Genomic DNA, 144179 nt, shown 5'->3' with positions numbered 1-144179 from the left:
CCCTTTGTGCTCGATTCCCACATACGATATAAATAATATGTCTGTGGTTACTGTAGGTGAAAGTATGAACATACCACTAAACGGGGAGCTTAAAATTCAAAGAAAACAAAAAGGAAGGTCAAAGTGCTCCAAGTACAGAATGGCAACTTACTATAAAGAGTTCTGAAGCCTTGCCTCAACGGATTACATCACTCCATTGTTGTATTAAGCGGGACACATATGATCAGCGTTCGCTTCCAGAGGATGTGTGTCCGAGCCAAAACACAGTTCCATATGCATCCTGTTGGATCCATGTGTCCTTCATATCATCTCCATTCACTTTGTTCCTCAGCCACTGAATGTCGATCGTATAGCATTCAAGGCTCAATCTATACACTATTAGCTGTTAGTGGAGAGATGGTTTTCATATCCTGCTTGGACTCAGTTGAAGGAGTGAGAGGGACGGGGGAATTATTTGGCGTGGGTGAATTTAGAATGGTGAACAATGGCAAGACTTTTGGCTTGTAATGAAAGTGAAATCTGAAAAATTATTGAAAATAAAAGCTACTCTTGAGAATACACATAGGAAATAAAATAATAAAATGTGTTCAGTACAAGTTAAGCACAATGGTTGTGGATTTGGGGCTTTATGTTGATTGAGACAAATGTGCTGTATTTCCGCTTGCTACTCAATCGGAAAAAAGTAAGCAAGACATACACCCACTCACTCACTATCCCTTGGCTTCGTCCCGTATTTATAAGCTGTCACCAAAGCAGAATGAACCACCACTACTTACTCTGGTGTTTGCTTTATGCAACTGATGCTCTTCCAGCCAAAAACCAGGACATGGAAACAAAGAAACAAAACAGTTATGGTCCTATGGAAGTGAAATTGGCCGATTTGTAAGCAGTATAACCACAAGATACAAATATCAGTGATTTTTAACATGACATTCTTTTATATGTATGTATATATATATTGTGTTTTATTTTGTGGAAATATTTAATTACACTGTAAATAAATGATTTGTTAAGTTTACTTAACCCTTGTGTCCACATCCCGCCCTTTACTTTAGTGTTGACCGTCTGTTTTAACTGCTCTTAAATTAGCAAAAAAAATCACAACATTTTTCACCACCAAACTTTTTATTCCACATTCTTTAGGTGTGAACAATGTCTCATAGTAGTGTTTGAAATTAATTTATAGAATTAGGCATTAAATAACTGCAGTGAAAATACAAATAGGAAGTGAAAATGTTTACAAAATAAGCAATAGATCACAGAAATCAAAATACTTTGTCTCATTACCAATAGACAGCTTGCTAAAATAATGATCTCAGGGTCTAACCAAAGAAATAGAAATTTTAATCCATCTGATTGATTTACCAATTTAGCAAAGCAGAAACAAAACTCTATCCTTTCCTGTGTACAGAGTGCTTAAATTTTCATTCAGTCCTTCAATTGGACTATATTAGTGTACTAATGTAGGGGATAGTGGCTGAGGGTATGGATGGCCGGTATAGACACAAAACTAGCACTAGTTATATGTTGGTCATTTTTGAGTGAGATGCTAATGGTCTAATCTAATAAAATAATTGATTCTAAGCCAAACTAAAGGTGCTCCTGCTAGACCCAGAGGTTGGCTGAAAGAAAGAAGCAAATAAGGAAGAAAGAAAGAAAGAAAGAAAGTAAGAAAGAAAGAAAGAAATTATTACGAATTGAACTTGTATGAATTAGCCATGAAACTGACAACACATAAAATAGTTGTTTCCTCGTGAGATCAAAATTAACTGAATCAGCACTATGCTACATCTGACAGATCACTATTGTGTCTTTCTTTTGTTTTTCATTTCTTTAAAATCTGTTTGAACACATTTAATCTGTTTTTAATAATTTGTTGTGTTTATTTTCTTGTATTTTATGTTTAAGTTAGTCTTGTTTATGTAAACCACTTTGAATTACCAGTGTGTATGAAATGTGCTATATTAATAAACATGTTTTGCCTTGCCTTGTTGGATGTGTTTAAAAGTATACAAGCTTAAAACTTTTTTTACACAGTTTACACCTGTATTAAGCGTAGACCCTTTATACGCAAGGTACGCAAGCTGTCACTGGGGTGGTGTCTTTAAATTGTACAAATTTGTACCTAAAAGGAACCTATTAGTACCTCAAGGGTACATATTAGTACCTAAAATGTACAAAAGTTTTCCTCTTAAAATGTTTAGGTACTAATATATACTTTTGAGGTACCAATATGGACCCTTAACTACAAATGTGTACCTTTTGAAAAGGTACCACGCCAGTGACAGCTCACGTACACTAGGAAAAAATTATTGAAAGATGATTCCTTGAATTTAAGTAATTCCTTTTGGGCTGAACAATACTCAATTGCTTGTTTCAATTCAACCCATATAAATTGTTTGCAACAATGTTGCTAAAATCATTTTTTTCAGTGTACCTTTATTTCTGAGAGTATATATGAGCAGTGAATCGGAGAGAGTTTTTTTTTTCAGTCAGTATTTGAGAAAAACACAACAAAAGTGTTTTCATGATTTGTTCCATCCAAAGACGCTGATTTGAAACACCTTACATAAGAGTTAACTTTTTTTTTTTTGTAATTTGATTTAAATATATTATACAAAGTATTGCTTTACAAATGTACATGTTTAAATACATTTACATACAGTACATTAAGGATTTAGGAAGCTGATGACCATTAAATATGTGATCGCTGTCTTGTGAAAAGAGTCTATTGTACACTTGTGACTGCATGGATTAATAAAAAATGCATCTTAATAAAAAGCATAAATAGGCCTTATTCTGTAAAATGAATAAACAGGAAGATGAGCTATCCTTTTACTGTAACTACTGTGAGGTAAAAAAGTGCACAAGGACAAGAAAGGACAAAAAAGGAGAGAGAATCCCTATCAGGAACATAATGAAAGGCAGAAGAGAGGACGTACTAGAGGACAGCAGGGCAGACTTGGTAGAGGGCATCAGTCTCCTTTACCGTGCGATCACATTTCGCCATACACAGGATGAGTAGCCCTTCAGGTGAGCGTGGTTGTCAACAGAGACAAACTGCAGCTCTTGGGACTGCCCCAGATCTGACAAATTATCCCCCTACATCAGTCACCTCATTTGATTGTAGGAGGCATCCCGCGCCCCGCTCAGGGTCACACCGAGCAGCAACCACAAGCTGTTCATCTCCAGGTGTCCATTAATGATCTTCTCCTTGATGCCACTCTCAAGCACTGTACAGTGAAGTGCAATGCCTCACCCTGCTAATTACCAGTGAGAGGACAGGAAGCGTGAAACTCACTAATGCTCCGCTAAATGTCAAACAGCAAACTGCTGACTCTTTAGTTGTTGTCGAGGCTTCTCGTTTCGTTGGAGAGCTGGTGTTGGCTTAATGCAAATGCGGAAGGAAAGTACGTCTTTGAAGTTCGAGGCTGTAGGGATAGTTGACAAGGACAGGAACATGGAGGCGGAGTGAGGGGGAAACTGCTGAAAAGCTCCACCCCTATTAGCATATCAGACTCATTAGCATCCCACAGGCAAAGACCCCTGGGAGAGAATGAAGCCATCTTACTGTGAAATCTTATCCTCCCGATCTGAGCGTGCTCTTCATATCCTTCCCTTCAGCAGAGCAAAGTAGGACGACCTGTAGAGCAAAGCTTCCCGCGTTTCGCATGAGTAACTGCCCCCCCACCCCTCTCCATTAAGCTGTTAAGCCACACAGTCAATTATCCTGGCTGAGGGAGGCAGTGGTTCATCCAGAGCCCGAGAAAACGATATGCTTTGGTGAACGGGCAATGAGAGGGGAGGGTGCCGTGAAAGTGTGTACTCAAGCCAAGCGCTTTCTCATGAGGAGAAGGTAAGGCAATTAGATGCTTCGTTGCCTCCGGTGTTACATAAAATCTAAGGAGGATAAAAATGAAAGGCCATAATAGGGACATTTTGAACTATTATCACTTGGGTGTCAGATTTAGTGTCGTGGCAAAGGAGCACTGTTCCGTTTATTAGTCTACCCTTAAAAACCTCGGTCTGGCCTCTTGCTGAGATATTAAAGGATACGTTGGCACAAATGACTCTTTTTGAGCTTGAGAATGATCTACGATTTTACAAAAAGAGACATTTACCAAATACCATCAGGGCCCTAATGATTTTTTTAATGAAAAAAAGTAGCGAACCTAAACATTTGTCATTGAAATTTTGTCTAAATTAGAACACATTTTAATAGCTGATCTTACTTGTAATGTAAAACCTGGTGCAACTCACAAGGTGCATGGAAACTAATTAAACAAAAAGGCCAAAACAGAGGGGTGATTCCAGCAATACTTGTAAAAAAAAAATACTTTATTAAAAAGATAATACCTAACATCTCAGCTTGATAGTCTTTCTCACACTCTCAGAAAAAATGGTACAATGCTGTACCAAGGAAGGTACAAACCCTTGTCACTGGGGCAGTGACTTTTTATGTAACAGAATTGTACCTTAAGACAAAGAAACAAATTTGTACGATTGCAGTTTGTACCATTAAGGACATGGGAAATCAGAATGTACCTATGGTTTTTAAAGCCAGCAGATAAGATATTGTACCTTCATCAAAGGTACAAATGTGATCCATGAAGCTACCACTACAATGACAAGACACTTTGTGCAATAAAAGTGTCAAATGTATTCCTTCAAGAACTATTAAACATAAATCAAAATATCTATTAATTGATAAACATTTCACAACACTTTTCACAAAAATGTTACAGAAACACACTCACCCATGGACAATATAAAACTTATTTTTTTCTCCAATTTTCACACAATACCTTTGTATTCACCTAAAAGTTAATTTAATTTACTTAATCTTAAAATTAAAATAAAATTATGCAAAAGTAATGTAATCAAATATGCACAATGTTTAATTAGTTTTACAATCCCAAAATGTCTGCATGAACACTGCATTTGCAGGACTTTTGCCACCTCACATGCGTATTGGAAACCAAACGCGAAAAGGTGCGAATATCAATAATGAAAACGCATTTATTAAAAACTGCTCACCAAATGTTTATTAAAAATGCCTTAAATATTTAGTTTATAATACCTATGGTTTTATTTTAGCAGTTGTTTTGTATCATAGAGCTTAATATTGAATGTTTATCAGTGTCTTTAAACATATGCTTTTAAATGATGATTCTTGTTTTAATATGGAAATTATTCATAAAATCACCTTTCCGGTAATATTTATTTTGATAGATGTTATAATAAAGAAGGAGTTGTTTAACACTTATGTACATTATGTACCACAGTGTACCTTTTTCTGAGAGTGCAGGGTATTCTAATTCATGCACAAACATTTAAAGGCACATTTCCATCTTGGATTAATTGTTCACAAATTAGCAACAGCTGAAAAAATGTTCAGGCTCTCTCTGAGGGTCTAAAGAGCTCTGAAAGTTTACTTTTTTTTCAACAAGAGCTCCAAAACAATGCAATGTAAAAATAATATATGCAATTTCTGTTTTTATCTTTACAAAGGACTAAAAATATTGTAATAGAATTTCAAGAGTTCACACTTATATATTGCTTGATCACATTAGCAGGTTTGGCATGCTGTCCCTGGAGAGAACCCTGAGCTCTGAGATAATTGAGCCCAGGGCTCTTGCATGGTCGATAAGCATGTAAGGGGGTACGAGATCAAGTAGTTCTTGCGAGCTCCCCCTGGGGAGAGAAGGGGTGGATGGGGAGATTCTTTAAAAATTAAGATAAGGGAGTAATTCTAGACAGGCTATTTATGGTAAGTTTGGATTAATCCGATTGGCTTACTAATAATTACAGATGGGAAACCAGCTGTAATCAATCACATCACATGCTCCTATTAAAATAAGTTTGTGAAACTATACAAAAATAAAGTAAAATCTCACTTTCCATGAATCAAGAAATAACTCGAATAAATCTGTCCACAAATTATTTTAGCATTAGATAGATTATATTCCTTATTCAATTTGTTTAACAGCTGTGTGAAAAACAGGATTTCTGAATGCACAACATCTCCAACCTCCACCAGTGTCATTCCTGTCAACTGAAAACAGGAAACATGAGCCTACAATTTGCACTGGCTTACCAAAATTGGGCAGTTAAAATAAAAAGATTGTCCGACTGATGATTCTCGATTTCTGCTGAGACATTTAGATGGTAAAGTCAGAATTTGCCTACCTTGTATCTGCACTTTAAGCTTATGATGCTGGTGTCAAGGTTATGATTATAATTACTTTACAAACTTTGGGGCATCTATGATTTGATCATTGTACATCAATTTTATAGACTACCTGGGTATTGTTTCTGAAAATATCCATACCTTTGTAACCACAGTGTGCCCATCTTGTGGTGGTTACTTCCAATAGGATAACACCATGTCACAAAGCTCAAATCTTTATAAACTGGTTTCATGCACAAGACAACGGATTCCTGAGTCACTCGATCTCAATCCAATAGAGCATTTTTGAGCATGCTGGATGAAATTCACATTATGAATGTGCAGCTATCAAATCTGCAGAAACTGATGCCATAAAAAAGATAGTTCCATGTCAATATTGACCAATATCTCTGGGGTATTGTACTTTTGAAAACTTGTTAAATCTATGCTAAATCTAATGTGGTACAAACAATGCATTGAAATTAGTGTATTTTTAATGAGTGTATCTAATGAAGGTTCAATGATTATGCAAGGGAAACATACTGTACTAAATAATCACAACATTTTGGTAGAGATGTGAAGGTTAATGACATTTGGCTTCACTGCCATCAGATTTTAAAATATACTAATCTTTGGCTATCATCGGAAAACTGGAAAAAATAAATAGAGCAGTAAATTTAGCACTGTTATGGTGTAAATAAGAAATAAAGTGATCGCAACAAAGGCTTATTTTGAAAAAGATATATATACGTTTCTGGAAATTGCAAATTATGAAGCCAGTATGTATGGCTGCATTTCATTTTTAAAACAAACGATACGGGGCGGTATGACACCGTTCCTTTTTGCATTTACCAGCTGACTAATCACCTTTATGTGGAAGACTTTTTCGCTGTTGTCAGTTTGCCCAGTTAGCTCAACATGTACGGTAGACTTCAAACGCAGAAAGGAGTTGACGACGATGACAGGGTTAGAGTCGAGTGAAGAACGATTCCAGACAGCAGGTAAGGCAAAAACAGAATCCATAAAATAAAATAAACAATACTGCAACAGTTAGAATGTGGTAAAATCTGAAAATGTGGTAAAAATCAGGTGAGGGATTTTCTTTTTCTGGATTGCTTTTTAAAATTGTCTGTTGGGTTCAGGAAAGTGGGTGGGCTGGGTGTGCTTTTGAAAACAATCGATCAGTCATTCAGTCACTCAAAAAATCAGTTGACAGCAGCCTCTGATGAATTTATGCAAGAAGAGCAGGCGCAAATGGCAATTGCGAGAGAAAATTGAGATCTCAAAAAGCATACACAGCATCCTTTGGTGGATTCACGAAAACAAAAACTGCAAAAAAACATAGCTCCCAAGACGTATTTGGCGCATTCCAGAAATGTATCTAGAGGTAGTTTATCAGAATGAGCCTGGGTTGAGTTATATAGAATAACAAAAAGGTTACTCATCATGTGTCAGTTTAAGACAAGATTTGATTTATTTCATAGAATTTAGTGCAAACTTTGGATGTCAAGAAACAACCAAATATCTGCAACGCTTCTATTCAACTGTAAGAGTGCAAATTATCATATGCAGTTGTTTATATGGCAAAATATGTCTTTTTCGCTTAGAAGGTTCATATAGATTCTAAAGCCAGATATCTGATAAGATCAGGGCCTGGTTAATATATCTGAGGACTTTAAGGGTTTTACGATGTGGTCACATGTTGACTGGTCAGTTTGTAAGTCTGTGTACAGTCAAGAAAGATACAAAATTTGTGGTAAACTCTCCTCTCCTGCTCTGGAGTCTATCTTCTCTGACTATACTGCTATGCAGGCTGTCTTTAAGGCCTACTCTCTGGTCTTTTTCTGTGTTTCTCTCCCACTTTCTCTCTCTCTCAGGTAGGTTCATTTTACATTTAAGATGGGTACAATTATTATCAAATGTTAATATCATTTAATGTATTATCATTTTTACAGTTAATTTGTTACTAATTCAGTTGTAACCAGAGAATTATTGTCATTAAATAATTTCTTTTTCAAGTATTTGTGAAGTACTTTTGATTAAATGTCAGCACTTAATTGCTCTAGATTACAATACAATTGCATAACAGCAACTCTCTCCCATTTTTTTCATTCATTCATTCATTCATTTTCTTTTCGGCTTAGTCCCTTTATTATTCTGGGTTTGCCACAGTGGAATGAACCACCAACTTATCCAGTATATGTTTTACGCAACGAATACCCAAACTCACATTCACACACATACACTACAGACAATTTAGCTTACCCAATTCACCTATAGCACTTGACTTTGGACTGGTGGGGAAAACTGGAGCACCAAGAGGAAACCCACCCGAACACAGGGAGAACATGCAAACTCAACACAGAAATGCCAACTGACCCAGCCGACGCTCGAACCAGCAACCTCCTTGCTGTGAGGCGATCGTCCTACCCACTGCGCCACTTTGAAGCCCTTCCCACATTTTTAACTATTAATACTGCCCTTGCTTCCATTTTTGGTATAAGATTGCAGAAGGATTTGACTTGAAATGTACAGTTTTTCACCATCATGCTGATAACTTTTTAGTCATTCGGCAAAACTACAGTTCGAAACGATGTAGTTAAAAACCCATTCTTACAAGCTGTGTGTCTGCTAAACAACCTGTGATGCACATCTGGACAGGAAGACGTTTTTATGATTATTTAACAACAGACGGAAGCTGTCCATCTCAGCCGAGCACAAAGCCACAGAAGGCCCTTTTTTCATGTGGTCACTGTGAAAAACACCACTCACATCTGAAACATTTCCATTTTCCTTTCTTCTACAGACATCCATGCCACTCAAAGTCACCATTCCCCTGGGCAATGACCAGCAGCTACTGGTCCCATTCTTACAAAACACTACTTCTTCACCCCATACCATTAGCATATGCCATCCACATGGTTGGCATGGAACAAAAAAACGCACTGTAGTCGACTCGAGCTTTTGTTTGAAGCCGCTTCAAAAGGAATGAGTGAGGATTTAGAGAACAATGTGGAAGCAACCCATTTAACAAGCTTCCCCTTGAGAATAGAAGAGAGGAGGAAATGTTGTAGACCGAAAATCTCCTAACCCCTGTGCGCAGAAGAGACGTTCAGAGTAAATAGATTTACTAGAGAGCGCCGGCTCATGATTATGCGAGTGTGTATGCTTTGGAAGCGCGGGGTAGCGTGCAAACAGCTTTTGAAAAGAAAGTCATTTTCCATTTCTCAAATAACTGTACCTCAGACTTCGCTGTAATTTCACAATCTGCAAATCCCACTTAGCCTAATGGGAAAAGTGGTTGTGGGTTTTTTAAAAGGCAGCAATGTTTTCCCAGGATGTCACAGATAGCCTGGCACACAGATAGTCAAGCCTGGAGCAGAACTGTAGAGCAATCAAGAAAGATTTAAAAGATTAAACATGAACCTAAAGAAGAAAAGAAGAGGAAAAAAACACTTGTGAGTGAGGGAGCCATTCAATCGTAACCTTTTGAGCGCATAGCTACAATGCTGATGTATAATAATGAGAGCGCCTAAAGGTGGGCGTTTAAATGAGTGAGCGCTGTCTAAATCAATAGGGTCTCCTCTTAATCAATAGGTCTTCAGAAGCAGAAACGCTATGAAGATGAGATCACAGACGCAAACAGTTGCATCCCTGTGTGGAGAGAAGCTGCTGAAGTCAAGATCTGGACATGACCCCGCAGAGGTCCGTACACCGGGGGCTTATGTCACATGTGTTAACGTCAGCTTAGCTTACGATAAGATCATCTTAGGCTACGAGCTCCGCGGTAGAACTAGAACTACATGTGACTCACAGCTTCACGCCAAGCAAAGGGCAGCCATGCACATGTTTCCAAGGGGAAGCGAGTTGAATACATTTACACCTTGAGCAGACTAAGAGGGAAATAGTAAGTGAGTTGGAAGGAGATTGGTTACGGTTTGCCAATTTTTTATTTTTTTATTTTTTATTTTTTTTAAAGCAGGAATCAAAATTCCTAATGTTATGAGGTAATTAAAAAATAAAAATCCCTTCAGGTTGCCTTTTCCAGCATTCAAGAAATGACTTTCAATAATCATATAAATACAATTATGCTACTGTTGAAGTGCTGTTTTAAATTGGGAAGAAAGGGGATAGTAACACAGGGTGACTTTTAACACTATAAATTTAACTACCAAGAAATAAGGTACATTGATAATCAAGTATTTTTTCTTTGCTCTGGCTAGAAATGTCAATATTTCACTTCAGTTTTTAAAATTCGTATTTAGTTAGATTTAAAGTAATCAATATCACATTAGCTGACAAACAATGGTCAGCAAATAAATGAAATATTTTATAACTACATGTACCGTGTCGGCAACGCGGTATCGCCGTGGGTAGCACGTTCGCCTCACAGCAAAAAGGTCATTGGTTCGAGCCTCGGCTGGGTCAGTTGGCATTTCTGTGTGGAGTTTGCATGTTCTCCCTGTGTTCACATGGGTTTCCTTAGGGTGCTCCGGTTTCTCAATGGGTTGCAGCTGGAAGGGCATCTGCTGCATAAAACATATGCTGGATAATATAAACACACACACACACACACACACACGCACACACACACACACACACACACACGCACACACACACACACACACACACGCACACACACACACACACACACACACACACACACACACTGTTCAAATGTTTTAAATAGTTAAATTGACATTTTCCAGTAAAAATCCTTCAAAATCTAATGAAGTATTTTACAACACTAAACAAGTTGGAAAATTTGGTGTGAGTTTTGATTGTTCAGACAATAAAATACGATCATTTCAATAGCACAATGATTTGACAGTCAAGTCCATAAATATAGGGACACAATTTTAACATTTTTGGCTCTATACACAAATGATTTGAAATTAAATTAATGTGCTTTAACTGCAGACTGTCAGCTTTAATGTGAGGGTATTTACATCCAAATCAGATGAACAGTGCAGGAATTACAACAGTTTGCATTTGTGCCTCCAACTTGATAAGGGACCAAAAGTAATGGGACAATTGGCTTCTCAGCTGTTCCATATCCAGGTGTGAGTTCTTCCCTCATTATCCCAATCACAATGAGCAGGTAAAAGGTCCAGAGTTCATTTCAAATTAGCTATTTGCATTTGGAATCTTTTACTGTTAACTCTCAAGATGAGATCCAAAGATCAGTCAAGCAAGCCATCATGAGGCTGAAAAAACAAAACAAACCCATCAGAGAGATTGAAAAAAAACATTAGGTGTGGCCAAAAGAACTGTTTGGAATAATCTTAAAATAAAAAAAGAATGAACCAGTGACCTCAGCAACACCAAAAGACCCGGAAGACCACAGAAACAACTGTTGTGGACGACCAAAGAATTTTTTCCCTGGTGAAGAAAACACCCTTCACAACAGTTGGCCAGATCAAGAGCGCTCTCCAGGGGGTGGCTGTTTGTGTGTCAAAGTCAACGATTAAGAGAAATCTACATCAGAGTGAATACAGAGGGTTCACCACAAGATGTAAACCATTGGTGAGCCTCAAAAAACAGGAAGCTTAGAGTTCTTAAAAAGCTTTTAGCACATCTTGTTTGTTTAATTTCAAATTCACTGTGTGTAAAGCCAAAAAGTTAGAATGTTGTCGCAATATTTATGGATCTGACTGTATGTACAAAATTTATTTTACAGTCAGTATGTTTTGTTTACAACTTATCCAGGTTTCTGGAGTATATTTTATTAACAGCACAAAAAAAAAAAAAAAAAAAAATATATATATATATATATATATATATATATATATATATATATATATATATATATATATATATATATATAATTTTGATATATACTCTACATTTCAAAACAGCTTCAATATAAAGCATATACAAGGGGAAGAAAAAAAAACTATATCTATATATATATATAATATACACAAGCTTGAAATAAATCACTGAGTTACAGACATAATGGATAAAGTGTTCCATCCATTCCTTGGTCACCACCACTGTCTACTGTTATCATTTCCCGCCTAAAGCTTCTCAAAAGAGCCAAGAGAGCGTTTGCAAGATGCCTCAGAAACACTACCGAGTATCAGGCCTTTTTGAAAAGGCGCTCTAATCAATCAGAGTAGGTTTGCCCTTCTGAAGAGACAAGCCCAGTTTCCCTGCACTCATCCGTCACAAACAGCCTCTGCTTGTCTTCTTGGCTCTTTTCACACCATTCCTCTTACTCCTCCGCTACATGATGACTTATTATGTTTTCCACCGGCTCGATTTCCCCTTTCTCGTTGTTTTCACTTTCCCTTTTCTTGATGGAGAGTAACGATAGCCTTCTCTCTCTGATTTTTCCATCTCAACAGCCAAAAGAACGAGCTCGGATTGTCTGGCATTGCGTCAACCAACCGGCAGAGAAAGCTCAGCACGCAGTGGCCGTTTAATCCTAATTTCTCCCTCCAACAGGCCTCTTCTGTAATATTCATCCTGACAGAAAAACATCTGCCCCATCAAAACACCTCTTGAGATGGAGGAATCAGTTTCACATTCGAGGGTGTTTTTGTTGAAGCTAACAGTGGGTGAGGAGAGGCACTTCTCAGCGGTTTCACACACAATTATCCATCCAAAAACTGTGAGGCACGCTTGAGCAAAGACAACGACTGCCGCCTAAGACGTACAAGAGGAGCAGAGGTAATATTACAACGACAGTATGAAGACTCTCTAGTACTGCTAGCTGAAGAGCATAAACAAGACATTGAGAAAAAAGCAAACAGTTGAAACCACCGAGTTCATGCCGTTTCCATGGGGAATCAGATTTCAAGTCTATATCGCCTGATTGATGTTTATGATGCAAATTAATCATATTCTGACGCATACTCGGATATTTCAGAGATAGCAGAGTTTGTCTTTTCTCTGAGCAAAACAGCTATGAGAAAGGATAAGTAAAAATACTAGTTGGTCATGTTGTAAAACTCACAAAGGCAAAAGTCAAGCTCTGACCTGGTGGAACACAATTGCAGAAAAGACAAAAACAGCGAAAGTCAGAAAGCTGAGACGTTCAGTCTTGTTAGAGCTACAGTTCAATCCCACCCTGATCAGACATTCATTCATTAAAACAAAATTACAGGCAGGCATGTTAGAGCAGGCTGAGGGAAGGTAGATCTCTGGGGGCTGGGAGCATCATTTATTTGATGAAATTGCTTTGCCTAGCTACTGTGTATACACACAAATAAAGATTTAAACATTGCACCTTTAGTTGAAACACAACCCATATGCATCTAAATGAAACAATAAAAAATAATAATATTGTTTAATATTGTATACAAAAATATAATTAACCCAGGCTCATTCGAATGAATAGTCCTACATACATTTCTGAAGGTTACCAAATACTTTTTAGGAGGTACGTTTTTGCAGTTTTTGTTTTCGCGAATCTACCAGAGGTTGTTTTTGCCTTTTGATATCACTAATTTCTCTCGCGAGTGTCATTTGCGTCTGCTCTTCTAAACCACCACAAGCCCATGTCGACTGACTGACTAAGCGACTGACCGATTCCCTCACCAACCCCCTTCTCTAACCCTCTAACTTTATATTATCTGGGTTGGCCATCCAAAATGTCTCTTTAAAAAATATTTTAAGCTATTATACATTCATTCATTCATTTTCTTGTCGGCATCGTATTAATCTGGGGTCACCACAGCGGAATGAACCGCCAACTTATCCAGCAAGTTTTTTACACAGCAGATGCCCTTCCAGCCGCAACCCATCTCTGGCAAACATCCACACACACATTCACACACACACTCATACACTACGGACATTTTAGCCTACCCAATTTACCTGTACCGCATGTCTTTGGACTGTGGGGAAACCCACGCGAACGCAGGGAGAACATGCAAACTCCACACAGAAACGCCCAACTGAGCCGAAGCTCGAACCAGCGACCCACTTGCTGTGAGGCGGCAGCACTACCTGCTGAGCCACTGCTTCGCCCTAAGCTACTACACCTTTAAATTTATTTTTATTAACTCCTCTATAACCTTAACATCTCAACTTAATCCAGACCTTGCGCACAGCTGGTCCACCAGTTCCCAGGAAAGACTGAGCCTCCTGGTCATTCGCTTGTCTTAAATGCAGACTACACAGTGCCTCAAGACCTTTAGATCATACCAGACTTACACAATACCATGTAACTATATCAACACAGACACAGAGTAGACCTTCCTGTTTGCCTCAAGCTGAACCTCGAGCTGGTCCTATATCAGACAATCAGATTCTTAACCAAGCTTACAACAGAAAGCCTAATGTAATGATGAGAAAAGAAAAGCAGCACAAAAGAACCGACCAACAAGCTTCTCTCTAGGAAGGCCCTGCAGGATTGTCGGGGCCCAGGAAAAACAAGGGTAACGTGAAGGTCGTTTAAAGAGCGCCAGGCTGTGTGGTGCTGGAGGGGAGCTGGGGGAGAGCATGCGGGGAGCCTGGCTGTGGATGTGTGACGCTGGGGCTGGTGTTCAGGCGCTCTCCCTGGTGCTCCTCATCAATCTCAAGCCATCCGCTGAGAGCCTCTCCTGACCCACATAGCAGCCCTACAGCGGGGAGGCCCCTTTCTTCCATTATTGATACCTCTGCATCACACAACTCCAGCAAACCTCTAGCATCACAGCAGAGGAGCCTCAAAGGTCAGAGAACCCCATGCGGACTTTGAGCCTGGAAGTCTCGACCACTGGCCGCACCATCTATGAAAATCAGATTGAAATATTATTTTATATATTGACAAAATAGGAGTATTCTTTAAATGAAATACACAAAAATAAGAGTTGGATGTTTAATTTTTTTTGTTTTCTAATAATATTCATAGATGCCATTGGACTGTACTTTAGGTCAAAGATAAAAAAAGCTTTCAAGCATCTAACAATAATAGGGTAATGTAGCATTAATTTAGTTTGGCCAAACATTAGAACAGGGGTGTCAAACTCAATTCTTGGAGGGCCGCAGGCCTGCACAGTTTAGTTCCAACCCTGCTCCAACACACTCACCTGTAGGTTTCAAACAAGCCTGAAGGACTCAATTAGTTTGATCAGGTGTGTTTAATCAGGGTTAGAACTAAACACTGCAGGGCTGCGGCCCTCCAGGAATTGAGTTTGACATCCCTGCATTAGAACATGTACATGCATCTGTTTTTTTTTTTTTTGTTTCTGCGCAAAAGCTTAATGAATATGATACATTTTAGCAGCATTTACAGAAGACACCCTCTAAATGTCATTTAATGCAACAACAGTTTATAGACCAAATGTAAGTCTTAACATATTATGGCGTATTGAAACTCAGAATTGATATGTTGAAACTCTCTAATTAAGGATTACTCTGCAGCATCAAAATGTAATTTCTTTGCCACCCCTACCTAGCTTTCAAGCTTTTAGGAATTCCATTTTGTGGATCGTATTTTATATTATTTTTATTTAGTACAGAACAGAATAGTATGTTTTCATGTTTATAAACATATATCGGTTGGAACATTATTTCACAAGTATTTTGACATTTTGTTTTACACTTAATTTGATGCAGATAAAAAATGTCCATGATGAGCATGTTTTTTATCAGGCAAATACATTGATAATACATTGATATATATATAAATATATATATATATATATATATATATATATATATATATATATATATATATATATATATATATATATATATATATATATATATATATATATATATATATATCAGTGTATATTGATATATGTATCCTCATATATATATTATACAGGGGGGGAAATACATATTTAACACGTCTCCATTTTTTTTCAAAAGACATATTTCTAAAGGTGCCTTTGATGTGAAATTTTCACCGAATGTTGGTAACAGCCAAAGAAATCCTTATATGCAAAGAAAAGAAACTAATTAGTTTAGAAATTAAGTTATGTGTAATAAAATGAAATGACACAGGGAAAAGTGTTGAACACATGGAGAAAGGGAGGTGTAGAAAGGCAGTGAAAGCCCAAACAGCAGCTGAAATCTCTCAGTAGTTAGAAAACAACCCTCAGCCCTTTGTCATTGTAAAAGAATATTAGCTGCTTTAGTACAACATCTACATTAACAGGATAATGAAGATGAAATCAGGGTGGACATTTCAGCAAGACAATGATCCAAAACCAAGCCAATGAAACTCTTAAATGCTTTCAGAGATACAAAATCAAGCTGTAGAATGGCCCAGCCAATCACCTGACTTGAATCTAATAGAAAATACAAATTAAATATCAGATTTGCTAGACGAGACCCACACAACCATCAAGATTTTTACACTCTGTTAAAGTCTGAATAAAAATCATGTTTTCACATTTCTGCACAACCTAAAGCTCATTAGTAAATGATTTGACTTTTTTATGACAAGCCTTTTTGTGATATGTGCTGTAACTAAGTAAGAACTTGACCTTGCAAAATTATCCTTATTTTAAGTACAAATTAAACAAGATAGTTTATCCAAAATGAAAATGGTGTCATTATTAACACCCTCAAATCACTGCAAACTGTTTTTTCTTTTTTTCACTAGACACTGTAAAGTGTTTTTTTAATGTATTTTTGACCATACAATGCAATGTAAATTGTTGTATTATTACAGACTTCCCAATTATATCAAAATTAAGTACATGTATATGTTCTCAGTTTCTGACTGAGAGGCAGCACACAACAGTGCTCAGCTGTTGTTCCCTCACAATGCATAAATTAAAACATGTTTTCATTTCATTTTATGTTTGAACAACCAAAGTAATGCTAGGGCTGACTATTTAACTGATTATGTTCTAATTATAATCTAAGTATTGCACTATACTAAGGCTACCTCTGATAACTTAAGATACTACACCAATTGGCGTTTTACTTTAAAATGAGGCACAGATTTTTCTATTAGTTGCTAAGCATCTAGCTGTAACATTTTAACAGAGCATTATTTCCCACTGCATCCTTGGGAGTGTCAATGAGGGGTTAACACAGCTGTGCTGACCCTACTCCAGAGCTTGGTTTCACAACCCTGGGTGTCATAAATGCAGTGCAAATTTGTAAAATTACAAGTGTGAAACATTAATTAATTCAGGGTTAAAGTGTTGTTTAGAACATTGATAACCTGTTGATGATAGACGCTGGCAATCACAAGCTGGAAATTATTCAGATAATACATTTCCATCGTAGTTTATGCCCAAGTTCTAAGTACACTGTAAAAAGTGATTAGTTGATTTTACTTTAAAAAAAAAAAAACAACTTTTAACAGTCTTTTTTAAAGTATAATTAACTTGTTGCTTTATATAAATTCACATTTCTGGAAAGTGCCAGGACCTACAATTTTTGCAGTTTTTGTTTTCGCAAATCCACCAGGGGCCACTGTGTATGCTTTTTGAGATCTCACATTTCTCTTGCGAGTGCCATTTGTGCCTGCTGTTCTCACGTAACAACATTGTTAGCCAACTAAGGTTGCAAGTCATTTCGTTACCAACATAGTTAGTTGATTTGGCGTTTCCCAAATCCATTGTTCCAATGAACATTCGCAAACTGTGTCACAAACTTCTATGCTTGCAACTACACCTCTGGAGCTGTAGTTAGAAACATAGTTCCTGGCTGTGTTCTATTCCCAGTTATCCCCCTTATGCCCTATTAGTTTACAACTTTCTAACATTTAAACTTGGAATGTTTTTTTTTAAAGAAAGCAATAAAGTCATCAATCTTAGGTGTAATTTGCTTTTAAAGTATTTTACAGTTCAGTTTTAGCGCTCTTTATGTTTACAATTGGCTCCCTTCGCAGTGCACTTTAAAAACATTGATGTCATTTTGAACACAGTCTCATGACGAAAGCTATAGGTGACCTATTATTTATAAGTTAAGATAAAGTTACAAAATGTCTTCAAAGCTTGTGAAAACAAAAAAACACAGCATATATTAATGTTTTTAATTTATAGTGGGGTATTTTATAAATATGCAATATCCTACTAAATAATATTAATAATATTAATAATAATAATAACAATAATAAGCATAATTAATAATATTAATATTATTTTTAAAGTAGGATTTTTTCAATTTGAGTTACGTTGTTGTTTGGGAAATGCACCCCGGATTGACTGACTAACTGACTGACTGACTGATCGACTGACCCACCTTCCTCCTTCCATAAACTAAACAGTGTTTTCAAAAGCATCGATTGACCTGCCCACTCACCTCGATAAATCTAACCACATTTTCAGATTTTACCACATTCTCACCCTGTTTTTTACTTGTTTATTTTATTTTTTTTTGGCTTCTGTTTTTGTTTTGTTTTACCTACTTTCTGGTACCGTTCTTCGACTCAAACCCCATTGTTGTGGACAAACTGGTAACAGCAGGAAAGCCGTCCACACTGAGATAAGTGGTCAGCTGGTAAATACGAAAAAGAACGGCATCATACCATCCCGTGGTGTTCATTTTAAAGACAAAATGCAGCCATACCTTCTTCTGGCTATATAATTTGCGATCTCCAGAAGAGTACAGTACATAGGGCTACATTTTCAGAATAAGCCTATGTTGCTTTTAAGTCAACCGGTTGACTCACTTTTTTTAAAACAATTACTTTTTACAGTATACTTGCATATGAGCATTTTGACATTTTATTGAATAATTTTATGCAGTATTCCAAAATGTGCATAAAAATAGGTGGTCACACTTTATTTTGATGGTCCGTATGTTGAATTAAATTACGTGGCATCTACATGCCAACTAATTCTTATTAGATTATAAGTAGACTGTTAGGTTGGAGTTAGGGTTGGGGTTAATGTAAGTTGACAAGTACTTGCAAAGTTTTTTATAGTCAGTTAAATGTCAGCAGTATCAACAAATATTAAGCAGACAGTTTTCTAATACTCAAAGGGACCATCTAAATAAAGTGTTACCAAATAGGTGGATAGAAACATAACTATTGACTCAAAAACAGCTACCTGCAATGCTCATTAGAGCTCATGTTTGTTTTTAAAGAGAGACAGTTATAGAAGTTTGCTCTCACCAGCCTTTTCGACCTGGCAAATTAACTGAAAAAGCATGCCATTTTCACCAAGGTAACAAATTAACCCAGCCTCTCCAGATCGCTTGATTTCCTTGGTAACACCATGCAGTTGTGACTGCTCTGCTGCCACACATAGAAGATCTTAATCTCACCTTTCCCTCAGATCTTGTTAAACAAACTGACTCTATAACTAGCTCCAAAAGAAAAATGAGGGGAGAAAAAAAAGAGATCTCTTTGCGCCTGAGAGAATTCCAGCACATTTCCACAGCCCAGGCAAAACAAACGAAGCTCTATGAGCCAGCCTGACCGAATAGCACAAGTACAATAAACTGCAAATTCCTTGTTCCTTCAGCATCGCTCACATTTGTCTGTGGTTAACACCGCAACGACACAAGGCCAGTGCAAGACAGCCAGGGTGCAGCAAGGACACGAAGCTGACCTGGCCGTTCCTGGCCGTCTGCCACGTCAGGGACTGAGAAGAACAAACAGCAAAGGAGGAAGAGCTCCTTTCTCTCTCTGCTGATGTTGCTGTTAGACATGCCTGAGGTGTAGAATCAGCTGGCTGGCTCTCTCAACAAAGCCCTGCTTCAGTAAACAAGCGTCTCCTTGCTGACAAGACGTTCACATGTGCACTCCTCCAAGCATGTTAAAAGTGTTGTTTTTTTACTCAAGCATTTACATACAGCAAGAGAACAAAAAAAAACACGCCGGTTTATTGCGCCATTGTTGCCGAACTGCAAGACAATAGCACCTTGAAAGCTTGTGCTAATCTTCCATTCTGACAAGAACCAAGCGATGGAGTTAGGAGCTTTGGTTGAGAAACAATCGGGTGTTTGTTCTGCGCTTATGCTTCAAAATTTAGGATATGGTTTGAGGAGATAAACAGCACTCTGAGCGATCTAAGACTTGGACAGCACGAAACACAAATGGAGTCTGAATGTCCAACTATTGCAGAGCTTTGGCGCTTGAATGGAATGGTGGATTTGCATGGTAAAAACACAGCTTATCTTATTGTAGCTATCACAACCATTACTGCGAGCAGCCTGGTGACAGCCCGTGGCTAAAGTGTTTGGCTGATTTTTGTTCCTCTTAACTACCTCATCACTTGCACAAACACCTTGTTTAAAACATAGGGTAAAATGTTGCACGCTCGCTCTGTGAATAGCAGTCTTTATCAGAAGTGCAGCAGCTGCGAATGCATTAGCATACGTGCTGTGAGTCAGAATAAGCCACCTTTGTTGAAGTGTTAAACCACTTATGCAATTTTACAGCCAACTAACTGTGCTCTCGTTCCAAAATTTGGTTGCAGTTCATTATGAATAATCATAAGATTGAGATCGAGGGATCACTGGAGTGATGCGAGGTCAGTGTGTTTCACAGAGCTGGAGTTTCCTGCCCTCGCTTTTGCTGAGCTTTAGGCCAGAACATATTTTCTGAAGTGGAGATGGCTTAGCTTCTAATATTGAAAATTGCATACATTTCGTAAAATTAATCAGTCTCATGAGGGATAATCTGAATAGCATTTGTTAAATATCAATACGCTCAATTACAACCTCATCTATCATGTTTTTAATATGAGTGGGTATATACCACTTTTTTTAGAAGGTAAGAGCCAACAAAACATGTAGAGCACACCAAGAATATCCAGCAAAAATACCATCAGTAATACAAACTATTTGTTTCCTTTTCTTAACATGAAAGAGATAGTTCATCCAAAAAAAAAAAAAAAAAAGAAAATGTACTCACCTTCAAGTGGTTCTCTACCCCTATGTACTTTTCAGCAATAATGCTGCCATCACAGAAGTGCAATTTACCACTGACACAACCCCATGCCATGACAGACCCTAGCTTCTGGACTTGTTGCCGGTAATAGTCTGGATGATCCTTTTCTTTTTGGTCTGAAGCACACAGCGTCCATTTCTCCCAAAAAGATACCTGAAATACTGGTTCCTCTGATGACAGTACATGTTTCTGCTGTGTGATGGTCTATCCCAGATACCTCCGAGCCCAAAGAAGTCGACTGCACTTCTGGACATTGTTAACATAGGGCTTCCTTTTAGCACAGTACAGTTTTAACTAGCATCTGTGGATGTATCTACATCCTGTGGTTCTTTACAAAGGTTTGCCAAAGTAATCCTAAGCCCATGTGGTGATATCACTTATAGATAAACGATGATTCTTGTTGCAGTTCCGCCTGAGGGATTGGAGATTACGGTTGTTTAGCTTAGGCTTGCGCTCTTGTCCTTTACACACTGAAATTCCTCCAAATTCCTTGAATCTTTTAATTATGTTTTGCACTGTTAAGGGTGAAATATCAAAATGTCTTCCTCTCTTTCTCTAAGTAACATTGTTTTAAAGCATTTTAATAATTTTCTCATGTATTTGTAGACAAACTGCCGATCCTTGGCCCATCTTTGCTCCTAAAAGACTAGACCTTTCTTGGATGCTGCTCTAGTACCAAATCATAATTACAATCACCTGTTTCAAATCACATCATTGTTTACCCAGTTTAGCTGATTACTAGGCCTAAATTGATCCTGTCTCAACGTTTTTGTTAAATGTGTTGCAGCTCTGAATGACAGGAAAGGATGCAATTTTCCAAAGAAATGAAGCTGACCACACACCACACAAAGCATTTTGTATTGATATTGTCTGCAATGAAATACAAATCAAGGAAAATTTTGATATCCCTATTTTTTATTTGAGTTTTTCATGCTGTCTGTTTTCTGATTTGGGGTTTTATTTCTAATTATAATTATACATTCAGTAATTAATTATACACTAAAGCTATTTACTTTACTGCTGTTTGTATTTTATCTACAATTGTACTAGGCTCTATACTTCACATTTCAATATTAAATTTCCTTTTATTTGTCTACTCCATGTTTGTGCTCTTATGAAAATTGGGAACAGATGTGTAATTACTATAAGCCCAACTGTTGAAAATCAAATAATCTTCAGCTACATAATATCTGCCCAATTACTTAAGAACATAAATGTCGATGATTTACATAGAGTACTTTCATTTGAGGAAACACTAAAACAGCCAACATTATTTCTAAATTGAGCCTAATGTATTTCCAGCTCTTTTGTTCATAAGTTACGAAGAGTTTAATGCATTTCTAAACAAGTATCTGTAAGCATATAAAGAACTAAAACAAACAGAATTAAGCAGTTACATTTAGTAAACCACCATCAAAATCCTAATAGTGAACAACTCAATAAGATGTTTCATTATGAAAATACATAGTATTTGTGAGGAAATCCATAATCTACACTGTCAGGCTGTTTTACTAGACACTTTATTAGAACAGATTAGCTGATGTCAATGAATGAGGTGAACGGAAGTAGATGAAAAAGATACACAGTTATCAAAAAAATTAAGGGCCACTTGCATGGAAAGTTCTAATTTTCTTCAGATTTATGATTATAGTTTTTATAAGTAAAATGTACCTTTTTTGCTGTAAACTACAGGCATTTCTTTCAAGTTGTCATTTAGAACTTTTTGTGTAAATAATAAAATGGTGTCTTTGTTTAAACATGTTTAACAATTATTTTACAACACAATACTAATGTTTTAGCTTTAATAGTATTAGGAAATCTACATTTGGTGTCTTAATCTTGAACAAAACTTCAGTTTACTGGGCACAATACTAATAACATATAACATGGTAGTAAACGCATTCGTTACTAGGTAGATGAGTTAGCCTTTGTTATGCTTTCCAGCCCTTTCACATGCATGCTTGGGCACTTCTGAGGCTATGATTGCTATGTGGTATGTCAAACCACACAGTTTGCCACAATTAAAGTCAACATGTAAAGACTGGGTTTCAATTTGAATCTATAGATGTAGGTCAGAGTGTGTACCAGAAGCAGACAGTGTGTGTAAGAGGCTTTGGAAATTGTAAAAAAAAAATCCCCTTAACACACAACAGCCACATGAAACTACATCAAGCTCAAAGAATCACCAACTATCCTCCAAGTTTCTGTTTCACTTTAAAATAGCTAGATCTCTCTTAGAGAGCATTAATGTTTTTTTTTTACTTGCTTATGAAAAAGTTAATTCTCAAAAAAAAACCAAAAAAAAAAAAAAAAAAAAAATATATATATATATATATATATATATATATATATATATATATATATATATATATATATATATATATATATATATATATATATATATATGTGTGTGTGTGTGTATTTATTTAAAATTATTTAGATTTCTCAAAACAAATATGTTCTTTTTACATTTTAAATGTTCATATCTTGAGAGAAAAATCTGTCCTTATTTAAATTGAAATGTACATTCTTACAGTATGTTTGGCTTCCTTTTGTGGAAAGGTTGGATTCTGGAAGTCTATCTTGGCTACTGCAGCACTGCAGCCACCGACCTTCAAAAAGACAAAACAGCACCAAAAATGTTACATAAATATTTTATGACCCAATAACAATATTTAAAACCTTTGGATGCCAAATAATAGTTTTGTAATAGACTAGAATTTATGCTACTGCTTGCAGAAAATCTTAACTTGCAACCTGATACTTGAATATATTATTATTATTATTATTATTATTATTAATAATAATCTTTTTTTTTATGAACTGTTTGATTTAGCTTTCAACTCAAGCCTAAATAATTTGTTCAAAAGAAGAAAGCAAGCTTGAACAAACCATACAGATTCAGGTCACACTTTATTTTGAAAGTCTGTTGCAGTAGACTGGTTGGGGATAGGATTGGTGTACAGGTCAGTTGACATGTACTTGCAAAGTCAGTTAAATGTCTGTTTAGTAGCAGTATCATTATATATTAAGCAGACAGTCTAAAACTCAAATGGACCATCAAAATAAAGGGTCACCCAGATGCAGAAGATTTTATAATACACTTGAGTCCTTTTTGGAGTTTAACAATCTCTGTCCTCATTTACCTTACAGTTAACAAGCAATTACCCATACTTCAGATTCTTTTTTTAAACTCTTAACACAGACGCAATCCTACAAAACACAATTGGCCAAGTGGATGATTTTCTTCTCAAAAATAAATTGTGTTAAATATATATTAACTCTTTATTTCAAAATAGAGCACATCTTTGTCTGCATACACTAACTTTACCAAAACCCTAGGAAATCTGACTTAAAATAAAATTATTCTGTCAAAGAATAACACTTGTTTTCACTTCACAACAGCAAAAAGCCCAGATAAAAATTAAGTACTGTTTCTAATCTCTCAGGGTTAGGCCACATGTTTCAATCAACATCACTCCTCAAAGTCCACCTTTTACTGTACAAGTGTAAATGTAACAGAAAAAATAAACCCCTGAGTTTATTAGTTAATAAACCAGCTGAGATATATTTTTGATATTGATATTGTTTTTGAACTGATATCATTGCGGAGACAGAGGTTTTTACTCTATCTAAGGTTTGGAATATTGTTTTTGCTATTGTGGGATGTTGTGTGTTAACGTGTTAAATACTACAAATACAATCCATCATTTTGTTGGGAGGTATAGTTTGTCTGTCAAGATAATGTAAACATTGTGGAAATGTGTTCACTGACTGCATATTGGGTGAAAAAATTAGTGTGTGAGCGGTATGGCCCCAAAAGACTGATGCTGTGCTAATTGTGTTTAGAGTTTTGAAAATGTGACAACTGTTTGGACAAACACTTGTTAGCAACTGAAAAAACGGTAATGTATTAAAAAGAACAGCAAGTAAACTATTCATTATTTTCAGGAAAATGAAGAAAGTCATCAAGTGGGTTTATCGAACATTACATTTTTGGGGGGTGAACTATTCTTTTAAAATATAAACACAATGGAACATCATTTTGTTCGGGAAGATTAAATCATGATCACCCACTCCTGAGATGACCTCATCCCACTCATCCTGGATGCCCAGGTCAATGAATCAATTACAATATATCAAGGGAAAAAACACACTGACAACAACATTAGAGGTTAAAAAAGCCTAATGAATTAATGAAAGGAAAGGATCCCCTAATCTGAGAGAAAATCCTCCACAGCTGCACACAATTAAGGTTGCAGGTCGAAGGTTAAAATAATCAATCTTCCCAAAAACACACAAACAAGAACAAGCACTGTGTTCTAAATGGGAAAATTCTAGCATCGAAGGGCCCTTTGGAGTCGGAACAATCATCGCCACTATATTGAGGGTTGAAGCACTCAAAACTGGTCACTTCAGAGGCACTTTCTTTGGAAATGGAAGATCTTAAAGTGTACAATTGGTAGACACTTTTTGCCCTAATAAAAGGGTAAAAGGGTAATTGAGAGTAGGGGACGAAATAGTGTAGTTGTAGTAAACAAGTACCCATAGGCTTATTCAGAAGAGATAAAAGTGCTGAGCAGTGAGGACACTTGCAGTCAAGACAACCTAAACTGAGACTAAATGAAGATTAAAGCCAGAATGTGTTGAGACCTGGGAGTCATTTACATAAATGCATTTTCAATTTAAAATGTATAGGTTTTGTTATGCTTATGCTTGGTGTTCAAACTAAACTTGCATCTTTGGCCAGTGAAAATTCTTAAGGGGCCTGTGAAGTGCTTTGAAATGAGCATTTTTTTACTAATTTTTGATGTAATCTCAACTGAAACATGAACAAAGGGTGGGGCATAGAGTAGCTCCTTCCCTTTTTATAGAAAATGGCAATAGTGTTTTTTTTTTATTTTTTATTTTTATCACAGCTCTGCCAATGAGGGAGTTAGAGCTCAAGTGTATCAACTGAAAAGCAAATTAGAAGAATCTTGAAGGGGGTGGTGCATATCATACACCAGAGAGCATATGATTGTACAAGATTTGGTGAGAAACTTATGTATGAGGTGACGTTAAAAAAATAGCTTTGAATGTTTGTATCAGGTTTATAGCGTCCAAAGATGAATGTTGTCACTGTATTGTAGCACAGGGGCTTAAAACAAACATAGGCTCATAGTGAAAACGTAGCCCTGTACATTTCTGAAAATCGTGAATTATGTAGCCAGAGGAATGTATGGCTGCATTTCATCTTTAAAATAAATGCTGCGTGGCGGTATGACAGTATTCCTTTTTGTGCTTACCAGCTGACCGCTTACATTTGTGTGGACGACTTTTCTACTGTTACCAGTTTGTCTGTTGGCTCGTCGGAGGATTTGAGATGCAGAATAGAGTTGACCATGACAACGAGGTTTGAATCTGGTGAAAAACAGTTCCAAAAAGCAGGCAAGACAAAAAAAACAGGGTAAATAACAGGGTGAGAATGTGGTGAAATCTGAAAGTGAGGTAAATTAAAACAATATCGGTTGGATTTAGGAAGGGTGTGGTGTGGTTGATCGGTCAGAAAGTCAATCGACAGTGGCATCTGGTGGATTTAAAAAAACAAAAACTGCCAAAAACAAAAACTGCCAAAAAACATACGGCCTGGGATGCTCTCTCTTAAGAAATCTATACCGGGCTACATAATCAGAATGAGCTTAGGTTTCTTAAAACAAGCATACAGACTCTAACATAAAAAACGTAAAACTTAATTTTTCAGGATCTTTAGAACCCCATTTTCATTTGGAAATGCTTGTTTTACCTTTCAGTGTAAATGGACTGAAACAGTCTGTAAGGAGCCTTTTTTATTTTAAAACACAGTTTTCCTATGAAACCGCACTAGTGTAGAGGGCAGGAGGACTCCAGTCCAGACTCCAGAAACAAAATAGAGAAAAAAATAATAACTTGCCATAAACTTGATTGTCATGTGGCCTTCATAATCGTATCATGAATTACAGCATCACTAATATTTAAATATTAAAGTGATACAAATTTGTCTTAATTATAAAATTAATTAAGAGGGCATTGACACTGAGTTTTAATGACAATTTTATTTTGTTCCACTGAAAAAGTGATCAGAAAAATATTCATGGCACAATTATAATGGCTCATGACACTTATGTTTATTCTAGATTTATGACAAGTTATTTTGTCTTAGTAAGTCTTAGTAATGTCAGGTTGTCAAATACACTGTTTTGTTTTGTTGGATTGGTAATGTCAAGCTGCCATGACAAAGGCAAAGACAGGTTATGATGTACCTGTATTTGTTTATGTCAAGTTGACATACCAATGACATCTCAAACAATATCATCTTTGCATTTAAAATGGCTAAACTGAGTTGTAGACACTAAATGATAGTTGTCATAAAATCCCCTTCATGTGTATGTCATGATTATAAATCTCTCATGGCAGTTTCATGAACCCCCACCTCCACCCTTTAAGTAAAGTGTTACCAAATAATGTTCACAAAACTGCTCTACTACCTAAAACATGAGTAAACGCCTATATAGCATAAGCCAAAGGGATGAGTCATTCAGATCGGAAAACAGCACTAGTTGCTGTCTGCTCCTCATAAGAGGCATGATTCGAGAGGTCTGGAACCTGAGTAGTACCTTTTAAGCACAGTCAGGAGTCTTGAGGGCCAAAGGGGGCTCCTGAGAGCCTATGTCAGCTGCTGGTCGTCTCACGGCTGTGCAGACGCGAACAGATGACTCAGAGCCCCTAGACACAGCCAGACAAGCCTGAGGTCTCAGACAGACCAGCCTCACATCTTCCCTGAGAAACACACACATACATTTGTGCAAACAGGGCTGGACAAATAGGCATGCACATGTATGCATACACACGCTCTGGTCTACACCAACCCCCTCTTGCCCTTTCACGGCCTTCTCATGTCTGCTTCTGCCTTTAAAAACACGAGCGCTTACAAGTAAACCTCTTTATGTGGATTTTACACCGCGCAAATCTGCTCATTTCAGATGCATCTCTGTCCATTTCATATTGATCTACACTTGACCATACATCTGCGCCAAAGATCAGCTTAGAAAGATTAAGATGGATCTGTTCGCTCTCATCTGAGGAACACACTTATGCAGAACAGGCTATTTGCAATAATAAAGCAAACTGCATGCACATGTTTTGCCCCTCATGTTGTCTTCATTAGTAAGGACTGGCGCAGGTTTGGGATGGAGACAGACAGAGGCCCCTAACATGTGACAGGAGTGTGAAATGAGACAAGCAGTGCGGGCCTGTTAGGTGTGAGAAACACAAAGCTGTCGAGATTTAAGAAGATTTTTCCCGTCAGAATCTGCATTCTTTAGTTGATTCTCTAATAAAAGTCTAATTTAAGGTTTTAACATTCTACAAATTTTAATTGTGGAATTTGGAATCATACAAGATGTGACGTCCAGGATTTACTATGGCTGTGTTTGAAAGCTTATGCAATTGACTTGTTGCCTTGCTGCCTTATCAGGCAGTAGTTATGTTTCCATCCACTAATTTTGAAAATGCGCATAAGAACTTAAGAGCAAAACTGAGTAGAAAAAACATTTTATTCGATAAGAAAAGATGCGCATAAACTACAATAGAAACACTTTTACCGCATAAATTTCAGTATGCGCATTAAAAAGGCCATGTGATTCTGTTAGAAGAGATTATGTGATTATGAAAATGTGTGTAAATGGAAAAAATTCAGGCTGAGCACACAGTAAAACATCTGAAATGTTGTCTTGGTCATTCTAAAATGTCTTACCATTTAAGTATTAGTGTTATAATATTATTAATGACATCCAGAATCAAGAGTGTCTGTGCTTTGTGTCTCATACCTTCAAACGCCACCACGTGTTTATTGTGTGTCAGGATTGCCTTCTGAGGTATGTCACTTATAAGATGAAGAAAATATTGACACAACTTCTCCTACTGCAGCAAATGCAGTTTTTACTGTTAATGTTTGGCGCCAGTTAATCAGGAGGTGAAGATTTTGTTCACTTTGACTCGTTGAATAAAATTGCTGCTTTATTCGCACGTCTTTTATGCAATAATCCAGTTTTGCGCATGAAGTTCATTTGCATTTTTGGATGGAAACAGCTAGTGTCTAGCTGTTACTGTGTAGAGATTAGATCGAGCTCAAAAAATTAAACCTGACCCTATCCAAGCTTTTGCACCTTTTGTCTGAGCCTGACCCGGTCCATTAACTGTAAGAATGAGCCCGAGCCTGCTTTAAACCCGACTATTTTTTTTTTTATACATTGGCTGTTATAACAGAATCAAGAACAATTCTGCGTTGTTTGAACTACAGAAATTCATTCATTCTTGTTGGCTTAGTCCCTTTATTAATCTGGGGTTGCCACAGCGGAATGAATGGCCAACTTATCCATCAGGTTTTTACGCAGCGGATGCCCTTCCAGCCGCAACCCATCATTGGGAAACATCCACAAACACTCATTCACACACTCATACACTACAGACAATTTAGCCTACCCAATTGTACCGGACTTTGGGGAAAACCCACGAGAATGCAGGGAGAACATGCAAACTCCGCACAGAAACGCCAACTGAGCCAATGATCAAACCAGCGATCCAGCGACCTTCTTGCTGTGCGCCACAGCTTTGCCCAACTACAGAAATTAGTTTAGATTTATCCTCTAAACTAATATCCTCTAAACTAACTATCCTCCACTCTCAGGGGTATGCTCGAAGAATTGACAAAGAGGACATTGAAGGCTAACTGTCATCCTTTCTGACTATCATACCTGTCAACCCTCCTGTTTTTGCCGCGATTCTCTTATTGTTTATCATATCTGTTATCATCCCATTAAAGCATGTTCCTGTATCTAATGAAAAGTGAAAGTAGAAACGAGTCGATCTTAAATGTTATATTATAATTGCAAGAGCTGTTCAAGAGAATAATGTTTTTGCTTTTTTTTTGGCTTGAAACCATGTTGAAATGAATATGAAATGAATATAAAAATGGCTGCATTCCTGTGCAACCTCTGAGTAAGTCAATTCATGCAATGCCTGCGGGCCTTGGTACAGATGAATATAATAAATAAAATTGTATTATATATGTAAAGATAGATAGGTAACTAGATAGAACAGAGATAGATTGATCAGTGCAGCAGCCACCAATCAGCTGCATGCTGCAGGTGCAGATGGTGTGAAAAGCAAACGCCTGTGCGCTGCGCGCTGCTTCTGCTCTCGATACGCGATGCGCACAGGTGACTGATGAATGTGCTCTGTATAAAGACACTGTTCTCAAATCAATTTCTGTATACTGTACGCGATTTGAAGATGAGCAAAAGTGAATGCTTTAAGATTTTGGTGTGTTTTTCAACAGACAAATACACTTAATAATATGTAAACATTGCCGTCTTGGCGTCTTTTATTTTAAACACAAATAATTTTGTCTTAAATGAGCACAAACAGTACAAAGTAATTGAATACTTTTATTTTAGATATGTGTATAGCACTCCACACAATTAGGCTAATTAAATAATGACAAAAAAAAGCATATAATGGCAGGAAATATTGGCCCGACTGGGAAAGTCTGGAATCAGGCTCGGGCAGAGAATCTAAACTCTACATGAAAGCCCCTCATAAAACCAACACAGGCTAATTGTGGATATGTACCCCTGTCTACATTTCTGGAGACTGCATGTACCCAGAGGTACAGCTGGCTCCATTTTATCTGTAAAACAAACACTATGGGGCAGTATGATGCCTGTTCTGTTCCTTCCTTTTCTTGCTAACACTGATTTTGTACTTCTTTATGGACGGCTTTTCCAGCCTTACCAGTTTGCTCAGTAGCTCGCCGCAAACGGTGATAGACTATAAATACCGAGTAGAGTTGACTGTGACAACAGGGTTTGACTGGTTTCAGAAACCAAGTAAAACAAAAGCAAAAAATAAAATTAAATAAACAAACAACAGGTTGAAAACGTAGTGAAATCACGCCGCCCTAACAGCTTTTTTATTTTGATATTGAAATCACTATTGGTTGGGTTTAGGGAAAGGGGTGGCTGGGTCAGTCAGTCAGTCAGTTGACAACAAGCTAGCCTGGTTGACTGAAGTGTACATTGCGCCCCCACAGTGGACGCGCAAAAGAAATTTGAGATCATCAAAAAGTGAACACATCGGCCTCTGGTGGATTGGCAAATACAAAAACTGCAAGCAGACGTACCTCCGGTTACATATTTTGCTTTCCCCAAAAATGTTGACCTGGGTACGACTCCACAATGAATTTGGGTTCATAAAACAGTTTTCAGACACACAATTTAATCACATACATCTAAATAGATAGAGCTTTAATGATAGCTAAGGAAATATTAGCTTATCACAATAGTAGCTTCAGACAAAAAATGCTATCAAAAGTGGAAAATGTTGGTTAAAAACACAACTTTAAACACAAAATGATACATGAGCAGCTCTTTAAGATGCTTTTTTTATTAGCTCAACTGTCAGAAATGGAGCGCACAGGATTGTGGGATATCGAAGGCAGCAAAGGACACATCTATGCTGCGTTCAAACATTTGATCAAAAGAAGGTACCTCCTGAGACAGGAAATGAACCAAAATTTGTTTTTGGATGTGCCTTGATTCTGTAATGCCTGCCTGCCTTTGATTGCTGCCTCAGATGGCAGCATTTTAAAGCTTTTAGACGCAACCTATGTGTTTAAGTAAAATATATTATGTTATTATATGTTATGAGTACAATATACACACACACACACACACACACACACGCACACACACACACACACACACACACATACACATATATATATATATATATATATGTGTGTGTGTGTGTGTGTGTGTGTGTGTGTGTGTGTGTGTGTGTGTGTGTGTGTGTGTGTGTATACATATATATATTATTCTGAAAATGTCTTATCAAGTTTTTTTTTTTCAAATTTCAAATAAAATATTCTAATTTAAAGCATTTTAAAAAAAATTACAATTAATTGAAAATCAAGGTCGCCATATTGCAGGTTTGATCAAAACTGTTCACTTAGAGCAGAGATGCTTAAACTAGGGCCCGGGGGGCAAAGTTGGCTCCTAATAACCTTTGATTTGGCCCACCATTCCATCTGAAAAGAGGAAGAATTTTAGGAAGGGCTGGAGTTCATGCCTTTAATACGCATTGTCATTTCTAATTTAACATAACCTTTCACTGGTTTATTTTATTGTTAGGCTACAAAAAAAAAGTAAATGTTTCAATCAAATGTTGTAAATGAATCAAATTTTTTTTAATGAACAAACTGTTCGAGCTCAATTCAGAAGTCCCCAGTAAGCAAATAAAGACAAAGGCAGCTTGACTAGTGTATATGGTATTAAATTCCATTGTGTTATAAATGATGGACACTTTTTACTTTTAAATTAATTTTATTATTATTATTATTATTATTATTATGATTATTATTTAGTCATTTTGAAGAAATGTCATCAATAGTTTACAGAACAATAGAAAATTACACTTTACACATAACCCATTAAAAGAAAGTGTAAATCTATATATATATATTTTTTTGTGACAATTTTTTTGCTTCCTCCATTGGCAGATTAATTTGCTTCTTTTGAGGAAAAACACTTCATTTTGGCATGTTATTTCTTAAAACAAGACAATGTATTTTTTTTTTTTTGCCTGTCTAGAAAATGCTTCTTGATTTAAGATTTTTTTTAGATATTTAGCCTAGAAACAAGAAAAAAATGCAGTGACATTTGAATCCTAGAAATTTTAGGATTTTCAGACCCTTAAAATCACTTTGTTGATGTAGTCTCAGACAGTGAGCTAGTACTGTATCATATTTTCACAGTAATGTAGTTTAACAGTGCCAGATGTGCAATAGTGTCCAGTGTTGTGCTTCTGCTGAGCACTGCCATCTTCTGGAACGCCTGCTCACAAACTCCCTCCTCCCTCGATACCCTCTCTCGATCTCTCTCTCTCTTTCTCTCTCCCTCTCCTCTTGGACGGTAGCCTGACATACCAGACCCTGTTCGTTAGCGCATATTTTTACCCGCCGTTACTAAATTAGGAAGCCAGTGAGCGAGAACCATGGGTGGCTGCCAAGAGCAGAATAAGGAGGGTCTGCTGAGGGCCTTGCCAGCGCAGCCACTAGCATCAAGAGCCACTTAGAGCTCTCCGAAACAAGAGCCCTGCAGGAACCGAGGCCAAGCAGAGCCTCAAGATATCCTGGCCAAAAGACCAACCAGAACAAACAAACAAATATCCTGCTTTTTTAATGAACACCTTGTCACAGGACTGTCATCACAACCAAACAAACAGCTAGAATTTGTGCTAGACTGAGTTTAAATAGCTTGATAGGAGGGTTTAAATGCATTTAGGAAAACTAATTTAGCTCTTTTATTTCTAAAAATGCTCGCTTGAATGATTTTACAAACATTTATAATGGGTAAAATTTGGTCTGTACAGGTTTTTCATTTTAGAATGACCTAATTAAATGCATCAGTTTTGTCTTTTATGTCAAATAATCCATTTTAACAACTCAATTAAATCAATCAAAACCACAACAAAACTATTTAAAATATAATATACATAATTTGCACAATCAAAACAAAAGTAGCAGGAATTGATTGGAGGGTAAAGCTGTAATGTAATGTTGTAAACATAATTATAGTTGATTATTGCTCTTCTGGTAATTATTAATGTCAATTAACAGAATATTTGTATGTTCAGAGAAACTACACATTAACTTCTGGCTCAAAAAAAAAAAAAGTTTAGTACACATCAAATAATAAATAAACCATGGAGACCAATACAGTGTGTTTCATTTTTTCCTAAAAGCATTATTTTCACAATGATTTGTTTGATAATTGTTTATTTGACAACCAAAAAATTCTGGACTACATTTTAATAGTCAATTTTATTTTTAGTATTCCTGAAACAAACATTTTAACATTTTACAGTTGCAATTACATTTATAAAACTGCAGCTTGAAAAAGTAAATAAGATGTTTGTTTTTAATCTGAATATTTCCTGCTAAAATGAAAACAAGGAAGAAACATTGTGTAATTAATGCTTTAAGCTTTCTATTTTTCGATTATTATTATTATTATTATTAGTGGTAGTAGTAGTAGTAGTAGTAGTAGTAGTAGTAGTAGTAGTATTACTACTACTGTACTACTACTACTACCAGTGTTGGGGAAAGTTACATTTAAAAAAAAGTTATGCATTACATTATTGAGTTACTCCCCAAAAGAGTAACTAGTTTTGTTAATTTTATGGTAAGTGTTGCATTACGTTAAATTACTTTTGAGTTAATTTTGCATGACATTTTATTACCTGACTGAGGCTGATCTGATCTTTCTGATCTGAGCAGTGGAACAAAAATAAAATTGTTACTTTCGTCCCCATAGGAACTCTGCCATTTAAACCTAACTTACTTTTAAATTCAGACATTGCAAACTTAAGGATGTGTTATTGCACTAAATAACCTGTAGGTTGATCATTAGTGTGACATGAAAAGAGAAACACACCTTGTAATAAGTAAGAACCGCTACAATAATTTAGCATTTACACTTAAAAATGAACATGTCCTGAAATCACGTGATATTTGACAGCTCCATCAAGGGTTGCATGCTGAATGTCCTGTCATAGCCTGGAAAGCAAATGTTGTCAGGGCTTCGAAAAAATCAATTTGTTACTTTTGTTCCACGTTACTTTTGTCCCCGCTCTCCCCTACTACTGCAACTAATACTTTGAGAAATAAATTCCACTCTACAGTGCAATTTCATTTAAACCATATTGTATTTAATATACACCATTAATCCTGTCTAAGTAGTGAAATAAATCTCTTCTGCTGCATATTGAACAAAATTCTCAAGTGTGTAAAATTCATAAAGCGTATACACTCTTCAAAAACACAGCATGTAATCATACAATCCATTATATATTTCGTTTAATTGTCCACCCTCCTTGTCTTTGAAATTGTACAGCATTTTTTGGCATTCATTGAAAGCAAAAATGTATTCTGCGATTGAAGAACTTTGACACTAAAATAAACACATCAACACGCCAACAAGTAGCCAAGCATCATCGGCGAACCTCATTACCATTCAGACAAATGAATGCAGTCCATGGTCATTATGTAAGTTGGGGTCCAGTTGACAAATGAGGCTCTGACCCTTTAATTCCCAAAGAGCCGAATGCAAGTTCCTGCTCATCTGTTTTTTTCCCTCTCTCTCTCTCTGTATCTCTCTCTCAGTCTGTGTGGGCGAATCTCTTCAGTGCAAATCAATACCTCTTCACTTCCCATACATTCACTCACTCCCCACAGGTAAAACATGCTTGTGTTTCAGGTCTTTGGAGGCGATGAAGACAAGACTCTGAACATACTACAGAAATGACCGAGTTTGACACTTGACGACCTGGAAAAATATTAAAATAAAAAAGAAGCGCAACATGATATGTTGATACTCTTTTTAAAATTTTTTAAATAAGAATTGATAATTGAATGATGCAATAAGAACTTATACTCATGTTTATTGAATGATGTTTTAGCATGATTTTGTAAATGTTAAGCTAACCACTAAACTTATACTGAAATAGCAGATCCCTCATTGTGGCCAGAGTTTTTGTTTCTGTTGATTTTCTGATTTGTTGTACAAGGGTTATGCTTCTAATTTAAAACCAACTAGCTTGAACGCACCATGTTCAAAGATCAAAATATCTGAATATTCCGCTCTGTCGATATTCCGCTCATATATGTATGCATACTGTATCTATGCATGAACCTCTAACCAGAAAAAGTCTGCTTAAATAAATACACAATATTTTTTTCATTAAAAAAAATCCAAAATCTGCTAGAACAGTGTTGAATACTTTGATGTACTTACTCTCACCGGCCACTTTATTAGGTACACCTGTCTAACTGCTCGTTAGCGCACATTTCTTATGAGCCAATCATATGGCAGCAACTCAATGCATTTAAGCCCGTAGACATGATCTCTTGATCAATCTTGATCGATCTGCTGTAGTTCAAACTGAGCATCAGAATAGGGAAGTAAGTTGATTAAAGTGGCTTAGATTTTCACGCACAACCATCTCTAGGGTTTAAAGAGAATGGTCCAAAAAAAGAGAATATCTAATGAGTGTCAGTTCGGTGGATGCAAATACCTTGTTGATGCCAGAGATCACAGGAGAGTGGCCAGACTGGTTTCAGCTAATAGATAGCAACAGCAACAGCACCTCAAAAAAGCAGTCGTTATAATCGAGGAATGCAGAAAAGCATCTCAAAATGCACAGCAGGTCCAACCTTGAGACGGATGGCCTACAGCAGCAGAAGACTACACCGGGTGCCTCTCCTGTCAGCTAACAACAGGAGGCTACAATTCGAACCGACTCACTCAAAATTGGACAATAGAAGATTGGAAAAACATTCCCTGGTCTGTGAGTCTCAATTGAATTTGACTTCAGAATTTGGCTTCAACAACATGAAAGCATTTGCGTTATGCTATATAATGTCAATATGAACCAAAATCTCTGAGGAATATTTCCAGTACCTTGTTGAATCAATGCCATAAAGGATTAAGGCAGTCCTAAAGCAAAAGAGGCCCCAACCTGGTACAAGTAAGATGTTCTTAATAAAGTGGCCAGTGAGTGTACATTATCCCAAATATATAGAAAATGTTCATATCCAGTGAAATAAGTTATTTTAACTAGTGACATGGACCTTTCTGTGTCGCTAGTGATGTCACACACCCTTTTATTACTGTAAATGCTATATTTAATAATACCTAATATTAAAGAAGCTTTAATGTGTTTAACAGGTCTTTAGTATGTCTTATTTGACTGCACAGAGCAGATAATAACAGAACTTCAAAATGTGTTTAGTATGATAAAATACAACCAGGGCTGCACGTTGGCGCAGTGGGTAGCACATTCGCCTCACAGCAAGAAGTTCGCTGGTTTGAGCCTCGACTGGGTCAGTTGGCGGATCTGTGTGGAGTTTGCATGTTCTCCTCATGTTGGCTTGGGTTTCCTCCGGGTGCTCCGGTTTTCCTGAGTCCAAAGATATGTGGTGTAGGTGAATTGGGTAGGCTAAATTGTCCGTAGTGTTTGTGAGTGAATGAGTGTGTTTTGATGTTTCCTAGTGATGGGTTGCAGCTGGAAAGGCACACGCTGCTTGGAACATATGCTGGACATATGCCCCAGATTAATAAAGGGACAAAGCCAAAAAGAAAATTAATGAATGAATAATACAACCATGATCAAAAAGAACTGGAAATGGCCTACTGCAGCTACACACTCACAAGATTATCAAAATACTTATATGTTTGTTGTGAATACATGCCCTCTAGCGGTGAAAATTACAAACCGTGCCCTAATGCACCGTTGGGACATGTCTATGTGGTGTAAGTATTCCTGCTGCTTGCTAAAGAGGTATTGTGCTGTCATGGCAACGCTAGTAAAATTATGCCTCTTGACTTGTTCACTGTTAATAACATTTATAAAATGTGTACATTTATTGGCTTTTTTTAAACCAGTATAATGAAATTATAGAGTTAAATGTAAACAAAAGACTACTTTATAATATTTCATAAAATAAAAAAATAACTGTTCCAATAACAGTTCAGTTTCATTTTTAGTTTTCTGCCAAGGGCATCCAGAATTTTTTGTTTCGGCCCAGATTTTTTTTATTTTACTGCTATTTCTTTTATCCATCATAAAAAAGAATGTTTAACATGTTTAAAAAAAGAATAGATTTTTAACATGACATTGGTATCACACGCATATCTGTGGCCAAAGCTCTTTTTAATTTGTTATTCTGTTCCTGAACACTATTTTCTTCTTTGCATTTCCTTACAGCACATTGCAGTAAAGTAAAATTGAATACTTCTATAATAATGGTAAATAAAGAGTAGCTTTGAGTTATTTGGGGGTTATTCATTGTGTGCTGAATCAATGTAAACTATAAATTTGAATAAGTTGTCTATTGAAATCTATTGAAATAATCTAGATCTGGCCACATGGCAGAGCCTACAGGATGCATCTGCACTATTACAAGTTCATTCACTTTGCTGTGACCTTAATTTATTCAGTGACATGATTTTAAATCATTTTCATTTACAAAACTTTGCATTTTATTTTGAACATGAAACATTTAACTGATCTTGGTGACCTCACAACTCTCTACGAGCCTTGGTATGAGTGCTATTAAAATGTATATATCTTGGCATGTTTTATCACTGAATGTTGGAAACTGGAATAGCTGATATGCTACACTGAATATACTATACAGAAAACTGAGGATGATTCATTCCGTAGAAAGGAAGAGAAAGAACCAAGGACAGATGGAGAGCGAGAGAGGAGTTTTTTCTACTCCTCTGTCCTAGAACTGTGTCACTTTGCTGTTGGGTAACAAAATGCTACGGTGAAGACAAATAAACAGGACAAAATAGACTCCATTGTGATCTATAAATATCCAGAGAGCCAGGTCCACGGATTTGCTTAATGGATCAGGAATACTGTGCTATATGAATCACGGGCACTTACAGGATGCGCTTATAAAAGCTGGAGTCATTATCACTGCTAACACATTGACATCTAGCGGTTTGTTACAGTAATGCAACTCGTTTCACATTCTTTGAATATAATATAATATAATATAATATAATATAATATAATATAATATAATATAATATAATATAATATAATATAATATAATAACCTACATTTTGCTTAATTCAGTGTAATGCAGTAAAACAATATACCATCATTAATCATCCCATATAGCTACTAGTTCTACTAATAAAATGTAACCTTTTTCTTGTCTTATTTTAGTCTGTTTAAACAACATTACCACCATACGTATCATTATCTGTTCATATGTAAAGTAATAATAATAATAATCATAATACTTTTATATGAATCTAGGTAAAACTTATAGTGGCTAAAATATTATTTTACAATTAACAATTATAATGAATACACCACTGCACTGTGATCCCTAAAGAGTTGTTGTTGTTGTTGTTGTTTTTTTTTTGTCATAATATGTTTTCAAGTTATTCTTGGCTTGATTAAAATATCATCTGCAGCTTTGCGATATCATACATCACAATTCCAGGCCCTCCCTAGAGCAAGCTGCACAATTTTTTGTCAAAACCTTTGTCACTTCCAGTGGTGGAAAAAGTACTGAAAAATCATATTCAAATTGAAGTACCATTACTGGCAAAAATTTTTTTTAGTACAAGTAGAATAAAAGTATCTGTAATGAATATTACTCAAAGCATGAGTAAATTATAGTCCTTTTAAAAGTACTCAAGAGAAGTGAGTATTACACTGTGAAAGGTTGATGCGTTTACATGGTTTACATGCAATTTGTGTGCGTGTGTGAAAACGTAACATTCTGTAGTGCATTTGGTTATTAAATGGGTGGTCAACTACATCACTTAGTTGATGTGTAATGTAGCTGTGTGAACAAACAGCATCTCTGAATGTAAAATGCTCAAAGTTCAATGCAAAGGGAGACCTTGATTTTTACAGAGTTAGCTTAGAATACAAAAAGCTACAATATACAATATATTAGGCAAAGCCTACAATATATGAATTTTGGGGACCACAAAAAATACTTCCGCCACCTGTGAGATAACAAAGGTTCGTTTACTGCGCATCCCACACTGCGCAGCTAAGGGCCGTGGCCAGAGGCGCTGTAACGTTAAAGCAGAGGGAGAAAATGCCATCGTGCTATTTCCACAGAGCTTCTCTGTTACTGTATATGGGCTTCCAAATGACACGACCCAAACACAGAAGTGCTTACAGTTCAATATTAGTTATATGCCAGAGAACTGTAAAGTACATAGCAAGCATGATTTGACAAAACACAGCTTCCAGAATCTCTCCCAGTTCAGTGCGGGGTTTGGCTAAAATCTCCTTAAAGATGGAGCAACTACAAGGAGTCGCTGTGAACTCTGAGCCACGACCTGTAAGTGTTTTTATTTGTAAAATTGATCATAACATGTACAGTGTCCAGCCTTAACAGTATGTTGTAACAAAGATGTAAACAACGGGAAATAATGTTCGCCACCGCTAACGATTTAGATACAAATCCATATTTATCAGTCAAACTGCTGTAAACACACACACACACACACACACACACACACACACACACACACACACACATACAGGCACTCTTGACCAGCACATGCGTTTCTCTATACAGGCAGCTTTTCCATGCGTTTTACATCTCAGACAATGAAGTCACAAAAGATATGTGAACGATTCATGTTACTTACACAGGCATATTCCGGATATGTGTAAAAGACGTCTTGTAACGCATTGTTTAAATGCTCTCCTAACTGGAGTGTAGCAGCAAAAAAAAAATCAATCAAGGCTCACACAGGTCTTATCCCACATCTTGTGCTTTATTCTGTCAGCAGCGTTACCACAGAAAATAACTTAATCCGAGCATGAGAGAAAAAAAAAAATAAACATTGGTCCCGCACACATGCGCTTCTTACAGATAGTTCATAGTATAAGCACACACACACAATGGCACACAAACATTCTCTTAAAGGAGCCGCATCCCATTTTTACTCTTTACAGACACTTAATGACTGACTGTTTACACAAAACGCGCGTGCTTGTACGGTCGTGACGTGGAGCCGATCTGCAAATCGCAGCACATTATGATGATGACCAATCAAACTCACCTGGGGTCCGTTCTTCGTCTGTGGATTACTCAGTTAGCTGGATTTGGATATTGACGATTTGACATGATCCAGGATCGTTTCGTTCTTCAAAGCTGATCCGAGAGTTGTTGTCATGGCAACAGTTCTGCTAGGTCAAACCTGATCGGGAGCAGGTTCAATTCATATAAACAGGATTAGATCGGCTCAGTTCAAGCAAAGATAATACAGAAAGTATGTTCCCAATTCTGATATTTTCTTACAGTAGTAGTTATATACACTTGGGAAAATGGTACATATTTTTAAACTATATATATATAAAGTTAAAGTCATTAATAAAATAAATAAAGTTATACATATTAATAAAACATATGCAATCTGCACCCTCGAAATGAAAGTACAAAGACTGCCATCTGGTGGTGCAAAGAGAAAACTTATTGATATGAACTTTTTAGATCGCTTTAGTACAAATTGTGTATAATAGAAATGCACAATATGTGACTTTTTTTAAAGCAATAATACATTTATGCAGTCATAAACATGTTTTGAGTTATGCCAGTGATTTGATGCTTCACAAAAGTTGCAGACACCTTTACCAATATGAAAATGCTTTTGTAAACAACCAGTTATTCTTTACACCGATTAAAAAACGGATACTATTATAAAGAAAATCTTTTCTAAATGTGGAACTAAATACATTGATTTGCATTGAAATGCATGATGAATACTCTTAACTTGACAAATGAAAGTGTAAAGCCTGCAGCTCACAACAAATGTGGAAAGTTCTTGCGTGTCATATTAAACAAACCGTTTACTGCTAATTTGATGTAATTTTACTCACATGGATAATTGAATATTAATCAGATGATGTCATTACGCTGCTGTGCCGTCAGCCAATCATTGCATTGCTGATCATGATTTCGAGGATCGATAGATCTGTCCTTCACAACACACGCAGCGATCTCAGATCAGTTCATCCAGACATTCTAATCTGATTCGCGAACTTGTTTGAAGAACCAAATTAGCGAGAGATCAGTTATCAAGATTAAAAGATCCAGGATCTGCCAAATAATCTTAGATCATTTTAGCGAGGTACGAAGAACGGACCCCTGGGCCTTTCCAAGGAACTAGGAAATATATCAGTCGTTTTCATGTATCCTGAGTAGCTGTAGATAATCAAAGTGAGATTTATGAAAAATAACATGATTTTCTTCAAGTGAAACATGAGCACACATTGCTTAGCATCTTATTAACACAACCAAGCCTTAAAATTACTTTCTGGACCACCCCTTTAAGTTCTTCACCAAAAAATAAATAAATAAATAAATAAAATAAATACACACACACACACACACACACACACACATATATATATATATATATATATATATATATATATATATATATATATATATATATATATATATATATATATATATATATATATATATATATATAAACACACTAAAATGTTTTATGGGGAACAAAAATAAACCCTTTAATAGTATCACTGTCTTTTTGGCTTGGTTCCACAATATAAAAACTGTATTCTATAGGCAGTCATTGGTGTTTAAATTAGTCAGGAGGACTGATTTTTCAATTTGAATTTTTCAATCATAAAGATTGTATTAGATCATATAGGATATGAACTGTATATTTGTTACTACTAATTCTAACTTTTTAAATATGTGAAACTTTTTATTTTGCTCCTTTAATATGAATTTCTGTTTCATAAGTTATGTGTCCAGTAAATTCAAAACTGTAAAAATAAGTATTCGAAACATATAAAAAGTCTCAGATTGCAAAACTCCACAAACGTCACAAAGTTTTGATGATAATAATATTGCAAATCTAATAATGTTACATAAATGCATTAATGTCATACTGCACATTTGCATTGTTTAGGGCTAGTAAAGATTTCTGAAAAAACATCCTGAAAATGAATCCTTCCATTGTGTCAAGATCAACCTCATCTAACACAGTAGCTACACTATTACAGAAAGATGAGCTCTGATTTAGTAAATGTCAGTATTTTACATCAATGTGTTTGTGCGTATTATTAAAAAATATCATCCAGTTCAAATATGTTTTGATGGTCATGGATGGTTTGATGGTTTTGATCATCTTCCTATCTGTATGAATTCACTGTGATGTCAGTATGTTCACAGATGAATGCAGGCACTGAAGTGGCTGAAAAAATCAATTCCAGTCCATGAGACAAATTATGACTGTTTTTGTAAGAGCCAAAGAACAAAGAATCAAGAGCTTCTGTTCCCCTTTGCAATATTTACTGGCTAAAAGCTTTGTCAAATGAACAAAGTGCATGAATCACATTGGTTCAAAGCTGGGTGAAAACCGAACAAGATTGTTTGTTGACAGATGTTATTAAGACTGAGAGACAGTGTTCAGATCAAAAACATGGATTTGTATTTTAAATGGTAGCCATATATTACACATTAACAAGATCCTATATAGAATATATTGAATAAATGACACAGATATTGTGCTTTAGAGTGTTCTGATGCTTAAACTGTATGGTTGACTCACCAGAGGCAAATTGCTTCAGGCCAAAACCAAGGGCCAAGGTTTTTCTGGACTTTGACCTTGATAAACACCATGGGTTTCTGGATGAATTCCCTAGCCTAGAATGTTTATTTCCTTAGCTGAGATAATGTTAATTTCAGAAGTAGCCAAAGCTACAACTTAAAGTCCGTGCTAAAAAATGAATAATCTTGTATGTCACGTCATTAAATGTAAAGTATATTTCTGTTTCCTTTTAGAATTTTTTTTTTTAATTATGAATTAGATCATGAATAATAACTCTTCAGGTTTGACTTTAATTTCGCCATCCCAACATAAAATCAACAATTTAAACGTTGAAAATTGTCTTTATTAAACATTTCTTCTACAGATTTGAGTAGCCTAGTCACAACTTCAGAAATCGAACTCAGAAAAGGTAACCTAAATGATGTAGCCTGTAGCATTATATACTGTCAGGTCTATCAATATTGTGACATCAACACAAATCTAACATTTTGCACTCTATACAAACAAGATGTGCTTTAAATGCAGACTTTCAGCTTTAATTTGAGGGTATTTACATCCAAATTAAGTGATCGGTGTAGGAATGACAACAGTTTGCACATGTGCCTCCCACTTGTTAAGGGACCAAAAAGTAATGGGACAGGATAATAATCATAAATCAAACTTTCACTTTTTAATACTTGGTTGCAAATCCTTTGCTGTTAATTACAGCCTGAGGTTTGGAACACAAAGACATCACCAGGTGTTGGGTTTCATCCCTTGTAATGCTCTGCCATGCTTCTACAGCAGTCTTCAGTTGTTTGTTGTTCTTGGGGCATTTTCCCGTCAGTTTTGTCTTTAGCAAGAGAAATGCATGCTCAATTGGATTCAGCTTATGGGATTGACTTGGCCATTGTATAAAATTCCATTTTTTTTCTTCAAAACTCTTTGGTTGCTTTTGCAGTTTGCTCTCGGTCATGGTTAATCTGCTCTGTGAAACGACATCCAATGTGTCGACTTTTTTTGGTTTTGAGGCCCACCAATGGTTTACAGTCTTCCCTTGATTGTTGACTTTGACACACAAACACCTACCTCCTGGAGAGTGTTCTTGATCTGGGCAACTGTTGGGAAGGGTGTTTTCTTCACCAGAGAAAGAATTCTTTGGTTGTCCACCACAGTTGTTTCTGTGGTCTTCCAAGTCTTTTTATGTTGAGCTCACTGATGCATTCTGTCTTTTTAAGATTGTTCCAAACAGTTCTTTTGGCCACATCTAATGTTTTTTTTTCAATCTCTCTGATGGGTTTGTTTTGGTTTTTTCAGCCTCATGATGGCTTGCTTGACTGATAGTGACAGCTCTTTGGATCTCATCTTGAGAGTTGACAGCAACAGAATCCAAATAGCACACTTAAAATGTACTCAGGAACTTTTATCTGCTCAATGTAATTGGGATAATGAGGGAAGAACAAACCTGGCCATGGAACAGCTGAGAAGCCAATTGTCCCATTTTTTGGTCCCTTAACAAGTAGGAGGCAAACATGCAAACCGTTGTAATTCCTACATCGTTCACTTGATTTGGATGTAAATAACCTCAAATTAAAGCGGACAGTCTGCAATTGAAGCACATGTTCATTTCATAACAAATCCATTGTGTTGGTGTATAGAACCAAACATGTTAGATATAAATTTAGTGTCGATGTCCAAATATTTGTGGAGCTGACTGTATAGTAATGGATTTAAGGATGACGCTGACAAAATATTTCATTAGAAAAGAGTTTAGAAATTATGTTTTTCAAACATTAGCATTTCCATCGTCAGGATTTGTAAAGGCAAAGAGGAGCATTTACTGTGCTTCTCTATCTACTGTTCTGTATATTAAATACATGCTCAAATCATTCTTTTTTTCTTACTTAATAGGCAAATATTTGAATTTAATTGAATATTTATTAAATATTGAATATTTTAATAATTGGGCTAATATATAATATATTTTTGTCTTATATACATATATAAAAGTTAAACAAAATGGAGCATGATAATTTAAATGTGACTGACAAATGGTTTTCTGTACATTACAGTATATTGGACTGCTGCAAACTGGTTCTTTCTTGCCATGGGCTGGTTTAATCTGGTCCATTGTTGGTCCAGCACATGACCAGTACAATAAATAAATAAATAAATAAATAAATAAATAAATAAATAAATAAATAAATAACCAACTTGCAGCAAACCAACATTGAAACCTACAGGATACCGTATCAGCAATAGCTTTTTTTTATTTAAAGCAGGTATTATGCTGTTGTTCAACAACATAAAGATGCTTCAGCAGGCTCCCAAGGCTTTCAACAGCCTAACATACAGTTTTGAATATGTTAAAGTTGAGTTTAGCATCCAAGCATCCTGCACTTAAGGTCAGCAGCATATGAGTCTGCAGGGCTTCCTTCTGCCTTCTTTTCTTTTCTCGACTCGCCTCAACCATTCTTGTAACAGTTGGTACCCTGAGTTCTCTTCCATTCACAGTGTGCTTTTAAACCAACCTTTTAAATCTTTTCTGCTCTTCTCTCTGCAAATGACCTCTCCTTCTGACCCTTGTCTATTACTTAGTTCCCTTAAATCTAGTGGTTGGTTATCTTCAGACTGTGCTGGATGACCCTAAAACACAGCATTTTAAGCTTTATAAATTCACAGCTGCACTCAGACATCAGTATGAACAATTTGACCAGATAAGTTAGTGTTAAAGGGAAAGCAGACCCAATCAAATAATAAGACAGATTTTATTTTATTGTGTTAAGATGTCATCTGTAAGTTGAGTATTTAAATTAATAAATATTATATTATAATAATAAGATTATTTATTATACAATGTAGAATATGCCCATTTTTAGCCCAAATCAAAGTGTAGATGTTTTGTAGCCCGTGTGTTTGAATACAGCTGGTTCTCCCCGCCCATCGTCCCTGCAAACAGAGACAGAGATTAAGCAGAAATCCAGCTCATTTGTCAAAAACACCAAGTCAATTTATTTGACGTGGAGTTTATTCAAGCCTTTTTGCAATGACACATCACAGACAATTGCTGTTACAGAGTTTGAAGTACACGTTTACTGACAATATGCGTCTGGTGATTCCAGTCCTTAGAATTACAGAGCGATTTTACTGTCTTCATTTCAAACATGCTCTGTTTAAAAAACGTTTTAAACTTGTAAAAAAAAAAAAAAAAAGTTTCATTATATTACTCAATCAGTCCATTATGAGCAAAATAACAAGAAAAACGTCAGATTTTTATATATTTTCGGGAAAATTGTAGACAAATAACCCAAGTATATATTTGTGCAATTCATCTTTCTCCCTCATATTCAGTATATGTACATTCATCTTTATCCCTCAAGGTGGCAGTCTCTGATACACAATGATGAAGGGATGTTTTACGCATTACTACAAGCATAAACCTAAAGATTTCAGCATAACTTAATTGCTGAAATGGCTTTATGGCAGAGCAATTACTGTATCAAATCACATAAAAGGCCTATGATGTCGTCAGCTATCAAAATATCGATGTGAGACATTTGAGCCGGATGCTGAATAACCTTTATTGTAAGTGTGTGCTCTGACCTGCTCATACTAAATCTTTAAAAAATGTCAGGGGCTTTCAATTTTTACATTTTTATACCAGAAAAGATAGAAATCGTATCTGGGTCACTAAAGACCTGTAATAATGATTGGCAAAGCATTTATAAATTGAAGATAACAATACACATTATCAACTCAATTTTTATTTTCAATTTATACATGGAGGCTGTGCGGGTAGCGCTGTCACCTCACAGCAAAAAGGTTGCTGGTTCGAGCCTCGGCAGGGTCAGTTGGCATTTCTCTGTGGAGTTTGCATGTTCTCCCCGTGTTGGCGTGGGTTTCCTCCGGGTGCTCCGGTTTCCCCCACAAGTCAAAAGAGATGCGTTATAGGCCTGTGAATTGTGTGAGCTAAAATGTCCGTAGTGTATGTGTGTGAATAAGAATGTATGGGTGTTTTCTATGGGCTGCAGCTGGAAAGGAATCCGCGGTATAAAACAAATGGTGGATAATTTAGCAGTTTATACCACTGTGCCGACTCCTGATTAATAAAGGGACCAAGCTGAAAAAAATGAACATATATATTTCTCGCTCATATTTTATCTTTCGGCCAAAGACCAAGTGAAATTGTTATTAAATCTTCAAGTACTGTATAATGATGCATTTTAATTTATGAGTGGACATTGAGGACCGCCTATTTCACCATAGTTTACTCAATTAAATTTCTGGCCTTGCCACAAGTTTTTTGAAACAAAAACTTGGCTTGAAATGCATTAATATACTATAACAATGTACAGATGTGGCCATGAAAAAGTTTTTTTGTGTGTGTTTTTGAAATTATTTATATATTTATTTATTTTTATTTTTTTTTTACCGCGGCTCACCTCATTTCGTGCTGCAGCTTGCTATAGCTTATTGTCAAACTCTTCTTGGAGTGTGTTGTACTTTACAGAACATCCACCAGGGGGCGCAAACAACAACAAACTCCACTGTGCAGATAGCATTAACCCAGGTAGGAAATAATTCTGGCCCAGATTTGGCATAAATCTGGCACAGCAGGCAAATATGGCACTGGTTTGGTAGAGATGGCACCATCTTTAAGGTGGCACACAATACTTGGGCAAAATGTAAAATGTTGTATTTGGTCCAGATGTTAATAATTGATATGTACCAACATATCTGGCCCAATTATGGGTTATTAACTTGGCTGAGACTAGACCCAGATATGGTCCATGTGTGGCCACTGTCTGGCATCCAGAGTTGGTCCAGTCATGTACCATAATTCACTGCGGCATATGAGCCAAGCAAAAGCTGATTGTGTGGGCCAGAGCTGGGCCAGAGAAATTTTGCTATGTGGGAAGGTTATCTAAATATTCGGTTGCTCCAAATTTTACACCTTGTTTCAAAATATGCTGGTTTATATTAAAACTATAATTATGATCAGGAATTTTATATTTAAGATAGATAAGCTTTAAGATATATATATATATATATATATATATATATATATATATATATATATATATATATATATATATATATATATATATATATATATATATAATTATTTTTTATAAATAAAAAAGAAAGTTAAAGTGCACTGAGTCATCAGATTGAGGGTAGCAGCCTGTAGCAAACTTGCGACTGCTACAGTCTGTGAATCTTTGACTTATATCGATGTTTTTAAAGCCCACATCTGTATTATATGACTGCAAGTACAATTTGGGGCATAACATGATTTGCTCTGAAACAGATAAAGGAAATGAATGAGCTGGACTGCATTCAAACATACACATACACACTATAATTGTTTGTAACAAGTTTATTAAGAAACAGATCAAACATAACACCTCAGTTAACAGTCCTCCTTGCTTAAAATTAAAAAAAAGAAAAAAGAGCTACAACCAAAGACCATCGTAACATCCCCACAGTTCCTTATGGGGCCAAGGGAGAAAACAAAACGAAAACAATATCAATACAGAAATACACATTTCATCATAGCGGAACCTGATAATGAAACAAAAGTATACCTGCATCAATAACTTAAAACAATTATGAAAATAAACATTTTATTGATTCATTCATTACAAAAAGAGCCATCCACTACCTGTGTATTTTGCCTTAATGCCAGCATTAAGTAAAGGGGTGTAAGAAAAACTGAAAGTGGGTCAGCAAAGGTTTTATCTTTGATACACAGCGCAAGACACACATAGAAAGCAGAAAGTTGGACTAATTAACACAGGACTGTTTTGTGTGGATGCTGGTTTGGTCAAGTTCTCTCTCTGGCATCTTTAAAATACATAGAGACCTCAATACACTCCTGGTGCCCAGTTTCTGACCACAGTGTGGTTTAAAAGCACACTCCAACTATATAAATCTTTAACTTTCTAATAAACCAACATTCGTTTTTCCTCTACACTCAAGACAACCTGAATCTGCTCTCTATAAATAACCTCTTACTTGTGTATATTTGGTTTAAGCTAGAGGTAGGTCATAACTTCTGACTTCACCATCCCACCGATAATTCTTGACCCTTAAATTCTTACCATTGACTTTGAAATAAAATGAAATGCTGATCATTGACAACTGTCAATCTTTAGATCACAGGTATCAAATAAAATTCCTGGAGGGCCGCAGCTCTGCACAGTTTAGTCCCAACCCTGCTTCAACACACTAAAGTAGTGGTCACACTGGACTTTTCTAGCCATAGACTTCCGTTCATACGCATTCGAATGCGGCAGACCAGAAACCAAGCTCAAGCTTGGTAAACTCTGACCAGCGAAATCGCATCACTTGATTGCGTGAGACCAATCAAGGCTCAAAACATGACAATTTAAAATATGGACCAATTGCTTGCTTTTTTTAAGTGTTTAATCAGCTTGTTTAATCCCGCCCCTTTTTGCAGTGCCGTACGACAGATTTTCACATGCTCAAACTCTAGTGTGATCGCAGCATTACCTGTAGGTTTCAAGCAAGCCTGAAGTACTCGATTAATTTGATCAGGTGTCTTTAATTAGCGTTAAAGCTAAACTGTAGATGCATCCCGAATGGCACACTATACTGTATATGCACTTACACACGCAACAGCCTAGTATATGAATTTAGTGTCGTCCCAAATAAAATGTGTTTTTTTACCAAGCAGAAATTCAAACCGTTTCGCTGATGATGTTTGATGGTTGCCAAATTAGTTAAATAAATGACCAAACGACCATATAATACCTGCCATGAGTAAAACCGCATTCACCATCAGGAGGCAGTAAAACCACTCTCGTAGGAGAATTTTGCTTTAACAATTCAAAATAAATAAAGCTATTCAACATATGCGCTCGATAGCTCCACACTTTCCGCTTTCTAAGCTGCGGCCATTGAGTGCCTGAAGTGTCAATCGTTCCACACTTTATTTTAGCGGTTGAATAAGTGCATCATCTGGCTAATTAAAGTGCACTTATTATTTTTCAGTGTGAACGCACAACTTACACTATTAATACTGCAAAATGGCATAGAATAGTGCATAACCATGTGATTTGGAATGCACCTTGTGTTAAGCTGCTGCTCTCCATGAACTGGATTTGACATCTGTGCTTTAGATGAACAATAATGGGCAAGTCCACACACATAAAAAAGTTTGTTTAGGTAATCTTCATTCAAACTCTGACTATTTATGTTCTGGTTTGGAGTGTCGGTCCTTTGACGTTCAACCACAATATTCTTAACCACGCCTCTCTCACTGTTAGTTTTCTATAAGGGAATGATGCACAAAGCCCCGCCCCTTACTCAATATTCTGTTTCAGTTGGAAGTACATCCACGTACTGTAATGAACATCACAGCAACTTTAAAATGTGATTTTGAAACACTTTTATGTGCAAAAGTGATCACATTATCACCTTTTTTTATTTTCTTACATGAAAATATTCCAAAACCACATTTCAGATGTGATATTATTGTGAAGCTCTGCTTTTTTATGTCATATCTTGTGCATTTTGTATAACTGATTATTTATTAATGACATTATGTGAATTTATGACATATAAAATAATGTCTTGTATATGATTTATAAATATTACTGTCATATTAAAAGTTAAAATGATGTTTTAGAAAGGAATGACCTCTGAAAATCTGAATAAAAATCAAAGAAAAAAAATGTAGGCGCTGAAGAAACATGATTTTTGGTGAAGTAAAACTATTTAAAATAATTTTCAAAGAGTCTACATTTAAAGAACTCCAGAGTAAATTCGATTATGTGGAAAATCCTGCACTGAAACAAGATGAATAGGTAAATGGCAAACATTAATAAAAGCAAACAAGGGTGAAGAACTAGATCTCTGCCTCATTTTGTGTAGAATAACACTGACCTCAATATTCACTTCCTGCTGCTCGCTTCACTTTCAAAACTCACGTCTGTAACAGGAAAAGAGCGGAAGACAGAGCACGTGGAGAAGAAAAGACTCTTGTCCACAACATCAGCAGCCTCTTTCGAGATCTGTCTTTTTAGACGTAAAAAAGCACTACTCTAGCACACAAATCTACCTAGCAACATTAACTACGAAGCACAAAGACAGACATGTTTATATATTTATATTTATATAGGAAATGAAAATACAAAAGAAGTAAACATCCTGACTTTCACACACAATAATAATTAAAAAATGCCATTTCATGAACAAGAGGATAAAATAAGATGCCTTGCATAAGGGTGGGATAAAAGGTACATGAGCAAAAACATAGGCAGGAAAACCATGCATACCGAAAGGCGACACGGGGGACTTTAAACTGAACGTTATCACATAGTGCAAAAATCCCAAGAAGAAACGAGGGACTAAATCAAATGCGAATGAAATCTCACATCAATACCAGCCCAGCCCAACCCAACCCAACCCAGCCCTTTCAACGGGCCGCTTCCCCCAAAACTCCCCCAGCGGTGTGGACTTTGGTCTGTCCTGTGATAAACAAGGCATCAGGAGATGAGATTGCTGTGGTGATGGAGGTCTTGTGACCCTTTCCCTGCCCACTTTGGTGAATGCCGCTAGCGCATCTTGTGATCATCAGTGTTGCCCATGTTGGAGCCAGGGCTGGGGTCCTGCTGTCGCCTGGGCTGGGTCATCACACCCAAACACACGCACACATGCAGATACATGCACAAACGCACACACACCAACACACAAACCGAGACAGAGACAGAATATAGTTAAAATGGTTGCACTGTGATCGAGTGGCAAACATGTTAGTTGTCAAACTGCAAACACAATAGGAGTAAAAAAGAATTGCAGCCCGCATGCAACAGAGTGAGATATTGAACCTTCCGGGACTGTAGATCAGTCTGAAGTGACAGGGGTCAGTTATTTTAGCACTTTAAAGTTGAATTATGTTCAAACTTTTGTTTGAGTAATTTATGTGTGAATTTATGTGACTTATTTACTACAAACTCTAACCAAATCTGAAGAACCCATAATAGCTAATAGTGCAGGTGGCACTAGTGGTGTTTTTGTTATTCTGTGAAACTTTTAAAGTGCTCCTTTTATGCCATTTAAATGTTTCTGATTTAGTTTCAGACGTATTTAAGGTCTCATTTAATAAATATAAAAAAAGAGTTTGAGGGTCAATGTAAACATTATTCACCAGCAGATAGTGAAGAGGCATTATGTAAATATTTTACAGATATAAAATCTTTGCTACACAGTTTTTGGGCCCCCAGAAATAATATTAGCAGTCGAGTACACTAAACACACTTTTCCTTTCTGAAGTGGGTCACACACCAGATGCATTGCAGAAATATGAACAGTGTCTCAAGTGGTGCTCACTGCAGAGCCATTTGAGGAGAGCTGAGCTCCAGCGAGGGGGAGCTTAAGCTTGAGCTCCACCTTTTTTGCACTTCTTCTACGAGTGATGTCACTGGGGGTAGGGGTGGGGTTGGTGTACGCATTAAAACAGCTTACAGGAGGAGAAGCGACAGCTTATGCTCCCCCTCGCTGGAGCTCAGCTCTCCTCAAATGGCTCTGAAGCGAGCACCCTCTCCAGTGTCTTGAGTCATAGCTAGGTGCCTTGGACAGCTGCCAACTTACGGAGCCAGTGTGTGTACCCTGATAGAAACCTGTTTACAATTCTAAAAGGCATGGTGCTGGGTGGTGCGGTGCCGAATCCGGCGAGCAAGAGCTTTAAGAATGCGAGGCGCAACGAATTGCCTTTTTTGTTGACAAAAAAAGTGTGCTGTCCTTTTTTATAATAATTCTTCAGGGGTTTTTCACCTTTTTTAATGTGATAGGACAGAGAAGGACAGACAGGAAAGCATTGGGAGCAGAGAAAGGATTGACATAGGGCCTTTAGCTGGACATCGAACTTGGGTCGCCGTGAGCACCTTGCTATATGTCGGTGCACTTAACCACTAGGCTATTGGTGCTGACGTGGTGTCCTTTTTATGTTGTTAGGCAATCACTGAATCAGTTGTGTATGGACCCTTTTCACGAGACTGTTGTGATGCCTTTAACGCCATCATATTTTTAAATTGTTGAAAGTTTTTAATAAAATAAATAAGTAAGAACATTCAAATGCATTTATGAATGTATTACATCCTCTTTGCATCAAATTACAAAAAAACAAATGATCACTTATGCAAGCTGTTTGTAATGCAGTGTGTATGGGGCTGAGAGTAAATTTGATGTTATTCTCTCCTCTGGCTGCTGTCATCAGTCACACACAATTTTTTCTTCTTTTTTTCTGATAGTCTTGATAACACAATTGTAGATTTTTTAAATTTTTTATTTCAGCAAATAGGATTGTAAAAAAAATGATTTGTTGTACTCTCCCATTCACTGCGCTCTAAGTTTACCCAACCATGATGCCTTCCGCTACTGAGAAACCCGTGAATGTGAAAAGGGTCTATTGTGAATGAGTATTGCTGTTGAAATGGTTAGAATTGCAATATTTAATAATATTGTCATTTTCTTGAGTTGTATGATTTCATTTGTGAAATCCACTAGTCATCATCGTAGTCATCTTGACAACACAAATACTGCTGTCACCTCAGCAGAAACCCTGTCTTTGCTTTCATTTGGTTGGAGAATGAGAAGACGGCACTGATGTAACCCAATTTTCATACTCAAGAGTTGACTTTTTTTCAACTGCAGGCGCACAAAAATGGAAACAAGTGTGTTTGTGTAATCAAGGTCTTAGGGGGCCCAAACTCCAGCTCCCATTTCCCCCTAAAACATACGCATAACAGGCCTGTGGCCGGGGAGGTTCAGGCGGTTCGAAAGACCCACCACCCCTTACTATTAAAAGTTCAGAATTTGTCTTATCCATGAGCTTATTTTTCTTATTTTTACTGGTATGCCATCATAAATAGTGAAAATAATATATTGAAAAAGGCTTTAAGACCAAGCAGAATCCTCTGTTGGCTTTCACTTCAGTGTGATTTCAGCTAATTAATTGTTTTTAAATAGAGAAAACATTTTACAAGTAACTTTGAACACTAATTTGGTTATTGTTGTTAGCATGGATTTTCGAATGTCATTTTTTACAAGAGAGGCTAGAATAATCATGAAGCTATATTATTATTACTACTATTATTGTGTTATTATTATGTTTGCTTTTTTATCATTTCAAATGGCCAAATTGTGACTGAGGAAAGTTGAATGTGCTGGCCAGTTTGTTAATTGAATAATAAATGACAATAATCCACAGACTTTTAACAGACTTTTTTTTCTAATGATATATGATGTAATAAAGTTGTATTTTAATCATTTGTATTTTTTCATATTTTTTATTGTAAATCTGTGAAAGTGTGGTTAAGATGACTATTCAACAAGCTAATTCAGCCAAAAATTGCGCTTAAAATGTCACTAAAATACAGAATTTAAATGTCATAATTAAAAAGAAAATGAGGCGTAACTGCAGAAAGGTGCATTTTTGAGAAAAAAAAAAAGTCCTTTTTGAGAACAAAAAAACCACCCAATTCACCAGTCTGGCTATGGGCCTGTATCTACTCACTAGGGCCAAAATTGCAAGCGTTACCCCTCAGTATAAATATAAAGAAAGGGTGGAATCCTTTGAGTCCCTCCCCCAAACACATATAGACACAGTGATTGGCTATGCCTTTCCCTGCTGTCAAGTGCAAGGCTACTACGGTATGTTTGGAAGTTTACAGTGCTATAAAAATTGACTTTTGCAACATGAGACGAGATTGTTATTTGTTTTGTTAAGTGTTTATCTTATATTATTTACTACTTTTTAAATATTTTTAAAAGCGCGAAAGCGTTTAATGCAGCTCTAATGATGTATGTCCCCACCAATATTAAGAGCCAATCTACACCCTTGGCTCAGTAAACGAAATCTTCATTATTGTGGGGGTTGTGGGAGGGCGAATCCAAAACAAACCAAATAAACACCCTTGGACTGCAAAATAACTTTAAGCTAAGCACTTAAATAGTTATTGCTAAAAATAACTGTGCTGTGTGTGTCTGGATCACTGACATCAAGTCTCAATCGCAACACGAGCGAGAGCCTGCAGTCTACATGCAATGTCCCTTCATGTCCAGCAGGGGCCAGCAAAGGTCAACCTCAGCATAGACGCTAAAAATTGAGCAGCTTTTTTTTGGTTGAAGTGGCAGACATTAGTCATTAGTCAGGGGCAAGTCTTCAAATCACTAGCCTTAAAAATAAAGATATGACTGATGGCCTTGTCACAGATACATATGTTTACGTGCCTATGTCTAAATCTCTCCCTGACATAGACGTCTGAGCACAGACAGACAGACGGACAGACAGACAGGCAGACGGTGAGGGAAAGATAGACGGACAGGCAGACAGTGTGTATCTCATACAGCGTGAGCTCATCATCCGTGGAAGTGGTGATTATAGCACACTCTAACCCTGTTTTTACACCACTCGACGCCTGGGATCCCATCTTTAAGTGTGCGCATTAGCAGATGAAGCGGTTATAGCTGTCATACGCACAGCACAAAGCAGACCGATGCATAAAGCTGTTGTAAATAATCAGCATTAGACATGTAAGCTAGCTGTAGACTAGTAGACATAAGCATAAGTGTTTGTATAGTGACGAGATATGTTTGTTATTTATAAACTTCTACTAGGCCTACATACGTGCAGGGGTGAATTTAACCAATAAGCAAGATAACCGGTCGCTTAGGGCCCCAGGAAATCAGAGTTAAATCAAATTATACTCATAAATTATATATAACATCATTTTCTATCATATTTTGTAAAAAGTGTAATTTTTATTACATCTGCGCAAATGTTTCCCCCCAACGACAATAATGAAGCAGTCAAATTAGGTTTTAAAGGATTTCGTTTTAAAAACAAAATAGTTTATATAGCATTTTTAGTTGTGAAATCATTTTAAGAAAACAAATCATTTAAAAGGTTTTACATGTTGGTTATTATTATTTATTACAAAATGTAGAAAAGGAGATTGATTTATTTTTAGTTTTTTTCTTATATCACTCAATATAAAATAAAGTATAAAAGGTGCATTTTTGAAGTTTTGGGCCACATGGTTGGAATTGCTGAGGGCTCCCAAATCACTATATCCAACCCTGCATGTACATGTGGGTTTAGGATGCTAAAACAAATTTATAATAAGGTATATTGAAAAAAAAAAGATGTCTGCAAAAATGTTGCCAACAATTTATTTGTGTGGAATTTAAACAAAAATAATTTGTTTAAATTAAGTTAATAAATAAATACATTTAATTAAAATAAATTGTTTACAACCACTTAACGTAAAAAATGTTTATAAATCCAAGGAATCATCTTTGAATATTTTTTTCAATACAGCATTATTATATACTATGGTGTTAGAAAAATTTTTATTTCCTTGAAATTTATTATTAAAAAGCAGAATATAAAATATCGCAGTTTTTACAAATATATTAAGCAGCTAAACTGTTTTCACAAATAAAATTAATTATTTTGAAATGTAATATTTCACAACATATTTTTTTTGTGTGTTTTTGAATAAATAATCATAGCATTAGTTAAGCATAAGAAACCTCTTCATGTAATAAAATGTACATTTTAGGTACACCTAATAAAATGATATACATTTTATAAGATTATAAGCATTTATAATTATTTTGATATATGCATATTATACAGTATATGTACACTGCTGGTCAAAGGTTTGGGGTCAGCAGGATTTTTAAATGTTTTAAAATAAGCTGTTTTAAAATAAATGTTACTGTACTTTAAAATAACTGTTCAAAAGTAGTTTATGATTTAATTTAAACATTTATTCCAGTGATATTAATGATGAATTTTCAGCTTCATTACTCCAGTCTTCAGAGTCACATGATCCTTTAGAAATCACTCTAAAACTAATTGTTATTATTATTATTATTATTATTATTATTGTTGTTGTTGTTGATATTATTATTATTATTATTATTATTGTTGTTGTTGTTGTTGTTGTTGTTGTTGTTGATATTATTATTATTATTATTATTATTATTATTATTATTATTATTAAGAGTGGTAATATTTAGAAAAGCAATGATGACTTAAGTAATCATTCCATTTGAAACTACACAAATAAGTCAAATAAATATTTAACAATTTAACATTTCTTTTATATTGAATAAATTCTGCCTTAATGAACAGAATAATTTTATTTAAAAAAATACATGAAAAAAAAAAAAACTGACCCAAAACCTTTGACCGGTATTGTTTAATTACACATACTACACAGTACATCAAATTTACAATTTAGGGCAACTTATTTTTGTTTAAATAAGTGATGTTTAACAGAGCAAAGCGATTTGTTTTCACAGTCATTCTTATTATGTATATTTATTTTGGATAAAGCCTTATTTCTTTTAGTTTGACTGGACAGCACCTGGGAAATATTTCTTCAACTGTACCGTAAGTTCATAAACATCTCACAGAAAGGCTAATAACTTTGTCTTAAACTTTATACTGAATTTAATAATTAAATATAGAATTAATAAATAAAATAAACCTGGTACAGTATACTTTTTGTCTTATATATTTTATTCAAAATAGGAATTATACTTTATTATTACATAAATACTTTCAGTCTAACAATCTAACATAATTTCAACCATGTTTTGACATTTCCATAGTAATTATTTAAAACATTAAGTCAACGTTTAACAAGAAAGTTATTTTTATATAGATTTTATTTGATAGGGCAGAAATTTTATTTTATTTTTTAAATAAAAGTATATGAAGTTGACAATAAAATTAACATAAAAAAATAGAAAACAGGGCAAACAAAACTAACATAAACAGTTTTTTTTTTGGTCCTATCTAATTTCAGTTTTTTTTGTTTTTTTGTTATTTAGCTGGTAAGCCAGATGGTCTACCACCCTAACCAGCTGAAAAAAAAACCAAACCCTTGTAAAAACCAGTCAACAGACCATGTTGACAAGGAGAAACCAACAATGGCATTAAGATGTTTTTTTTTTTTTTCTTCCACAGGGTAACAAAATGAACAAAATGCAAAAGGTGTTACACACAAAACTATCAATTCTGAGTTTGATTCTCCCATCTAATATCTATATTTACAGGACTTTGAAAAGCCCAGAAATAGTTGTTCTGTTTGGTCTGTATATTTGTGCTCTGTGTTGTGTGGATGAGAGGACGCAGCATCGATCATCCGGAGCACAGCTGAAGCACTCTCCTGTACCACAAGTCAATAGTGCTTAGATTCTGCTGGCCAGACAGCGCTGCTAATGAAAAAGATCAATACTAATGATATATTAATACTTTCACTGGCCTAACATCACTCATGTGCTAATCCCACCTGCAGTAAAGGCCCAGGGTTTCATGAAAAATGGCCTATCTATTTTTCATCCATCTATCACGCAGAAGACCATTACACTCTTCGATATCTTTCAGCTTTGATTCGCCCCTTTAGACTCTCTGCATACACAAGCAGTGACAAAACCGCATTAAGACCCAGCGAAATAGGACAAATAAGTGTGTACGCTCTTCTTTGTCTGTTGCAGATTGCAAAAAAAAACTAAAAAAACATTTCATTAAAAAAAAACAAACCTGGCCCACTTTCCCAGAAAACACCGACCCAGGCTGCTATTGTGCTGCTTTTTTATCCAATTACAGATGATGGAGTTTAGATTTAACCACAGCTATGTGACCGTCGCGAACATTCGATCTGAACAAATACTATTCGCTTTCCAAAATAAAGCGGTGGAGCTCGAAAACAAGCTTCGAACGAGGGTCAGACTCTGCACCGCCGGGATGAGAAAGCATGAATTATAGAATAATTACAGGGTTTCATTTTTCCAGAGCTCACAGTGACTTTGAGCTTTGAGGGGAAAAAAAAAAAACATTTGGCCCGTGAGTCACAGATCGCCTGACTGCAATGAGTAAGAAATTTGATTTTCATAAGCAGCCAGATCTATTTAAAAAAAGAGACCTTGGCGTGATTGATTTCGGGGGAGCGGATGAAGAGTGTGTAAAGGAGCGCCTGAGGGTGTAGATTAGGAGGGAGGAATATAAAGGCGGCGGTTCATAAGGGGAATCTTTCTGGTCATGTGCTGCCAAGCTGTGCCTGAGAGCTCCCAGAGGGCTTTGCAGTGGGCGGGGCACTGAGGAATCTTGGGATAGAAGTCTGGTCTCCATTACAGTGGTCTGAGGAGAGTGTGTTGGGGGTCTCTTTTGGCGTTTACAATATAAGACAGGCAGTCACATGCAACTTATCGAAGTTCACTTCAGTTCAGTTTTTTTTTTTATGCATCCTTTCATGTAGTCAGTGTTGGGTTTAATTAGGTGTAAAGTAACCAATTACAGCAATTAAATAACTTTTCTGATAAAAACAGTTAATTAATAGATTACTTTACATTTTCAGGTAATCTACTTATACTGTAGTTACATATAATGTTGCCTAAAATACTAATACTTAAATACTATACTTTTTTTGCAGAATAAAATCTATTTTCCATTTCTAAAGGTTATGTTTGCACCAAGCGGCAACCTCCCGCACTTCCTCGTGAAGCATATATGGAAGTAACTGAAACTGCAATTCATCGAAATTTCACTACTCCTGGCTCCATAATAGAGCAAATTTCTGTTGACCCCAATGTTAAAATGACCAACTTTACAGCAGAAAAAAGGTGGGGGGTATTTTTTAAAAACTCCTCTGTTTTGTTAATATTAAGTTATTAATATAATACTTAATATAATATTAAGTCTGCATAATTAAGGGCGTGGCCACTTGAGTGACAGCTAAGTCTTGCTCCTCGCTGTCATGCCACCTCACCTGATTAGTCACTAAACTAACATACAACATAACATAATATACAACATTTTTTATTTTATTTTATGTTGCTTTACACAGTCAATTGCCTTTTGGAATTATTTCCTACAATTCTCAGATGATATGGCATGCTGTGTGTACTTAATTGTGCTCAAAAACCATTCACGTGGCCTCCATTTCCCAAGCGAGTGAAATTATATACTTATACCATATCTGTAAATGTATTTGTTTTACTTAAGATCACTTATCATTTATATTTTTCTTTAGAGCTGTAATGCACTCCAGAATCTGACAGATTGATTAGCTGTAGGCTCTAAAACAGTGGTTCTCAAACTGTGGTATGTGTACCACTAGTGGTGCGCGGGCTTCCCACTAGTGGTACGCGGAGGAATGAAATATGTCATGTACATGCTACATATATTTCAAAATTGATCAAAAATCATGTATATAATATGCCATATATGACATATAGCCTATATTTCTAAGGTAATTTGCCACTTTTTTTTAACTGTGCAGAGTTGTAGCTGCTTTACTGGGCCTACTACGCTACTGTATTTCAATACTGCTCATTTTGGTGGTACTTGGAGAGACAATTTTTTTCTAAGGTGGTACTTGATGAAAAAATTTGAGAACACTGCTCTAGAACAATATATTGAATATAATTGAATATACTAACACAGACTATATTTGAAACATTTGGAAGTAATTTGCGTTTTCCACCTGTAGAAAAGCGTCATAAGAACAATGTTTAGCGGCTCAAAGTTTTACAACAGTGTTTTTAAAGGACTAAACACTTTATTGATATAGCACATAGCCAAGCACATGTGGTCAGAACACAAACGAATCACAGGTAATGAAGAATTAAGCATTTTTCCCAAAGAAAATTCTGTCTAAGCAAAATGCTAGCGTGTGTCTGTAGCTCCGCCTCTTTGCCCTTATTTGCTTACCCCCCCGTTGGAGCAATGACGCAAGAACAAAATGATGCTGTTTGGCCACGCCCACTTGTAGCTTCATTTGCGCCCTTCAGAAACGTATAGGGGATGTAACAGATATGACGTCCATTTCTTTTAGTCTATGGTTTACACATGCTTTAGTAAAAAAAATATGGAGTGAATGATTAGTTAATGAAAATATAAGGTTTACATTCAGAGAAGCAGATTTTGTGCATACTGTATGAACTGCATACATTTTTGTTATTCATATATACCCATAATAACCAGGTTTTGTTAAATTAAAGAATTTTAGATTTGCCCAACGTAGAATTGCACATGTTTAAAAACAATGAAATATTTAAATTTTTCATTATCAATATGGTATGTATGAAACGTGGTGTCATTTTTTTATTATAAAACTAAAAGTTTCTGTTTATCTCAAATTTAAAGAGTTTAATTTCTGTTCTACTTAATGTGTTAAGATTTATATAAAAACTTTTGTCAAGTAATTACTTCTTGAGAAATAGTTTACATTTCAGACAAAATAATTAGAAAAGTAATTTAAATACAATTCTAATGAATAATAGCCAGTAATTAATTACTTGTTGAAGTAGCTTACCTGATGCTGCATGCAATGATTATAAACATACACAATCTACAAAATGTCAAAGTGGACTTTATTCTGAACCCCTTAAAAGGAGTGTCAGTAATTTCAGTATTCCAGCAGAAAGCTAAACTAAGAAGTACTAAGTCTGGAACAAATTTACATAATACCAGCTTATGCTTTTTTAATGGCTGCCATTGAACACTTTCCTCTTTTACCCTCAAATTTTGTAGTTGCAGTTTAAAACTTGGAAGAGTGACGCTGATATGCTGAGCAGATTTTTTTTCTGATACAGTTACAGTTTGTATCGCTGTGAAATTCAAATGTGATTTTGTGTCCAAGGCCCCATTGTTGATCTGATCACAAGGTGATGACAGTAAATACAGATAAGGCTGGGCATTAAATCTATAACATTGGTTAATATTGATAAGAACCACAGTGCAGTAAATATCAAATCAATTTCTTTCCCATTTAAAGGCAGATATTTGCTTCTGAGTCGCAACTGTAGAAGCCAGGCATTTAATTTTTAATTTAAATGTCTTTTTACTGTCCGAATATGACAAACACTGAGAAGAATATGGGAAATCTGAGGTATAAGAACACAATTTACACTGTTTGAAAAAATGAATAACTTTTCTGTCTTTCAAAATCAAGCATGTAGATCACCATAATTATATAGTTAAAATCTAAACATTACCTTTTTGAAAAGTAACAATGTGGTTTCTAAAATATGAAAAATAATAACTTAACCTGAGCTAACATCAAAACAAACATTAATTTGTAAAATGTTTACCTGCTTGGTGAATATTTGTTCGAAAAAGTAGTTTCATAAGAAAACCATATTAACTTTTTTCAGCTTTTGTCCATTTGTCCATTTTGTCCATTTAAACAAAAAAGATTTGAACTTTATATCATGATTGCTGATACAAAAAGTTGATTGAGCCATTTCTTTGGTCAAATCACACAGTCCTCAATACAAAGAAATGGATGATTCTTAAGTGTTTTGAGTTTGTCCACTTTTGATCACTACCAGAGCAAGTTGAAATTGTATTTGATTGGATTGCTTTCGAAGTGTAAATGATTATTTGTGTTCAAGCTGTTACAAAAGACCATCTACTCTCTGTTTCCGGGTCAAAGTCGCTACTCATTTGATTTGAGAAAATATTTGTTTAAGGCCAGTAAAGTGAATTTTATATAAAATCATGGTGTACACATCAGTCTCTGGACTTGCTGCATCACAAATACCAAAATTTTAACAATTTATAAAAAATGTATCACTTACTGTCCATCAGATATTAGGCATGGATATACAGTTGAAGTCAGAATTATTAGCCCCACTGAATTATTCGACCCCCTGTTTATTTTTCCCCCCAATTTCTGTTTAATGAAGAAGAGATTTTTTCAACACATTTCTAAACATAATAGTTTCAATAACTTATTTGTAATAACTGATTTATTTTATGCCTGCCATGATGACAGTAATGAATATTTTACTAGATATTTTTCAAGACACTTCTATACAGCTTAAAATGACATTTAAAAGCTTAACTTGGTTAATTAGGTTAACTAGGCAGGTTAGGGTAATTAGGTAAGTTATTGTATAATGATGATTTGTTTTATAGACTATCGAAAAAAATGCTTAAAGGGGCTAATACTTTTGTCCTTAAAACGGTGTATTAAAAAAATGAATAACTGCATTTATTTAAGCAAAATAAAACAAATAAGACTTTCATTAGAAGGAAAAAATATTATCAGACATACTGTGAAAATTTCCTTACCTTGATAAACATAATTTGGGAAATATTTAAATAAGCGAAAAAAAATAAAAGGGGGGGCTAATAATTTTGACTTCAACTGTATATATTGCAATTGTGATTTTCTAAAGTATTACTTCGCTCAATAAATGTTTATTATTACCATTTGATGAGTCTCCCCATACAGTTTGATAGAGTGCTTGGACCCGAAAGCCCCTTTGCATGACGTCACACATAACAAGCGGATTATGGGATCTGTTGTTAAAAAGTGCACTAATTCAAGGATTTTATTAACAAAGTACATTGATAATTATCAAAACTGTATCATAATAAGCCACATAAAAAGATACAGAAAGATATAAAACATCTTATATTTGATATAATATCTTAAATAAAAGGTATTCATCCAAACTAGCTTTAAGTGGTAGACTAATTAATGGACTATCTTCAAATCAGAGCAAAGCAGGCTCTGAAAATCAGAGCACAGCAGGATAAGCAGGGTTTAGATCAGAGATACCCAAACTAGGGTCTGCAGGCCATAGTTGGCACATGGTAACCTTTGATTTGGCCCATGATGCCATCTGAAGAGAGGATGGTTTAAAGACTGCCATTACATGTTTAATTTAACCTTTTATTTGTTTGTATCATTGTTAAGCTACAAAAAAAAAGCTAACTGAAATGAAATATTTAAATTTAAATGGTAGAAATTCAGCAAATTTAGTTTAAAATGTACATATTGTCACCCAATGGAAAGAGGACTTTGGTGAGCGAATCACAGCAAAGGCAGATTGTGTTTTTATTATAATAAGTTATAACTAAAAAGTTATACTGCATTAGTTAATACCATTGAAATAATATTTTATATTTATTTTTAAATATTATAAAATGGTTTAGGAAATTACCCCATAGCAACTTTAATGTAAAATAGTTTGGTATATTTATCTGCGGCCAACGACTATAAAAAAATATTGCAATCAAATGTATTTTACATATGAAAAGGTTTGGGCACCCCTGGATTACAGAGACCATCGGTGCATCCAAAATTGTAGACTTCTTTACTACATAGTATGTAGAAAAAAAGTAAGTAAGCTGTATGTCTGAATTCATAGCATTGGAAAAACAGTAGGTATGAAGTACTTGGATGTCTTACTAATTTCTGCAAGATTCTAAAGTGCACAATGGACAGTTTACTGTCTTAAGGCCATGGGAGAGAACTTATAAATGGGAGCAAAGCGATGCAAATGATACGGTTAGGTCATGTGATAATGATAAATGACAGTGCATCCAAATTCTATTTATACTACTCATATTCATACTATATATGTGGAACATACTTTTCTAACGTCTGTAAAGTAAATTTACATTCAAATGTAGTACCTACCAGACTAGTATGCGATTACTGACGCAGCTCCGATCTTTGAACGAACTATATTAGACAATGTGAGGGAGTAAAAGTTATAAAACTAGTGTTTTTTTAACATTGGACGTTATAATCTGATTGCAGATGACCTCCAAAACTATTTTAAAATAGCATATCAGGGGCACTTTAAAGAAACACACACCTACCCACAATGTAGACACATTTAACTCACAAACACACACACACAGAGGAATACATAAGGTGCTCTTCCATGCACATGCTCTTGGGAAACACACTCACGTACACACACTTACAGACACAGACACAGTTTAGTGCATGACACAAGGATAGAGAGAAGCAGAGGAGACAGACCCTGGTCCTTGAAGGCCATCAGTCCCAGATTTTTGATGCCACAGGGTCCTAAAAAACACAATTTGGTTTTCATCTTAAGAGCGCTGTTTGGATTGATTGTTGAATGATTATATTTAAGGACTTACAATGCAAAGACACTTCATGCACTAAGCCATGAGTAACATGTAAAGCACTTCAATAGCTTACACATACACAAAGTCACACAAGAGTACATGAATGCATGCATGCGTACAGTACAAAAATGCTACCAAACACACATGCCCTCCTTCATTATGCTTTGGCTTTGAATGATTTACAGTAAACAGAAAAAAATCAAGGCAGCAGTTCACTACATGAAATCCTAAATTGTTGTCTTACCTCCTGAGTTATTAAATGATTGAGCTGTGCCATCGGCATCTGCTAAATGACAAGTGATCAAATCAGTAGCGCCCCAGACAAGCTGTTTAGCCACGTCAAGAGCTCTCAAGACATCAGAGAACAGACAGAAACGCACGTATTTACCTGGTCCTGCAGTGCACTTTCGAAAGGAGACACAATGCACAACTACTTTCTGATGTAAAAAAAAATAAACAATTAAATGTCAAAGAAAAATATTAAAGTGGGAATAATGTTTGATAATGTATCGACTTTGAATATTATATGAGCTCTTTAGGTTAAAATTAATTATATTTAAATTTCATAAAGATGAAAAAAATCGTTCCATGACAATAAGGCACACAATATTAAAATTATTTGTATATATTACTGGCTGTAATATTTGAAAAACTTACACCATGAAGAAACAAAATGCATAAAGCTTATGAACATTATATAATTAAGTCAAGATCATGATGAAGTCTAAATTATGACTTTAATTACTTACTTAAATAACAACTTACTGTCAAAAATATACTATTTAAATTTATAATTGTAATATTTGGTAAAAAAAAAATGATTTCTCAATATTATGACATAAATATGAGATATAGAACTATGTTGGAATTATAACCAAGTTCACATTATGACTTTAAGGGCCCTATCACTCACTCAGCGGAAATAAGGCGCAAGACGTGTTTGGCGCCATTTGTTGCTATTTAACCCCAATTTTCCTGCTTTGCTCCACGCTCCTTAAATATTAAATTCATTTGTGCCACTTTGTGGACTCATGGGTGTGCCGGTCTAGAATGGTGGTGTGTTAGGGGCATTGTTGGCACGTTGCTATTTTGAACAACTAAAATAGACTGCGCATTTGACTAGCTGAAAGCAGGTCTAAAGTCCAGCGCAGAGCGTGTTAGTTGTGTGCCCTAAACGACTAGACATTGCTTAATACATACATGATATACCACAATATACAAATATCTTTACAAGTGAAAAAGAATAAACCGATTAAAATATAATATTTTCTACATAAATATAAAAACCACTGCTTCTATGCCTCCAAGCTTTTTTCAGTTTATTCATGACAATTTGCTTTTGTATAATGTTATCATTATTATTATTATTATTATTATTATTATTCATTCATTCATTCATTCATTCATTTTCTTGTCGGCTTAGTCCCTTTATTAATCTGGGGTCGCCACAGCGGAATGAACTGCCAACTTATCCTGCACATGTTTTTACGCAGCGGATGCCCTTCCAGCTACAACCCATCTCTGGGAAACATCTATACACACTCATTCTCTCTCATTCACTACGGACAATTTAGCCAACCCAATTCACCTGTACCACATGTCTTTGGACTGTGGGGGAAAACGGAGCACCCCGAGGAAACCCATGCGAATGCAGGGAGAACATGCAAACTCCACACAGAAATGCCAACTAAACGTCAAACACACTCATAACTCATTAAGAGAATAAGCACAACCTTGTTAGATAATGCACCGCAGTGGAAATGTAATTTTTCTGTCTTTAAAATAACAAAAGTCGATTCAGACACACCCTTTATGCTTTTCCTCCATGCGCTTTAGATGTTGCGTCTAGATTGCAAAAATAGAGTCCTAAAAGTCACAATGAGATAAAATGTGAAAATATTAATTTCAAAATACAGAATTATGTCATAATCAAGATATTTTAAGTCTTCTAAAGTCATGATCTCAACATACTGTAATATGTCATAATTAAGAATTCAGTACGCCATCATTTTAGACATCAGTTTTTTTCTTATAATGCAGAACAAAGCTTCATTAGTAATGTAAAAAATAACAAATAAATTAATAGTCTAATAATTCTTTAATTTTAAAATTGGCACATTGTCTTTTGTTACAATTTAAAAAAAAAAAATACATGACAGGATTAATGACAATTATAATAAAAAGAAGTAAAATGTCCACATGCATTATAGTAATAATGACAGGTTTCAGAGGAAAATGTGCTCAATTGTCATGAATAAATAATGTGACAATGCTGAAATGTCCTAAAAATAGGCTTCATTTCTTTACACAAAGTACTATGTTTATGAAAAATTATGTAGATATGATTTTGTCAGATTCACACTACCACTTCAGCTTTGATTGATAACTAAAAAAGACAGAAAAAAAGAAAGAAAAGATGCCGATGGCACCATCATCCCCCCGCTCGTGAGCTACTAAAACTGTGTATTATTTATTTTTATTATTATTATTATTATTATTACTTTTTTTTGTCAGTGAACTGCTCCTTACAGCATCAGACATTTTGGTAGTGTCTGTCAATCAAAATATTAGCAAGAAATATTAGGTAAAGAATATGCAAAAAAAGCACATACAGAAGTATCATCCATGCACAAGTGGAAAAACACATGTATACATACACACAATATATAAACACAAACACACACTCAACACACATCATAACTAAAACAAATGACTGTACTGTATTGTATTTTAAGGCAAGAAACTGCAGATGAATAGGGTAGAATCAATAATTTACAGTTATCACCATACCTCCATAGATGATTGATTATATTAAAGGGATAGTTCACCCAAAAATAAAATTATACTCACTTATTGACTCTCCCGCAAGTCGTTCCAAACCTTTATGAGTTCTTTCTTCTGTTGAACACAAAGAATATATTTTGAAGAATGTAATGAAACCAGTAACCATTGACTTCCATAGTAGGAAAAACAAACACTATGGAAGTCAGTTGTTACCGCTTTCTTACATTTATTAACTTGTATTGTGTTCAACAGAAGAGGTTTGTTACAAGTGAACGTCAAGTAAATGATGACACAATTTTGGGTTTTGGGTTAACTATCCCTCTAAGAATTGCTAACTTTTTTAAAACTATACATTTTATAAATTAATAATAAATATCCAATCAATTTGTATCATTTTAGTGGTTCTCAACCATGTTCCTGGAGGACAACCAACACTGTATATTTTGAATGTCTCCTTTTTCTGCCAAACCCATTACAGGTCTTTTAGTCTCAGCTAATGAGCCAATGATCTGAATCAAGTGTGTTTGGTTAAGGAGACATGGAAAATGTGCAGAGTTGGTGGTTCTCCTGGACAGGGATGAGAAACAATGCAATTTTTTAAAATAATTATTTTAAAAATAAATTTTTCCAAATTTCTTATTTAATTTCTCCGTTAGACATATTAGAGTCAAATGCTTTAAAAGAATGGATTTTGGGAATATCTTTTTATCACAATATAATTCAGAAAACAAATTTTATGAGCACAATAAAAAGCTTCGTAATATACTGTAGCTATGCATACAAATGATAAATTCTGCTCTATTTATTTGCAGCTGAATTTCAGATTTATTATTCAGTACAGGTGAAGCTTTGCATTTTGAGAAAAGCCTTCAAAGAAACATTTACTGAAATCTACAGACACAAAAAATGCAATAAAAATAACTACATTTCATTTTCACTATGTAACACTTTATAAAAGTATATTTATTTAAAAATAAGTATATAAAAATATATACAAATTAATAATAAATTAATAAGTTAACTAAAATCTTAAACATAAAAAATATTAAACAACAGTGTTTTTCCTCCAGTGTCTCGCCTTAATCATGCATTACCCAATCAAAACCTTCACTCATCCTTACTCACTCACTACAGCTCTCACCTCCAAGTCCTCTCGGTGTGAGCGATCCCTGTCCTCGAAATCACGAGTCCTCCTGCGGGCTTCCTCAAAAGCGGCCTGGGCTAAAGCATCCTCATGCTGTGTATAGACACACAAACAAACACAAAGCCAGGCAGCGGTCAGTCATTTCTGATATACGTGAGATGCAGTTTGACAGCACGAGATATTTTGCTGTACCTGTGCTCTCTCATCATCATATTCCAGACAACCCATGCCATCCAGACGGTGAAGATCAAGCCAGCCTCTCCAGATCACACATACTCCGTTCAGGATCATAGGAGCCTTCAGGTACACCTGCACACATACATGTACACGCATACTTGGTTATTGTGGTTGATATGATGTACACTGTATTGTTGCTTTTAAAGGTTTTTGAAGGAAAAAAAGGTGGGAAAATGGTTTAACTGACTGATATCTGGGTCAGTAATCAGACACTTTTTGATTTAGTGTGAATCTATTAATTAATTTTAAAACATATTTAACTAAACATTTTATTTATATTAAAATTGATTCTTAAAATTCATTGATTCATTCATTTTCTTGTCGGCTTAGTCCCTTTATTAATCCGGGGTCGCCAAAGCGGAATGAACTGCCAATTTATAAAGCAAATTTTTACACAGCGGATGCCCTTCCAGCCGCAACCCATTTCTGGGAAACATCCACACAGTAATAAATAAATGTAATGAAAAAAAAATCTACCTTATCGTAATTCATTTATTATCCAGGTTTTTAATTTATTATTAAAATCACACACAAAAAAAATAAATTATTATTTAAAAAATTTTCTATTTCTTTATCTTACAAACATACTTTATTACTTATTCATCAAACATTGACAACATTTAGCAATTACAACGAACTCTCCCAAACTTCAGTCTGTCCACACAGACAACACAGGCGAAATACAGGTGAAATGTCATAACCACCAACTCCACATTTGAAAACCCCCTCTCCACGTCACAGCCGGCTGGACAATGGCTAATTTGAATTGTAAAACACTTTGTGAGTTGCTCAGTCAAACGTCTGGCAGAGAATGGCTTCAAAACTGAAAATACCCCAACACACGCAAAACACTGAAGTCAAAAACAATGGTTTAAAAGCTCCTTTAAATTGTGAAAAGCGGTAATCTAATTCTTTGATGTTATTTCAAAAAAACATACAAAATACACTTTTAAGCATTTCATTTATGCAATTTATCGATTTGTGTCTGTAGATTTCAAAATACATATACTTGACATTTTTTCTTAAAATGAGTTTTGTCTTTAGTACTGAGCCATAAATCTCTACTTAACCAGCACTTCCATACACTAAACTTTACGGTTTTATTCATATCTATATTCTGAAAGTGTTTACAGAGCATAACAGAATTAGCCTGATTATACAAAAAATATATACACTCACTAGCCACTTTATTAGATACACATTAATAGTACAGAGTTGCACCCCTTTTGCCTTCAGATCTGCCTTAATCCTTCGTGGCATAGATTTAGCAAGGTACTGGAAATATTCCACAGAGATTTTGCTCCATATTGTCATGATAGCATCACGCAGTTGCTGCAGATTTGTCGACAGCACATTCATAATGCGAATCTCCTCTTCCACCACATCCCAAAGGTGCTTTATTAGAGTTATGGTGAGACAATTTGAGTACAGTGAACTCATTGTCATGTTCAAGAAACCAGTCTGAGATGACTGGTTTCTGGCTGTTTATAGAATTTCTAATCTATAAAGTAAGTGTCTTAAAATTCACTCTGTTTAAATCTTGGATGGTATTATGTCAAAACTAAACAAATAAATAAAATAATGCTAGAAAAATTAACAAAAAATTTGAACATCAACATTGAACATCCTAGGTTTAGCTTTTTGTGCTTCAGGAGAATGCAAATGAACTCATACAAATTTATTAATAAAAAATAATTCCACATTTTCAGATCTAAACATTTCATAAAATTTGTAATACAAAAAAATGTTTGGAATCCATAATGCAATTAATAAACAGGAAGTACCGTGTTAATGATTTGTAATTTTTTTTTTTTTAACCCTGTTCACCTTCAGAGTCCTGCCATAACCATTACGTCCTGTCCTCCCTCAGCCAAAGACTGTATGGCAGCCTCCAGTGTTTGCTTCCTGTGATGAGAGTGTTTATTTATAGAGGCCAGCGTAGTAGAGTAAGGGTACACCGATGCAGAGACAAGCAAAGCCTGTCTGAATTTATTTATACTGACGAGTGCACATGATTGCATCCGTGTGTGAGACTCAGACCATGAGAGGGACTATGTATAAGACAAGGTGGACAAAGAGTGAGAGAGATGTTGAGAATGTGGAGACAGGAGGGTATATGAGCGTCTGTCTGGCCCCGAGCCACAGGAATATCACATCTCTGCCACTGAGGAATCCGGCCCGAGACAAAAGCGTGCAGTCTGTCAGCCTGTGGGTGCTGTTTATTTCTGTAACTGCAGTGAAAGAGGCCAGCTATAAATGCAGACACATATTCACGGATCCTCTGCGTAACCCGCCAAAAACAACGCCAGTCGCCAGATAGGAGCGAAGTTCCAACGTGCCCAAAAACACAGGAATATTGGCTAGTGGTGTTGGATAGTCAAATGACCGGCCAGACAAACACACTCCAGCAGAGCAGACACAACACCAGCTTTGTCTGACTTTACTGCCGTCCTTTAAATGTTAGTGTATGTGTGTGTGTATGTGTGTTGGAGTCAGTTCAGAGGCTGTTTGCCCTGGTTTCATACCCACTAAATTCACCACATTGACGTGAATGCTGTCTGCTATAAAAATAGCTCAGCAATTCATTTATTGAATACTAATTTTATATATTTGCGAATAAAAGGGACATTTATTAAATTCATGCTATGTACAGAAGTGTGTAATGCACATCATGGGTGCATTTTGTTTTTATATGACTTTAATTTATTCCTCTAATGCAAGAGTGAATTTTGCTTTAATGTCACATAATCCTTCAGAAATTATTTGCTCATTTGATGCTCAAGCTACATATCTCTTTATTATTTTAGAGAACTGTCTAATGTTTTTGAGAAAAGCACTATTTTTTCTCTGATAAATAGATATGAATGATATGCTGCTTGTTCAAACTACCTATTTAAAATGAGCCGTGACACAATTCTCATTATTTCTTTGGCCACTTAATTAAAAAAAAAAAATGTTTATGTTCAGTCAACTCATATGCTTAAAAATGGCTCACTTAGTTTATTTCGGACAGGGGTGTTCAAACTCAGTCCAGGAGGGCCGCTGTCCTGGAGAGTTTATCTCCAACTTGCTTTAACACACCTGTCAGGAAGTTTCTAGTTTATCTAGTAAGGGCTTGATTAGCTGGTTCAGGTGTGTTTGATTAGGGTTGGAGCTAAACTCTCCAGAACACTGGCCCTTCCAGGACCGGGTTTGGTCATCCCTGATTTAGGACATAGGTCTCAAACTGTTTTTATGGAGGGCTGCAGCTCTGCACAGTTTTGCTCCAAACTTATTCTAAAGCAGGTCACACACCATAACGCTGCTCGCAGATGTGCAGCGCCATTCATTTCAGAATTCTAAACATAGGGTTTTATCAGGGTATACACACCAGCGCTGCAAGTCGGCGGCTGTCCGCGGCGCCCAGCCACGACTCAGGACACTGTTCATACTTCTGCCACAACACAGAGCATTTTTAACAGCATGCAAATGTGCGCGTCTGGTGTGCGACACTTCCAACTGTTGAACGGCGCATCCAGTGTGTAACGCCCTTAACACAGCTGATCCAAATAATCAAGGTGTTCCAGAGTAGTCCTAAACACCTTGATTAGTTGGATCACCTGTGTCTGATACAGGCTGGAGAAAAACTGTGCAGAGTTGCGGCCCTCCAGAAATGGAGTTTGAGACCAATGATTTAGGATAACTTAAAAATGTGCAACACATGATAGACATATGACGTCTTATCAGACCTTTGAGTTAAAGTTAAATGAAAATACAAATTTATTTAAACTTTTATTTGATAAAATCATGTTGGACCAACTCAATTGCATTTGTGTGTATATTTTTATACACAAAAATGCTAGGTTGTTTCAACCCAAATTTGGCTAAACATGGCCTTACAACTTAAAAAATTACTTTGGCCATATTCTACCTAAATCTGAGCTGAAACAATTTGCAGTATGGTATTTTATTGATAAATGTATGCATGCTTGCTGAATAATTGGGTATTTTTAGTCTAACAAAAGTTTAGACTACTTTTCCTCTGAAATTACAAAGTAAAAACCTAATATCATTGAATTTTTAAGATTGAAGAAGACTTTCAAATAAAACACTATTTCATTAAACATAACTATTTAATAACATGTTACCATGTATTTATGTACATAACATATGAATTTATATTGAAAATCAATAGCATAAATAAACACACTTTAAAATTAAATAGGAGAAGAATGCACATGAAAATAAACTTGCCAATTTAAAACATCTCTGGAAACTATACAAGACAATTTGTGCCAAAATCTGTACATCGAAGATTGTTAAATGCCAGTTTAAATGACATATTATTTGTTTTCCATGGACTTGGCAAAGTCAAAAATATAATCTATGGGTGATAATTATAGATTTTTTTGTTCATGCCAAAAATCTTTAAAATATTATGCAAAAATCATGTTCTATGAAGGTTTTTGAATACATTTTCGACTATAAATATATAAAAACTACATTTGAAAAAAATTATTAGTAAAATGCCTTGCTAAACATTACATTTTAAAGCAAATGTTCACAATATTTCGATGAATAATTTTTAAATTTTTTTATTTACTTTTGTGACACTTTTATACTTTTATGTTCCAGTGGAACAATTTTGGTGAAATGGGAATAAAAAAAAAAAACAATAGGTTAAGGAAATATGTTTTTTTTACTTAAATATTTTTCCAATATTTAGGTTTGTTCATGTTTTACCTAATTTTGGAATGAAACAACCCAGCAATTTTTGAAACAGCACCTTTTTGTACTACTGTCCCTTTTAGGCTTTTAATAAAAATGGCCTTATTTTATGATCATCTGCCTTACCTTATTATACTGAAATTTGCAGTTGTTGCACTTTATTAAAAGTGGTTTGACTCTCAAATGAAAAAAAAAAAACTGATGTTGATATATAGCTGGCCACATGTTCATGGTTACATCAAAAATAATGATGTCTGAATGATATGGTGTTTCCATTAATGAACCAGATCTGCCTATGTTATGTCTACACAAATGTCTGCGTTACTGATGAAAGAAGATGTCTAGCTCTCTATGAATGAAAACAAATAGTTTTTTGCTTAAATATCCAAGTGGACTCACCACAGATGTATAAACACAATTGTAGCTCTTGCCTGGAGATGTTTGCTGTTGTACAACCACTAAAAGGCCACTATTATGAATGACACTAATGAAATATTTACCAAAATCAAAAGATAAACCACAACCTCTCTGCAGGTCTAACTAACAAAGACACGAGGCAAAGAGTCTTATTAGAATCAATGGTTCAATAAACCACTATACTGTTGGAGTCGTGGTGTAGTGGTAGCATTTACATTCACAGCATATTATACTGCAGCTGAGGTGCTGCCATGCACACTGATGCCAATTTAAATCCATTTAGCCATAAATAAACAAACAAATACATACATAAATGAACAAATAATCCAGCTTAATATCATTTAATTGTTTTGCCTTAAGTATTATTAATTCATTCATTTTCTTTTCGGCTTAGTCCCTTAATCAATCTGGGGTCACCACAGCGGAATGAACCGCCAACTTATCCAGCACATGTTTTACGCAGCGCATGCCCTTCCAGCTGCAACCTATCTCTGGGAAACATCTATACACACACATTCACACTCATACACTACAGACGATTTTGCCACCCAATTCACCTGTACCACATGTCTTTGGACTGAGGGGGAAACTGGAGTACCCAGAAGAAACCCACACAAACGGGAGGAGAACATGCAAACTCCACACAGAAACACCAACTGACTTAGCCGAGGCTCGAACCAGCGACTTCTTGCAGTGAGGCAACAGCACTACCTACTGCGCCACTGCGTTGCCAACTTAAATATAATAATTAGTGCAAAACATGTCTTTAATTTTTTTAATATATATATAAATATATATGTATAATATATATATATTTTACATGCATACCCTCAGAGGCACAAACATAAGGAGAAGCTACTGGATATATTAAAAATTTTAATCCGTTTAAAAAATTAATTATGATTCTCAGACAATTCCGAATAGTCAAAAAAAAAAAAACTCTGACAGATTGCTAATTGCTGTGGTCTATTAAAAAACATATATTATTTGTATAAATGACTAAATTATTAATTCAATGACTTGTCAAAAACACTCACAGGGTGCAAAAGTGCCCGCTTATATTTTTCAGCGTAAAGATTTTTAAAGAGTATTTATTCAAATTTTATAGGAAACCTAAACTCCTATGAGATGAATCTTGACATACCAATCTAGGCTTCCATCTTAACATGAAGTGAATCTCACAGAAAAGTGAAGTGATGTTCACTCAAGAATCAAAAAAATGTGAATTAGGTGCATTTCCATCAAGTTATTAGAATCGCTCACTGTAGTATTTGGTAACCTAGCAACCAACAGTAAACTAAGCAAGCATAATCGAGACAGCTGATGATTAGTCATGTAAGTGTAATATTCACTATGTCAGAGTTTATTTGGCCAATTTGTTTCCATCTATTATTATTAGCGTAGTCCAAAACCAACTGAAGTTTTATTTTTGTGTGTGTGTGAATTGAGGGATTTTATTTAAAATGTCTATCATTTCTCTCCCAAACCTTTAAAACGTGCTCAAATAAAGAGTTATGAAAACCCAGCTACAGACCTTCATTCAAAGAAAGGTAGTATATGACAACTGGACAAAAAACAAAAAAAAAGGCACAACTAAAAATCAGTGTTTATAACTGAACCATAAACTTTCATCTCAGAAATCCATGATCATTTTATTTTTTGTGACAGAAATAATGGTACTGTAAAAGACTGAGGCATGAATGCAGAACTGAACATCTGCTATAATTATACTTTTTGGTAATTTAGGAATCACTTAGACACTTAGATCACTTAGACATTTAAAATGAGATTGCAATCTGACTATAAAACAATCAATTATGTTTTTTTCATGAAGAAGTCCAAATAAAAGTGATATGAAAGAAGAGTTTCACAGGTGAAGAAACAGCATTTTCCTGTCAGCAGTGAAGGACTTTTCTGACTCTGTTCCCTTTCGAAACAGCCTCCCTCTGCTCCATATGCCTCTTCCACCCCCACACCTGCCCTCCCGAAACTCCTTCCCTGTGTTTCCTTACAGGATGTGCTGTAGGCTGTGATCTGTGTCCCCCTCAGCAGTAAAACACAGGTAGGAAAAATAAAGCTCAGCTCAGCTCTGCGGCAGTTTAACTAAACATCAGTGAAGCCCACAAGTCAACGGTCTGACTGAAATCATATCCTCAACCACACAGGGTTTTTACTTACATCGTGAAGTTGACTGTGCATACTCACATACAGCTATGGAAAAGCACTGACAATCTATATATTTCTTATTTTCTCTGGATTTTATTATGAGCTAAAACAAGTAAAATGATAATATTTGCTTTATTAAAAAAATCATAATATTTCTTTTACATTTGAAATAAAACTTCTATAATAAAGCTTACTTTTCAACAGAAAATTAAAGGTGATGAAAATAACAAATGTTTCAATAATATGAAGCTAAGAAAATAAGTGGGATGGTGCATCAAGCACAAGCGATTTACATGTTAAGTCAACGCAAAGACACAAAAAGACATCCTACAGCAGTGATTTGATTTTGATGATGAGATTTGCGTGGATGACGCGGCGCAAGTTGAACGTTTTGCGTGTTTGATACGTGAGCTGTGATTATGATTGTCTGAAGCACAGCTGAAAGCCTCCATCATCCAGGTACAGTTTCTGTAGCAGTTGATGAACTTACAGAGTTGGGTGCACCTCAGTAAGGAGCTAATGGACTGAGACACAGCGCTGAATGTACCTATGCTGTTTTTCAGTCTTCCTAAAGCACAGCTACTATCTCAATAAAATTCATGTTAGCCAATTAGCAATGAAGCTAGAGTCACCGGGCAGACTGAAGCCCTACTTATGAGGAGAATCTGTGTCTATTGTGAAGCGAATTTGACACTCGAATGAAGTGAGTAAACTCAAAATGTTCATGTGTCTATTTACACGCGCATAGCACAATTTATTCTCACATGCCACATCTTGTGTTAACACAGCATTAGTCTTAAATGAAAATATTCATAATTTACTGTCTAAAAAAAATGAATATAAAAATGCCTGAATACTCAATGGTTTTTTAGTTATTTTGTGAAATACAATAATAATAATAGTAATAGTAATAATAATAATAATAATAATAATAATAATAATAATAATAATAATAATAATAATAATAATAATTGGTCTTAAAGAGATACATCACCCAAAACATTTTATTTACTTTATACCAGAGATGACCAAACTGGGGCCCGCAGGCCAAAGTTGGCCCATAGTAACTTTTGATTTGGCCCGCCACCCCATCTGGGAAGAGAGGGAGAATGATGGGGAAGGTTGAGGCAAATGGGGCAAAACAGAGAAAACCAATTTTAATTTAACATAACTTTTTGTTTGTTTGTTTAATTATTCAGTAACAAAAAAAGCAAGCTGATATTAAATGTTTAAGTGAAATGTTCTAAATGAATCAGGCTTTTTATGTTAAAGTAAATATTGTTAGGCGAGGCAGTGGCGCAGTAGGTAGTGCTGTCGCCTCACAGCAAGAATGTCGCTGGGTCGCTGGTTTGAACCTCGGCTCAGTTGGCGTTTCTGTGTGGAGTTTGCATGTTCTCCCTGCCTTCGCGTGGGTTTCCTTTGGGTGCTCCGGTTTCCCCCACAGTCCAAAGACATGCGGTACAGGTGATTTGGGTAGGCTAAATTGTCCGTAGTGTATGAGTGTGTGTGTGAATGTGTGTGTGGATGTTTCCCAGAGATGGGTTGCGGCTGGAAGGGCATCCGCTGCATAAAAACTTGCTGGATAAGTTGGCGGTTCATTCCGCTGTGACCCCGAATTAATAAAGGGACTAAGCTGACAAGAAAATGAATGAATAAATATTGTTACTTCATGGAGATTGTGATCTAAATGGGATTGTTGATAATTTTATTGTAAGAAGTTCATTGAAAAATGAAAAATAATAATAATACAATTTTAAATATTAATAAATTAGGAAATTACCATGGAAACATTAATGTAATGCAGTTTAGTATATTTACCTTTGGCCCGCCAACCTCAATCAAGTTTGGTTTTTGGCCCTTCATAAGAAAAAGTTTGGCCACTCCTGCTCTATATTCACCCTTAATAGTTTTGAAATTTTATAAGTTTAATTCTTCTATTGAATACAGACAAAAAACTATATATTTGAAGAAAGCTGAAAACCTGTTCACAGCCATAGTAGAAAACACAAACACAATAGAAGTCAATGGTTAAAGGTTATTAGGTATCTTCAAAATATTTCATTTGTGTTCAACAGAAACTCAAAAAAGTTTGTAACAAATGAAGGGAGAGTAAACGATGAACTATAAATGGTGAACTTTGCCTTTAATATTTTATTTTTAATCTGAAAGAAATTTTATTTCTTTTGTTTCACTCTCCAACACATAAATATAAACATAAATCCATAGAATTTTAAGGCAGTCTTTTCATTTTTTCCATAGATGTCAACATAATTTTAAAGATCTTACAGTAATTACAAAGTAAAAATGTAAACAAGCTATTGGGGAATCACCAGCTTCCAAACACAGTGGAAATTTAATATCTCAGAGAAAGCAAACGCAAAGGAAAATCACCCGTTTCCTAAGAACCACAGTACAATGGCTCTATACATCGGAAATAAATGCTGAATATGAATCTCAACCTACATGTATTTTTATCATTTGGGGACTCTTTTTGCTGTCTCATTTGTCCAACTCAAACAGTTTCTCATCCCAACAAATACAGGCCTTATAGCCATTAATAATATATTTAAAAAGCCTTTCTGGTCTTCATCCAGAAAGAACATTCATAACTCCATCAGCCTAAACACACAGTTTTCATTGGGGTTGAGCCAGCAATGCAGACATATGAGAAAAGCAGTTCTTTTGCTTTCTTCCTCTGCTGTTTTTCATTATGTATTTCTAGGAGATGATGAGTAGTCAAGTCACCTCTTGAGGACTGGTGAAGACCCAGGTAAAAGCAGCTGGCATTAATAGGTAGCTGCATTTGTGTTATGGGTCACTTTTGTGGATGTTCTGGTCTAAAATTAGTACCTCATTAAGACTGCAGATCTTTCTTTCACAGTCAAAGTCAACCTTAAACTGTACTATCAAATTTTAACTATAGTGCTACCCCAGCAGCCCTTTGTGCTTTCGAACCAAAACTTAATACAAGGTCTGATCGTTCCACCAGATCTGCAACAAATGTATGTTTGCCATTACCAGCTTTTAAAAACTGTTATGGAAAGAGATTTTTTTTTTTATGTATTCAGAAAAGCCTAGAATAAGATCCCACAACATCTTAAAACAATATCAACACTAAGACTTTTTTTAAAAAAATGCTATGCTCGTCATCTGATGGTCAACTATTGCTGTAGCCACTGAGATAGTAGCCTGCTTTTTTTTATTTTGTCTGTTTGGTGATTGTTTGTACAGTCCTCATGCGTTAATGGATGAGATGTTAAGGGTGTCTGTATGTTTTTATGTTCTGCATAGCAGGAACCTGCTGAAAAACAGCCTTCGTGCTGAGTCAGGGCTGATTATCTTTTAATCTTTTTCTGTTAAAAAATTCAACATAAATAAATAAATGAATAAATAAATTAGTTACCTACAATTAACTATATTTAAAAAGCACTGATAACATTAATTCCTGGTTGCCTTAAATTTTTAGGCTGAATCAAATTAACATTAATGTGTCATTTAAATTACGTTTCAATGGCATGGAGTAAGCAACACTTTGAGCTAGACTTTATTGTAGGGATGTAGGGATGAAGGGGATGATAAGAAAACTGATGAAGAGAAAGGGAAGTAAGAGCATAAACAGTGAACAGGTAGGTAGGTTGATTGGGTGATTAGACCCCCCGATTCAACCTAGCATTGAAGAGAGGGTTATAGGATTGTGAATGGGAAGCGAAGAAATATAGGGAGGGAGGGTGGGTTCGAGAGAACGAGAACAACAGTGCTAAAGGGCTGGTCTGGTCTCCCAGTAATGGGTTGCAGTTAGAAGGGCATCCACAAAACATATGTTCGATAAGTTGGCGGTTTATTCCACTGTGGTGACTCCAGATTAATAAAGGGACTAAGCGGAAGCGAAAATGAATGAGTACAATTTTCTGGAATCTATTACTACAAAGTGCAAGTCACAAAATTATTTTAAAAATGCATGTTAAAGGTGCAGAATGTAAGTTTAACACCCAGTGGTTGAACTAGGTATTGCATTTCTGAATTAAAACAAATGCAAGCACAGGTTGCCAGATTGAGGACCAACAGGAGTGAGTCTGATGATCAAGCCTGATTTAAATTGGCTGATTTAAATCGGTTTCTAAGTAAAAGCAACTGCACACAATAGAAGGAATATTTTCCATATTAAAAGGAGTTTTTGTTTTAACCAACACCTTAAAATTATATTTTAGAAACTGCTTCTATTTTTTAGCTGAACAACAGAAAAGTGACAATCATCACCTCAAGTACACCTCATGTACTTCATTCAGTATCAAATGCTAACAATGTGAGTTTGAAAGCCATTTTACAAGACATTTATTGCCATACTACTGAAAGCAGCAGATAGTTTACCTCAGATCTTGAAAATAAACAACTTGAAATTAATGGTCACATAGTGTCAGCGTGTTGATACGGGGTTACAATGTAGCCTGCTCCCCTAATGTTTACATTTGTAATATTGCTAATTAATAACATCATGTGGAAATCTGAGTCTTATTTGTCTGCTGCTGTCCACCAGAAGTTGCGTTTCGTCATGAGTGCATGCTTTGAGAGTCTTTCTGAATGAATAAATGAAATACGCAGATTTCCAACAAGGTAACCCAGGGTGCTGAAATATAATTGGTTAAACTGGCATTGGGCAGGTTAAAAGAACCAAAACAAAGACAGAAGTTCCGGCACGTAACAGACATTTTCAAAGCAGAAAATCTGACTTTAGCATTGTTTTTCAGTAAAACAAGAATGTTAACTTAGCATGTTTTTTTAGAACATATGGTATTTTTCAGCTTTAGCAAAGTCAAAAACTTACAGCACCTTTAACTAACCCTAACAAAGAATAATATGTGCTATAAAAGTATACTACTCAATGTTACTTTGTTAACAAAATGAGTCCATTTTGTGGAGTGTTACCAAATTACACTGAAAAAAACTGCTAGGTTACACTTACACATAATTCCTTCATGTTGTCCTAATACAAATCAAATTTAAGTGGAATGAACTTAAAAACAATAAGTTGTCCCCCAAAAAACTTAAGCATTGTGTTGGTTCAACTCAACAATATTAAACAAGTAGTTTGAGCAAGCAGTAAAGGTAATTTTTTGACAATAGGTTTCAATCTATTATTATCACTGCACAAAATTAAACAAAGCCAGACAATTTTAGTGAACTAAAAAGCTGCATTATCAAAGTAAATGTGGTAATTCTTAAATTAATCCTGCATTTAATCTAAAAGGACATTAATCAGGAATCTTTAGGGAGGCATTTACAGTATTTACCATATAAACATGTGTGAGGGATGAAGACTGGAGGTACAGTAGACGGCGACTGAGGGTGTGGTGACTGAGGATAAGACACAGAGGATCTGTGTGAGTGTGTGTGTATGTTTGTGGAGCTAAGCAGAGGCAGGAGGGGGTGCGAAAGCACGAGTAAACACTGGGATTGAATTCAGCCGCCAAGGCTTTTGATTCAGACAGCCAAAACAATCCCGGACCCTGCACACAGCCTACAGGCCCCAGACAAGACAGACAGGTTTACATGCATGTGTTCATCTACCTCTTTCTCTCTTTCTCTATTGCTCTCTTTTTCTCTGTGTCAATTGTTAGATCAAGTAAACAATCCCTGTACCTTTTGCGCTTTATAAATGTGGGTCTCACTGATGTCTTTTGTGTGTCACTACTATGCCATGACTAAGTCAGAGCGACTTCAAAGTCTGTCTCTTTTTTTTTAGACACAATGGCGCAGTCAGAGAGAGACGCCTGAACTTGTTCATCCCCTGAGTTTACATGTACGTACCCGTGTGTTGAGACTTATAAGAGAGTTGATGTGCATAGCAAATTAAGTTTATTAACTACAAATGCACACACACACACACACACACACACACACACACACACACACACAGCACAGCACAGCACAGCACAGCACAGGGAAATCTGTGAGTAGGGAGTGTGTGTGGGCTGATTCTCAACATGTGTTGATGATTATTAGCATTTGATTGTCAGCTGCTCAGTCACTCCCAGCAGATGAGTGTATGGCATTAGACGCCATTCAAATATTAAGGGTTTGTTTATTTTTTCATATGGTAATTTTGAAAGCAGATGAAACAAGCAATAAGTGAACTTGAAAAGATGGGCAGGTGTAAATTACCTTTAAAATGCATTGAAGACAGATATAAATCACTCAAACTATTGTTAAAACCGTATATGTAAATATGCAATAATGTAAGTAATGTAAGTAATACTGTATATCTAACATGCTTTCACATGTTTCCCCCCTCCATTTAGGGAAAAAAAAACATGTGAAAGCATGTTAGATATACAGTATTTATATTACTTAGTAGATATAAAAACAAAAGTCTTGTTGCCTATCAAAGTTTTAAAAACAACAAATAATAACTTGACTTCTAGTTGATCATTTGGTATTAGTAGTGGCTTACAGTATATGAAAGGCAAAGGTCTCTGGATTACGCTTATTTTAACAAAGTAAAATATGATCATGCCTCAATTAGGACAGTAAGGTCTGACTCTGCTTAGACAAAAATCTTGTCACTTAACAGAAATAATGTACAGTAAAGAATACAAAGTCATGGTGCAGTGGAAAATAATTAATATTGTGTATGACTCCTATGGGCTTAGACGACTGCATCCATACATCTCTGCAATTACTCCAATAACTTAAAGCCATCAGGAGGGGCAAAGAAAGCATTCTTGCTGGAGTTTATCAAGATTCTTTGGATTCATCTTCCATGCCTCCTCCTTCATCTTACCCCAGACATGCTCAATAATGTTCATGTCTGGTGACTGGGCTGGTCAATCCTGGAGCACCTTGACCTTCTTTGGTTTCTGGTACTTTGATGTGGAGGCTGTTGTATGAGAAGAAGCGCTATTCTCCTGAAGAATTTGCCCTCTCCTGTGGTTGGTAAAGTAATATACAGCAAAAAATGTCTTGATACCTCAGGCTGTTGGCGTTGCCTTCCACTCTGCAGATCTTTTGCAAGCCCCCATAATGAATGTAACCTCAAACCATGATATTTCCTTCATCAAGCTTGACTGATTTCTGTGAGAATCTTGGGTCCATGGGGGTTCCAATAGGTCTTCTGCAGTATTTGTGATGATTGAGATGCAGTTCAAGAGATGATTCATGTGAAAAAAAATCTACAGCCACTTTTCTAAATAATCAAAAATGCAATAGGCATTGCAATGCCACAAATGAGTTTTGGATTTTTTGTTTCATTCTATTTTTGTCCAGTCATCAACCATTAAATTATAAACATAAATTACATAAATACTGTTTAATTAATTTTAAAAAGGGCAGCATTAAAAGATAAGCCAGAGATGCATGATGCAGATGTACAATAGTAACCCATTTCTTTGATTGTTGAGGAAAAATAATTAAAAATATATACAGATTTGTTTATTTAAAAAAGCACAGTGCTTTTCTTTTTGAAAGCATTTGTATAAACAAATCAATGTTAACATTTGCAGTTTTGAATGATGTGATGCAAGCATCTGTACAAAAAAAAATAAAAAATATATATATATATATATATATATATATATATATATATATATATATATATATATATATATATATATATATGTTACATGTAGACTACAATGGCTGTAATAGCAGAGCCTGCCTTGTGCACTTGTGATGTTTTACTGGAACAAGAGTGGAGTACAAAGCCTCCTGTATCCTACATATAAAACCATTTGTATGCCTAATAAGATATAAAACTTTTGTTTTTTTATTCATTTATTTTTACAAATCAATAAATGCCACAGAATTCATCATTTTTAGAAAATGAGTGTGAGCATTAAACAGTGAACAAGAATATTTTTGCTTCTGATTTTTCATTGACGCCACAAAACAGACAAAACAAAACTACTATTGTGCCTAAAATGTCAATTAATCACTATTAATTTCTTGTTTGTAGCAATTGTGCTTTTATAGCATACATCATTACCTCCACCCCCCCAACAAACAACTGTTGTTAAGTTGTATGCTTCTCTTTCTTTCTTTCTTTCTTTCTTTCTTTCTTTCTTTCTTTCTTTCCTCTTAATTTTCTTTCTTTCTCTTGATTTTTCTTTCTTTCTTTTTTTTCTTTCTGTGTTTCTCTTGATTTTTTTCTTTCTCTTGGTTTTCTTTCTCCTGATTTTTCTTGACTTTCTTTTTTTCTCTTGATTTACTTTCATTCTTTCTCTTGATTTTCTTTCTTTCCTCTTGATTTTCTTTCTTTCTCTTGATTTTCTTTCTTTCTTTTCTTTTTTATTAGAAATATGTAATATACACAGATATTTTAGGGGCAATGAGCCAGACTAAAAACAAAAAATGAAATGTTGATATAAAATCAACATCATTTGCAATCGAGCTGATAGACTGTTCAAGAAAATCTGCTCCCTAGCTCATGTGATATTTATTAAAAATAAAAAAATAAAATAAAAAAGGACTGAAACATGACGTAGAACTAGAAGTTTACTATTTGAGGAAAATGTCAGACAATGTGTACGTGTACGTTTGACTGAAAATGTGTTTGTGTCAATCTTAAATTATGGAATAAACTGTTTGATAATTTAAAACTGGAGACGAAATGAAGTGTAATGTTGTAATGCAAACAAGAAAACAAATTCAGTAGATCTGAATCAGCAGATTCAATACAGATGCATTTAACCTGCTGGGTTTGCACCTCAGCCCATAATCAATCTCACAGGACCCTGTGCACATCCCTGATACAAACATACATACACATGCCTACTACAAAGAAAACTACAATACAAAGTTTAAACCGAAAGTTCATAAGGAGCTTGTTTATCTAGTCTGCCAGTCTACTTTGAAATGCATAAGCGCTTGTATTCTCACTCACATGACTAGTCCTCCGGCATCCTGCACACACTCCATCTCCACCTTTATTTTAATTTCAACTATGTATTAACCAACTTTATTAAGCATCCTGGGGGTTATGTAGAGGCATGCAGCAAATTTATTTGTGCTTTCACAGCCAAATATCTGCATGCTGACTCATATAAAACCTGTCAGTGGGGGAGCAACTGACAGACAGAGCTTGTAATGTGGGTCTAAAATTATATATAAAGAATTTTCTGATTACAAGACGGTCCCCACTGTCTGCTTCAGCTCAAAATATGACAGCAACCCAGTGGGGAGAGCTGATAAACTCCACTTGATGGTTTAATCGCTGTAGGAGTCTGCATTAAACAGGCTGTGAAAACACTAGATAAGACAAAAACAGAGATATAGGGAGATCTAGAAAACAGGAAGTGCAAAGTCTAACATGCCACCTAGTGGGTGACATCCTGTTTCCCAGCATGCACCTCTCTAGGGAAACATGGGGGGAGGGACACATCAGTGGCAGATGTGCAACCAACAGCCATGTGGAAATGATCAATGCGACCAATTAGAGGCAGAGGCGCGATACGCACCCTGTGCGCTTTATTCGTGCTATTATACATACTTGTGCACTACTTAGGCAACACACAGTGTACATTTCCAGTTCTAACGTCCATCCCACTCGAAAGTATTTCTGCAAAGGTAAATAAATAATCCGCAATATATTAGAAAACGAAAAACAGGAGCAGAAAGGCGCTGTCAGATGTGGAGCGGGGCGAGTTTGTTTTTCTGCTAGATGCATGAGCGGTCCCACGTTCTTGCAGTTTTTGCTGGGCTATTTCTAGCCTGACTAGCACAGGGGTTTCATTTACGAGCGGGCCAAACCCGAGGCCTTCCCAGGGTGCTTTGGGGCAAGGGGAGGCTTCAGCGCACTCTCATATGGACCTGAATCCCACGCTTCACAAACGAAGCCCTGCCTCCCACACACACACACACACACTCTCTCTCTAAAATGATTTCCACATCTGTAGAGACAGCCAGACGTTTTTTTTAAAGTGCAGCTACACGGAGAGGGAAAAAAAGCAGAGAGGAGCGTAGAAAACGGCTTGACCACAGACTTCCTCCTCAAAACGAAACGTCAGCTCCCACATCCCCCACACCCTGGTGTATGACACTCAAAAACGCATGCACTGCCAGCCCCCGATACACGTTTACCAATAAAAGGAAGATGTTTGAAGTGAATAAATGGACCCGTTAACTCATAACATGCTATTATGCCAAAGTCACATAGCGCTACTGATTCTAGGCTACTTCATTGTCCGCACATCTACGCAGGAAATGAGATGAAACCAGCAGAACGTTACTTGCACAGCGGCCAATAGTGGCAGCCAAGTGCCGTCTTCTATTCAGAGAGAAAAAGAGAGTGAAAGGGATAGAGAGAGAGAGGGAGGATAAGAGGCCTTCATTAGATGTGTAGGCCACACACAGCACCCCGTCAGATCGACTGGGACTGTTTAAGCACACACACATTGCTGGTAGGCCTAAACAAATGCTTTTAATTGGAAGACACTAATTGAAAGGAGAGTTTAAAGGACTTTGAAGGGAATTACTCTGATTGGGGATTTGTTTACCACTGTTACGGCATCTGCTGAAGGCTAAAAAGAAACGTTTTGAGAATCACTGGAGCAATGCTCACACAAGACCAGATCACTTCAATTTCTACTTTAATTTCTACTTTATTTTAAGTTTGATTCTGTAAAACCTGTTTTAAGACATTTTAATCTGTTTTTATTTTCTACTCCTTGTTTTATTTATACCTGTTTATTTAAAGCACTTTGAACCATTGTGTATGAAATGTGCTACAATGCTCAGCATATACAGTTGCAACCAGAATTATTAAACCCCCCCCTTTTTTTCTTTTTTTTCTTTTTTAAATATTTTAAAAATTATGTTTAACAGAGCAAGGAAATTTTTACAGTATGTCTGATTTTTTTTCTGGAGAAAGTCTTATTTGTTTTATTTTGGCTGGAATAAAAACAGGTTTTAATTTTTTTAAAAAGATTTTAAGGTCAAAATTATTAGCCCCTTTAAGCTATATATTTTTTCTGATAGTCTACAGAACAATAAGGTAGTGCTGTTGCCTCACAGCAAGAATGTCGCTGGGTCGCTGGTTCGAACCTCGGCTCAGTTAGCGTTTCTGTGTGGAGTTCGCATGTTCTCCCTGCCTTCGTGTGGGTTTCCTCCAGGTGCTCCGGTTTCCCCCACAGTCCAAAGACATGCGGTACAGGTGAATTGGGTAGGCTAAATTGTCCTTAGTGTATGAGTATGTGTGTGGATGTTTCCCAGAGATGGGTTGCGGCTGGAAGGGCATCCGCTGCATAAAAACTTGCTGGATAAGTTGGCGGTTCATTCCGCTGTGGCGACCCCGGATTAATAAAGGGACTAAGCTGACAAGAAAATGAATGAAGCCTTTAAATGTCACTTTAAGCTGTATAGAAGTGTCTTGAAAAATTTCTTGTCAAATATTATTTACAGTTATCTTGGCAAAGATAAAATAAATCAGGTATTAGAAATCAGTTATTAAAACTATTATGTTTAAAATTGTGTTAAAAAAATCTCTCTGTTAAAAAATAAATGGGGAAAAAATAAAACGGGGGCTAATAATTCAGGGGTTTTAATATTTCTGATTGCAACTAAGTACACCCTTCACAAATCTTTCTTTTAATTTAATATTTTTAATAAGATGCTTTACAATATTATATTTGTGCATAAACATTATCTGGAATACACAATCTGGAGCTTATTTAACAAAATACCTTACAATAACGGTCCAAAAAGTACTACACCCAAATGTATATGTTATAGAAAAATATTAAATTAAAAGAAGAGGAAAAATCAAGAGAAGCAAAAATATTGAAACATTTAGTTGAAATTGTGTAAGCTGTTTTTTTTTTCTGCAATATTTTAATATTTTTCAATTTCTAATTGTGTTTGGTTACAAAAAATATACTTTTAATAAATATAACTGTTTAATAAATCTGTTTTGTTTAAATGCACCAAAATACATTGTACTCAATTATGCTAATTAGATTTTGAGTACAAATCATAAGTTTTACGACTGAAGGAAACAATTTGAGAAGACGGTTATAACATTAAAGCCAAAAATATTGATTCAAAGTTTTAAATTTAAAAATGTTTAACATTGACACATAAATTATTTCTAGGACATTAACAGAGCTTTAAGTAAACTTCATTTTAAATTGGTTAGTTTTTTCCTAATATTACTTTTCCTTTGACAAGAAACTGATCCTTCTAAGAACATACATTACATATTTCCCAATGCAAAGACATTTACTGTAATATTATATTTTAAATATAGTAAATGCAGATTTTGTGAGCAAGTTATTTGATAAACATAAAAAGTCTATTGGGCAGCACAGTGGCGCAGTGGGTAGCACAATTATCTCACAGCAAGAAAGTTGCTGGTTCCAGCCCCGGCTGGGTCAGTTGGTGTTTCTGTGTGGAGTTTTCCCCGTGTTCGCGTGGGTTTCCCCTGGGTGCTCCGGTTTCCCACACAGGTCCAAAAACGTATACGTGAATTAGGTAAGCTAAATTGTCCGTGGTGTATGTGTGTGAATGAATGTGTATGGGTGTTTCCCAGTGATGGGTTGCAGCTGGAAGTGCATCCGCTGCCTGGAAGTGCATTCTGCTGTGGCGACCCCTGATTAATAAAGGGACTAAGCTGAAAAGAAAATGTATGAATGAGTGAATGAATGAATGAATGAATGAATGAATGAATGAATGAATGAATAATTCTATTGAACTCATATCCAAATGTCTGTTTTGCCGTAAAATGAGCCTCAAACTTTCTGGTAATTTATTTTAATTTATTTCAATTTTATAATTACAGTTTTGACTCTCAAAGTGACTGACTCAGTGAGGAAAAAAACTAATCTTGTATGGCCTGAGGGTGAATAAATTAACAGCAGGCTTCACTTTTTGGTTAATAACCCTTTTAAACAAAAGTTCAGTTCATTTAATCTCCTTGATGTCTGACAATCTCACTTAATTGGAAAGGCATATTACAGCTTCAGCTAGGACTAATATGCATCTACTTGTTCTACAATATACTTGACATTGACAGAAATAAAATGAAACCTTGAAAGTTGTGATGATTTAACCAAAACATCACCCCAAAAGTGAAATGTATTAAATAAGTGGGGAGCGGGAGACCCATTGCTGGTCTCTGTGGCAACAGTGAGGTGTGTGTGACTGGTGCACTGGCAAGCTGCCCTGCGTTCACACACGTGCCAGGCCATCAGCAGCAGATCTGCAGCATGAGATGGAAAAGAAAACCAGCAGAAGAGCATCTGAAGCCAAGAGACGAGGAGGAAGAACACACACACACACACAGCGCTGACAGAGGAGCATTGTGTCCCCACACCTCATGAGAGGAGCTTTTTGTGAATAAAAGTGCGTGTGTTTGTGTGTGATCCCACATGAGTGCTAATTATGCAGCAGTTGCTGATCACTGGATTATTCACACATACAGACACAATGTGTCTGACGAAAGTGTGTGTGGGTGTTTGTGTGTGTGCGTGTTTGTGAGTGTGTGTATTTGTGTTTGTGTGTTTCTCAGGCATCTCTATATATGAGTCAATGCCTTCAAAAGGTCTTTCCTGAACTTTCCCTCTTTGTTTTCAGAAAAAGAGAAAGACACATTTCACATGTGACAGTAAGTGCTGTATCAGCTGTGTGACTGATTTGTGTGAGTCAGAAAGCTGCGGTAAAGCAACAAAGACAGGTCATGGCTAAGACCATATCTTCTTAAAGTCATTATCTTGTCTTACTAATGTTCTGAATGTATTTTTCCTTCCCTCTTAGCTTATCCACTAACAGTAAGACACATTGGCCGAGTCTGTATTTAGGCACACTAAAACTCTCTCTTGTCCACACAACAGCTGCATCTTTGCCAGTCTTATGACTAAGCTACTGAGGAAGAGGAAGTGACACGACATTCCTTTGGCCAGTTTCATGTCAAATTACCCAAACATGACCAAAAAGATTACACAACCAGCACATCTCTAGTGTACCTACTAGAAGGAAAACAGCTAATTTAAGACCAGCCTTGTATTTGTTGGTTGGCATGTCTAGCTGGTGGACCAGCTGTTAGGTAATTGGTTGACCAATAGTTGGCTGACAAAGGAAGTGGTTCTTTAATAAAACTTGCTGATGATCAATTATGCAAATTTAATTTTTTACAAACAACAATAAATACATATTTTATATTATCATATGAATGTTTTAAAAGTTACTGTCGCAATCACCAGCAATCCAGGCTTGTAGATCGCTGGGAATCAATCACTTTCACACAGAACTACAAATCTGCCACCAAAAGAACTACAAATCATGTCATGCACCACATACTCGCACCAGTTCCTGTTTCACCTTGATTACACACACACACACATGCACACACGCACACACGCACACACACACACACACACACACACACACACACACACACACACACACACACACACACACACACACACACACACACACACACACTTACACACAGCCGGAAGATCGTTATGAACTGATTTAGACTTTTAAAGCAGCACAGACACACCAGTTGATTAGTCTTGTTTATCTGTGAGCATTACAACACATTGCTGCCTGTACTGACTATTCGGCTGTTCCTTGACCACTGTTGACATTGCCTTCCTGACCATTCTTGTAATAAACTGCATGTGGATCCTCAACCTCGTTGTCAGTGTCCATCACAATACAGTTACCATTTTTAGGCTATGCTCCCTTTTTCTAATGTGCATTCATCAACAGTGTCGGGGAAAGTTACTTTAGAAAGTCATGCTTTATAATATAGAGTTACTCCACCAAGAGTAACTAGTTGCGTTACTTAGTTACTTTTTATGGTAAGTAATGCATTAAGTTACTTTTGGGTTAGTTCTACTCATCTGGCTGTGTAAAGCCATTAAATTATGAAATAATATATAATAATTTAGATAATTTAGGATATTATCTTCTAAAAAAACTACCTGACTCCCTATAGCTCATACTGTACATGCCGTATATGCAGCTTAATAAAAGTTTAAAGCAAAGTATTTGCTACTTTTGTATTATTAGTAATATTAGTGTCTTTTAAGACAGTCCCCTTTTCCTTTTCTTCCATGTGTTCAAAACAATAATACTTCCTTCACAGAAATGTACCGTTCTGCCATACTGGTTTCTGTTCCTGCAATCTTTTATTGAGTGTCTGATTTAACGTGACTATGCTAATTTTATTTGCAGCTATTTATTTTTTAAAAACGAATTAAGTTAAAAAATAATAGTAACTCACATTACTTAAAAAAAAAAAAGTAACTCGGATATCAACATGACATCATCATTGCAATGACTAAGCTGGCCAATAAAATCCAAGAATGCTGAACTTTACTGTTCTCAGATATTGAACATGATTATCAGCAGCCCAATAACTTAAAGATCGAATGCCACTGAAAACTAAAATGATGACCAATGACAAGTGTCATTTATATGATCAAATATAACAAAACTGAAATTGGAAATTAGGAAATTATTGAAAGTAGGTACATTTTTACGCAATAAATCAATTCAAATAATTTAAATGTAGCATTAAATTCTAATGATAATATATTTTATTTACTTGTAATATTTAAGTTTATTCAAATACATGCAAAATAAATAGGCTTCAAAATAACACAATGTTTTGTTGCGTAGGGCTGCCATGTTGCCATAAGTCTAGATTCGAACCTGGGTGCCAGTGAAAGCACCTTAGCCCAATAGATCATTAGTATACTGTATGTGCAGAGACCCCCTAGTCAAGTACAGGCTGATCGGTGTGAGACTGGCCTGACTCACGGCCCTGAAAGCAGGATTCTCCTCCTTAACAAAGACATGACATACGACTCTCCATCCAGACTGACTCATATCTCTATGTGTATGAGCAATAGCAAAAGGCAGCTGTTCTTTCAATAAAGATATACTAACAGACCCCAAGGACACACACATACACACACACACACACACACACACACACACACACACACACACACACACACACACACACAAACAGATGCAAAGCAAGTCTAGAGGAGGGAGAGAGTGAAGGTTAACATTTAGGAGAGTTGTGTATCTGCTCTCCTGTCTTAAAAAAAAAACTGACACACACTACCATCTTACTCTGTTTTCTCTTAATATATGTGAAAGACCAGCAATACCATAGAATCTATCTATCTATCTATCTATCTATCTATCTATCTATCTATCTATCTATCTATCTATCTATCTATCTATCTATCTATCTATCTATCTATCTATCTATCTATCTATCTATCTATCTATCTATCTATCTATCTATCTATCTATCTATCTATCTATCTATCTATCTATCTATCTATCTATCTATCTATCTATCTCTGTCTGTCTGTCTGTCTGTCTGTTTGTCCGTCCGTCCGTCCGTCTGTCTATCCATTTATCCATCCATCCTCTAATCCACTCATCTGCCACTTAAAGTTTTTCAGTCTTGGTGTCATTGTGCAGCTTGCACTTGCTGGAAATGTGAGTGAAGTCGAGCTCCTACAGACACACCCACACACAGACACACACGCGCACACACACACGTACAAACAGGTGCGGCTGGTGCAGGTGTTGAGCAGGCCTAGGCAAAGCAGCCGGAGAGATAGAGCAGGCTTCTCTGTGTAATCAGAGACAGGCAGAAACTAAACGTTTGCAGTATTGTTTCACGCACACGCACTGCAGACACTCCCACGCGCACATATCCAAATTAACCGACAAAAGCCCTCTTTTGTTAATGCAGTCGCTCAGAGGAGGGCGTAAGCCCTACAGGCCTGAAGATCTGCCCACGCCACCTGCCACAAACGCAGAGACAGAGACCTGCCTCTCTATTAGGGTCACTCTGACTCTCACTCTCCACCCACAAAACTTGCAACCTGCAATTAGGCTACACCTTTCTCCAGCAGGATAAAGCCCCTCTGGTTAGCTCTGAAACATACTGTACCAAAAACTAACACAATATATATTTTTTTAAAAAGAAATTGACTATTGACTATGTACTCTGATTTGTCTTTGATCTTCAGATCGACACCCAAAAAAAAAAAAAAAAAAAAAAAATATATATATATATATATATATATATATATATATTGCTCGTTCAAACTACTTATTTAAAATGAGCTGAAACAACACAATTATTGAGATTTCATTGGGACAGCTTAATTTTTTTATGTTCAATCCACATAAATTTGTTAAAAGTGTTGTTAACTTAATCAATTTGTATTGGGACAACATGAATAAATTGTGTGGAACACTGCCTTTTTTACAGTGTTCACATATTTTATCTAAAGCGTTCAAACGTTTCAGTTTTTTCCTGCATTCAAGCTTTTTAATAAATTAAAATGTTATTATTGGGACTGTAAATATTAACGCAATAGCATAAGCAATAAATTCAAAACAATTTAATCCAACTGAACACTTTACCTTTAATAAATATCTCTAATAAATATGGCCTAGGACCTCAATTCATTACAGATATGCTCACTGTGTACAAACCTAACAGATCACTTTGTAAACTAGAAATCCCGAGGGTTCAGTCAAAGCAGGGTGAATCCGCCTTCAGCTACAGTGGCCCCCGCTGCTGAAATCAGCTTCCAGAAATGATCAGATGTGCTCCAACATTAGGCACATTCAAATCAAGACTGAAAACACATCTGTTTAGCTGTGCCTTTACTGAAGGAGCACTCTGCCATGTCCGATAGATCACACTATTTTGTCTTTCTTTTCTTTTTCATTCTTTTAAAACCTGTTTTAACACATTTTAATCTGTTTATATCTGTTTTTAATCAGTTTTACCTTGTTTTAAATCTCTTATTTTTGTCTCTTTTATTCCTGTTTATGTAAAGCACTTAGAATTACAATTGTGTATAAAATATAAATAAATAAACTTCTATATAAATAAACTTGCCTTGCATAATATTACAATTCTTTTTGTGTGATTAATTGTGATTATAATGTAATTAAACATACAAAAGCTTGGTGTTAGTGAGATTTTGTGGTTTAAATTAACATAAATACTGCAAAATACTACTACAATTAATGTTCTATTGTATTATAATGTTTTTTATATGTATTTGTCTTAGATGTCTTTGACAGAAACTGAAGGTTTTAAAATGATTTATTGCAATGATTTTATTGTATTTGTCAGTACAATTATATTATTGAAATTATGATTTCATTTATGACTTTCAGAAATCCTTTTAACATGCTAATATGCTCTCAGGGAACATAATTTTTGTTGTTGGAAAAAGCTGCTTCATTTATTTCATTTTATTTATTTATTTATTTTTGTGGAAACCTTTAAACTATTTTTCATTTTATGAACAGAAATTGCCAAAAAACTTTTTATTTTTTTTTTATTAATCGTTAAAGGTATTCATCTATTTTTTTAAAGACTGACAGCTAAAAAGCAGGTTGACTGGTAATTAAAATATTACATGCATAAATATATAAAATGAAAAAAAATAAATAAATAAATGAAATCCTGGCTCATTTGAGAGACTTTGTCCACGAAACTGCTTTAAAATGACACTTGGGAATCAAACAGTGGATTGCTCTGTCTGTTCAATTCTCCGAACAATACAGTTTCTGCTGACGCTGATGTTTGTGATTGTAAAAGTGAATCTTGGAAAGAAAAAGTCCAGACCTTGGCAACATGACCCAGCCACACTGTCTCTGTTTCTGCTCTCTTTCCTTTTTTTCTCTCACTCTTTCATCTTAAACTAGGAGTTCGGAGATTAAATTTAACTTTAGAAACTTACTTACAGATTGGACAGGTGCACTGGGAAAATACACTGCAATTCTGATGTAATTCAATTCCACTTGTACTATTGCAAAGGCATTTGTTTCATATTATCATATTATCCACGTGATCTATGTGAATTTTTATGCCGAGTGATAGATGTAGATATTGAATGGAACACAAATTGTACTTCGGATACAGGACATTTTATTACAATCATATGCTGCCATGCACAGTGTTTAAAAGCTTTTTAAGCACCAAAATCAATGCTGAAGGTCATTTGATTGAAAACAACTAACTGATAACAGAAATATAAGCAGATTTGTTTTCAAAAGTTTGCAATTCCAAGGCCCTAAAACCCTACTATCATGTAAACAACCTCCAAATGGCCAGTTTGTAGTTGAAATACTAATTCACAGCTTTAATCTCTTTTCAAGCTGCTTTACAGACGACTTATAACAATCATTCCACATCAAAAGTGCAAATGCATACAAAAATGTGGATTGGTTTATAAATCATAAATGTTTTTTTTATGTAAAAGTAGACAATATTCCAAATAACTGAGCTTTCCTAACTTTGTAGTTAGAGTGTGTCTGCATGCATAATATTAGATTGGTTGATATAGGAATATTAATAAGTCTCTATAAGGCCTCTTTAAAGATAACTATACTATTTGGATATTTAAAATAAGCTGTATTTACAATATACTAATAGATAATGATCATCATCAAATGTCTTGATGAACCCTTATCTGTTGTTTCTCCTGTTGGTGTAAAAAATAAACCCTTGATAGGTTTTAGATTTTAATGCTACACCTACAGTCAGCTTTCATCCATCTTAACTGAGCTTTCAATATTGTTGCACAAGTGTAAAGTTGATTGTATGATTCTGTCAAATTACCTTGAGATGTTTTATTCTCATTTACAGTGTGTCAGAGAACATGAGGACAGCATCACCTCTGTCGTGAATGTGCACTTGTCGCCAGTGTGTAGCGCAAAATGCGGAGGCCCCCCTGCAGGGATCGCTGGCGGGGCCCCCTGATGAAGGGTGGGGGGGATACATCATACGTCAATTTGCATATTACTGACGTCATCACGTTCTACCGCTTCTGTTTGTTTAACAGCCTATGGTTAATAAAGGGGTATTTATAATTGCACTACACTTTATATAAGCATGTTAATTTAACAAAATTTATTGCTGTTTGAATACAGTATGTCATTATAGATGTGTAGTGAATGTGCAGTAATCTCTCATATGAAATAAACTCAGAAAAGTTAAAAAACTGTCACTAAAATACCTGTGATTGTTAACAAGAAAAGAATAAACGGTCCAATTAAATTGTTAAAATAAAGTAAAAGTAGATCGGTTTGACTGTACAAGTGAAATACCTTCACACTGCCTGTGCTAAATCATTTGTTGTCGGTACGCAGAGGGGTGATCTGCTCTCGGGCTGCAGGTGGGAGAGGCTGCTGTACGAGGACTGACTAGGCCGCCTGTCAGTGCTGTGAGGCGGGGGAGGGGCCGGCGGCATCACACGCAGCTCGTTGAGAAGAGTAGGGATGGTACAGTATGGACAAATGACAGTCTAAAAAAAATCTCCAATAACACACAAAAAAATCGCTAGATTTGTCGCAAGGGGGATCTGAAAAGTCGCTAAATCTAGTGACAAAGTTGCTAAGCTGGCAACATTGGCGACAAGCAAAAAAGAATTTTGCTTGAATGAAGTAGTCCACCGCTTGAGAGGTGTTCAGAGAACACAGACGTGTGAACATTGGTTCCGACCACAGTTGTTCCCAAGAGTTTGATTATTGCGGTTGCCGGATTTTCAATTATTGAAAATCGCGGTACGTGGCCTGCGGGCCCGTCCGCTACGCCACTGCTTGTCGCACATCTCCAAAAAAAATTTATTAAAATCTACACCAGACAAGAGCAAGTAAAAGACGTAACATATGAATGGCCTTGTCTGATAATCTGTCCATTTTCAAAATTTGCATGAAAGATATACATTAAATTACAACTTAACTTATATACTGTATGTGATCAGATCACTACTGTAGTGAAATGAAATGCTTTCTGAATTTTGGTGCATTTTTCATTAAAACTAGGTCGAAAAAAACATAAAACCACCCTTTGTTCTAAAACACTTTTTGACATACAAAGGAAGTATCTACCTGTGTGGAACATGCAAACTCACAAATGCAAACTCAAATAAATATGAACATGTTAGGACGAGAGTGTAGAGTACAGGGAGTGGGCAGTTGCCCACCTGTGTCCTGCTCTTTCCTGGAATAAGCCAACAGGAATGTAAAACCACACAGAGCTGCTGTATTTCTCACCTGGACCACTGTACAAGTGCAGAATTAAACAACCTCAACCCTAAAAAAAAGATCTGGCCCAGTCAACACTACTGTTAGAGAAAGTCAGGAGCCAAGGGCTCTCACAAACACTCGAGATACCACCAACACTGAGGCTCCAGCCCTAGACCTGCCATTCCCATACACATCTGCTAATATTATAACAACCATGAGCCTTTGTTTGCCCATCTGTCTTTTCTTCCTTGTTTTTTTTTTTTTTTTTTTGCATGGCATACAATTGTGAATTTCCCTTTTTTGGGGAACTATCAATGGGGTAATTTACATTTTAAATAGATAATGATAATGGGCATTTTAAAATATTTTACAATAATATTTTATTCAATATTCTTAAGCATTTTTATATTTAAGGATTCCCATAGAGTTTGTGACTTGACAAAAAGTAATAAATTAAATATATCGCATATAAACTGAAAATAGCCAATACATTGGGGTTGCGCAAGAGTGGTTGTTGTTAGATCAGATATGGTTGCGGCTTGAAAAATAATTTATATTATTCATTCAATTTCCCATGAATTGTATTTTATTAACATCTACCCCTCCCACAACCTTATATCCAACTGTCTCAGTAATGTAAAAACAGTAGTTGTACCGAGTATTATTTATGTTATCTATTAAATTGTCCAATTAATTGCATTTTTTAACATCTACTCCAACCCCACCCCTAAACCCAACCGTCACAGTACTGTAATATTTTAATTATTGTTATACAATGTCACAAAAATAATGCTATATTGATGTGTATATCTGCAACTGTATCCTATCTAGACTTTACCATTAGAAAGCTTAACATGCATTTTGGAATGCGACATGCACATGGTTTACTTTAGTAACACCAAAATTATTTTACGTTTTTGTGAGCAGCACTTACAGAACTTTATTTACAACTAATCTTGGGGTTTTGAAATCTTGCGGATTTGAACATATAAGTATTAATGCAGTAAGCTGTGAAACAGAATGGTCATCATTAATATTATTATTATTATTATTATTAGTCCATTTTAATATTCCAGTACAATTAAAATGTACAAAATTATATTTTTTTTTATAAAAAAGTCTGTTTATATATATATATATATATATATATATATATATATATATATATATATATATATATATATATAAACTGTTTTATAATTGTGTATTATTGGTATAATAATTTATTTAAAAGCTCTATAAGAGTTTCATCTGACAAATGGATTTGTTAACTGCTTCCCCAGAGCTCCACACGCAATATAAATATACATTATGAATAAATACATTTTGAGAAGCTGCACTCTCCACACAAAATATAAATATTTAATTTGAATAAATAAATGTTGGAAAACGTTTCTCTCACTGAGATTAAACTTTTTTAATGCCAAACCTAAGGTAATAATGCCAACTTTTCAATGAAAACAGAACATAGTGAATATTGTTATGAAAGAATGTCTTTCGCAATAGGAGAAGCCTGCACCATCACCAGGAAAAATAACAAATGTGCATTACATCCAGAAATGGGAAAATCTTTCTCCCTCTTTTCTTTTCCTCTCTCCTTCTCACTTTCCGACAATGATCCAACCCAAACAGCAGAACTAGGTTTCTGAGCAGACCTCCGTGTTTCCGAGGGAAAAGAGATGGACCGTGGTCAAAGACTAACAGAGTAGACGATTTCTACCACACACACACATACACACCTTAGTAGTAACAAATTACCTATACAGCAGTTGAAAAGGTCATTCAGAACTGTTAGAAAGCCAGAAAAAACTACTACATCATTTTCTTTAAAGATGACAAAAACAGTGGCATCCCATGACATCAGACAGTCATGAGCTGTGATTCAACTCTGGGTGTAGATTTTATTTGAATATGTAAAGTTTTAGAAATAAGAGTCAAAATACACTGTAAAAAACTGCTAATTAACAGACTACCATGTCTTGTGATACAAGAGTGTTTTTTATATGCTTTCGAATTGCATTAAAAGACAACTACAAGGTTAAATATTTAACACAGCAGTTTAATGAAGTGTGCTTCAACATTTTGAAATAGTGTATAAAAATAATGACAAAAATCCCTTTTTAAAGTTTCAGTATTCAAAGATGTTGGAGTATAGTATTGGATTGCATAATACAATTCAAAACTATAGATAAATGGAAAACACCTATAAGTTATTCAGCCTTAATGAAAAGATTCTTTATGGTGTAGAGGGGAGTAAAAAATGACTTTAGATAGATAGTCAGCATAATTGTTTTTTTATTTTTATTTTTTTTACAGAGTCTGTTTGCAATATTTGTTCACTTTGGTGATCTTTTATTGCATTCCATATAGAGGGTGACAGTTTTAAAAAAATAGGGAAAGAGCAACTGTATGCTTTTCTCCCAAAGTTTGCATATCTGTAACTCAAATATTGCAATACCTCTTTTATTCTCTTATAGAGTTATTATGATTAAATTAGAATCCCAATGTTGCTCTATGAGTAAATTGTGACTGGCTCCGGTCTTTTGTTACACAAGTATAAGATTTTTATATTATGCCAAAAAATCATTAGAATATTAAGTCTTAAGAGCTTAATTTGGACAACTTTAAAGGCAATTTTATTTATTTATTTTTTTAGATTTCAAATGTTTAAATAGTTGTAAGCTAAATATTATTCTGTCTGAACATTAAAGGAATATACATTAATGGAAAGTTCATTTCATTCATTCATTCAAGTCCTTCGGCTTCAGCTTTTTCCTTTTATTTATCAAGGGTCGCCATAGCGGAATAAACAACCAACTTATCCAGCATATGTTTGGTTAGACTAATTATCTCAGTTAAAAGACAGAACACCCAAACACTGCAGTGCTTTGTAATATTTTCAATAAATGAAACTTGTATCAAAGTGACAGCAATGTTTCGTCAGCTCTATGAAAATGGTTGATGGTCGCCTGGCAACCCCAGCCTGGGCCACGGTAAAATTGTAAAGCATTGACCGGTCAGCCGCGATAAAAAGGTTGAGGTCCACTGCCATATACTACATATATGTCTTTGGACTGTGGGGGAAACCGGAACACCCTGAGAAAACATGGAGAGACAGAAACCTCTGAGGTGTAATTTAAACATCTTCAATTGAGTTTAAAATATGCTAGAATGACAAAACGGTGACATTTTGACTTTAAAAATGTCCTGTGTGCTTCATGAACACTGAAAAAACTCAAACTGATACACTTATCACCACAATGAGTGTACACAATGGGACATCCTGAAAAAATGAGGTGAGTGTGTTACGGGAGCAGGACGGAGGAAACCAGACTATACAGAATGGCCAGAAAGAGAGCAATGTGATGATGATGATGATGATGATGTGAGCTTTTCCTGCAGATCTTATTGATCAGAAGGGTGTGACTGGACGCCTGAGAGACGGGCCTGAGAAATCCGAGCTGGGCACTATAATTGAATCCCTATGGGGCAAGGCAAAAAAATACGATGGACAAACACGATGCATCCCACTCTCCTCTCAATCTGTTCAGAGTTACGCTACTGAAGATCTTTAAGAGAATTTTGTATGGCCAAACACAAAGAAGCCATTTTTTCCCCCTCCGACTTCAAACAAATGGAGATCAGATCAGAGGCACGTGAGATGGAGGCAGCAGGAATCAATTAGAGCAGACGCTTTGATGATGTCATTGACAAGTAATCGGTGAACAGACCAGCTTCCGTTTGAGATTGCACGAAACATGAGCCTCCACCACAGCCCTATGCATTTTTAAAAGAAACCCTAGTTTATCACCCTGCACGTCTCTACAAACCTAGATCAGGGTTCTCAAACAGTTCATTAGCATGAGTCAAAAATTAAATGGCAGGATACTGGTGCGACTGGTACTGTCCTGAAAAGCACCATAGCGATAAAACAGCACTTATTCTTGATATTGAGAATAATTTAACTAAATTATTTATTTAAAAGATTAATTTCACTCAGATGTGATGTTACTATGAGTTCAATAATTTCAATTTTTTAGTGTTTTTAATTAAACTTAAACTTTACTATTTACTATTTAAAAAGTAAAACCTCATTGCCTTGGAATTATTAACTATAATTAATAAATTAACTATGTGCTGAGTTATAAGAATACATTTAAGTCAACTTAACAGTTTAAAGTTTTAATGCGTTTACTCACATTTTTAGGGTAAAGGGTTTACTTGTTTTTTTTTTTAAGTAAAGTATATCTAATCACTTTTTTACAGTGTTTAGACAGTTGTAACGTGTCACCGTGTCTTGTTAACAAAAGCTTTGACAATCACTTTAACTGACTCATCACAACAGACTGGTTCAAATGAGGCCACAAAACGATGTTTGATTCAATGTACACAGCAAAATTTATGTCTTGTATATGACAAATATTACTTTATTTGTTTATTTATTGTTTACATGAAGGCTTTTTAGTCTAACTAACCCATAGATACACTAGATATGGCATACGGACCCTGAGCATGCATCAATAGCGCCGCCACATTTGTACAGTGCAGGACAAAAGTCATTCAACCACACTAGTCAAGACTAAAGTCAATCTGAAGATGCTGGACTATTTTTAAGCTGCGGGTGTAATAATGAGCAGACAAAGAAAATAAAGCATAAAGGCAAAACATTTCATAGGTAAGATTTAGTTTTTTTATGATTTTGTACAGTATGTTACAAACATTTGAGCTAAACAAGTAATGTTACTGATGATAATACAGTCACTTACAGCTGACCATGAGGCAAAGTAGCATCAACTTGCACTAAATTTTAGGCTTATGCTAGTTTTGTTGAATAAAATCAGCAAACAATGTAAATTAATATGAAAACAAGACGCTGTGGTGTCAGAAACTTGTATTATTGTCGGCTAAGTTCACGAAAGTTGGTTTTTTACGTAACTTATAAGGGTGCCTGATAACAAAACAGTGCCTGCGCCTCAGTGTGCATTATTGAATATTACAAATTTTATACCATTTAGATCATTAAAGTGGATATGCACATTGAGATGCAGGGATATCAATGGTTCACACGAAACATTCATAGCATTAAAAATGAAAGCAGGAGAGGGCGAGTGTTTCAGGACACGGATTAAATAAAATTTAACATGGAGGGATGATAATACATTTTAATGCACATAAATACATGCTCTTTGTTGACAATTCCCATGCGGTCACTTATCCATCGATGAAGAAAAGTGATGTAAAATTATAGTCTTCGTAATAAAAAAAATAGTTGCATACTGACAACTGGGAAAACTCCAGATCGTATAAATGTTTACATGTCTATGGCTCTGGATGTTCAGTCCTCTACTACACTTTGGTTCCATATTCATTTCAAAGAAGCGCTACCCTGTACTACAATGGCGTCTCTATAGAGTAGAAGAACTCTGACATCACCTTGTAGGCCAATCGGCTGCTAGCGTAAAACTGGTTCCCTCGATAAAATCCCTATACGATTTTCCCATAGGCTTTGAAAAATTCCAAATAAAAAACTGTGTTCAAATACAGTTTATTACACTTACACATTTTGTTCAACCAATAATCCTCACATGAAAATATAACTTTTAACACTTTTGGATCTTAAACGCACTTTTTGGATGCAAAGACCTGAAAAGCTAACATTAGGCTATAAACAGACTACATTACTTGCCTTTTAGATGTTTTTTTCCCGTGGAAAATACATATGTTTTGCTTTACGGTTGTTGTAATCATTTTAAAACACCTACTGTTTGTTATATAAACGAGCCTACAAAGTATTGTCATAAGTCAGATTTAAATAAGTGTATCACGTGCGTGCACACATCCAGCTTACTTTGCGGGGTGATTGACAGTTCTATCAAAAGCCTGCAAGTTCCATCATGGATGGAGAACAACATTCAACAGCCCATACAGCCACATACACAATACATTTTAAGAAGGAGTGTAAATATTGCAGTTATGATAGACTTAAATGTGTTCAGATAAAGAAAAAAAGATTGACAAAAAAAAATCAATTGATCACGTAAAATGACAGTTATGTATTTTTACAAATGTATTCACACATTTGCATAACTAAGAGAAGGAAAGAGATAGTGTGCACTGGTAAGCAGTGCATTCATTGTTTAAATGAAATAAATGATCAACAAATGAATCAGTCTTGATGGAAGTGAAGGCATTATCTACACACAACATTTCACAATTTGAAAAACACTACAAACTATAAAATACTATTCAAGAAAATACTTAAATAACGCAAATAAAATTGGCCAACACAAGTGAGCTGCATTCCAGACCAGTTCAGCTCAATGACGTATAACGTCTCCAACATTGCCTGTTGTCCCATTTAGCAACTTGATAGCCACCGTCTTTTTAAAGAAGCGTAACCAATTTTTAAAAATCAAGAGTTTGATGTAGCTGATATGTTTTATGTCATAGAATAAAATGTGAAAGTATCTTAAGTTTTTGTTAGCCATAAACCAAATTTTAACCAAAATCCCATTCAAACAACCCATTTACATTGGGATGAGGGAACCGGAAATGCTAAAATACAAACTGACGTCATAGTTTCTCCACTCTATTGATGCATTCCTTCTAATAGACAACAACAGCATAGATGACATCTAATTTAAATATCTCTGTAACTAAGCCATCAGTCTGATTAATGACAAAACATTTAGTTTTATTTAAACTAAGCCATTATGACTTAATATAAAAATTACTTATTCATCTTTTTTTATTTTACATGGTAGAAATGGGCTTTGATAATTATGATATAAGTGAAAAATATCAGCTAGCTTATTGCTTTTATAAATCAGTGGCATTAAAATACATAAAAAATATTCAGAAGTTTATTGTAATAACATAAGCAATATTCCAAACAAACAATTCATTAGCCAAGTAATAAAGTTCAGAATCATAACAATGCTAAGCTGTTTGTGCTTTCCAAGCAATGTGGTACAGAGTTTGATGTCACACATTCATTTAATTGGAATTCAGAGTCAAAATTTATTTTGAATAATCTTCTTGGGAATCAGACAACAATCTTGATTTCCTATTTGAAAACCACCACCAAATAACAAGTATGGCTCCACTTCAGCTGTATTGCAGAAGGAGAGAGCAAGACGAGAAGCTTTGGTCTGCTCCTCATCTTATTTCCTCCAGTGAACATCAGCACTAAGCATGGCTCCATAAGCGTTCCCCCCCTCCATGTGCTCTATCTTGGAGTAAACTGTCAAACTGGCGCCACGCAGCTCCACAACATGTTCGGCGGCACATGAATATGGAGATCTGCTTGCTAAGCGTATCATGCACACTCATAGGAAAGTGTATGAAAAACAGTCGCACGCGTATACAGATTAATGGATAGTCACCAAACCCACGTAAACACACGTAATAACACAAACAGGGGTGCAGAATGAAGCTTACACCCACATCGAGCGTGAGTCAGAATCGGCATCTCCATACACACATTCGCTTCAGACTTGGAAACATGCTTAATAGTTTTGGAAACGCAAAACTATTAAAACACCAATTCCTGTGGTGAGGCCTCAGACTGCAGGCCCTTTCATAATGGAGTCATTTAGTCCGATTCTTCCCTGCGTTATCTGCCCCCGAGCGAACATTCTTATACACATTGACGTGCTGAAGATTTACAGCGTCTGAGAGAAAAACACCACGCCTCAGTGCGGCTCCGGCAAAGGGGCCTGCACACTGGCACTGAATCAGACGCATACACGTACTGTTGCATTTTTCATCGCATAAATATGTAGAATACAGACAAACAAGTTCTTTCCCCATGCCTATCATGTAAACTCAGGACTATTCAAATCACAGACTGCTTCAGAGTAAAAAATCCACAAGTTATGGGCTGACTTGGCAATTGTTTTGCACCAGATTTTATTTTAATAAAAAAAAAAAACAATCATATGCTGTTAAAGCCAACAAGATTTGAAACTTGTATTGTTGAAGCAATGTTTACTTGTTTTCAGAGATAATAACGAAGTACAAATACTTCGTTACTTTACTTAACCCTCCTGTGGTGTTCAGATCCCGCCCCTTACTTTAGTGTTCCCGGACAAAATTGACCGTCTGTTTTAACTGCTCTAAAATTAGCACACACACACACAAAAAAAAACATTTTTCACCACCAAATTTTTATTCCACATTTAATAAAATAACTGCAGTGAAAATGCAAGGCACTAAAAGAAAAGAAGAAAGAAAGAAAGAATTAGAAGTTAGAAGAATTTCTTTCTTTCTTTCTTTCTTTCTTTCTTTCTTTCTTTCTTTCTTTCTTTCTTTGTGCATGTCTTTAGACTGTGGAGCAAATAGTTACCTACCTAGTGAAACTACAACATGTAATTGCAATGGGTGCTTTCTACTTTTTACTTTTAATACATTTGTTTAATACATTTTTGAGTAACACAAACAACTTTGCCAACAGGCTTCTATTAAAAAGTACTGTACATAAACTTCAAACATGGCAGACTTAGTAAAGATTACTAGACAAATTAATTCAGAAGCGTTTTGCAGATTTTGAAAATAAGAAAGGAATTAATATATAAAATTAACATTTTAAAATATAATACATTGTTAAATTTATAAAAAAAAATTACAAATGTTAAATAATTGTAAGGTTCACTTAAAACTTAAAAGAATAGTAAACCTAAAATGTAATTTTACTCACAATTTTCTCACAATCACATGGTTATAAACCTTTCTTTCTTCTGTTGAACACAATTCAATATAAATTCTTTCCAAATTCTTTCCAGATATGAAGTCATCTGGTGAAATTGTATTCATATCGCAAAAGAAAATAATATTTTCAATATTGTGCAGCCCTAGTTTTGAATGAACTGTCTATATATGCAAGAACAGTAACTGCAATCATTTTTTTCAAGACTTTGTTACAATAATAATATACACATTTTTATATTATTACAATTCATTACAATTTATAAATATGTAAAGGCTTTAAAAAAATCAATAACAATAACAAATGCAGTGTTTTAGATGTATATTTTGCAACTTGCAAAACATCCAAAACAGTACTGTGCTTGTATGTTTGAGCATGTGATAGTATTTTTATCAGCCGAAAACTTGTAAAGTGCTTATAAATGTGTAGAGGATTAGGATTTCCTCTGTCATGCACACAAATGAAGATCTGCTGCACAGAGATGCATTTCTGATGTCTGTATTGAACAGTAAAGAGCAATAATGCGACTATTCCAAGAAAAACAGGGTATGCTTGAGCAATTCTGTCCATTTAATCTTGTGACATCATGTCCAGTGTTTGGTTTGCTGAGAAGTTTTTGGTCTGTGTTGCATTTATATTTCAATAACTGCTTCAAATTCTTAAAGAAGATCGAGACATGTATTTTCATTGGTCGCTTGTTTGGGTTCAGATGGGAGTGTTCACACATACCAAAAAACAGAAATGTGCACACATCTGGGATTTTCAAAGGCGCTTGTTTAAAAACAAAAACAGTGGCAAAAGTAAAAAGAAAATCTACACACTGCCACTTTAACTCTCAGAAATGTTTTATTAACAACGTTTTGACCTACATGGTCTTCATTGACAATACTTTGTCTCCACTGGGGTTTAAATTTGGATTTTAATTGAAATATTTTTTGTAATTATATATATGCATCACATATTGTCATATGTATTCTGTTGTGTGTGTGTGTGTGTGTGTGTGTGTGTGTGTGTGTGTGTGTGTGTGTGTGTGTGTGTGTGTGTGTGTGTGTGTGTGTGTGTGTTTGTGTGTGTGTGTGTGTGTGTGTGTGTGTGTGTGTGTGTGTGTGTGTGTGTGTGTGTGTGTGTGTTCCACTTGTTTACTGGGTTGTTGGTTGATTGGTGTGATTACTGTTTGCAAGTGTTATGTGTAGACCTTGACTATTTCTTGAGTTCTCTTGTTTTCTTTATTAACCTGATGAAGACCATATAGGTCGAAACACTTAAAAAAAATAATAAATGAAAGCTAAAGTGGCAGTGTGTCCAATTTCTTTTTACTTTTTCCACAGCGTTCACACATACCCCATGTCCACCAGCACGTTCAGAGCAAGTGATATTTCCAGTTCAGAGATGGTTCCTCTAGCAAACCTTCTAAATTTGCTTTGCTTTTTTTACCAAAACTTCAAGCTGATGACCGTTAAACACATCATCACAGTCTTGTAAAAGGGTCCATAACTTGTCCATGCAGAGCACTATAATTTGTATAGAAGGACAGTAAAAGGGAGAATAATGTGTTTGCGTAGCATGCCTTTATTTGAATAAACAGAAAATAGGATTGATGATGTGTTCAACATTATGTTCCACTGCTAGTTCAAACATGGCGCTCAAAACTGTTTCTGTTAAACTCTTTGGTCACAAAAACCCTGCCCTCAGCCCCTGGCACAAATGGTTCTTACTTCTCGCCCAGAAATGTTTTTGGTGCTACTTCAGATCCACTTTTCCTGTTGGAAAAAGGGATCGCCAAGTTCATTTTAATCATACTTTAAAAGTATGAACATACTGTCAGTGAGCTTTTCTTATGTTTTACATATGACTTTAGCACTTTCCAACATTTTAAGTCCAGAGCAATTTTGAAAATGTTTAAAAGTGATAATGTGGACAGATATTAAAATGAAAACCCTTTTTTTCAAATCTGGATTAATAATTTTTTTTGTGTGTTCTTCATTCCACTAGCTCTCCATCTGTTACCCTACTCTCTCAGACAGAGAGATGCAGTAGCTCTTTTCTAAAGGTGAACTTTTTAGAGATTAATATGTATAATTTTAGTAATAATATATACCTTTAAGGAACCAATATGAACTCTTTTATTACAAATATTCTTAAAAGGCACCGCCCCAGTGACTGCTATTGTATTTCTGAGGTTATATGCAGTCCAGAGTTACCACCTAGAGCACTGTGGAGGGTCTCGGGCAAAAGCTGGCGGCTGTTAGGATCCTTCTGCCAATCAGTTTACAACTCTCTTGCTGCTCTCCCTTCCGAAGTGGAATGACAAACCAAAGCCTCTTGGCATGGCCAGAGCAGACGGACCCAATTTCTGCTTTGCATAAAAAAAAGTCAAAACCACACACAAGCGCTACGAATGAACAGAGGAAAGAAGGAGGAGAGGAGGAAATAGCGCCAAGCATCAGATCTCCTTAAAGCCTTACAGCTGAAGCCTCCATCTCAGAGGAGATCACATTTCAACAAGATTGAGTTTAAGTGGTGGAGACAGAAGCTGCATGAAAGGGAGGGGGGGAAAGAGTTGCTTTCTCTAGTAATAGTAGAGGAGGAAAAAATGGCACAATATAGTTTACACAGAGCCAAAAGCTGAAGTCTAAAGCGTAGTGTTGAGCCATTTGCATCAAATAAAGAAGCTAATACTAAAAATGCTTCACTGAATTCCCTCTGCTTTCCTTCACATCACATTTTATCTTGTCATATGGTCAATAAAGTACTTATTTGGGCTGATTTTAGTCTGGCTGCACAGGGACCGTTGCTCTTGGCTGGGACAGGGTTAAAGACTCCTCCCTGGGGCTGTGCCTGCTACCGCTAAAATTAAACCTCCCCCACAGCTGGTTCCCATTAGCCTGCAGTGACACTAGGAGCCTGTACTTAAGCTGTGCTGTGGGGGCTCCGCCGCCCCGCTCAGATAATACTACTGTCCCCTGCCATAGGCCAAGTATAAACTGGCCCGGCACAGCTTCTGCTAGCAACCACTGTGTTTTCAGACCAGGAGAAAAGAAGAGGAGAGGAAGGTGAGAGTTACGGAGGCAAAGCATTATGGACAAAAGAGCCTGTCTCTGGTGAATGGAGGGGAAAACATCAAGCCTGTCGTCCCTTTTGTGTTCATCATAGGAGGAAAGACGTTTATTTCAATCAGCCAATCAGAATTAAGGGATAAGTTTACCGTTTATGTTTAGACTTAAGGTTTGGTTCATGCACTTCTACATGATTCTTATCCAACTATTATTCCCCTCTGATTTTGATAATTTACAGGTATTGTGGGGGTTTAGAGGTACGGAATAGGTACATTTTCCAACATAAATGTTGTTCCAGGATCAACATAAATGTTAATCCAGGATCGCATTGTACTTGGCAAAATTATGTGTTTGTTTTAATTCATGCTTTTGATTTTTCTTGTTTTGTTTTAATTATAATTTTAAAAAGTGTTAATATTTTTCTTATTATTTAAGTGAAATTGCTCATATTTCCTTGGAAATCCCGATATTAAATACATCTTCATAAATATTTCATTTTTTAACATACTTTATTTCAAGTAATTTAGCTAATAAAAATATTTGTATTCATTAATTTGTTTAAATATATTTTTCAGGAGTTTACACCTTTATTAGATAGGACAGTGGAGTTGAGACAAGAATACATGGGGAGCAGAGAGAGGAGGGAAACGATTGGCAAAGGACCTTGAGCCGGGAATCAAACTCAGGTCGCCGAGAGCATCTCAGTGCTACATGTCAGCACACTTTACCGCTATTGGTGCCAACAAAATATTTGTGTTTTTTTATTATTATCATAGCTCTGTGAGCAACCCTGGAAAGGATGACAGGATACTAACAATGGTCAGCATATATAAGTACACCCCTCACAAATCTATATTTTAAATTCATATTTTTAATAGCAAGCTATACAATATTATATTTGTGCATATACCTTAGATTAGTGAGTACTAAAGTTAAATCTGTAGCTTATCTAACAAAATAACTTGGTTAATAGTGGTCCAAAAATTAGTACACCCAAATTTATACGTTATTTTGTAATAAATAAAAAAAAGAAAAAATCAAGAGAAGTAGAAAAATGTCAAATTTTGTTGACAGTTTGTAAGATGTATATATATTTTTATACAATATATATATATATAATATATATATATATATATATATATAGTCAATATTTTGCTTGAATTTATTTGTATTGTATTTCAATTACTAAATATATTTGGTGACTAAAATTTTATTTTAAAAAATATATCTGTTTAATAAATCTGTTTTGTTGAAATGCAACAAAATACATTGCCTATATTCACTGAGAAATGGACTAAAATTTTATTTTTCAAAATGGTGTGTACTCATTTATATTGAGCACTATAACTGCATTCATTTCTAAATCTTTTAAATATTTAGATGAGTTTATCACTATCTAATGCTTAAAAGTTCATCTTTATTTGCTATACAAATTATAAATAACGTTTAACTATAGACCCACAGCCACAGGCAAACTGAGAGAGAGAGAAAGAGGGAGGTTTAATTATCATAAAAATATTCTTTTTTGGTATCAGCAAGAATCTTTTGCTTAGAAGAAATAAACATGTGGTCCTCCAAAATCACACTCTCAATAATGTAGCATGAACAACTTGATCCCAAACAAAGTTTAAACACTTTCCTCATGGCACATTTCAAAGTTAATCTAATGATATATTTTCTTTTTATCAGGCATATCATCAGACGGCTGTGAGTAAAGCCATATAATTAAGGTGATCTTGCCTCGCTGAGTTTCGCGTCTTCTTTATAACTATGCTTTTATCTCTAAATTACTTTTACAGTTTGGGAGTCTGGCAGCGAAACACAGCGCGGAATCATGAGCAACGAATGAGACGTTGCTGACTGATTTATGGTGTGAGAAATAAACCAATCTGCAGTCTTGTAAGGACACTTCAGCCAATAAGCAGACATTGCTCGCACATTCCTGATGACAGGCAGCACATATCGCACATGGTTTTGTATGCTGGGACAAACTGCAAGTCTGAACGCTTTCCGGTTCGGGTAATATTTTAGCCGTAGTCTATTAAAACCATAGCTCTTAAAGAGGGATCTGTTTGTGGAAAAGGTTAACAATCAGTTTAATTAGGAGCAGAGGCTGGGGCGCACGCATGAACTCTCCCGCTCTGACACTCACCGCTCTATAGGGAATTCACCATGTCAGACATTCACAGTGTGTGTGTGTGTGTGTGTGTGTGTGTGTGTGTGTGTGTGTGTGTGTGTGTGTTGTGTGTGTGTGTGTGAGGGAAAAAGAGAGAAATTAAAGGATGAAAGGAAAACAGAGGGCATGTGAGTGAGGAGAAGGAACAAAGTGAGAAAGGAAGGGAGGACAGACCTTATCGGCAAAGTTTGTCCATTCAGGATTTCCTTCCAAACAAAAGAGAAAGGAAACTCCAGCTCTCAAATGTGTTACATGGATATAAATCTGTCAAGAGCACTTGTTCAGGTCATTGTTTTTTTCAAGATTTTTTCTAACAAGTTCTAAAACTGTGGATACATCTCTAATTTAATATAAAGATTAGGATGAACAAGACACATGAGATAAACTACATAAATTTGGCAACAACCACTATGGGTGACAATTTGTCATCTTAAAGTACTCATACTGTACCTGCCCAGTGCTTTTAAAATGACTTTTACTGATGAAACCAAATTAAAGCAAATTGATTCAGACAGCTGATAATAGTGTATTTCTTAAATGACTTGCCCCTTAGGTTTAGGTTGCTAAATAAATAAATAAATAAATAAAGAGTTAATAACAGCTTATCAGAGATCAAAAGGACAAGCACAGATGTTCCTTAAGGCTGTGTTAGTTCCCCAATTTTGTTTACACTGTTTACAAATGACTGTGTACGTCATAGTTCCAGTAATCCTATAGTAAAATACTCAGATGATACAGTGGTACCATTTTGTATGAACACAGTGACCCCTCAGTCTACCATTTAGAGGTTGAAAGGTGAATTGGTGCACTTTAAACCATCTTTTTATTAATATCAACGAAAAAGAAAATTGAGTCAATTGGAAATCATTCACCTTTGGTTATTGACACAGAGGCCATTAATCAGTGTGCTCTTATAAATATCTGGGTGTTCACATAGATTGTTTGCTTACCTGGGGTTCACACGTAGACAGTATTTGTTCTTCTGTGCAGCAGTGACTGCATTTTTTTATGGAGATTGAGAGTTTTTGGGGTACAGCAAAAAGCTTGTTTGATAAGTTTGTTAAGATGTTTTTTATTTTACAAAGCTGTGATTGAAACCATAATATGCTATGGATTTACTGTGTGGTATGGAAACATTACAGTTCAATCTAAAGATAAGCTTGGCGGGCCGGTAAAGACAGCCATGAGAATCACAGAGAAAAGGGAATATCGATCCTTACAATCTCTCTATGAGCAATCAGTTCAGGATAAAGCTACTGAAATATTAGCTGACCCCTCGTACAGTTTTTTTATGATTATGAATTACTGCCTTCTGGTTGATGATACAGGCTGCCTGTGTGCAGATATTGAAATCTTTTTTTACCTATATCAATTAAACTTTTAAATATGTAATATTTGTTAATGATTGAATGTTTGTGTTGATTTGTGTTTTGTGTTTTTTGATGTCAGTTTCTATCCAGTGTATGCAAATTTGGGCCTAGAGTCCAAGACAAATTTCCCCATTGGGGACAATAAAGTGTAAACAAACAAACAAATATACAATTCTTAAAAATAAATTGCATTTCAAATTCAAAAACTAATTATGGAACAGCATATTAATACTATAGATCTTCAAAATATATTACAATACTAAGATTCAACAGTGAATATGTACAACAAGAATGCACAATAGTAAGCAGTAGTATGCATTGATTACCTACAAATGAGCATTGTATGGAAACATTACTGCCTTATTGTCAAGCAAAAAATACTTATATACACTGTTATGTGTTAAGTTGACTTAACATTTTTTATGCACATATATAATTTACTTAATAATTATAAGGCAACAGGTTTACTCCCTTTTTAAAGGCAACTAAACGCAATTTAACAGTGAATTAAACCTAAATTTTGCACCGTAATATATATATTTTTGTAAGTTGCCAATTCCCATATTTACAGATCCAATACAACATTTTATAATTTAAGAAGAGCTGTAACATACAGGTATACAGTTTTGGTTAAGTTACTTTAAAAAGATAATTGATTACAAATTACGGATTACTGGAAAAATGTAATCTGATTACATTACTAATTACTTTACTTTGAAGTTACTTTTAAAACATAAAATATACCTTTAAAAATCCTAAATAAACTGCAGCTCTTTCAGTAATTTAATATACACTGAAAAACGGGTAATTAGCAGCTTGACATTAGCAGCTTGAGTTCACCCCCAACAAAACATTCTCTCATCATTCACTTGTTCCAAACCTGTTTACCTTTTTTTAATACAAAAGAAGAAACCTGGATACCTGTAATCATCGACATCCATAGTATGGAAAAGCAATGCAGTGTTTAGGTGTTCTGTGTTTGTCTGGGGTAATTAGTCAACCTAAATGTGTATATTTCAAGGTATGAAGCAGATCGGTCAGTTCTTGTCAAGTGACTCAAATGATGTGCCTGGGAAATGCACAAAAGATGTCAAAGCAGTCGAAAGTTCTTTAGACTGCATTTCACAGCAGTATCTTAGTTTTTACGCTCAATAAAATCAAATGTCTGTATTATCACTTGAAAAAGCAACCGCTCTCGACTGCAACCATTTCAGCTCGTGTTCTCCAGCAATTTAAAAGCGCATGCTTATTAACTGACATTGCCCCTGAAAATGTGATTTAAAAGATTTTTTTCTTCTAAAAACTACATTTGTAATGCAAGTAATGTAATGTAAATGTAATGTAATGTGTATTTATATAGCGCATTTATTGTGTATGGCCGTACACCCAAAGCTCTTCACAATCATGAGGGGGGTCTCTCCACACCACCACCAGTGTGCAGCATCCACTTGGATGATGCGACGGCTGCCACAGGACAACGGCGCCAGTGCGCTCACCACACACCAGCTATTGGTGGAGAGGAGAGACAGTGATAGAGCCAATTCGGTGGAAGGGGATGATTGGGAGGCCATGATCGTAAGGGCCGATAGAGGGACTTTGGCCAGGACACCGGGGTTACACACCTGCTCTTTCACGAGAAGTGCCATGGTATTTTTAATGACCACAGAGAGTCAGGACCTCGGTTTAATGTCTCATCCAAAAGACAGCGTCCACCGACAGTTTAGTGTCCCCTTCACTTTTACTGGGGCATTTGGACTCACACAGACCACAGGTTGAGCACCCCCTGCTGGCCTCACTAACACCACTTCCAACAGCAACCTAGTGTTCCCTAGTGATCTCCCATCCAGGTACTGACCAGGCTCAGCCCTGCTTAACTTCAGTGAGTAACCGGTCTTGGGCTGCAGGGTGATATGGCTGTGTAATGCAATTACACCGACTTTAGTAATCAAATTACAAAAATTTAAAATGTAATTCATTAGATTACTGCGTTCCTTAAAAATGTAATTAGAATACAGTAACACTTCACTGTGAAACCTGTTACACACAACTCTGCAGGTATCATATAAATACCATAACGCAACGTCATCTGATGCCATCAAAGTACACAATAAGAAAAATCTTATATGCCTCTGACCAACCAACAAAAAATATTGCACTTGAAAAGGGGTAAACAATACTAAACACAAAGTTGCAACAATCCAACACATCTAAGCACAGCCATATGAGTGTGTATGTGTGTCTGGTAGTGTCAGAGTGTGTTAGGGTATGCATGGCTTGGGCTGTATTTTGAAGGCAGACGGTGTGAGTCTCATTAAAGCTGCATGGATCTGCATTCTGGCAGAGGTGACAGACAGGTGGATAGGATTACCAGTGAGCACGAGCTCAGAAACACGCATGCTCGGGCCACGATCGACGCACACACCCTTCACGCCTTTTTAAATAATTAACAGCCAAAGATTAGTCCGTCAGCCTCGGGGCCAAAAGGTCCATTGATTTCTCACGGATGCATTTTTAATGAGCGCATCTCAGTGAGGCAGCATCCGTGAAGAGAGGCTTCCTTGTCCACAGCAGCGCTAGAAACACCGGCAGCTTTGCGAAAGGGGCTTGTGGTAAAAACACAAACAAAGCCAGTAAGTGCTTCTCTAATGTCTCGCACTACACAAAGGCTTGAAGGGAAAGGCCTCAGGGGTGACCTTAAAAGAACCTATGGCAAAATGCTATTTAATCCGGCCCGAGCGTTTCCTTTAATTGGTCTTGTGCGACCATCCATAAAGCTGTTAGCCGGCGGCATATTTCCTAATCAGCCTTTATGAACTGTAAACATCTCGGCACCGGGCTCTTTAAAGCATTAGAAGACTTGAATTAAATTTGTAGCACATTTGGTAAGTGTGATAGACATGGTAGGAAAGTGAGCGCAGAAGAATGCCTGATGGTGTTGATTACGTATTTCCCTTTCTTTACAGTATAATGTTTCACAGGAGATACAGTGAGACAAAAGTCCAGCTGAGAATCTGATTTACTCTACATTCAACAAGATTCATGGAAGGGGTTAAAGGATTGATGCCCAACCAATGAAAACTGTGTGATCAGTTTCTCCAACTTGGAGGTTTTTTCTTTATTTTTTTTTATTTTGTTATGGATGGATGGATAGATAGATGGATGGATGGATGGATGGATGGATGGATGGATGGATAGATGGATAGATGGATAGATGGATAGATGGATAGATAGATAGATAGATGGATAGATGGATAGATAGATAGATAGATAGATAGATAGATAGATAGATAGATAGATAGATAGATAGATAGATAGATAGATAGATAGATAGATAGATAGATAGATAGATCGATCAGCATATATGAGTACACCCTATAGGAATCTTTACAATATTAGATTTGTGTATATACATTATTATTCAGCACTGAAGCCAAATCTGGAGCTAATCTAACAAAATAACTTACAATTAGTAGCTCAAATTTATGTTAGGGAAAAATATTAAATTATATCTTAAAAAAAACAGCAAAAATCAAAGAGAAACAAATAATATATACAATTTTGTCTAAATGTTTGTAAGTTTGTAAAAAAAAATTTTTTTTGCAATATTGCATGAATTTAAATGTCTTTTCTTTTCATTTCCAAAGATGTTCTGTGAGAAAAAAATATTTTAATAAATATATCTGTTTAATAAATCTGTTTTGTTCAAATGCATCAATATATTACCCATATGACTTCAACTGTATATATATATATATATATATATTAATAAATAAATGTAATTAAAACTTTCACAGGATTTCTAAACATTATTTTTTTAAGCCCCTAATAAAATATTGTTAAATTAAATAACTTCATAATAATTTATTAATCTAAATAATTCCAATTATTTAGACATGATTTCTTTTTCTTACAAAAATGCATTTTGGTCATTAAAACCTGGAAAATGTCATTTAGAAAGAAAATTTGTGGAAAAAACTTCAGAGAAAAAAATAGTCAAATAAATATAATCTATAAAAATTCAAATGGAAAAACGGTGAATTTAGAGTGAAAAACTGAACATGGGAAATAAATGAATAAAATTGATTACTCAGAGACATATGGTGGTTTAGATCAACAAAAATATGACTAAATGATGACTTCATTTTTATTTTCAGTTGGGACTATTCCTGCATGTTCGCAGCCTTTCCCTACTGATTAAACGTGCGTTTTAAAAGTATACAGTACTGTATGCCTTTGACAACCTTGTCAGAAATAAATCTATAGTTTATTAGTTATTTATAACTAATAGTTATAGTTTTGAAAGGAAAAAAGACGATCACTGCAGTACTGTTTTATCTCACATTCTTATGGTTTTAGGGAGTATATGCATTCCTTAATCCAGAGAAAGAAGAGGGAGTTGTTGAAAGACCAATTCAAAAATCGAAAACCGATGAGCGTGTCTAAAATAACACTGCTACAGAAATAAAATCCAATGTTTAAACATAAAATGGAAAGCCATGCCATGTTTCATTCAAGAGAGACTGTTTTTCTTGCTGTCTGCAGTGTAATATTTCAAGGGTTCGTTTTTCCTTGAGATGTGTGAGAGAGAAACGTATCATTATGGAAAATCAAGGCTTTTGCCCGTCTAAACCATGGATACGTCTGGTTTGAAAAAGTGACACACTTCCTTTGCAGGAAGGAAAAGACGAAAGAGAAACAGAAATGACTTCTTCAATCATTCCTCAGATTTCATAAATCATGCATGTGGCTTTTTTTACTTACAAAAAGTTTAGCATGTATTAATGGTTTGAGTGTGTGTACATTATGAGCTGATTTATATTTTAAGGGAGATGAGGGGGCGTGAGTTAGAGTTTAAACAGGAATAATTGCCAATACAGTCAAAGAAAGAGTGTCAGGACTACCTTTCCCGTCTCCCGCTCGAAGTCCACATATTCTCGGGTGGGCGCCTGCCGCTGATCCCCATGAAGGTTGGCTGGGAAGAACTGCAGCGAGAGGTTGGTGCCGGTCGCCACAAAAGCCTTTTAGAGGGAAATCAATACAAACAGGATAAGAAAGCCAGGCCCGAGCATAAATTATGCAGCCCGTCATTTCTGTTTTCACATCAGAGAGAAGAAGAGAATGCCTGGAGCCAAGGCCAGCGGTCAAAACATCAGGAAAAGAAGGGAGGGGGGAGGGGGGTGCGCAACGCAAAGAGAGAAAAAAACACAAGTCATCATTTTCCCTATTTGAGGTATTGAGTTACACACATCTGATTCTATTTTACCAACGCTCAATGCTGGCAAAGCGGGCTGCGCCAAACTGAGTTTGAGAGGAGACAGAACGCAGGAGTGAATGAGTGACAGAGAGATAACAGAGACCGAGACGAGTACAAAATCAATAATTGTTTTAAATTCAGACCCTCACTTACTTTAATAGCAGCTGGACTGCTGTAAAGGTTTTGAATTATGGTTCTATAATTCAATAACATTCTCAAGGAACATGAGCAACAAAAAGAGGTTTAAGCTAAACTGGCTTGCAGAATTTAGTTGTTTTAATTAAGTATACAAAAAAAAATCCCTCTTATGTCAAGAATAATTATACATTATATCAACCACTGCTCAGCATCATCGCAATGGCTAAATTAGTCTCTGTAGCTTTGTGCAGACCTGTTCCCATCTCTGAACCTCAACATTTAATCTACTGTTGACATTAAGGGCAAATAAGGCCAAATGTGACCGCGTCTTTCTGATTAAAGAACTAAAGTGCACCACATGCGAGTACAACACAGCTAATGTGCATTAGCATTGAAAGCATGATGACAAAACTTTGCCTCACAAAGCACAAATTATACAAACAAAAACTACTTTGTATTTTATATAAGATATTATTAAGCATTTACTAGGAAGATAACAATCAACAAGGCTTAAAGTGATGTGTTTGATGAAACTGTGCCTAAAATCGAATTAAATAAAAAGTGACATCAAACAGAAAAGCAGCAATAGATTTTATTGTATCTGTCTGGTTTGAGCTAACGTTATAATAAGCTGAATACGTTTATTTTGAATTATTGTAACAGTTGTCTCATCTATTCTTAGAAACAAAACGGGCAGCTAAATACAATCTCAAAACAACCCTGAAGATATGAGATTTAAAAAAGGGATAAACAGGCCTTCATCAAACCATAGTGCGTAACTCTAAAATATTTAGTCAATAGCTAACTTTAAAATTTTAAAAAGCTAAATATTTTAGGCTACTAGATCTAATAAATAGGAGAAAGACTCTTAATACACTCTGCCTGTTTTAAGCAGACTGTAAATTAGACACGTCCGAGTTCATCTGCACCCGTGAGACGCGTTTCTGATTACAATTAAAAGCCGACAGGCATTTTACGCATTGTTGAATTGTTTACAGTTCTGACAACTGGGTAAATTAAACACATATAATAATTATACAATATGATCATAAATGCTCTCTTTGTTGCTTTGGCGCTCAAAAAATATAAGGAAGTATTCAGATGGTTTTTGGGTGACAGAGTTTGAGATGCATGTTCAAGGCAGTGTTTAAATACTGCTTCGGCTGCATGAACGCAGGGTCAGTGTTGTAATTGTCCGGTGCTGTGAGGTGCGTGTACTCACTATCTCTGAGCGGCCGTCACGGCACGCGTTCTGGAAGCGCGCCTGCCTTTCCTCGTGCGGCCGATCGCGGAAACCGGTGTATTTAATCTGTAAACAGGGATGAAAAAGGCACAGAACACAGAGTGTTATTACCCCTGTATAACAATTTTTTTTGTAACTTGTCAAACACACGTCTCTTAATGCTCAGTTTCAAGATTTATTTTAATGTTTGAACAACATTTTAAATCAAACTGTAGAGAAAGTCGGTTGATATATAGGCTATAATTTTTTTTTCTTCACATTCTGACTTTGGTTTTCAGCTTTTAATGGATTTTATAAAGCCTGTGACTTGAGGAAAACTAATTTGGTTACTCAAATAAAAAAAACATATTTTTAGGCTACACAAAAACATGATGCGCCTTTTTAAAGTGAGATATTATCAATTGGAATTAGAAGTAAACTATATGTATAACAATTATGCCAAAAGCTGATGTTCACTGCTACTTCTTTCATTATGTCAAGATGCTTCCGATACAGCATAACGCTGAAACTGCGGTGAACAGAAGGATAAAAACTTCTCAGCAGTCAGTATTATCGGTGGCTACACAGAGCTCGTTAAAGAAAGAGGCGATGACATGCTTGTTTTCATGTCACGCGAGAGGTGCAACTTTGTTTCCGCCACTTTATCAAATGTCTCGGATGAATCGAGCTCACCTCGCACTCGCGGCTGAGTTTCCTGAAGAACTCCTCGTTCTCGAACTTGCTCCTCTGATCCGGGACCACCCGAGGCATCTTGAACGCGATTTGATCAATTTTGTTAATGGTATATTCGTCTAAACTTGCCAAGAAGAGTGAAGCGTTGCCTTGAAACTCGCCAGCCCCGCTCTTATTTCCTTCCGTCTTTTTTCTCTTCTAATGATGGAGTGTGCTGCAGTGAGCTTTGTGCTCTTTAAAGTGTAAAAGCTCTTTGGAGTTGGCTTCTTGTATGGTCCGTGAGCTGTACTGCTCTCGGTTTGGCAGTAGTTTGCAGTTGGCTTGTTGTTCTTCCTCACTCTCGCGCGTGTGTGATCTCCGACTGCTGACAACAGACGCTCGCTCGCGCTACTTTATCCGTCGTATGAGCTGCATGGCTCACAGTTACTTCCTGGCTCCTCGGAGTCCGACTTATGACTGTACACCCAAAATACTCCCCCCATTCACAATTCTCTCCACTATGGACCGAGTGTGCGCAGGCGTTAAATACATTACAACTTCTCTGAGCGAGATGCGCGCTCGTTTTCTTTCTGGAGAGGTTAAAGTTGTTACCTGTGACAGAGATGTTGCAACGTGGTAGGCTATGTGTAAACACATAATGTGAAGTAATTATCATAGAACACAAAGACATGTAATAATAAAAGTATATGTTTACACTGTAACAGTTATGTGAAGTACAAGTGTAAAATATTGTGGGGCTTATGCTTTTTTTACATGTTTCAATTATGAAGCATCCACGTCTGTTTATAATCCACCTATATAACAGATGAAAAGAACGAATAAGATACTCTTTAAATATATGTTCCATAGGTTGGATATGTTCCCAGATATGTTGTATTATTTAAACATGAAAGGTGGACAGACAGACAGACAGACAGACAGACAGACAGACAGACAGACAGACAGACAGACAGACAGACAGACAGACAGACAGATAGATAGATAGATAGATAGATAGATAGATAGATAGATAGATAGATAGATAGATAGATAGATAGATAGATAGATAGATAGATAGAACAGAGTGATATAGACAGATAAATACAGACATACATACAGATAGATAGATAGATAGATAGATAGATAGATAGATAGATAGATAGATAGATAGATAGATAGATAGATAGATAGATAGATAGATAGATAGATAGATAGATAGATAGATAGATAGATAGATAGATAGATGAGTGATATAGACAGATAAACAGACAGACAGAGGTACTAGAGTGATATAGAGAGACAGATGGACATGAGGCAGACAAATAAACATAAGACAAAGTGAGATAAATAGATGGGTAAAGGGATGTATAGACAGATATTTTAGTGACACACAGACAGACAGAGGTATTAGAGTGATATAGACAGATACACAGACAGATAGACAGACGGACAGACAGACAGATAGACAGACAGACAGTGTCATTCAATTTGTTATTTAATAAGCAAGTTAAATACTGCAAATGACCCATAACAGGTTACTTAAAAAAATAAATAAGGGACTATTTGCAAGAAATTTCGATGGATGGATGGATGAATAGATAGATAGATAGATAGATAGATAGATAGATAGATAGATAGATAGATAGATAGATAGATAGATAGATAGATAGATAGATAGATAGATAGATAGATAGATAGATAGATAGATAGATAGATAGATAGATAGACAGACAGATAGATAGACAGATAGATAGATAGATTTTTATGCTTTTACAATGTAGATTGTGTTTAAGCAGCTTAACATAGAAGTTTTAATAAATTGAAACTGTCAGTCCAGTTTTCAGAGTTGAAGTTCAGTTTAGTTCAGTTCATTGTGGTTTAATTTTCACTGCTGAAAGTGAAAAGACTAAAGAGCAAACTCATAGATGTGCAGCTCCACAAGTCTTAAAACCAGTGGCAACTGTGGAAAGGAACAAACTTTTCCAATTGACAAAAGTGAAGGAAAAAATGTTGACAGAAACTATTCTCAGTTGGCCATGACCATTTCTCCTCTGAGCAAACTTTTTGTGCAAAGATGCAGTCTAGGCTTAGAAGTTCTCAGAAGATAACATTATCCTATATGATATTTTATTTTTTAAAGGTCAATGAAGGTTATACAGTGTTGTTAACTGCAGAGCTCCTCTATTTAAAAAAAAAAAGAAGATTTAAAAAAAAACTGCAAGTTCTGAAAGTGATCAAGCCTCAGCCAGGCCAGAAAAAGTAAAGCAAAAGTAACTCAAAAGTAACATAACACATTACTTACTATAAAAAAAGTAACTAAGTAAACTTAGTAAAGTAAAACTACCTTTTTAGGGAGTAACTTAATATTGTAATGCATTACTTTCTAAAGTTACTTTCCCCAACACTAGATATGACCCCTTAGAAACAACTAATTCATATAATGATTTTATTCGTTTCTTGGGAAGATTAGTATTACAACATCTGTGGTAAATATTTTGGTGTTGAGACATATCTTACTTTATTGTGCATGTTTTGAAGTTGCAACTTCCCTCAGGACAGAGGGGGAGGTAGAGAAAAGAGTCAGAGAATGGGGAAGTGAACAGTACCAGAAGCATCCAAAGGCCTCTAAGCCCTGTCAGATCTAGCAGACAGATTGCATCACTTTTGTGCGGCTTACCACAGCTAGCGTGTGTGACTTTCAAATATGTTTTAAGCATTTCAACTGTCAGAATATCACTGCATGTATGACATGACAGTTAAAAGTAGTTAAGCTATAAGCTGATGGAGGAAGCATTTGAAGCTTAATCATTTTAAACACGGGCTGAGTTTTATACTGCTTATAGTTCCTCCCTTTTGGGGAGTCACATTATAGATCAATTCAATATATGTTTATTTCTATAGTCGATTTTACAATGTAGATTGTGTCTAAGCAGCTTAACATAGAAGTTCTAGTAAATTGAAATTGTGTCAGTCCAGTTTTTAGAGTTTAAATTCAGTTTAGTGTGGTTTAATTTTCACTGCTGAAAGTCCAAACACTGAAGAACAAATTCATCGATGCGCAGCTCCACAAGTCCCAATCAAGCAAGTCAGTGCCAACTGTGGCGAGGAACAAACTTCACCAACTGACGAAAGTGAAGGAAAAAACCTTGGCCAAACCTCCTGTGCAGAGCTACAGTCTAGGCACCGGAGGCTGGAGAACGTTGGCCATCCATCATGGAGAAGCTGCATGTGTGAGTAGGGCACCGGCGGGTGTTCAGACTGGCCCACAGGATCAATGCAGACTCTTCTGACACTGTGGTCTTTCAGGAATTAGTCTCACGCTTCCCGCTCCTCCACAAGCACCACAGCATTAGCTCAAGATACAGCCTAGTCCAGGATCATGGATACCTTTGCATCATTTCTTCACAGGTCTTGGATCACATCAATGGTGCCACATAATCTCTAGAGGCCTCAGGATGAGTATCTCCAGGTGGAAAAATAGAGTGAGACAGGAGGAGTGTGTCCTACATGTAGTTGTCAAGCCCGCTCACCTGCGTGGAGCACACTCATGCATCGTAATGTTATGTGATGCATTGTGTGAATGCCTTACTAAAAAGATAGGTCTTTAATCTAGTTTTGGACTGAGAGAGTGTGTTTGAGTCTTGGACATTATCAGGATGCCTATTCCAGAGTTTCGGAACCATAAATGAGAAGGCTTGACCTCCTTTAGTAGACTTTGTTATTCTAGGTACTTCCCGAAGCCCTGAGATTTGAGATCTTAAAGAGCGGGTTGGATTGTAATGAGAAAATGGTTAGTTTGATAAACAGGAGCTAGATTATTTAGTTATTTAGATTAGAAATTTTATGGGTAAGAAGCAATATTTTATAATCAACACAGAACTTAACAAGCAGCAGCAGGACCGGAGTGGGACTCCTTTTCAGCCCTGAATTTTCAAGCCTTAGACCGGCCCACCTTAGTTCACGACTGAGTATATTAAAATAACGTCATTTCCAAATCAGTTTCTAATAAGAGTAACAGCTGCTTTAGAACTTCAAAAATTATTCATAAATATGAGAACATTAAAGGATAGCTAAATCTCCAACACTATTATTTAAAACATCAAAAAACATAAAAAATTCTTTATAGATATCCAATCCTTTGTAATGGTGGTCACACAAAAAAATAAAAATTAAATATGTACACCTAAATGAGTAACCCAAACAGTATTATATGTCTTAACACTAAAAATTAAAAAAGAATAAAAAAGAATAATAATTTACTCAAGTAAAGATCGAACTCAGGTCGGGGGCATTGTAATGCAACATGCTGACCACTGGATCACAATGGCACTGTAACGCAAGTGCGAAGAAAAAATAAGTATTGCACTGTTATCTGCAATACTCGTTTAACCACAGTATTACTTTCTATTGATGGCTTAATCTTTTTCTTCCCTTTACAGATTTCTGATCAAGTTATGTCAGATTTATTAATGTGGTTAATCATCTGATTTTCATTGAGCAGGTGTAATATTCATTAATATTAATTATTCAAATTCTTATTTTCACGAAGGTGCCTCTGTTTGGGGTCGACTGATAGTTACATCATCATTAAACTGCAGGCTGCATTTTGCTCATGGGGCTGCGAGAAAATTAAATAAAAAAGCGGAGCTACGGCAATATAATGAAAAAAAGGATGAGGCTATGGTCAAATAAATAAATAAATGAAAAAAAAGTGTGACTGCTGAGAGTGCAAACAGCTAGGGACACCGGCCTTTGCGACCAAAAAACGAACCGGTCCTCCTGATAAGCCAATCCGGGCCTGGACAGCAGGTGTAAAGAGGATAAAATTGGGGTGATATGATCATATTTTCTAAACCTGGTGAGAACTCTGGCAGCTGCATTTTGCACTAAGTGAAGTTTATTAATAGAGGATGCTGGGCAAACAGCAAACAGAGCATTACAGTAATCCAGTCTAGAAGTCATAAAAGCATGAACTAGCTTTTCTGCATCTGATAATAGTTAGATAATAATCGTGCAAAATTTGTCAGATGTTAATATTGTTTGACATAATTCCTGCCTAATTGAATTGTATTGCTAGTGTGCACTTCTAAAACATCTTGTATAAAAAAATCATATTAACTAAATTATAATTGTAAATTAAGTGTACACTGTGTGTGTGCGTGTAGAGGCCCATGTAAAAGCTTGCATTACCCAAGCAATTATTAGTTTAGCACCCATTAGCGGTAACTGGGTGCACATATTCCCTCAGCCCGCTAATGTATGTTCTCATATTAACACTCCTCTTGTGTTGTAGACTTGCATTAGTGCCATTAGAGTCGTATAATCTCCCTCTAAAAATGTTTTGAAATTTTTGACAAGCACCATAAAGTATAAAAGATGACAGTATGTGATGGGATTTTGCGCCCCATATACGACTCCTTACAGACTGCATGTGATGAGTTTTAGCTTGTCTCTGTTTTTCTCTCGTTTGCTTTCTCATGCATCAGATTGAGATCTGCGGTGAGTTAATGTGTTAAAAGGCTGTGCTTTGGGCCAAATGGGGCGTGTGAGTGCTTTAATAGCACCACATAACGCTCATTAATTAATGAAATATTCTGTGGTTACCGTCTGAGACCCATTCTGACAGAGTGCTCGCATATCTAGCGGCTAGGTGTCTGTTCCAATAGGTTTCAACTGAATGGACACAGAAGGTTTTACCACTAGAGATCCACTTAGGGGTCACTTGAAAACTTTGGTAGTAAAATTTCTCTTTTTGCTCTGTCTATGAGAGGGAAAAGTTTTGTTTGTGTAGTTCTCAGCAGTTTTGCACCTCGCTGTTTCTAAGTTGTTTGCCGCGCACAGCTGCGCTGAAAGAATGCATAAACAACAGATCAAGAATTCCCCCAGATTTTTTACATCTTCAGCTCATGCATCGCAAGTGATGTGTTGATTTGAGAATGTAAGTAGGGTAATCTTTTGTTCAGGTATGATATTAAATATTAAATTGCATCAGGCAAACAAGTCAGACACATAATAGCTCTGCTGACTATACAACTTTGGCTTTGTTGGTGTGTGTCTGCACACTGAATGAAGCTCAGGTGCTGTCGAGATAATGATGTGATTTGAAAGCCTACCAGCCATTTAGTGAAGAAGCTAAACATAGCTCTGAAAATCTGACACACACATCCTGCTTTTACTGGGGAAAAATAACGATAAATAAAAGCATGACCTTATAAACCATCTAAGATGTCTGGGACGAAATTGACATTTAGCCGATTGTTAATAACAGGCTCTCTGGCCAGCCCAAAACATCTGTTTGTCTGTCTATCTATCTTTATGTTTGTCTGTCTGCCATTTTATCTATCTGTCTGTCTATGTGTTATCTATTTATCACTGTAAAATAGGTTGGGTTATACACAATCGATTTGTGTTGGGACAACATGATGGTATTAACCCATATGTACTGTTCATGATCTTTTCATCCACTCTGGGGTGATTTTGAGTCTTAATTTAGCCATAATGTTTTCTGTGTTTCAGCTAGCAGAAAGATTTTTGGTGACAAATCATATTAGGACACATGTTTAGAGAAAATACTTTGAAATTTTTAAAGAACTCAATATGGTCAAATATATATGTATATATATATATATATATATATATATATATATATATATATATATATATATATATATATATATATATGTATGTGTGTGTGTGTGTGTGTGTGTGTGTGTGTGTATATATATATATATATATATATATATATATATATATATATATTTTTTTTTTTTTTTTTTTTTTTTGCATAAATCTGTTAATCAACCTCATTCCTAATCAAAACTACTAAACTGTTTAGGAAATTAACAGGATTTTAACTTTTTAATTGCCAAATTCACAAATTATGGTACTGATTTGGTGAAAAAACACACACAAAATGACATATTTTCAAATTAAAAAGTAATTGTGGACTGTTTTTTTTTAGTTATTTACCTTTTATTAAAGTTTTAGACGTGAAATTTGATGCATTGTTTTTGGTTGTTTTTACTTTTTGCCTGTTTTTGCCCTATACTTCTTTTATAACCACATTTTTTGACTGCAAGACCATGAAACCATATAATCAAGCATTTTTGATTGTTGGTGGTTTTCCCTGTTGGGAAGAGATAAAATTCGTCATTTTTACTGTTGATCTTCAGTAAAAGAGAACATTAACCCTTTAGATAGGCTTGTGCAAAAATGCTTAGTTTCTGGATTCTATATGGAGTATAACAGCAAATTAAAGTGTGTGTATGTGAGTGAGAGTGACCTTTGCGTACTTACCTTGATGTGTTAGAGAAAATCAAAATAAGAATCTCTTCTCTCAGAACTTCATAAATAAATAAAAAAACAAGACTTTATTTATGCACCATCAAATGTGGTTATAATGGAAGTCAATGTAGCAAAAACAGCCGCCAACAGTAAATTAGTGAGAAAAAAAATAAAAATCTTGCAATGCAACGTTGTTTCTAATCGTTTACATGTTCAAGACTGGTAAAAAAAAAAAATCCACAATTGCTATTTTTATTAAAAATCATTTTGTGTGTTTTGTCACCAAATCAGTGACATCATTTATGAATTTGTCAATTAAAGAGTTAAAATTCCTTAAAACATGTAGTTTTGATCAGAATTGAGATTGATAAACAGATTTATGCAAAAAAAAAAAAATGATGCATTTCTACTGCAGTTTAATTCAGTGGATGTTTTCATCCTGAACATAACAAAAGGGTAGTCAATTTAAACTGCTTATTAATTAACTTATTAATTTTTATAAATTTAAGTGGATTGAAAATAAAACAGTTAGGTTGTCCCCACAAAAAAAAATAGTCGTGTAGTTTCATCTCATTTTAAATAAGTAGTTTGAACAAACAGCAAACACATTTACGAGTGATCCATCCATCCGTTTAATATGGAGTTGGCTTTGCAGCTAATACAGCTTCAGCTGGCTTTTCACAAAGTTTTGCTGTGTCTTCATGGGATTTTTTTTTTTCTCTTTTTCACATTTGTAAGTTCAGGCACTGATATTGGACAAGTAGGCCTGGCTTTTAGTCACAGGCTCCACTCTAATTCATCCTAAAGATGTTTTGTTGGGTTGAGGTCAGGACTGTTTGCAGGCCTGTCAAGATCCCTCACCCCAAGTCATTGCTCATCCATGCCTTTATGGACCTTGCTTTGTGCACTCATGTTGGAACAGGTTGTTCCCAAACTGTTCCCACAAAGTTGGGCGCATGAAATTGTCTAAAATTGACTTGCTATGCTGATATTTCCTAACACTGGAAAAGCAGGGTCAAGCCTAACCCCTTCATCTGATGCGCTGCATTGGATTTGGTGATGCCTCAGCATGTGCTGATCCCACTCTGTGATTTTGTGCCTTACCACTTCATGGCTTAGATGCTTACAAGAAGCACTGCATAAAATTTAATTTTTCCGTGCCAAGTCTTTAAAATGTGGACATTAATTTTACCACAGTATTTTCAATGGAATTTCTGTGCTAGCCTGTGCTTAATTACAGCACCTGCGTTTAAACAGTCTTTCAACTCGTTTATGCTTGAACAACTAAAAAAATGCGGAAATCTATTTAACTGAATGTATTGTAATTACATTATAACATCAATGCTGTAAAATGAACCTTATGAAACTGAAAACAGTCGCATGAAGCTTTCATATGAAGTTTATCATTGGCTGAAAAACACTAGCTTTGCTTCCTCTTCGTTATAATACTAACACTAACAGCTGGTCATGGAATATTTTGCTATCATTCTTTAATAAAAATATTTACAGAAGCAGTTTACATGATGTGGCCATGAAAGTGGTTGTCAAAGATCAAAATATCTGGCAATATAATGAATGGGGGGGGGGGGGGGGTGCAGCACGGTTGCGCAGTGTGTAGCACGATCACCTTACAGCAAGAAGGTCGCTGGTTTGAGCCTCAGCTGGGTCAGTTGGTGTTTTTGTGTGGAGTTTGCATGTTCAGCATGTTCGCGTGGGTTTCCTCCGGGTGCTCCGGTTTCCCCCACAAGTCCAAAGACACACGCTGTAGGTGAATTTGAAAGGCTAAACTGTCCGTAGTACTTATCCGTAGTTAATAAAGGAACTAAGCTATAAAGAAAATGAATGAATGAATAATGAATAAGGATGTAATGATTTACAGTAAGCAGGTTGAAAACCTATTAAGGTCCTGTGAAATTAAAATAATGTTTTTTTAAATGTTAGTACCAGTATGTTGGACTTAAGTACATCTACAAGCTAGTGTGGAACAAAAATATACATTTAAAAGATATGAACATCAAAAGCTTGTAGATGGTCACTTCAGCCTAAATGGATCAATGAATTTTTCACCTCATACTTTCTCATCAAATCTTCAGATCTCATCAAATCAAATGCTCTCTAGTATCTGTAATATCGCATCCTCTTCATGAACCTTCTCATTTGATGCCTTTGAGCTCAACTACTCTCACAGCCTCACCTGTGATAAAACAAAATGCTATTGGCTGTTTTTTAATGTGGAGGGGCTACTATATGTCCCTCTTTTTATGTTTCAGTTGAGTTTGTCAAGCATTCAATAAAATTGCACATTTCCGAGCACTTCACGGGACATTTAAATATGTGTCAGTTCAAATGTGAAGTTGATAAAAAGCTTTAATCTATCTATCTATCTATCTATCTATCTATCTATCTATCTATCTATCTATCTATCTATCTATCTATCTATCTATCTATCAAGAGGGGTCTGGCTGCAGACTCGGTGCAGTGCAATCTGAGCTGCATCCAATGCTTTTTAATGTGCTCACCTAACCCCACCCCTAATCCTACCCATCACAGAGACATCACTCACTCCATTGAATGCATTATGTCTGACATTGCATCGCTGAGTGATGCAATCTCAGCTTGCATCATAAAGGCTGCATCCAGATACTATTCTATCTATCTATCTATCTATCTATCTATCTATCTATCTATCTATCTATCTATCTATCTATCTATCTATCTATCTATCTATCTATCTATCTATCTATCGAAATCTCTTGCAAATAATCCCTTGTTAATTTTTTGTAACTATAACCTGTTATGGCTCAGTTGCACTAATTAACTTTGACTATTTATTTATAAATTGTATGGCACTGTATGTTATACTAAGCATTGTGGCTTTGATGGGATACATTTTTGACATTTCAATAAAAAAAAAAAATAACAATGCAATTGTAAGACATGCACAAAAGATTTACATTTTGATTATTTTGACTCAAGCAATTTAGCGAAATTGAAAATAAATAAATAAATAAATAAATAAATAAATGTTCAAGATTAATTCAGAATAATTTGATGACACACACACACACACACACACACACACACACACACACACACACACACACACACACACACACGTGCATCTGTTAGCCAGTTTGGCCCAGTATCCTTGTCAAGAATCAGTGTCGTTTATCAGTGGGAGTGCATGTGCTGTATTTACACTCACTAGTTATTAAGCTGATCTAAGAAGGCGACGTCAGTGACTGAGAATCGCCAGCAGTTTGAGCGCCTGAGATGATTAACGCTGTTACCGAATCTCCGTGGCTTTCCCGGTTCTCACGCGTAAACGGCGCTAGACGCTGGTGACAGTTGTCGCGGCTGGACTCCTGCCCCGAGGAAACCGAAGGGGGTCCTGCAAGGTCAGATGGCGAGACCTCCTGTGTTTGGCATCAGTGTCCGTCAGTCAGTCTGGCCGTCTCGCTCATTGAGACAAAGCAAAATAAGCACAGTTGAAGCGCGCTCAGATTTCAGGCGGGAGTATTTTTCCCGCCTGAAACACGAGCGTTCTTCAATGTTGTTATTTGCGAAGAGGCGTGATCTGAAGTCTCGGTTTATTTCAGAGCGGACACAAATTACTTCACGTCACGTTTGCTGTCTAAAGAGGCCAGCTGATTATGTCATCTGACATTTACAGAGAACTAACCCCATCGGCAAGCATAACCTGCTTTTTTATAGGGAGCTGTGAATTCCACGGTCCACACGTAGGTCTTCTTTTTTATTTACCTGTATATTTGGAAAAGAAAATAAAACAACTATATCTGGCTGTGACTGTCTAGGCGAGGTCGAGTCAATGGGATGTTTCGATTCTGTCCACCAGAGGGCGACATTGATCAACCTTTTTAATTTTTTGTCTTTTAGCCATTGTGATTTGTTATTTTTCATGAGATTTGTTAAACTATAAAAACTTTAACTTGTTTATTGAACACAATGGTTGAGTTAAACATATTTCGTGCTTTGTTGGATTATTTTTTTAAACCTTTATTAGGTTATTTATTAATAACTCAACCAGTTGACTTAAATATTTGGTGCTTGATGGGTTATTTTTAACCTTTATTTGATTATTATTTAATACTCAACCAGTTCGGTTAAAATTTTGAATTTCAACAGTCAACTGATTTAACTGACACAAAACAGCTGCATATATGCGTGCGTAATGTTTTTGCGTTATAAAGCTATAACGCAATAATGTTTTTTTTTTATCAAAATACAATACAAACCTCTGTTGATACAATTCTTAAGCTCTCCACAAAAATACCGTTTTAAGTCTTTTAGCGAATATTAATCTAAAACAACACATCAAACGTCCTTTTTATATACTAATTTCTTAGCTTTTAAAAAATAGTTATAACTTATTTCTCAGCTATTATAAACATAAAATATGTTTTAAACATGGCAAACAGCCTGTACATGTATTTAAATCTCATGTTAAGCAATACATAAACAAATAGCTTATTTTAAATCCATTTTAATCATAAACCAAATAGATACTGTTCCCTAAAACGTTAAACAGTTACAAAACATGAACCAATATAGTTTTGGCCTACAAACAGTAATTCAATTATGTAACTGTATAAAATGTCGACAGTCTAGACCAGGGGTGTCCAAATTCAGTCCCGGAGGGCCAGTTTCCTGCATATTTTAGTTCCAATTCCAATTAAACACACCTGAGCAGCCAACTAAGCTCCTTCTAGGTGTACTAGAAACTGCCAGGTGTGTTAATAGAATTTGAAGCTAAACACTGCAGGACAATTGGCCCTCCATGCAGGACCAAGTTTGGACACCCGTGGTCTAGAATAAAGAAAACACATGAGTGACTTCTATGGAACTTAAATTCTTCCTTGATTTCTATTGATCTGTATCCTTATTTCAAGGACAGGCATGGAAGATTATGCTGTTTAAATCCTGATTATCTAGAAGTGTCAATGTGAGAGGAAAAGGTACATTTTTCTGAGTCAAACACACAGCATCATTCCAGCAGTGAGTAAATGATGCGGTTTCCATGGAAACAGAAACACTGGGGTCTTGACCTTTGTGACATAAATTTAATCAGCATTTTCTGTTGACCTTCTCAGTACTCACCATCACTACACACGCACACACACACACACACACACACACACACACACACACACACACACACACACACACACACACACACACACACACACAGAGAGAGAGAGAGAGAGAGAGAGAGAGAGACCACTTCCTTTATCTCTAACACTCATTCTCTTTCTTTAGCACAGTGTCTGTTAGATCCTGCAGGCTGTCAGCTTAATGTCTAACGTGTTTAGAAAATAGAGAACATTCATTTAGAATTCAAACACTGTAGTATTGCACAGTCTGAATAGTTTTATGCAGTGTGAAAACAAATTCACACTAAAATTTGTGACAAAATACATTAAACTAGCAGTGATGAAAGCATCGGGTATTGCATGCAGAGGAAATCTGCACCAGGCTGTATCCTAGCAACAGGCAGACGATGTTGCTGCACTATAAATAACTTGGAGTGTGTGTATGTGTGTGTGTGTGTGTGTGTGTGTTTGTGGAAAATAGCTGACAGGGACAAGGTCCTGAGATTGAATTTTAGGGCATACCAAGACACTATACTGACTCATCATTGTGAGGTTACAAGGCTGAAATGTTTAAGCGTCACAGGGAACTATGTACAGCTATAGGGATAATCAGATATAATGTGATGTCAGAATAGGGAGAAAAAGATCAAATGCATTTTTCTGTAAAAATGCAGGTTTCCACACAATCCTTTTAAGTTGTCCCAACAAAAATCGATTAAGTTAACTTAACTGTTTTTACAAATTTAAGTGGGTGGAACATAAAACTATTAAGTTGTTCGGAAAAAAAAAACTCAAAAATTGTGTTGTGTCAGCTCATTTTAATTAATTAGTTTAAAAATCAACAAACCTCATTTTCTCAGTGTAGTTACTTACATGTTTATGTTATCAAATGAATAAGTGGCAGCTAGTTGTCAGTTGACTGCAGCATATTATGTTGAAAGTTTGGTTGAAATCTTTTAAGTAATAAAGTAATTAAACTAATATCTTCACTGGGACCATTTAGCAGTTCTATAGCAGTCCTGTTGGTGGTGCCCATAAGCTTAGTACACTCTAAAACTATGGGCTACCCATACAGAATATATGGGTCAAAGGAAGAAAAGGAAAAATGATTTCTATATACAGAAAGCATGTTACCTGCCAATGACATTAACTGTAAAGAAACAACATTGTTTCAGTTTTAAATACGCTTTGTACAAAGTAAAATAATGTTCTATTGTTATTCAGCATAACCTTAAATGTCCAGTATGTACCATGAACCCTTATTCTGTGTGCTTATTAATATAAAAGAATAAGTGATCATATTCAATTGAAAGCATTGTAAGCATTTAGAATACTCTTGCTGAAAGTAAGGTCAAATCTGGTGGTTTGCAATGTGCAAAATATAAATAATGAGGGTCTTTTTTAATATCTAAATGTATGTCTAAATCTAAATATAAGCCATTATGAATAAATTGAATGGCGAATGAACTTCTAGGTTTTATTTTAGTTAAGAAGTAATTATTTAAAAAAAATTGCAAATAATACTTTCAAGTATGCATTCACTGTTATTGTTCTGACTAATATGGCTAAAGCCATATCGCCCTGTAGCCCAAGACTGGTTGCCCATTGAAGCGGCACCAGGTTAGTACATGTATAAGCAATGCAATCTCACGGCAATTCGTAACATTTTGATTAAGTGGCTAATTCATACAATTTCCTACTATCTAATTTGTACAATTTAGTACGATTTGCTCATTGCCCAATAATGGTTGGGGTTAGGGGTGGGTGCCACGCCTGCTTTTTAAAATTGTACATTTTCGTACGACTGAACTCATACGAATTAGCCACTAAACTAACAAAACGTAAAATACTTACGTTTCCTCGTGAGATCAAGCTGGTATGAGACACCACATGGGAAAACTAGGTTGCTGTTTGAAGTGGTGCTAGTCAGGCCAGCAGAGAGTGCTCATCCTGTGGTTTGTATGAATCCTAATGCTCCAGTATAGTGATTAGGACACTATATTTTCAGTGAGCACCATCTTTCAGGTTAAACATTAAATCGAGGTCCCGACTCTTTTTGGTTATTAAAAATTCCAAACTCTCAATAAAAGAGTAGGGGTGTAACCCCAGTGTGCTAGGTTGCTGTTTGAAGTGGTGTTAGTGAGGCAAGCTGAGGGTGCTCATCCTGTAGTCCGTGTGAGTCCTAATGCCCCAGTATAGTGATCGGGACACTATACTGACAGTGAGCACCATCTTTTGAGTGAGACATTAAACAGAGGTCCTGACTCTCCATGGTTAATAAAAACCCCAAACCAAATTCCTCCCATCAGCCCTTACCCATCATAGCCTCCCAATCCCTTCCACTGAATAAGCCGTATCACTAGACCCTTTCAAACAGTACTTTTGCCCCCTACTCTAATTCATTTTTACAAAAATAATAAAGTGCACAGATCCATATTTTATAACAAGCACCAATATATATATATATATATATATATATATATATATATATATATATATATATATTAGAAGAGTACAATAAAAATGGGGAAATTGTCGTTAATTTAAAACAGTTGCCATATATTAAAAGTTGAGCTACTTCAATCTTACCTCACTGTTCACTCTTTCAGCATCACTCCCTCAGTTGATTTTTGTTTAAATTTTTGCTTGAAGAATGTAAACTTCACCCACTTTAATGTGATTGGCCATCTCAATCAACTTGCCACTGACGACTGATGTTAAGGCTAACAAGGCAGACAAGTCTAAAAATGTAATGAATTAAGCTTCTTTTGTCAACAGGAATCCTTGCAGCGGAGCAGCACAATAAATTAAAATGTTGATAGGCTAGAGGCAATTTGCCTATTTATTATCAAAATGGTAGTTATCAAGCTGCTAAAAATGTCTGACAAGATTTTTGGTAGCCTATAAAGTATTTTTACACTGATAAATGTTTTGGTGGGGGTCTTCTAAATCAGGATTTAAAAAAAAACTACTTTAAATTGAACAGGACATTCTAGTCTATAAAAAGTTGTATTACTGAGGAAAAAGTCCTAGTCCACTGTAGCTATATATAAACATTTGGTGGACAAGAGTCGATACCAATTACCACTGCAGTTTCCCATCATAGTCTGCATTTCGTCCTCTTATCACACACCTCTTCCTCTCACTTTATCTCTCTTTCTCTCCCTCCATCTCTCTCTCCCTCTCCATATGTACAGCTCTTATTGCAATTATCATCCAATCAGACTGCCATAAAGTGGCACTTCCTCTTTTGAAGCTGAGACATAGTGACGGAGCATCTCTTTCTTCTCTCTCCATAGCCGTCTGGCTGAAGAAGCACAGAGACATAATTATTTCCCATAGGATTCAACAGCACTTCCTCCAAGTACCCTATATAGCATACTATAGCATTGGCAACTTTGTTTATTGTAAAGACAGCACACATTGCTAAAAGGTTGCAATATTTCCTGCTGAATTAAAACAGATCATGTTATATTTAACCAGTCTTTCTGTGCATTTCGTATTGGATTAATAAGTTAAATTTACCATCTTTTACAATAAGGTTCCACTAGTCAATGTTCATTAATGTATTTACTGAAACTTAAAAGAAACAATACTGATACAGCATTTTTAAATTATAGTTCTACATGTACTTATGCATTATTAAAATCCAACATTGTGCTTGTTAGCATTAGTTAATGATAACGAAAATCCAAATCATTTTCAACAAAGATTAATGAATATTGTAATAAATGTATTTGTCATTGTTTATTTATTTCAGTAAATACATGAACTAACAGAACCTCACTGTAAACCATTTCATTTGGCTTAAGACATCCTTTAATCCATTCGTTCCAGCACTGACTGATCTGTATTAATCACAAAATAAAACTGTTCAAAATAAACGTTATCTTTTTCTCATCCTCCCGTAGTTCCAAATGTAGAACTGTTTGTACATCTTCTCAATGCAAATACAGATGAATTTGCGATCAAATCTGAGATATTTCTGTCTCTCCATTTCAAGTCTAATTACTTGCACAAATTATGCATTTGTAAAGAAATAAAACTCTATGAACCAAGCTGTTAAATTAAAGTCTGTTAAAAATAAATAAATACATTCAATATAGACTTTTATTGATACATACTTTAACAGAAGACCCCAGTAGGCACAGGACGACAACATAACGTCAGATTGACATTGTATACCAACGTCGTGGGGACATTGCATTATGAAAATCTGGTTGACAGCTGAACCCAACGTCAGACCGGCGTCATTGTCCAACGTCCAACCTAAAACCAACCAATTATCAACGTCTAAGGATGTTAGCTTGACATGGTGTGGACTTTAAAAATAAACATTTTTAAACGTCTGAATAAAAAACAAAAACTTGTTTCTGATTTGAACACAATGTGTTTTATTTTGAGAAACTTTTAAAATAGGTTCGCAAAATAAAGATTATCAAGTTAAATAATTAAAGTAATAAATAGTTTCAAAAACACAGATTTCATTACAATTTAAAATGGCCTCTTTGGAGATTTCTGTTGGAGATACTGTTGTTCTAAAAAACTTAAAACAAAACATTAAAAAAGGTTACATATACTTTAGGAATGGCATAGTTCAACATTTTGGTGGTTTTAAAACGTTGACTTTTCCAAACCGTGGTATACCGTGAACACCTTTATCATCCCATGCCTAGTGGATGTTATGTCTATCAGATGTTGAATTTTGGTTGCCAAACATGACGAATAAATGTCAGTATTTGACGTCAATATGACGTTAGTTTAAGATGTTGGTTCGACATTGGATTTTGATAACTTTCCAACACAACCTAAAATCAACCACATATCATCGTCTTTTGACGTCATTATTGAACGTTAAAAAAACGTTGTCCTTAGATGCTGGCTAGCATTGAATTTTGGTCACCTGACGTCACAACCTAAATCTAACCTAATATTAACGTTTTTTGATGTTGTGTGCCTGCTGGGACCAACCACATCTGCTTGACGCAAGAGAATAAATCTAATTGGTTCTTGAGGAAGCTCGATCATGTCATGTGACATGCCACAATCAGTATCAACGGTTAATATTATATTATAAAATGATTAGATGATCAAATGTGAATCTTATATGTGAGAAAAATCTAAATTAAACCTGTTAGTCATTTAAAATAATAATATCTTTTTTCAGAAGACATACAGACTTATTTTTGATTTCTTTATGATTGTTTTGAGCCGTGGGAGTTGGTTAAAAACTGCTTATTTTGTTTTCTAATAAAAATTTCTCTGGGATTTCGAAAGAGCAAACGATACTTTTCATTCTGTAAGAAACTAATCATTTAAACGCCATTTTGTATGCGTCATTCATTATCAAGTAAAATACAAAACCAACAAAGCAGGAATGAAAAACAATCAGAAGCGAAAAGGTCCAGGTTGTAGTCATGAAAACTGTGGCTTTTAATGTAAACACTACATTCGATTGGTTTTCCAGCACGAACATCCCACATGAAAGAACAACCATTCACTAAAGAAGAGGGAGAAAAAGCAGCACAAAAGCATTCACTTGGAGAGAAAAAGAAAGGTTTAAAAAAGAAACGAAAAAGGGAAGGAGAATCCAAATCAACGGTGGTGAAGGTAATTGTTTTTTTTTCTCTTTTTCTTGAATTTCAAACCGAGAAGGCAGAGAGGGAGGAGAGATACATCTTTCCAAATCTACGTGTGATAGGTGAGAGCTGTGCTTTTCTATGCAGACCTGGAAGGTGTTTGAGTACAATTCTCAAAAAACCAAGAGAAAGCGCATGAATCTGTACAGCAGTGCGTAGCTCCGCCCTCTCCAGCACCGGGGGCGGAGCCACACCTCCAAAAAGTGGTTCGTTCAAAACAAAAACAGAAAATAAAACAAATAAAATCAAATAAATCAATACATATACTGTAATTCAGGCTAAGTAAAGACATTGCAATGCAGGGCGAACAGGCAAAAAGAATCGGTACAGTTCATCAACATCAACATGGGTAAGTCAGTAAGAACGGTTCAAGAGTGGATCACAGGAACCCTTGCAAAATTCTTTTTTTAAAAAAAGGGGGAGAGAGGGGGGAAAAAGTTCTGTAGCTACAAAGCACAAGAAATATACCTTTAATAATATTACAGAATAATCATTGATATTGGTACTGTTATTATCATCATCATCGTCTTCATCATCGTTTGTTATTATTGTCATTCTTATTTTTTTAGTCTTTTTTTTTTTGTTTGTTTTTTCTCAATTTTTTCTACTCAACTCTAGAACTGGAGGATCTACAGCTTTCTATAAGACTGACAGCCCAGTGACTTTCATGTCTGCAAGCCTCCACATCATCTCCCTGAGCCCCACATCTACCCGCCCACCCCCGAAACCCCACCCACACGATGCCATCCGTCTTTTTTTCCCATGTTTTTTTTATTTTTTTGTTCTTTTTATTTCGAGTTTTCTTTTTTCGTTTTGCACTATGTGAAGCAGTTAGCTGTTTCTTTATACAAAGGCTGAAGAAGGGGTCATGCTATCAGTGACGGGGACTCCATTACCCAGCCAACTAAAACAGGGAAAGAGAAGGAATGGGAAGGGGGACAGCGGACGAGAGGTAGAAGAATGGACGAGGTGTAGTAAGTACAAAGGAAGTGTGTGGGATAGATGATCAATAAATAAATTAATAAATTAATCAACAACAATACAAAAGTAAAAGTTCCTTACAAGACAAATGTTAATAAGTTCTCATAACAGTGACCTAGTGTTTCTAGTACTATTCCCAGACACGTCATTCTCAGAAGGTTGGCACTGACATGACACTTGCGATCACTGGACTGGCGTCGAGTGTCCCAGGGACCTCTTTCTCGCCAGAGATCTGACCTACGGAAGTGACGGGGATGGGTTGAGACGTTAAGAAGTGATCCTGGGTGTTTTCCATTCTCTACGATATGTCGAATGGTACTACGGTGATTAAAAATCCAGAGACGGGGGCACACGCTACGACTGACTTGAACCGTAGTGCTCGTGAATTTTAGCTATTGTCGCGTAAGTAAATTCAGTAGCCAGGCAAACATGTACAGGTCATCCCCCCTGACTGATATCCGTGTAATAAATATACATACAATGACACAAAACATAAAAAAATAGTAAAAGAGAGACATTTATCAAAACAAAAAAATGAGGGTTGTTTAGTTCAAACGAGAAAGACACGGTGGAAAACAGGGGAGAACGAAACGTACGACACGCACAAAAAAAAGGTCCCAACTTTGTTCTAAAACCATAAAGGCTGGGTTTCTATAAGAAATCAGTTCTGTTGGCAGCTCTTTGAAAGACAAACTAAAAACATTTCATATATATATATATAATATATTTATATATTTGTATATGCCTATTTTTAAAATTATCGTTATCATTATTTACCAACTTGCATTTTCAATAATAATCATTTCCAAAGAAGTGGCTGGAGAGGAACGGGACGGGCCTCAGTACAAGCCGCAGCCTCGCAGGTTGTTGGCGATGATGATGTCGGTCACAGCATCGAACACCACCTGGATGTTTCCTGTATCCGTGGCGCAGGTCATGTGACAGTAGATCTCCTTATTAGGCGAGCGGTTCTTGCTTTCAAATTGTGCTTGGATGTAAGCGGCTGCATCGTCGTAGGTGTTTGGACCTGCATGCGGAGGAATAAAGAGATCAAATGAATTTGTGGAAAGACATTTTGCCCAAATTACGGGGCCATGGAAATGGCAGTCTGATCTTCAAATCACCTTTGTGATCATCGCTCTAGATGCTCATTAGCCCAATATTTCAGATGACCCCTGTGACCTCTGACATTCAGAAATGTCTCTTCCCATCTAATGTCCTCTCTTTGCATTTCTGAAAACTTTATCTTATGAAGTTAGTGTCACATGTAAAAGGTGCTGTGTGTGTGAACATCTATAGACCACAGTTTTGAAGATTTTGGAGAACATAAATGATTTGGTTATTATTATTTAAATGTTTAAAAATTATTACCTTGCATATTTAATTCAAATTACACGTTTACATGGTAATAATACAACACAATAATTAGATTTTAATATAATTAAGACAGTACTCTGATTAGAAGTCTACCATGTAAACAGCAATTCGATTACCTTAATTAAACTAAAGTCATAATAGAACTAAATAGAAACCAAATTAAAATATGCGGATCATGCCGATTTTAGTAGCAGTACAGACATGTAAACACTGCAATCAAACTTTTACCATCGTGTAGGGTGTATAGACAGGACAATCTACACACACAGCGGTTTGACACTATTCTCTGCACCTACAAGACAAAATGTGGAGTTTTTTCCCCCATTCGATGTGCAGTATCAAATTTGAGTAAAACATCACTTGTCTAGCGGATCAAATTTGCATTTAATATCTTGTTTGTCATGGGGGGAGGGGGGGATGCGTGAAAAGTTCATGAAAGTACCAAACTGCAGTTAAAGTCAACAAAAAAAAATTAAACACCCAAAGTTACATGAAACTCCGGAGGAAATGTGGATATCATGGTGACACAATTATTTTAATGGAATTATGTGCTATAACATGTAAAACGGGATCATGAAAGGAACATTCAAAAAGCAACTCATGTAAACACCTTCATCATATTCTTGTCTTATACAGATTAAGGCAAATCATTTGATTACTGATGTCCATGTAAACGTAGTCACTGTTCAAATGCTCGTTTTAATTTTGAGCAATATACATAGCAAAATGGTAAGAATTGTATGTAATCAAATATTTAAATTAATTAGATTTATTTATATTTAATAATTAGAAAATATAAAATAAAATAATGAAAAATATATTTTAAAATGTATTTTCATTTAATTTCCATATACACATACTATAGTTGTCTGTCCTAGTTTTTACATTTTCAATTTATATTAAATAAGTCATATTAAAACTATGTTTATTCTTATAATTACTGATAAAATTTAGAATTTATATATATAATATAGTTCTTCAAATACATGTCTTAATTTTAAGCAATACAGCAAGATTTTTTAAAAAACAGTATATTGTAAATAAAGTTTATTCATTTATGTTTTATTATTTGTAATATTTCTTTTACATAATAAAATTAGATTAAAATATCTACATATTTAATTACATACAGTTAAAGTCAGAATTATTAGCCCCACTGTTTATTTTTTCCCCAATTTCTGTTTAACATGGAGAAAAATAATTTCAATACATTTCTAAACATAATATTTTAATAAATCATTTCTAATAACTGATGAATTTATCTTTGCCATGATGACAGTAAATAATATTTTACTAGATATTTTTCAAGACACTTCTATACAGCTTAAAGTGTCATTTAAAGGCTTAACTAGGTTAATTAGGCTAACTAGGCAGGTAAGGGCAATTAGGCAAGTTATTGTATAACAATGGTTTGTTCTGGAGACAATTGAAAAACAAATTAGCTTAACAGGGGCTGATAATTTTGTCCTCAAAAAGGGTTTAAAAAAATTTTTAAACTGCTTTTATTCTAGCCGAAATAAAACAAATAAGACTTTCTACAGAAGAAAAAAATATTATCAGACATACTGTGAAAATGTCCTTGCTCTTTTAAAAATCATTTGGGAAATATTTAAAAAAGAAAAACAAATTCAAAGGGGGCCTAATAATTCTGACTTTAATTGCATATCGTAATTGTGCAAACATTTGTTTTAAAGGTGCAAAAGGTGATCTGGCAAAATGCTATGCATTAGCATGATAGCTTTGAAAACACAGTCCCTCCCCCATCGTTCAGAGCCACGCCTCCTGAAATGTTCAAATGTTAGTGAGAAATGGACGTTTTTAAAAATTTCAGTATCGATTGGTACCGAATTCCAGTATCGTGACAACCCTTATATATCTAGCACTTGTTCAGTTGTGTAGCAGGCAAAACTTGTCATAATGTGCAATATTTCTTGCATGAAAGGATCTCTCTCCCTCACGCGCATTGTCCTAAAGCATCTATGCTTAGCAAGCCTTGTGCTTAGCCATACTTTCATGCAATTTCAGATCGAATATTCAAAGTAGCATGGTAAACAATATAGGTAATATAGGGAATTATTGGTCTGACAATTTTTTATTGGATGAACATTTTTTAGTCTTATGCCTGATATCCAGAATATAAAAGTACATTTAAATACATTTATTTTAATCATAACAATTGGAATGTGAAGAGACTACTCTGATCCAGCACAACAAAAAATGTTTCTGAAGACAATCACCTTCTGCACCTTTGACTTTTAACAATATATCAAGAAATTGAACTTAATTTTTACTTAAGATTCTAATTAAATGATAAAGTGCATTATAATTCTACTAAACTATTTAATTACATACATTGTAATCCTATTAATTAATTTAGAAAAATACATCAATAAAGTAAACATCTACTTGCTAATTTATAGTTATTCATAAAACTCAATAAAACTGTTCTTCTTCAATAGTGTATTTTTTTGAAGAATTTAACATTTGATCTGCAATGAAGTAATGTTCAAACCCATTTTCGGTTATGACTCCAGTGTTTAAAAGGCAAGTGGAAAGTAACAATGAGGGCTGCTGCAAAGCAGGAAGGGCTCTAACACAGGCAGTCAATTGTATCTTGTCGAAAAAGAATTTGACAGAGCCGCAGACATCCCTCTGTGCCCAGCTTTCACCCATGACTGCACATGCAAGATCCAGCTACCGCTCTCCATCCTTTACCTCTCATCTCACAGTGACATCAAAATGAAGAATGGCCTGAATGTACCGTTTATGCGAATCCAATCTAATGACAATCTGCCCTAATCAATCACAAACGTTAGCCTGGTGCCACAGTGTTAGAAGACTTAACATATGCACTGTAGACTAGCCTGTGCATCATAACAGTCTTACCTGTGTATTCAGGGAAACAGATACTCAGGGGAGATTTCTTGATCTTTTCAGCGAACAGGTCTTTCTTGTTGAGGAAGAGAATGATGGAAGTGTCAATGAAGAATTTGTTGTTACAGATGGAATCGAACAGCATAAGAGACTCGTGCATGCGATTCTGCAAGAGGAAAAGAAACCAGAACAGGAGAAAGACAGAGAGAGGAGGAAAAAGAGAAAGACAGAAAAACCAGAGATGTTTAGTGGAGAAATACTAACAGCAAGGATCAGGATAAGCAACAAGCTGAAGCACACAAGAAGCAAAACATCAGCTCCTCATTCATTTATTTATTTTCCTTCGGCTAAGTCTTCATCAGAGGCAGCCACGGCGGAATGAACTGCCAACTATTCCAGCAAATGTTTTATGCAGCGGATTCCCTTCCAGTCACAACCCAGTACTGGGTAACACCCATTCCTACACAAAGTCATACACTATGGCCAATTTAGTTTATTCAATTCACCTATAGCGCATGTCTTTGGACTATGGGGGAAATCGAAGCACCCAGAGCGAACTAGGGAACAATTTGCAAACTCCACACAGAAATGCCAACTGGCCCAGCCGGGTCCTGAACCAGCGATCTCTTGCTGTGAGGTGACAGTGCTAACCACTAAGCCACCTTGCCGCCAACATCAGCTCTTCACAAAGTAAAAGACATTGGGCTCTATTTAATCATCAAAGTCGTTTCAGTCGT

General features: G+C 35.7%; 2 protein-coding genes and 1 long non-coding RNA gene across 16 annotated transcripts in view; 1 reads left to right on the top strand and 2 right to left on the bottom strand.

The window, feature by feature from the left end:
• Window positions 1-48527: 48527 nt before the first annotated feature.
• Window positions 48528-120655, bottom strand: cbfb (core-binding factor subunit beta). Of its 14 annotated transcripts, none has more exons than XM_087291591.1 (8): window positions 120198-120655; window positions 119505-119591; window positions 117792-117908; window positions 69226-69342; window positions 69031-69126; window positions 67956-68003; window positions 64993-65040; window positions 48528-51813 (listed from the first exon to the last, which is right to left on the bottom strand). In XM_087291591.1, the coding sequence occupies exons 1-6, from the start codon at window positions 120273-120275 to the stop codon at window positions 67956-67958; spliced, it is 543 nt and encodes a 180-aa protein (XP_087147717.1). In that variant the 5' UTR covers window positions 120276-120655; the 3' UTR covers window positions 48528-51813; window positions 64993-65040.
• LOC147839730 (uncharacterized) lies at window positions 94272-97857 on the top strand. The gene is made up of 3 exons (XR_015514951.1): window positions 94272-96140; window positions 96291-97135; window positions 97272-97857. It is a non-coding gene; the product is annotated as an uncharacterized LOC147839730 (long non-coding RNA).
• A 17319-nt stretch (window positions 120656-137974) lies between the features above and the next one.
• gnao1a (guanine nucleotide binding protein (G protein), alpha activating activity polypeptide O, a) overlaps window positions 137975-144179 on the bottom strand; it is a 173714-nt gene continuing 167509 nt past the window's right edge. Inside the window, 2 exon segments of the mRNA NM_200787.2 lie at window positions 137975-140218; window positions 143455-143608. Coding sequence (NP_957081.1) covers window positions 140031-140218; window positions 143455-143608 — 342 coding nt within the window. The 3' untranslated portion in view covers window positions 137975-140030.

The sequence above is a fragment of the Danio rerio genome, chromosome 18 (assembly GCF_052040795.2).
Source record: "Danio rerio strain M-AB ecotype USA chromosome 18, GRCz13ab, whole genome shotgun sequence".
Classification (NCBI taxonomy): Eukaryota; Metazoa; Chordata; class Actinopteri; order Cypriniformes; family Danionidae; genus Danio; species Danio rerio.
This window is presented reverse-complemented; position numbering and strand designations above follow the sequence as displayed.

What these genes read in the sequence shown, in the direction of transcription:
- cbfb (XM_087291583.1), bottom strand. Translation starts at nt 120,275, where the DNA reads ATGCCTCGGGTGGTCCCGGATCAGAGGAGCAAGTTCGAGAACGAGGAG. An exon ending in GTGACGGCCGCTCAGAGATA is followed by an intron (nt 117,909 to 119,504) that starts GTGAGTACACGC and finishes TCCCTCTAAAAG; the next exon opens with GCTTTTGTGGCGACCGGCAC. An exon ending in ATGATGATGAGAGAGCACAG is followed by an intron (nt 69,127 to 69,225) that starts GTACAGCAAAAT and finishes GTCTATACACAG; the next exon opens with CATGAGGATGCTTTAGCCCA.